We start from the raw sequence: 121,078 nt of genomic DNA, 5'->3' as shown, positions 1-121,078 counted from the left end.
AGTGGAGTCTGCCACTAGCACAGTCAGTGTAGTCAGCTCAGCTATCACCATTGAGACCGTGTCTGTGCCTCGACCTAGGTTGGGCAAAACTAAACATGGCGGTGTTCGCCTTAGCAATCTCACTAGGATAAAGACCACCTCCATTCCTGTCATTACTGAAAGAGATCATGATACCTCACATCTCAAAATAGGGCTACTTAATGTTAGATCCCTTACTTCAAAGGCAATTATAGTCAATGAACTAATCACTGATCATAATCTTGATGTGATTGGCCTGACTGAAACATGGCTTAAGCCTGATGAATTTACTGTTTTAAATGAGGCCTCACCTCCTGGCTACACTAGTGACCATATCCCCCGTGCATCCCGCAAAGGCGGAGGTGTTGCTAACATTTACGATAGCAAATTTCAATTTACAAAAAAAAAAAAAAAAAAATGACGTTTTCGTCTTTTGAGCTTCTAGTCATGAAATCTATGCAGCCTACTCAATCACTTTTTATAGCTACTGTTTACAGGCCTCCTGGGCCATATACAGCGTTTCTCACTGAGTTCCCTGAATTCCTATCGGACCTTGTAGTCATAGCAGATAATATTCTAATCTTTGGTGACTTTAATATTCACATGGAAAAGTCCACAGACCCACTCCAAAAGGCTTTCGGAGCCATCATCGACTCAGTGGGTTTTGTCCAACATGTCTCTGGACCCACTCACTGTCACAGTCATACGCTGGACCTAGTTTTGTCCCATGGAATAAATGTTGTGGATCTTAATGTTTTTCCTCATAATCCTGGACTATCGGACCACCATTTTATTACGTTTGCAATTGCAACAAATAATCTGCTCAGACCCCAACCAAGGAACATCAAAAGTCTATAAATTCACAGACAACACAAAGATTCCTTGATGCCCTTCCAGACTCCCTCTGCCTACCCAAGGACGCCAGAGGACAAAAATCAGTTAACCACCTAACTGAGGATCTCAATTTAACCTTGCGCAATACCCTAGATGCAGTTGCACCTCTAAAAACTAAAACAAAATTCTCATAAGAAACTAGCTCCCTGGTACACAGAAAATACCCGAACTCTGAAGCAAGCTTCCAGAAAATTGGAACGGAAATGGCGCCACACCAAACTGGAAGTCTTCCGAGTAGCTTGGAAGGACGGTACCGTGCAGTACCGAAGAGCCCTTACTGCCTCGATCATCCTATTTTTCTAACTTAATTGAGGAAAATAAGAACAATCCGAAATTCCTTTTTGATACTGTCGCAAAGCTAACTAAAAAGCAGCATTCCCCAAGAGAGGATGACTTTCACTTTAGCAGTGATAAATTCATGAACTTCTTTGAGGAAAAGATTATGATTATTAGAAAGCAAATTACGGACTCCTCTTTAAACCTGCGTATTCCTCCAAACCTCAGTTGTCCTGAGTCTGCACAACTCTGCCAGGACCTAGGATCAAGAGAGACGCTCAAGTGTTTTAGTACTATATCTCTTGACACAATGATGAAAATAATCATGGCCTCTAAACCTTCAAGCTGCATACTGGACCCTATTCCAACTAAACTACTGAAAGAGCTGCTTCCTGTGCTTGGCCCTCCTATGTTGAACATAATAAACGGCTCTCTATCCACTGGATGTGTACCAAACTCACTAAAAGTGGCAGTAATAAAGCCTCTCTTGAAAAAGCCAAACCTTGACCCAGAAAATATAAAAACTATCGGCCTATATCGAATCTTCCATTCCTCTCAAAAATTTTAGAGAGGGCTGTTGCGCAGCAACTCACTGCCTTCCTGAAGACAAACAATGTATACGAAATGCTTCAGTCTGGTTTTAGACCCCATCATAGCACTGAGACGGCACTTGTGAAGGTGGTAAATGACATTTTAATGGCATCGGACCGAGGCTCTGCATCTGTCCTCGTGCTCCTAGACCTTAGTGCTGCTTTTGATACCATCGATCACCACATTCTTTTGGAGAGATTGGAAACCCAAATTGGTCTACACGGACATGTTCTGGCCTGGTTTAGATCTTATCTGTCGGAAAGATATCAGTTTGTCTCTGTGAATGGTTTGTCCTCTGACAAATCAACTGTAAATTTCGGTGTTCCTCAAGGTTCCGTTTTAGGACCACTATTGTTTTCACTATATATTTTACCTCTTGGGGATGTTATTCGAAAACATAATGTAAACTTTCACTGCTATGCGGATGACACACAGCTGTACATTTCAATGAAACATGGTGAAGCCCCAAAATTGCCCTCGCTAGAAGCATGTGTTTCAGACATAAGGAAGTGGATGGCTGCAAACTTTCTACTATTAAACTCGGACAAAACAGAGATGCTTGTTCTAGGTCCCAAGAAACAAAGAGATCTTCTGTTGAATCTGACAATTAATCTTAATGGTTGTACAGTCGTCTCAAATAAAACTGTGAAGGACCTCGGCGTTACTCTGGACCCTGATCTCTCTTTTGAAGAACATATCAAGACCATTTCGAGGACAGCTTTTTTCCATCTACGTAACATTGCAAAAATCAGAAACTTTCTGTCCAAAAATGATGCAGAAAAATTAATCCATGCTTTTGTCACTTCTAGGTTAGACTACTGCAATGCTCTATTTTCCGGCTACCCGGATAAAGCACTAAATAAACTTCAGTTAGTGCTAAATACGGCTGCTAGAATCCTGACTAGAACCAAAAAATGTGATCATATTACTCCAGTGCTAGCCTCTCTACACTGGCTTCCTTTCAAAGCAAGGGCTGATTTCAAGGTTTTACTGCTAACCTACAAAGCATTACATGGGCTTGCTCCTACCTATCTCTCTGATTTGGTCCTGCCGTACATACCTACACGTACGCTACGGTCACAAGACGCAGGCCTCCTAATTGTCCCTAGAATTTCTAAGCAAACAGCTGGAGGCAGGGCTTTCTCCTATAGAGCTCCATTTTTATGGAACGGTCTGCCTACCCATGTCAGAGACGCAAACTCGGTCTCAACCTTTAAGTCTTTACTGAAGACTCATCTCTTCAGTGGGTCATATGATTGAGTGTAGTCTGGCCCAGGAGTGGGAAGGTGAACGGAAAGGCTCTGGAGCAACGAACCGCCCTTGCTGTCTCTGCCTGGCCGGTTCCCCTCTTTCCACTGGGATTCTCTGCCTCTAACCCTATTACAGGGGCTGAGTCACTGGCTTACTGGGGCTCTCTCATGCCGTCCCTGGAGGGGGTGCGTCACCTGAGTGGGTTGATTCACTGTTGTGGCCATCCTGTCCGGGTTGGCGCCCCCCCCCCCTTGGGTTGTGCCGTGGCGGAGATCTTTGTGGGCTATACTCAGCCTTGTCTCAGGATGGTAAGTTGGTGGTTGAAGATATCCCTCTAGTGGTGTGGGGGCTGTGCTTTGGCAAAGTGGGTGGGGTTATATCCTTCCTGTTTGGCCCTGTCCGGGGGTGTCCTCGGATGGGGCCAGTGTCTCCTGACCCCTCCTGTCTCAGCCTCCAGTATTTATGCTGCAGTAGTTTGTGTCGGGGGGCTGGGGTCAGTTTGTTATATCTGGAGTACTTCTCCTGTCCTATTCGGTGTCCTGTGTGAATCTAAGTGTGCGTTCTCTAATTCTCTCCTTCTTTCTCTCTCTCGGAGGACCTGAGCCCTAGGACCATGCCCCAGGACTACCTGACATGATGACTCCTTGCTGTCCCCAGTCCACCTGGCCATGCTGCTGTTCCAGTTTCAACTGACCTGAGCCCTAGGACCATGCCCCAGGACTACCTGACATGATGACTCCTTGCTGTCCCCAGTCCACCTGGCCATGCTGCTGCTCCAGTTTCAACTTCCACCTGTGCTGCTGCTCCAGTTAACTGTTCTGCCTTATTATTATTCGACCATGCTGGTCATTTATGAACATTTGAACATCTTGGCCATGTTCTGTTATAATCTCCACCCGGCACAGCCAGAAGAGGACTGGCCACCCCACATACCTAGAGAGGAACCAGGCTTTCTTCCTAGGTTTTGGCCTTTCTAGGGAGTTTTTCCTAGCCACCGTGCTTCTACACCTGCATTGCTTGCTGTTTGGGGTTTTAGGCTGGGTTTCTGTACAGCACTTTGAGATATCAGCTGATGTACGAAGGGCTATATAAATAAATTTGATTTGATTTAAATGCGAGTTGAACTGGCCCAGTGACAAATATGGTCTTGGCCATGATACAAATCTATGTGAAAGGAAAGCAGGCTGACTAAACTGTGCAATACTGACTGAAAAGAGCCCTGGTTGAGGATAGTGTGAAAGACCCTGTGCATTGCGTATGTAGAATTACAATAGAGCTGCTGGCAGTCGTGTGTGTGTGTGCCTGTCTAGGAGTGACCTATGCCTCTACTTTGACCTGGGCTGGAACCTACCTACCTACTACTGTTGACCTTTACGGGTTCAGGAAGAGGACAGTGCTATGACAGAAGTGCATTCATGCAAGATGTATGGCCAGCATATTTTATACAAGGACCATTTATTTTACAGAAAATACCAATTTATTTGACAGAATTTAAAAATGCAAGTGTATTTGTATGAATTACCATTTTTTTATGAATATGTTTACATCAAACTGCAGAAGATTTTTTCCGTTCAAAATGCACACCAAAGAGACATACCAAAACTGAAATTAAACAAAAAGACTGTCAAAGCCTGTAAAATGCAACTACTATCACACAGCAATCAGTAGAAAAATCACCCCCCCCCCAAAATGCACCCTAATATACTTGATAACCAAGATAGTACCCAATTACAAATCAGTTAACTTTAGCAATTGAGATGTACAAATGATTTAGAATTGAAAAAATAAGCAAAATAAAATAAAAAGCATTTCAGGAGACAAGAGTCCTACAAGCAAACATTATTGGCTTACAACAAGTCTGCTAAATGACTTAAATGTAATGTAAATGTAAAGAGGTGAATTTGTACAGATATCTAAATGCACATTCTGTGCCAAAGGGGGAAGAGGGGAGACTATTTTGGGGGATCTGTGTTTATGCCATATTTCTCCTTCAGAAGCTTCAGCTGCTCCTCTTTCTTCTTGGTGTCCATCTTCTGGAAAGCCTGTGAGAAACAGTGGAATGAAAATCATGAGTTATGCATGTTTAAGTGCAAAACGTTACTGTTTACATGTGACACCCAGACACAGGCCGAACTGTCAGAAAGAAAATAACATATTGATTACAACATTTACCTCACATTAGTGCCTTAAAAGTTAGTCAGTGATGAACAAAGTACACAAAAATATCAGGCCGACTTCCGCAACAACTAAGAGTGCGAAGCGCAAGGCTAAACTTCTTCGCCGTTTTGGTCTAGCAGCTATCACACGTTGCAGCAGAGTGAGGCACATCAGTGTACATGTGCAGATCCTCTGTGTCGTCTTGCGTCACGCTCGTCTGCGATATCTGTGGTTCATCCAGTTGCTCGCAGCAGCATAATATTGCAGACTCTCAGTTTAATAAAAATAAGCAGTTTGACTCTTCCTCCAGACACCTACAAATGTAATGTACCAGCATTGTTGACTAATGCCAACACCAGGGCTCAACAACCCTGTTCGTGGAGAGTTACGTTTTCGCTACAACCACAGCTGTATCTAACCTGACTCAACTTATCAACCAGATAATTATTACAACCAGCTGCGCTCAATTAGGGTTGAAGTGAAAACCTACAGGACAGTAGCTCTCCGGGAACAGGGTTTGAGTGAGAACCAACAGGACGGTAGCTCTCCAGGAACAGGGTTGGAGAGCCCTGGCCTACAATGTTTGTTCAGTATGGTATTTTCGTCATATGCAAAACTATGAAAGTTACTAGTCCTGTTGAGAAAATATATCAACAATGGTTAGAGGAGACTTTGTCAGGTCCTTGATTGATGAGATTATAGGCCTACATACCCTGTTTGCATTGTAGTATAAAACTACAAGATATCTGTTGCAGACGTTGAATCCAGAAAGGTGATCGCAGGCGTTCTTGGCATCAAAGATGTCCTCGTAGACCACATAAGCTGTCCCTCTTGATTCCGGTGTGTTTCCACTGAAAGACAGTGCATAAGAATACATACATTTAGACAAGACAATGATGAGACTTTGTGGTTGAATACCTGCCACAGTTCTGCAGACTAGCCTACACACAAGGAGATGATACATGAACTAGCAAACAGCAGGGACCTGAGGACACCATCCAACCTGGAACTGAGTTCCCAGGCTTGAAAGGACAGACCAGATACAAATTCAATTAGCACTAAGGTGTAAAGTAAAAGGGCTTTTGAACCCAACAAGTGTCAGGAGTCTTTGAAGCGCCCTCTGAAGCACCCTCCTACTGTTCAAAGACCATTCACTGGCATTTTCTACAAGAAATCTGCCTCCAGAAATAAAAGCTTCTCCCATGTGGGTGTGACACCTGCTCCCGTTGCCTGCTGCACTGCTGCTTGGATTCCACCTGGCAATTTGTTCACTGTCTGCCCTGGCCTGTCTCCCCCTGTCTGGTACAGACTCACCCCTCTCTCCCGAGCTTTCGCTCGCCCCCAGCACACAAGCACTGTTGGGGCGAGTGACTCTGAACTTACAATGGCTAGCCCCAAGTCGTTATATATATATTTAAAAAAATATTGTGCATTTTGCCTCATGAATCCTGCATACTTTGTTGACTACAAACTTTCTTCACCCAACTGTGGGACAGACTGTTTGTCCCCACACTCGGGACTCTGACTCTATTGGTTACATAGACTTTTGGCCTCCCATCCTATTCTAACCATCTCTCGTTGGCTTTGTATTCATGTTACCTGATGAAATTGCTGTACAATATGATCTTGTTGCCATCTGATGCGCATTCAGATGTCAAATCAACACTGCAGAGCTCTCCCTGTCCTCTGTCGTTCCTTGATTGTATTACTGCTGATGATATCTGGAAATGTGCATGTACACCCTGGCCCATCTACTGTTGCTAGCCCCAATTCTGACTTGTGCTCTGATATCTGATTCACTGATTTCTGCTCTCGAAAAAACATGGGTTTTCTGCATGTTAACACTAGAAGCTTATTATCTAAAATGGATCCATTGAAAGTGTGGATTCACAGCTCCAATCCAGATGTGTTGGTCATTACTGAGACGTGTTTAAGGAAGAGTGTTTTGAATACTGATGTTAACCTTTCTGGCTATAACCTTTTTCGGCAAGACAGATCTTCCAAAGGTGGGGGAGTGGCAATCTTTACCAAGGATGACCTTCAGTGCTCGGTTGTCTCCACCAAGTCTGTCTCCAAACAATTTGATTTGCTGGTTTTAAGAATTAAACTTTCAAATAGCTCTTTGTTGACTGTTGCTGGGTGCTATCGTCTTCCATCAGCACCTGCCTGTATCCTACCTGCCCTAATCTCTCGCCTGGCCCCTTACACAAAGTCTGAATTTGTCCTGCTAGGTGACCTAAACTGGGACATGCTTAAACCACCTGACCAAGTCCTAAAGCAATGGCACTCCCTAAATCTCTCTCAGATTATCACCAATCCCACAAGGTATGACTCCAAAACACCCAGAAAAGGCTACTCTCCTCGATGTTATCCTCACAAATAATCCTGATAGGTATCAGTCTGGTGTTTTCTGTAATGACCTTAGTGACTACTGTTTTACAGCCTGTGTTCGTAATGGCTGCTCAGTGAAACAACCTGTCCTGATTTGTCATAGATGCTTGCTAAAAAACGAATGAGCAAGCCGTCCTTCATGACCTGGCCTCTAAAATGGTAAAGAATCAGCTTGATCACCTCTGTTGAAGATGCGTGGACCTTTTTTAAAAATATTTTCAGTGGTATTGTTTTCAAACACACCTCCATAAAAAAAAGAGAATAAAAAAAACAGGTTCAGCCCCTGGTTCGACCGTGATCTTTGAGTTACTCCACCTCAAGATTGCATTTGGCGAAAGGCTCGGCACACACACTCAGGCTGACTGGCTATCGTTCAGGCAATTGAGAAATAAGTTCACTCAGGCTATCCGGAAGACCAAGGTTAGTTACTTTAAGGAGCAGTTCTCTCCTTGTTGGTCTAACCCCAAGAAGTTCTAGAAAACAGTTAAAGACCTGGAGAATTAAACCCTCCTCCTCACAGCTGCCCATGTCCCTTAAAGTTGATGTGGTTGTTACTGACAAGAAGCACATGGCTGAGCTCTTTAATCACCACTTCATTAAGTCAAATAGAAATCCTGACTCAGCCATGCCTCCTTGCCCATCCAACATTTCCTCATCTCACACCCCTCCTAATGCGACTATCCCCAATGCTTCTCCCTCTTTTCCCCCTGCCCCGCTACAACATTTCTCCCTGCAGGCAGTCACTGGGTCAGAGCTCCCAAAGAAGCTCCTTAAACTTGACCCCAAAAAAACAATCTAGGTCAGATGGTTTAGACCCTTTCTTCTTTAACTTCTTATGGTATAGGGGACGCTTGCGTCCCACTTGGCCAAAAACCAGGGAAAATGCAGCGCGGCAAATTCGGCGAAAGCATAAGAAGCTATTATCTGATGATAGCACAACAGTAAACAAAGAGGGTAGCATATTTTAACCCTGCAGGTGCTACACAAAAACGCAGAATTAAAATATAAAACATGCCTTACCTTTGACGAGCTTCTTTTGTTGGCACTTCAATATGTCCCATAAACATCACAATTTGTCCTTTTGTTCGTTTAATTCCGTCCATATAATATCCAAAATGTCAATTTATTTGACTCATTTGATCCAGAAAAAAAAGCTTCCAAAATGCGTAACGTCACTACAAAATATTTCAAACGTTGCCTATAAACTTTGCCAAAATATTTCAAACTACTTTTGTAATACAACTTTAGGTATTTTTAAACGTTAATAAATCGATCAAATTGAAGATGGGTCAATCTGTTTTCAATAGAGGACGAGAAGAAACTAACACTACTTTTCAAGTCTTGGCCAACTCTCAACAGCGTTACCCTTTTCCAGGATGGCCCTACTTCTTCATTGCACAAATGAATAACCTCAACCAAATTCCAAAGACTGGTGACATCCAGTGGAAGCGGTAGGAACTGAAAACAAGTTCCTAAGAAATATCGTTTGCCAATGAGACTCAGTGAACAGACAGACAAAAATTCTGAACGCTTAGTCCTCGGGGTTTTGCCTGCTACATAAGTTCTGTTATACTCACAGACATAATTCAAACAGTTTTAGAAACTTCAGAGTGTTTTCTATCCAAATCTACTAATAATATACATATCTTATATTGTTGGCATGAGTAGCAGGAAGTTGAAATTGGGCACGCTATTTATCCAAAAGTGAAAATACTGCCCCCTAATCCTTAAGAAGTTAAGGTTGATGACCGCCGTATCATGTCAAACGCCTGTCTGTCCTTTCTGGGGAGTTTCCCATTGCTTGGAAGGCAGCCACAGTTTGTCCTTTATTTAAAGGGGAGATCAAGCTGATCCTAACTGTTATATGCCCATTTCTCTTTTGCCCCATTTATCAAAAGTGTTGGAATTTTTTCTCTCAAAAATCAACTGACTGGCTTCCTTGATGTCTATAGTATTCTCTCGGGTATGCAATATGGTTTCCGCTCAGGTTATGGATGTGTCACTGCAACCTTAATAAAGGTCCTTAATGATGTCACCATTGCCCTTGATACTAAGCAACATTGTGCTGCTATTTCTATTGACTTGGCCAAAGCTTTTGATACGGTAGACCATTCCATTCTTGTGGGCCGACTAAGGAGTATTGGTGTCTCTGAGGTGTCTTTGGCCTGGTTTGCTAAGTACCTCTCTCAAAGAGTGCAGTGTATAAAGTCAGAAAATCTGCTGTCTCAGCCACTGCCTGTCACCAAGGGAGTACTCCAAGGCTCAATCCTTGGCCCCATGCTCCTCTCAATTTACATCAACATAGCTCAGGCAGTAGGAAGCTCTCCTCCATTTATATGCAGATGATAGTCTTATACTCAGCTGGCTCCTCCCCGGGTTTTGTGTTAAATGCTCTACAACAAAGCTTACTTAGTGTCCAACAAGCTTTCACTACCCTTAAATCCCGTTAACAGGATCGATATGACAACAGCCAGTGAAAGTGCAGGGCACCAAATTCAAAACAGAAATCTCATAATTAAAATTCCTCAAACATACAAGTATCTTATACCATTTTAAAGGTAATCTTGTTGTTAATCCCACCACAGTGTCCGATTTCAAATAGGCGTTTACAGCGAAAGCACCACAAACAATTATGTTAGGTCAGAGCCAAGCCACACTAAAACACAGCCATTTTTCCAGCCAAAGAGAGGAGTCACAAAAAGCAGAAAGAGATTAAATGAATCACTAACCTTTGATGATCTTCATCAGATGACACTCATGGGACTTCATGTTACACAACACATGTATGTTTTGTTTAATAAAGTTCATATTTATATAAAAAAAATCTCAGTATACATTGTCGCGTTACGTTTCACTAGTTCCAAAAACATCTGGTTATTTTGCAGAGAGCCACATTAATTTACAGAAATACTCATTATAAATGTTGATGAAAATACAAGTGTTATGCATGGAACTTTAGATGTACTTCTCCTTAATGCAACCGCTGTTTCAGATTTCAAATAAGATTTACGGAAAAAGCAAACCATGCAATAATCTGAGTATGGTGCTCAGAGATCAAATACATATATCCGCCATGTTGGAGTCAACAGAAGTCAGAAATAACATTATAAATATTCACTTACCTTTGATGATCTTCATCAGAATGGATCACCAGGAATCCCAGTTCGACAACAAATGTTTGATTTGTTTGATAATGTCCATCATTTATGTCCAAATAGCTACTTTTGTTAGCGTGTTTGGTAAACAAATCAAAACTCACAAAGCGCGTTCACTAGTTGCAAACAAAATGTCAAAAAGTTCCATTACAGTCTGTAGAAACTTGTCAAACGATGTATGGAATCAATCTTTAGGATGTTTTTAACATAAATTTTCAATAACATTCCAACCGGAGAATTCCTTTGTCTTCAGAAAAGAAAAGGAACGGGAGATACCTCATGTGAAATGCGCGTGACTGCTGGCAGACCTCTGACTCATTCCCCTCTCATTGAACCCCCCTTTATAGTAGAAGCATCAAACAAGTTTCTGAAGACGGTTGACATCTAGTGGAAGCCTTAGGAAGAGCAACATGACAAATATCCCAGTGTATCTTCGATAGAGGCCGAGTTGAAAATCGACCAACCTTAGATTTCCCACTGCCTGGTTGGATTTTTTCTCCGGTTTTTCCCTGCCATATGAGTTCTGTTATACTCACAGACATCATTCAAACAGTTTTAGAAACTTCAGAGTGTTTTCTATCCAAATATACTAATTATATTCATATATTAGCAACTGGGACTGAGGAGCAGGCAGTTTACTCTGGGCATCTTATTCATCCAAGCTACTCAATACTGCCCCCCAGCCATAAGAAGTTCTTGAACCCTCCAAAACAAAGGTCATGTGGTTTGGTAAAAAGAATGCCCCTCTCCCTACAGATGTTATTACTACATCTGAGGGTTCAGAGCTTGAGGTAGTCACTGCATACAAGTACTTGGGAGTATGGCCAGACGGTACACTGTCCTTCTCTCAGCACATATCAAAGCTGCAGGCTAAAGTTAAATATAGACTTGAAAGAGGAGCGTATTTCGCTCACCCCAGCTGCCAAACTAACCCTGATTCAGATGACCATCCTATCCATGCTAGATTACAGAGATATAATTTATAGATCGGCAGGTAAGGGTGCTCTCGAGCGGCAAGATGTTCTTTAACATTAGGCCATCAGATTTGCCACCAATGCTCCTTATAGGACATATACCTGCACTCTATACTCCTCTGTAAACTGGTCATCTCTGTATACCCGTCGCAAGACTCATTCTCTCATTCTCCACATTCAACATTTACATTTAAGTCATTTAGCAGATGCTCTTATCCAGAGCGACTTACAAATTGGTGCATTCACCTTATGACATCCAGTGGAACAGTAGTGCATCTAAATCTTTTAAGGGGGGTGAGAGGGAATACTTTATCCTATCCTAGGTATTCCTTAAAGAGGAAGCAGATTGTTTGGAGACAGACTTGGTGGAGACAACCGAGCACTGAAGGTCATCCTTGGTAAAGATTGCCACTCCCCCATCCATTCTGCCAGTCACATTCCGATATCATAACCGCCATCGATAAGAGACATTACTATGCAGCTGTATTCATCGACCTGGCCTAGGCTGTCGACTCTGTCAATCACCACATTGTTATTGGCAGACTCAACAGCCTTGGTTTCTCAAATGATTGCCTCGCCTGTTTCACCAACTACTTCTCTGATAGAGCTCATTGTGTCAAACGACTCTTCTCTGTATACATCAATGATGTCGCTCTTGCTGCTGGTGATTCTCTAATCAACCTCTACGCTGACGACACCATTCTGTATACTTCTGGCCCTTCTTTGGACACTGTGTTAACTAACCTCCAGACGAGCTTCAATGCCATACAACTCTCCTTCAGTGGCCTCCAACTGCTCTTAAAACGCAAATAAAACAAAATGCATGCTATTCAACCGATCATTGCCCGCACCTGCCCGCCCATCCAGCATCACTACTCTGGACGGCTATGTTGATAACTACAAATACCTAGGTGTCTGGTTAGACTGTAAATTCTGCTTCCAGACTCACATTAAGCATCTCCAATCAAAAATTTAATCTAGAATCGGCTTCCTATTTCACAACAAAGCTTCCTTCACTCATGCTGCCAAACATACCCTCGTAAAACTGACCATCCTACCGATCCTTGACTTCGGCAATGTCATCTATAAAATAGACTCCAACACTCTACTCAGCAAACTGGATATAGTCTATCACAGTGCCATCCATTTTGTCACCAAAGCCCCATATACTACCCACCACTGTGACCTGTACACCCTCATTGGCTTACCTGGTTAAATAAAGGTGAAATAAAAATAAAGGTCCCCAAAGCCCACACATCCCTGGGTCCCTCTTTTCAGTTCACTGCAGCTAGCGACTGGAACGAGCTGCAACAAACACTCAAACTGGACAGTTTTATCTCAATCTCTTCATTGAATGACTCAAACATGGACACTCTTACTGACAGTTGTGGCTGCTTTGTATGATGTATTGTTGTCTCGATCTTCTTGACCTTTATGCTGTTGACTTTGCCCAATAATGTTGCTACCATGTTGTTTTGCTACCATGTTGTTTTGCTACCATGCTGTGTTGTCATGTGTTGCTGCCTTGTTATGTTGTCATCTTAGGTCTCTCTTTATGTAATGTGTCTCTCTTGTTGTGATGCGTGTTTTGTCCTATATTTATATTGAAATTATGTTTTAAATCCCAGGCCCCCGTCCACACAGGAGGCCTTTTGCCTTATGGTAGGCCGTCATTGTAAATAAGAATTTGTTCTTAACTGACTTGCCTAGTTAAATCAAATAATTAAATAAACTATGTAAACTACATCACCCATGGGCATTCCATCCAGATCAACAATCTTCCACTTACGTTCGAATCTGCCGTATTGGTCCATACTTCCCAAAGATGTCGTACATTTCCTCAGCTGTGATCTTGTATGGTAGATTTCTAATGTAGAGTATTCTGTTGACTTCAGGTGGTAATCGAATCTGCATAGAAAACAGCATTTGCAACTGATACGCTCAATTTACTTAACTAAATAACGTAAAATGAGTATAAACTGTGACAAGTTGCGTAAACAGTAACCGTTCATGATCAAGCTACTAAGTGATGTTAGTTACGCAGTTTAAAGCAAGTTAGATAGCTAACTTGAGTGAAAATAATTAACGTTAGATAACATTAACATTTCCCCCACAAAAAAAAGCGTTTTAGTTTAATGGTGTTTGATATTTACGTCTTAATATAATATGGCTAACGATAAAGCATAGCTTGTACATGTGTGAAATAGGACAAATACAAGCACCCATCAAATTATTATTAAATCGATCAAGCCAATCGCCTGTCTTTATCTTAGCGTTACAGTGTCTAGTTAGCGAGCTAGCTTCGTTAGCCACCCAACTACCACGCTAACTATACACTAAACCTGACGAGGTTGATTAGCTATAACTATCATTTGAATCCAAAAACATGATACATGCCAACTTACATTAGCTCGTTTAGCTGCTTGCATAGCCATGCTTGTATATTTCGTGTACAAAATGTGCTAAGAAAAATATATTTAACAACACACGAACGCAGATATTTTCTTAACGTATTTCCGATTCCAGACGATATAGTTCCGGTTACGTCATTTAAGGATCAAGTGCTATTTAAATTCAATTATATTTCCGTCAGTAAAGTTTTCATAGACTGTATTTCTAAATCTTCATTTGATATTTATCTTCAATACTTTTTTAAATGTAGATGTATTATTCATCCTCAGTCTGTGTTTGATGACTTAGTGATCCCGAGACCTGTGTTTGATGATTTAGTGGTCGTATGACGATCCTACCACCTGGTTTTGGCATAAAAACTACCCTTCTTGGCAGAGTCATACACTGCACTCATGTGAAAAGTGAATTGAATTGTAGCAATCTTTTTTTAAACCTTTATTTAACTAGGAAAGTCAGTTTAAAACAAATTATTATTATAATGATGGCCTACCAAAAGACAAAAGGCCTCCTGCGGGAACGGGGGCTGGGATTAGAAATAAAAAATAAAATAAAAATATAGGAACACACATCACGACAAGAGAGACCTAAAACAACAACATAGTACAAATATTATTGGGCACAGACAACAGCAAGAAGGTAGAGACAACAATACATCACATGAAGCAGCCACAACTGTCAGTAACTGTTCTGGATTGAGTCATTGATTGATATCTTCTTCTTCTATGAGGTTTAACGGCGGTTGGCATCCAATTTGTTGCATTACCGCCACCTACTAGACTGGAGTACAACTCCATTTTACTTTACTTATAAAAATTGACTATATAAATACCCTACCATCTAACGCTCGCTATACACACCAATTTCAAAATTATATAAAATAAAATGAACACCCCCCTACTCCACAAATTAAATGTATTTATTCCTACCTCATGCCATCACCCTGAAAGGATGAGACATCACCACTTAACACATCCTGTAACTCTTCTGCTGTCAAGTCTCGCACACCCAATTACCTCTCTGCAGCTGCCACCACAACCTCAATTTTCTGAGACTTCCGATCCATCCCTGCAGTACAATTAATAACCATTTTTATAAATGCTAAAAATCCAATCTTACTGAAAGGTATTTCACTTTTTGGCCTCTCCCTCTGTACTGGTATATCTTTACTACTCTCACCACTCCTCCCCCTTAACCCATCTTCCTCTACTTTCTTCACTGCCTCAGCATATGACATATTCTGCTCTACTCTAACCCTGGAAACCTCAACCTGCCTCTCTCGCATGGGACTTTTCTGATTCCCAAATCAATGGGCACCCCTACAATTAACACATTCCACTACTTTCCTCAATACTACACATTCCTTTGTCTCATGCCCTTCTGTACATTTCTCACACCTTGGACCCTCCCTCCTACACACTGCTGCCACATGTCCATAAGCTTGACACCTGTAACGTCTTAATGTATTCGGCACATATGCTCGTACATGATAACTTATATATCCTAACTTCACTTTGTCAGGCAAAGACTCAACTTCAAAACTCAAAAGAACAGACAATGACTCTTCTGCTTCCCCACTCTCACCACCCTGTCTGTGTCGCATCAAACAACAGGCATCACATACACCGGGAATCTTTGCCCTCAGCTGGTCAACGTTTATATCTACTGCTACCCCAGTTATCACTCCTTTCATTGGTGACTTTTTCTTGAGAATGAAACACTTCACTTTACTTACCCCTATTCATTTTACTTTGAGTGCATTCTTCCTCTGCCCATCAGAAACACAAACAATTATCACTAGACCACTTCTATTTACCCTCACCGATTTCACCCACCGTGAAACCACAAATGGATCAGCCAAAAGGCAAGAGTCCACTTTTTCATAAACTTCACTCCTATTGTCAAAGACTCTTCTTCATCCTGATCCTCGGTGCATACCTCGGTCTCCGATGACTTTACCGCACCTACCACCTTCGATACTTCACCCTCATTCACTTCCATTTCTCCTCCTGTCTTCAGCTCCCTCTGCTTACACTTTCGACCATTCTTCTTTGACAAACCATCTCCCGTTTTCCCACCGTTTTTATCTGACTCAAACTCTTTGAATGATCTCCCAATGTATTACACTATGTAATACACTCCCACAATATTGCTTTCACCTATTCAGATCAACTTTGGAGATGAGGGGAGTGCAAACGTATTACTTTTATTATTACGTGTTTTAATGTTCTATTATTTATCTATTTTCTTTCTCTGCATTGTTGGGAAGGGCCCATAAGTAAGCATTTCACTGTTAGTCTACACCTGTTGTTTACAAAGCATGTGATTAATTCAATTTGATTTGAAAACATAGGCATATGTGTTGGGGCCTTGCCTTGTAATTCAGGGTCAAACTTGTAATAAAGTGTCTTTATGCAGTGCCTCTTGATAATAAAACTGATATGCAAAGACCGGTCAAAGATGGTTTTCTGTGGACCCGTCTTTGTAGTGTGGGTACCAGTCTTTCTAGCTAATATTCCACTCCTTGCCACTCTGGTCATTTGCCAAATTTAGCAAGGGGTGGAATGTAATAGCTGAACAGAGACAGCAACCAGGCTACCTTCTTTGGTCCTAGAACCCAGATCATCATGTCCCTCAAAGAATTTAGGGTAAATGTATTTGACCTTTCGGCCTTTCATTATATGTCATTATAAGTAACCCAGGTTTTCCATCCAACAGCATTCATATTTTTTTTTACATGATTTTTGTAGGTTTGTGTAGGGCATATGCCCTTTCTCAATGTGCAGGCATGGAAAGCTAAATATACGGATTATAATAAAACTCTTTATCTGTGATTTGATGATACCATTAGTCCCCTCCTGTTGAGTGGGGTGGAGACGAAAACAGAAGCCAAGTGCAACATTTTTTTGCTGTTGCATTTTTTTCATCCGGTCACTCCACTTACTGCAAAAGAAGCTAGCTAGTTGCATACAACAGCGGCATCTTCAAAGCATCGTATTACTTTCCCTGCCTGCAAATTTCCAACAGTTTCAAATGTAACTGTAGCCTATTGATAAGCAGATCGCATCAAATATTTTATTTAACTTGCACAATAATACTAGCTTCCGAACGTTGATGACGTGAGTAACGTTATTATTCATTTTGAGAACGAGAAGTCTCCCGCCATGGCGCGACGCCGCTAACAAGTTAATTGAGGGAAGTTTTGAAAGTGCTTGTTCTGCCCTTTTTGAAGAAACGTCGTTGATCAGCGCTAGAAGGACAACTATTTGCAAAGCAAGGGTGAGCAGCTAGCTACTACTGATAATTATTTTGACGTGGATGATGAATCCTAAATTCATCTAGTTAAAATTAGTTAGCCAATTTATTTTGACTTCAGCTTGCCTTTCTTTAGCTAATGTCTCCTGCACGCTGCTCCGGCTAACTTGGTTGCATTTTAGCCAAACAAACGTTAGCAAACTAGCTACTATAGTTATTGTACATTCGTCGTTTGTGTGGATTGTCAGCTAATACATGGCATTTTAACTGTGAAATTGTGTAGTTAACGGGTTTTTACTGAATATGGTATATTCATAGATCGCTATTGAGATGGCTACCCAGCTAAGTTGGCTATCCCAACTGGTTTGACAGGAAGTTGCATTGGCCATGTGCTGTAATTCTTTCTGGTCTGTAGTTAGTAGTTAGAGCGTCGCCTTTCAGGGTTGGTGTTTTTAAAACGGTATACCACATGTTACTGCACGATAAACACATTTGACCGAGAACAATTGTTGTGTTTGTGAACCCATAATAGCTCAAAGACATGTCAATTTGGTGGAGTCGAATAAGAATACTAATCATTACCATTTTAACCCACATGGTGGCAGTAACGTCAAAGTTGATAGTGACTTTATGGGAAGAAATAACCGGACTGACAGATTGATGGTATCATAACATTTCATTGGTTGGCTACAACTATTTTGACTATGTACAAAGTTGTTTAGAAGAGATGCCTTTTGTATAATTTGCCTGCTATGTTACATTATTTAAATGTCTGTAAAATAGGCCTAAATGAGAGGTTTGATCATTGGAAGGGTTATTATCGATTGTGTATGATTTTCCTAGAGAGTAGGCTAATGGGAATTATTTGAAAAGATTGCCTAGGTTAAGGTAAGCTACATAATGTCAAGATTGTGAATTCCACTATATTTCTCTAGTACAGGGATCATCAACTAGATTAAGCCCCAAGCTGATACATTTTTCTTGAGCAGATGGTCAGGGGCCTGGAACATAATTACACATTTGTAGACTGCAAATTGATTGCAACAAGCCCAAAAATGTAAAACATTTTGACTAAAACTATAATAATTTCTAACCTTGCTTACATTTAAGATCACATACACTGAGTATACAAAACATTAGGAACGCCTTCCTAATATGGGGTTGCACCCACTTTTGCCCTCAGAACAGCCTCAGTTCAGCCTCAGTTCATCGGGGCATGGACTCTTCAAAAGCGTTCCACAGGGATGCTGGCCCATGTTCACTCCATTGCTTCCCAAGTCAAGTTGGCTGGTGGACCATTCTTGATGCACACAGGAAACTGTTGAGGGTGGAAAAACCCAGCAGCGTTTCAGTTCTTGACACACTCAAACCGGTGTGCCTGGCAGCTACTACTGTACCGTACCCGTTCAAGGGCACTTAATTATTTAGTCTTGCCCATTCACCCTCTGAACAGCACACATACACAATCCATGTTTCAATTGTCTCAAGACTTAATAATCCTTCTTTAACCTGTCTCCTCCCCTTCATCCACAGTGATTGTAGTGTATTTCACAAGTGACATCAATAAGGGATCATGGCATTCACCTGGTCAGTTTATCATGTAAAGAGCAAGAGCAGGTGTCCTTAATGTTTTTGACACTCAGTGTATATCTCTAGTATGTGAGGGAATACTTTGGACAGATTTCCTACATTTAAATAACTTGAATTTGATTTGCTGGTGTTTTTACATCTTATGTCCAACAATACAAATATATATATTTATTTTTAAAGCCCAGAACTTGGCAGGCCAAATAAAATTAACCAGGGAACCCTGCTCTGTCTAGTACACCCAATAGGACACGTTTAATGGCTTCTTTGTCATTTCACAGGTTCTTTTTCCTTGTAAGATCAACTGGTCAGTGTAACATTGCGGGTGAAGACTGCACACGGTCATGCCAATACAATACATTAATGTTGAATGTTCATATCTCCCGTGTGATTGAGGTTGAAGTAAGAATTGCAGTAAAAATATAAAAAAATTGCTTAGGCCTACTTAACACAAATCTTGCTGGATGTTGAATTCCCTTGATATGCCAATCTTATTTTGCATTAGTGCATAATCAGTTTATATACTGTCGCGTCCATATTTATTGGCACTCTTGATAAAGATGAGCAAAAAGACTAATACAATTACTAGCTATATTGTATGCTCAGTATTTTATATATTTATATATATATCTCTAGCTAGCTAGATAGATAAAAATGTAACATTTTAACTAGGCAAGTCAGTTAAGAACACATTATTATTTACCATGACGGCCAAACCCGGACGATGCTGAGCCAATTGAGCGCCGCCCTATGTGACTCCCAATCATGGCCGGATGGGAGTTAAAAACAGAAGCATATGCAGGAAAGTACCTCATACCTACGGTAACATATGGGGGTGTACCTTTGATGTTATGGGGCTATTTTGCTTCCACTGGTCCTTGGGCCCTTGTTAAGGTCAAAGGCATCGCAAACTTTATTTTACCCAGGACAAAGGTAAGGTATTGAAAACAGGGGTACCAATTTTTATTCCCCGAACCATTGTACAGTGCCCTAATGTAAACCAGGCACCACCTTGGCAAAATTCAGATTGGCCTATTCATATTCAATTGCCAGTTTTTATTAACTGAGATCCCGCTAACGGGATCGATATGACAACAGCCAGTGACAGTGCAGGGCGCCAAATTCAAACAGAAATTCCTCAAACATACAAGTATCTTATACCATTTTAAAGATAATCTTGTTGTTAATCCCACCACAGTGTCCGATTTCATAAACCCTTTACAGCACATATGTCAGAGTCAAGGCCCGCGGGCCACATCCGGCCCGCAAGAAGGTTTTTTACGGCCCCTGGGATGATCTTGATTTATTATTAGAACCGGCCCGCAGCAAGCCGGCAGCCCGCAGATCTTTTACACGCACCAATACTACATTTCCCACAATGCAAAGGTGACGCACCGAGCAGTAGGCTGCTTCATTTCAATATTTATTGGCACAGCAGTCGTCAGCATCACAGTAAAATTAACTTTCAGATACCCATCAAAAATGGCAAAACGGAAGGTGGATACTGAGAACCGGGGGTTTCAAACAAGGTGGGAGTCGGAGTATATGTTCACGAAGGTAGCTGGAAAACCTGTGTGTCTTCTGTGTGGAGAAAGTGTGGCGGTACTGAAAGAGTATAATCTGAGACGACATTATGAAACGAAACACGCGGACAAAAACAAGAATATGGACATGGAACAAAGGCTACAAAAGGCAGAGGAATTAAAACGAGGCCTCAAATCTCGACAGGCTCTGTTCAAAAAAGCCAAATCACAAGGCCAGGCTGCTGTCAAGGCCAGTTTTATTTTGGCAGAAGAGATCGCTAAATCAGCCCGGCCATTTACGGAGGGGGATTTCATCAAAAACTGCATGATTAAAGTTTGTGACGAAGTTTGCCCAGAAAAAAGGCAACTCTTTTTAAATGTGAGTCTGAGCAGAAACACCATTGCCGAGAGAGTAGACCAGTTGTCCATCAATCTAAAAGAGCAGCTTGTGAAAAAGGGAAAAGATTTTATTGCATATTCCTTGGCTGTGGATGAGAGCACCGACATTTCTGACATTGCCCAGTTGTCAATTTTCATCCGCGGAGTGGACTCCAACCTAAGCGTGACAGAGGAGTTTTTGGCTTTACGTCCTATGCATGGCACAACTACGGGCATGATTTGTATGAAGAGGTGTCAAGATGTGTAAATGAGATGGAGCTGCCTTGGGAAAAACTCGTGGGTTTGACAACCGACGGAGCACCTGCGATGTGTGGACACAGGAGCGGACTGGTGGCGAAGATACGGGAAAAGATGCAAGAGGAAAACGCGACAGGTGAGCTGACAGCTTATCATTGTATCATACACCAGGAAGCGTTGTGCGGTAAAGCCTTGAAAATGGAGCATGTAATGAGCATCATCACGCGCACAGTTAACTTTATCAGAGCCAAAGGTTTGAATCACCGCCAGTTCAAGGCATTTCTGACGGAGTTAGAAACGGAGCATGGTGATTTGCCTTATCACACAGAGGTGCGATGGCTAAGCCAGGGAAAGGTGCTTCAAAGATGTTTCGAGCTTCGTGAGGAGATTTGTCTGTTCTTGGACAGCAAAGGGAAAGACACAACACAACTCCGAGACGAAATGTTTCTGTGTGAAATGGCTTTTCTGTGTGACATTACGAGTCATCTGAATGCAATAAACTTGCAGCTGCAGGGTCGGGATCGTGTCATCTCTGATATGTACAGTACAGTGAAGGCATTTAAAACCAAACTGACTCTGTGGGAGACGCAGATGCGGAAAGAAAATTTGAGCCACTTTCCCAGCTGCCAGACCATGAAAGAGAAGCTCTCTACCAGTGCGTTCCCGAGCACACAGTTGGCTGATAAAATAGGTATGCTTGCCGCTGACTTTCGACGCCGATTTGCTGACTTTGAAGCACAAAAAAGCAGGTTGGAACTGCTCGGTAACCCATTTGCTGTTGACGTGGAAAGCTCACCACCAAACCTCCAAATGGAGTTGATTGACCTCCAATGCAATGATGCACTGAGGGCAAAATATGCGGCAGTGGGTGCTGCGGAGTTCGCCCGTTTCCTCCCCGGCACAATGCCCCAGCTGCGCATCCAGGCTGCTCAAACGTTGTCTATGTTTGGCAGCACATACCTGTGTGAACAACTGTTTTCTTTGATGAACCTGAACAAAACATCACACAGAAGTCGACTTACTGCTGAACACCTCCACTCAATTCTGAGGATTTCTTCAGCTCAGAGCCTTACCCCGAACATTGATGAACTTGTGGAAAAGATGGGACACCACCAAGTATCACCCTCAACCTCAAACAAGTGAACATTACTGTGCAATCACATATTTAGAGTTTTTACTCAGTTCAAGTTTAAAAGTTAAAATTTAATATTTGTTTTCACTGCATGTTACTTCTCCTTAAACAAAGTGTTGTTTTTGATTAATAGATTTTTGCACTTTATTTTTTTGTATTTCAATCCAATTATATTTTAAAAATATTTCAGTTGAGTGGATGATAGAAAATTGCTATTATTGTTTTTTCTTTGAAGTAAATTTAGCCCACTTTTGCTAAAATAGAAAATATAGTCTACTGATGGTGCCTTGAATACCGGTTTCTTTCATTTAATGTTCATGTTATGGGGATATTTATATAAAGGAAATTTGTCTTTTGTGTCTGTTGAAAATTAAAGATTACTGACAGAGCCATAAGAAAATATTGCTTTATTTATCTGATCATATTGTAATATATTTGTTAGGTTTTCAGTAGGTTCAATTAGGTTCACTAGACTATATGCGTCATTTAAAAAATTTTCAATGAACATTCGAACAGTCCGGCCCTCGTCTTGTAGCTGATTTTTTTATTTGGCCCTCCGTCCATTTGACTTTGACACCCCTGCTTTACAGCGAAAGCACCACAAACATTTAACATACATTTAACATTTAAGTCATTTAGCAGACGCTCTTATCCAGAGCGACTTACAAATTGGTGCTTTCACCTTATGACATCCAGTGGAACAGCCACTTTACAATAGTGCATCTAGGTCTTTTAAGGGGGGGGGGGGGGATTATGTTAGGTCACCGCCAAGTCACGGAAAAACACAGCCATTTTTCCAGCCAAAGAGAGGAGTCACAAAAGCATAAATAGAGATAAAATTAATTACTAACCTTTGATCTTCATCAGATGACACTCATAGGACTTCATGTTACACAATACATGTATGTTGTGTTCGATACATGTATGTTGTGTTGCATATTTATATCCAAAAATAAAATTTTACATTGGCGTGTTATGTTCAGTAGTTCCAAAACATGCAGTGATTTTGCAGAGAGCCACGTCAATTTACAGAAATACTCATAATAAACATTGATAAGAGATACAACTATTATACATGGAACTTTAGATAAACTTCTCCTTAATGCAACCGCTGTGTCAGATTTCAGGAAAACTTTACGGAAAAAGCACACCATGCAATAATCTGAGTACGGCGCTCCGAGACCAAAACAGCCAAAGAGAGAGACGCCATGTTGTGGAGTCAACAGAAGTCATAAATAGCATTATAAATATTCACTTCTTCATCAGAATGCACTCCCAGGTATCCCAGTTCCACAATAAATGTTTGATTAGCCCGTTCAGCCCTGTAATCTGAATTCATGACGCACGAGCAGACAAAGTAAAAAAGTTCCGTTACAGTCCGTAGAAACATGTCAAACGAAGTATAGAATCAATCTTTAGGATGTTTGTAACATAAATCTGCAATAATGTTCCAACCGGAGAATTCCTTTGTCTGTAGAAATGCAATGGAACGCAACTATCACGTGAACGCGCGAGCCTGCGCTCATGGCTGCTCATCGGCCCCCCTTCACAGTAGAAGCATCAAACAAGGTTCTAAAGACTGTTGACATCTAGTGGAAGCCTTAGGAAGTGCAAGATGACCATATCCCACTGTCTTCAATAGGGGATGAGTTGAAAACTTACAAGCCTCAGATTTCCCACTTCCTGTTTGGATTTTTCTCAAGTTTCTGCCTGCCATATGAGTTCTGTTATACTCACAGACATCATTCAAACAGTTTTAGAAGTTTCAGAGTGTTTTCTATCCAAATATACTATAATATTCATATCTTAGCTTCTGGGACTGAGTAGCAGGCAGTTTACTCTGGGCACCTTATTCATCCAAGCTACTCAATACTGCACCCAGCCATAAGAAGTTAAATGATCAGTTGGTGTATTGAGTAGTTTTAGATGAGAACTGATTTAGTTCTTGTTAAACAGCTGTAAAGATCAATTTGATACATGGTGCAATATTTATTCAACCTGGTAAGGAGCGATCAATAACACTGTTCCTTTTATGCATTCTACTAGTTAATACATGTTTTGATTAATGTAGGCTACTCAACATTTTTATCTGGGCATTCCTAATGCGATAGAACATGCTCTGACTCGTGTTGTCTACTCAACCAATGTTATCAGTATGAAACAAATCAACTCGGCTATGATTAAAATATGTATTCCCTCAGTACATTAAGTTATTTTCAACCTTTCCTTCAACACCAATTACTGGTTTTGATTAGAGGTCGACCGATTAATCGGAATGGCCGATTTTAATTAGGGCTGATTTCAAGTTTTCGTAACAATCGGTAATCGGCATTTTTGGATGCCGATTATATTGCAATCCACTAGGAGACTGTGTGGCAGGCTGACCACCTGTTATGCGAGTGCAGACAGCAAGGAGCCATGGTAAGTTTCTAGCTAGCATTAAACTTATCTTATAAAAAAGCAATCTTAACATAACTAGTGATTGATATTACTAGGTTAACTAGCTTGTCCTGCGTTGCATATAATCAATGCGGTGCCTGAAATTGTGTCACTTCTCTTGCGTTCTGTGTAAGCAGAGTCGGGGTATATGCAGCAGTTTGGGTCGCCTGGCTCGACGCGAACTGTGTGAAGACCATTTCTTCTTAACAAAGACCGTAATTAATTTTCCAGAATTTTACATAATTATGACATAGCATTGAATGTTGTGCAATATAACAGTAAAATTCAGACTTAGGGTTGCCACCCATTCGATAAAATACGCAATGGTTCCGTATTTCACTGAAAGAATAAACATTTTGTTTTCGAAATGATAGTTTCCGGATTTTACCATATTAACTTCTTGGTGACAGGGGGCAGTATTTTCACGTCCGGATGAAGTGCATGCCCAAATTCAACTGCCTGCTACTCATCCCCAGAAGATAATATATGCATATTATTAGTAGATTTGGATAGAAAACACCACTGAAGTTTCTAAAACTGTTTGAATCATGTCTGTGAGTATAACATAACTTATTTAGCAGGAGAAACCCAGAGGACAAACCATTCAGATTTTTTAAATTTTAAATTCACTCTATTCAATTGGTTTTCATTGGGAATCCAGATTTCGAAGGGACCTTCTTGCAGTTCCTACCGCTTCCACTGGATGTCACCAGTCTTTAGAAATTGGTTGAGGTTTTTCCTTTATGAAATGAAGAAGTACGGCCATCTTGAACGAGGGTCACTTGAAGCGTACTGTTAGATAGAGGCGCGTGACCAGAAAGCTAGCTACAGTTTGTTGTCCTCCTGTATTGAACAAAGATCATCCATCTTCAATTTTATTGATTATTTACGTAACAAAATACCTAAAGTTGTATTACAAATGTAGTTTAAAATGCTTTGGCAAAGTTTACAGGTAACTTTTGAGATATCTTGTAGTCACGTTGCGCAAGTTGGAACAGGGATTTTTCTGGATCAAACGCACCAAATAAATGGACATTTTGGATATATATCGACAGAATTAATCTAACAAAAGGACCATTTGTGATGTTTATGGGACATATTGGAGTGCCAACAAAAGAAGCTCGTCAAAGGTAAGGCATGAATTATATTTTTATTTCTACGTTTTGTGTCATGCCCGCAGGGTTGAAATATGGATGTGCTACCCTCAGATAATAGCATGTTTTGCTTTCGATGAAAAGCCTTTTTGAAATCTGACATGTTGGCTCTATTCACAACAAGAGTAGCTTTAATTTGGTATCTTACATGTGTGATTTCATGAAAGTTTGATTTTTATAGTAATTTATTTGAATTTGGCGCTCTGCATTTTCACTGGCTTTTGGCCAGGTGGGACGCTAGTCCCACATATCCCAGAGAGGTTAATGACATAAGCTCGTATTTCTGTGTGTTTTATTATATTATAATTAAGTCTATGATTTGATAGAGCAGTCTGAGTAGTGGTAGGCAGCAGCAGGCTCCTAAGCATTCATTCAAACCGCCCTTTCCTGCGTGTGCCAGCAGCTTTTCGCAATGCTTGAAGCACAGCGCTGTTTGACTTCAAGCCTATAAACTCCCGAGATTAGGCTGGCAATACTAAAGTGCCTGTAAGAACTTCCAATAGTCAAAGGTATATGAAATACAAATGTTATAGAACCTAAAACTTTTTATCTGGGAATGTTGAAGACTCATGTTAAAAGGAACCACCAGCTTTCATATGTTCTGAGCAGGGAACTTCAACGTTAGCTTTTTTACATGGCACATATTGCACTTTTACTTTCTTCTCCAACACTGTGTTTTTGCATTATTTAAACCAAATTGAACGTTTCATTATATTTGAGACTAAATTGATTTTATTTATGTATTAAGTTAAAATAAGTGTATATTGTTCATTCAGTTTTGTTGTAATTGACATTATTACAAATATATATATATATATATATATTACAAATCGTCAGATTAATCGGTATCAGCTTTTTTTGGTCCTCCAATAATTGGTATCGCCGTTGGAAAATCATAGTCAGTCGACCTCTAGTTTTGATTGAATAGTACAATCAAACTTAAAGGAGAAGTTGGCTTTTTACAACCAAACCTCTATCGTTAGTGTAAATGGCATGTTATTGAAGGGTCCAGACACGTTTTTTTTTTTGCCATTTCACTTGTTTTAGAGAATCTTACCTCAACCAGCAAGTCAACTGATAGCTTAGTGGTAAGAGCGTTGGGCCAGAAATTCGAATGGTCGCCAGTTTGAATCCCTGAGCCGACAAGGTGCAAGATTTGTCGGTGCCCTAATTGGTTTAGGATTGCCATTGATAATGGCAGATCCTGGCTGCGACCCCACTCTCCGAGGATGTCTATGGGGGAGTTGGGATATGCATAAACACATTTCCAAATCATAGATGCCTGTAATGCACACGTGTACATTTGTGAAATACGATAAATATAAGCACCCACCTTTATAATTATAATGATAAAGTCCTTATCCTGGTTGTGCAGTACAGGGGCTCTGAAACATACAAATACTTCCTTTTAGAAACTGAAAAGCTCTCATTATAGTGATGAAGGTCTTTAGACATATGAATTTGTCATTCCGAACTTTATCCGCAAGGTTTTATTCGATTTTATGCGACTCAATCTGCATTTGTTCATGTTTTTTTCAGAGCCCTGTACAGCACAACAAGGATGACGAAGTGACTCGCCGAGTTGGGGTAAGTTTCTCAAAAACAAGTTAAATCGCAAAAAAAAGTGTCTGGATCCTTCCTACCATTTACATAAAGTTTCGATTTGGTAAAAGTTTTAAAAATATATATTTAAAAAAGCTAATTTCTCCTTCAATGTGCCCAACAACTTATCTGCTGAGTATTTTTTATTTTATTGTTATCAAAGTTTTTCAATGTGTCCAAAATACAGAATTTAATCTACTGACTTCTTTTCTTAGACTCATTGGACCTTGACATTTAGGATTTGTTGGATGGACATTGATAGTTGATGGAAGACGGAATACTTTGACAACGGCAAAATGTGTTCAATCCCTGGGCTCCCAACACCAGGTTCAAACATTTCAGTTCTCATAACAAGGGTGAACTGCAATCCCCAATGTGATATTGTGGAGCTATGGGGCAATTTTGATCAAGAGCGAAAAATTGCCTATCAACGCCTGCGAAAAGACATTCAGTTTCCCAGAGAAACCTTTCGTGAGTTGGAGGGAAACCCTGGAGATGTGTGCCTGGTTCAGATATATGAAACTTGGTATAGGGTACGCATAGTCTCAAGAAATGGCTCAAGTTACAATGTGTTCCTAATTGACGAAGGGCGAATGCTTGGTGTCACCACTAGCATGTTGGCTTGGGGTCAGAAAAAGTTTTTCCACCTACCCCCTGAGGTAGAATTCTGTGTTCTCTCCAATGTGTTGCCCGTGTCACCTGAGAACAGGTGGTCTCCAGTGGCCTTAGAATTTCTGAAATCCCTCTGCGGAAAGACAGTTGATGCATGTGTCCAGGACATCTTGGTGCCCCATAGAACCTTCCTCCTGGATGTGCCCTGCGTATCTAGACAGATGCACGAAATGGGGTTTGCTAAGAAGCTGAGCACCGATAAGTTCAAGCTCTACGTTTCAATGTCATTGCAGAGTGGGGCTTCAAACTCTACAGAATATCCACAGAAGTCCTCCGTGAGAAATGACCCACTAGAGACCCGTGAGCAAATTGAGAAGCAGCAGCACTACATGTATCCAGAGCTGCAAACGGAAACCGTAGAGACGGTCATTGTCACGGAGGTAACCAACCCACTGCGTGTCTTCTGTCAGTTGAAGGTGTTTTCTCAAGAGTTGAAGAAACTAACGGAGCAGATTACACAACACTATGAAGGCCGAGTGGAAACGGGCATCACCAGACCCGAAACGTTGGGTTCCCCATGTGCCTCAAGAGCAAGTGACGGAAGATGGTATCGGTCTATGTTACAACATGTCTTTCCAGCCAATAATGTGGTTGAAGTGCTCCATGTCGACTATGGGAAGAAACAGTTTGTCCAAGCGGAGAACATCAGACCACTGGCCACAGAGTTCTTCAGAATGCCTGTTGTCACATACGTCTGCTCCCTCCACGGCGTCATCGACAAAGGCGTTGGATGGACGGCTGCCCAGATTGAATATCTGAAATCCCTACTTCTGAACAGGACTGTGATCGCCAAGTTCGAGTACCAGAGTCTGTCAGAGGGAGTCCACTATGTAACACTCTATGGGAATGAAAACACAAACATCAACAAACTGTTTGGCACAAAGGAGAGATGTTTGCTGGACTCTGAGAAGGTGCATGGAGATTATGCTGTTCGCAACAACTGTGCAAGTCCTCCACATCCAGATGGAATCAAATTTCAGGAAACTGCACCACCAAACTCTGGTGATCCCATGGAAATTGAGGCTAAATATCCTGCCGAAGATCTCCCTCTGAATTCTTCACATGTGGCAGTTGTACAACATGTGGAGAACCCTTCAGAATTCTGGATTCATACACAAATGTATGCAGATGCATTTAATCAAATGATGAATGATCTTGCTGATTTTTACAGCAACCCAGTCAGTGCAGGAGTTGTCGAATGTCCAAAAGTTGGCCTTTATTGTGCTGCCAGATCACAAGATAACTCTTTTTACAGGGCGACTGTGTCTGAAGTCACTGGGAACAAGGCCAGGGTCTTCTTTTTTGACTACGGAAACACAGAGATGATTGACTGGTTCAATCTAGGAGTCCTTCCTGACAAGTTTAAAGAGTTGCCAGCACTTGCACTGAAGTGTAGGCTGGCCGGTATTAGACCAAAAGAGGAGAAATGGAGCCGAAATGCTACAGACTTCTTCACAAAATCAATCGCAGACAAGATCCTGGATGTACACGTAACTGCAAAGTCTCATGGTGCTTACATTGTTCAACTGATGGACTCATCTGCACATGGAGAGCGAGATGTCAGTAAGCTGCTTTGCAGTGCTGGCTATGCAGAGAAGGGCGACACAAGTAAGACCCCTCACAAGGCCTCTTCAAGGCCTATCATTGCCCCCACAACACAGAACCCACGTGCCATTCCTTATGATGTGTTCAAGGCAAGTGTTGGCCCTCAAGGATTGTCCACCAGCGATTCCACTGTCAAAGAGTCCAGAACTGCCTTCAAGGAATACCTGTTTCCAATAGGAAGTTCAGTTGAAGCCAATGTGTCTTACATTGAGAGTCCAAATGACTTTTGGTGCCAACTAGCACAAAATTCTAATCATCTAAAATGGCTCATGCAAGACATACAGCAGCACTATGCTGACACTGAGTTTGGGCAACCTGTGGAACCTGCCTGTGTTGCCCGCCACCCAGACAACGGAATGTGGTACAGAGCCCTGGTCATTCAGAAGCATGCAACACTGCACGTTGATGTGCTGTTCATAGACTATGGTCAGACAAAGACAGTCTCCCTGCAAGACTTACGCCGCATAGATCCCAACTTCATGCAACTTAAAGGTCAAGCCTTTCGTTGCAGCTTGTACAACCTTATCCTCCCTACTTCTCACACCACTGAATGGCCTGAAGATGCCATTAGACAGTTCCATGACTTTGTGGACACCGCAGCATCCGACCACAGGGTCTTGAAGTGCACCATATATGCTGTCATGTACAATGCCCAGAAAGTAGTATTCAATGTGGTGGATCTGGAAACACCCTTTCAGAGTGTCTGCAACTTGATGGTTCAGAAAGGACTGGCAAACCGTGCACCTGCCAAAAAAGTCCCTTCCTCCCCTTTCCGGTTGGACACCTACTACTACTCCACTCACAACATCAAAACGGGGAGTGAAGAAGAGGTCAGTGTGACAAGTGTGAAAAATGTCAATCACTTCTACTGCCAGCTGAAAAGGAATGCAGATACAGTTAAAGGACTTGCAGAGACCATCAACACGCTTTGTCGCCAGTTGGAGATCACTAACTGTCCCCAAACTTTTGGAACTGTGTGCTTTGCGAAATACACGGACGGAGAGTGGTACAGAGGGCAGATCAAGTCTAGAAATCCAACAATCCTGGTGCACTTTGTAGATTATGGCGACACATTGGAAGTAATAAAATCAGATCTGCTTCCCATTCCCATTGAGGCCAGTGAGATCATGTCTGTGCCTGTACAAGCTGTCCAGTGTGGGCTTTCTGATATCCCCGGAGAGGTTACAAGTGAGGTGAACGGCTGGTTTGAGACCAGTATGACTGACCGGAACTTCAGGGCTCTTGTGGTGGCAAAAGACCCTGGGGGCAAGTTGCTGGTGGAGCTCTATGACAGGAAAATGCAAGTGAATGCAAAGATAAAGGAGAAGTTCAACCTTGAGATGCACAGAGAGGAGCAAGTGGTACACCGAAGCAGGAGACCACATGATGGAACCAGCAGCCACACATCAGCTCTTGAGGCCAAACCTCTGTTTACAACTAAAGAGGTGTTACAAAAAACAGACGAGGACACCCAAAAGTTTGAGAAACTCCCTCGAGCAACCTACACAACATATCAAAAACGGGTACCTTTGAGGAGACCTAATGAGCGAGTTTGTTCAGAGGCCAGGAAACAACCAGAAAAACCAATTCCTCAGGTGGAAACTAAAGGCCCACAAGCGCCAAAGCCATCCCTCAGTGAACCACAAAAGGAGATTGAAGTTCCCAAAGCAAAGGTGAAAGATCTTCCAAAACTCTCAGACCTGCCCTCAAAATCCATAAATCCAGGCATGGTAGCCGATGTCTTTGTCTCACATTGCAATAGTCCACAGAGTTTCTTTGTACAGTTGATCAAGGAGGAAGACGACATTTATTCCATTGTGGAGAAACTCAATGTTGAACAGTCAACTGCTGCAACCATTCACACTAAGGACTTGAGTCAAGGAGACTTGGTCAATGCAGAGTTTCCAGATGATTTGTCATGGTACCGTGCAGTTGTAAGTGAAATACTGGGAAACGAAACAGCTCTTGTTGAGTTCATAGACTTTGGAAATACAGCAACAGTTTCAGTCTCCAAGATATGTCAACTCGACAAACACTTCCTTGAAATTCCCAGGTTCAGTATTCACTGCTTCCTAAGTGGAGTGACAACTGTCGGAAACCAAGCCAAACTGAATCCGGAAGTTGTCTCCAACTTCAAAGAGAAAGTTGGTTTAAACGGTAACAAACGGTTAGGGTGCATGTTCATGAAACAGTCTGGATCTTTTTGGGAGGTTGGCCTAGTGCACGGCAGCAAAGCAATCACGTGCAACATATCTCCCAGCAGTGCAACAGCCTCGTCTGATGTGATACATGAGACATCAGAAGGCTCCAACCAAGAGGCAGAAGAGCCCCAACAAAGCCCTTCTGCTAGAAGTGTGCCACCAGAGATGAGCACTTTGGTCGACGTTAAGACTGCTCGTTATAGTAAGTCTGACATTTCAGAGGGACAGACCGTAGAAGTCTATGCCTCTACTATAAATGGACCTCAGTCCTTTTGGTGTCAATCTGCTGAATCAGACAAACTTGATAAGATCACTGAAGTTGTTGCAGACGCTGGGAATGCTGTTGCATCAACGTTAATTGACACTGAAACCCTATGCACTGGAAGCCCTTGCATTGCTCTATTTGTGGACGATGAACAGTGGTACCGTGCAGAAGTCCTAAGAAAAGATGGAGATGCCCTATCCATTCTCTTTGTGGACTATGGAAATGAGTCTACAGTCAATCTGAAAGCTGTGAGGCCAATGCCAACTGTGCTCATTGACACTCCCCCACAGGCGTTCCAGTGTCAGCTTGAAGGGTTTGATTATTCACAAGGATCCTGGCATGACACTGCTGCTGACCAGTTATCAGAACTCATAAAAGACAAACTTCTACACCTGACAGTTATGAGAGTATCCAGTCAAAAGCGGGGTGGGATCACATGTTTTCTCAAGGTGAAATGCGAGGAAGAAATGATAAATGACACTATGAAGCTGTACTGGAAGAGCTCTGTTGACAAAGAAACGTCTGAAGACGAAGACAAGTCCGATCCTACAGGAGTTGCAATGTCAGGTGACACGCCTTCATTGGTAGGTGAATTTAAGTTGGTTGAGGAAGCGGCAGCAGTGCCCAACTCAAGTCCCGAAGAGCCATATAAAAAAGTCAGAGAGCATGACACAGACTATGCTTTGGCCCATAGTGAAACTGATAAGTTAGTGGATGAGGACAAATGCACAGACATTTCTGATGAGCAACAGGACAACTCAGTACTCACCCAAGCAACAGATGAAGGTCATGCAGAGGATGGGGACCTGATAAGTTTCAAAGTAGATGCAGACTGTTTTGACACCGAGTCAATTGACGATGACAAAGAGGAAGAAAAACAGTCTTACACAAATGAGATCCAAGAATCCATGACCGCCATACAGGGTCTGAGTGCAAAGACACCCAATGAAGGGATAGAGACTAAGTCCATTCCCATCATCATCGTCTGTGAGGAACCAAGTGACGCAGGACTCGAATGTGTCTCAGAGAGTGGAGTCTCATGTGAGGCTCAAGCGGCAACCTCCCAAGGGAACAAAGACATCTTGGTTTCAAGGACTAAAAAGGACACATTGGAAGTAGACAAAGACGAAAGTGGGAGTGTATCAGTACTGGAAAAAGCCTTCAGTCTGGATGACTCAGAGTCACGTCTGTACTTCGACGAACACTTTGACCAGACTTCTCTTTCAATCATCTACCAAGGTCAAGACGACCTCTATGAGGAAGTTTTCAAACTGTGTGCTGAGCCTGTCGTCGAGAGTGCAAAGTCAGAACATGCTGTCACAGAGGAGTCAGAAACCAAAGATGAGGAACTGGAGACCTTGGCTTTGGAGTTGGAGACCAAAAAAGAGGAATCTGGAATCAGAGATGAGGATGTCAACGTCTCTGCTGTTGTAGCTGAGTCTGGTGAGTTCTACACGTTATTTACTATTTGAACTTTGCATTCTATTCTATCAAATTTGAGTACTTATTACATTTTAAATGTGTCATTTGGCAGATACTCTTAACCGGAGCGACGTGCAGTAGAGTACATACATTTTTGTACTTTATGGTACCTATTACACTGGCTGTGTTAGTTTAATATTAAAAGGTTTAGCTTTTTTTGTGTCTGTTTTAGAGTTTGGTAAACTTCAGAGAGTTGAGCCGACTGTTCCAGTTGGGTCATCATCCTGTGTCGTTTGGTCCTCTGCTAAGAAGAGTTGGTGTAAAGCAAAGATTTTGAAGATCTTTGAGGACTCCATAAAGGTAAGCAAGCTCCCCCACACCCTGTGTTTAAAAACGACCAACTGATGTGTGAGACGTATCCCTGCATATATTTGTATCTGAAATATAACCCTGAGCTGTTATCTGGAAAATATATATTTTTTTTAAACGCTAGGTTCTGCTGCTGGATCACGACACTGAAATGATAGTAGACCCACACAATATATTTGAGCTGTTGTCTTCAGAAAAAGAAGAGGTTTGTAACAAGGAATGTTTCTCCCTCTATCTTCACATGACAAAGATTTCCTATAGAGATAATGGCCTTTTTGTCATATATTTCATTGTGATGTTTGTTAATTTGAGCATCATATGTTTACACTTTGAACTTGACCAGAGCGATGACTTCGATACAGCGTCGTCGAATGCTGGGTCAGAACGTGGTAAGCATGTCTCAGATCTCTTAAAGACGCAGTGTTTTGATATGACTCAAAGGATTCATCTTCATATAGAACACAGTGACGTGAAAGTTTCTTGCACTATTTTGGAGTCTTATCCCAGGTTTGCTAACATACAGATCATGAAGACACAGATGACAGTGACAACACCGTTGCAGGAGATGACCTGAGCAAGGCTGCCTCAGAGGTAGGTGTAATTGTAAACTTTTTGTATCGATTCTATGCATTTTCTCTGTTTTTAAAATGGAGCCATTGTAAAATGTATTTTATAGGGCTTTCTGGTGTATCTCGACACTGAGATTGTAGATCCGTGCAAAAACCGTTGTTGTAGTGTGCAAAACCAGGGTGTGTTTTGTAACAAGATGTTAATACATTGGTTTTCCCATTTTTCCTCCACATGAGAATGATTTCCTGTTACTCACAATTAAACTCCAGCATGCTCTATCGCAGGTCCAGGATGACTCTACTCTAGCTGATGTTTGTGCACCATTAGATGAATCTAGTGGTGAGTGGTATTTCATCATTCTGTAGTTCATAGATTAAAACCGAATGCAGTACATGACACATCAGCAAAGATTGTATTATGTTGATTCTCATTCTTCATTTATGCCGGTGTACTGAAGACACATGAAAGTGGAACATTGCTAGAGCCCATTTTGACAACTTTGATCATTTGACAGGTTTCACTAAATGCAAACAATCAAAAAAGTACTGTTTCTGAACATGATCAATGCCTTTGCAGATGTGATTTCAGAACAGATAGTTGATATTGAACCAGCAACTGATGTAGAAGTTGTATCCAGTGTTACCACACAGGATAATAAGGTAAGAAGTTGGTTGTAATAAGTGACATTCACATTGTCGTCATAAAACGGAACTATGAATACTCTTAATATTCGGTTACATTTTTAGGATGATGACGTGCTAGAGGAAGACTCATGTCTTAGAGAAGTGACTTCATGTCCCATAGGAGACGGTTTAGGTATGTGATCACATCTGATTTGATTGGTGTCAGACAAATCCATACATGGACAAATGCACTCTTATTGTTTGTTGATTTTAAATGATGAACGTAAGTATCCTTTACAGTTACATCCACAGATGATGGTGCTGAGATTAAGAAAGCAACCTATGCAGATGGTATATCAAGTGCTACCCCGCAGGAAAGGGTAAGCATATTTGTAGTGGTAGAGAGGAGTTTGTTGCATTGTTTTTTTGTATCCACTTTGATTGGGACGCTTATGATATTCTGTTCATTTTTAGGACGACCTTCTAGGGGAATCAAAGTCTAGTCCTGATGAAGACTGTTTAGGTTTGTGATGACATTTTGTGGATTCAGGCTGTAGTATTTCTGTGTAGTTATTGATGCCAATGTAAATGCCTTTTGTAGTGTCCACTGAACAGAGAACTGATGCTCAAGAGGCAAATGTTGTGGAGGTTACATCCAGTGCTCCCACACAGGACAAGGTAACAGAACTCTTCTAATGGAATTCTATTGGTGACGTACATACTCTACAGAAGGTATAAAAGGTCCAGTGAAATGTTTGTGTGCTAGTGCCCTCATTGCAGTACAATTATTTTATATACACTAAAATAACACATCCTAGATCTGAATGAATGAAATATTCTTATTAAATACTTGTTTCTTTACATAGTTTAATGTGCTGACAACAAAATCACACAAAAATGATCAATGGAAATCAACTGGCGCCCACTACTGAGCCTCATTTTGACTTGTTTTAAGGACATTACATCAAAGTTGGATCAGCCTGTAGTGTGGTTTTCCACTTTAATTTTGAGTGTGACTCCAAATCCAGACCTCCATGGGTTGATACATTTGATTTCCATTGATAATTTTTGTGTGATTTTGTTGTCAGCACATTCAACTATGTAAAGAAAAAAGTATTTAATAAGAATATTTCATTCATTCAGATCTAGGATGTGTTATTTTAGTGTTCCCTTAATTTTTTTGAGCAGTGTATATACACACACACACACACACACAGCAAAAAAGTTATTTGAGTTGTAGTAGAGGGGAATCTTAACATTTTCTGCAACAAACTTTCATTAATATTGTTCTGTGCCATTTTAGGATGATCTGCTCTGTCATGAAGTCTGTTCAGGTATAACATTTCTCTTCACACAACAGACTTCCAACACTAACTCAGACATTTTCTCAATTGTGGGATGACTGTTTGTGTTTAGTGACTTGTTGACGTGAATTGTCAGTGTAAATGTCTTTAGATTGTGCAGAACAGTTTGCTGAGATTGAAGAGGCGACCGATGTGGAAGTAGTATCCAGTGCTGCTACGCAGGACAAGGTAACAGAACTGTTGAGTAACACTGGAGGGAGGGGTGCTTCTTCACCATGAGTAGGTTAACATGCACACTAATATTTCAATGTTAAACTGATTATGGCAGTAGTCAAATGATCAAATAGTCATGTAAACACCTTACTCTGCTTCTCGTAAGGTCAAAATCGAAGTTGGCATACGTTGATTAAAACACCTGGTTTTCTGAGCAATATTTAGAATTGTTAACTTTAATCGTTGTTCCAGCTGTGTATTTGATCTGCGCATGTGTTCGCATCAGCCAAGTGAGCCTCCCGCTTTAGCGCGTGTATTAGTGTGTTCGGAACAACAATGTATGCGTCTTGGTTTTCACATACAAACTGTCCAAACTCGGAGTCAAATATGCTTCCCAAAAATAACATGTTCACTGTGGTGCATTTGTTTTGAGGAGTGATTCTTATCATTTCCTTTTTCATTTATCAGTGACATCAGGTAGCCTGATTCCATGTAAACAGGATTATTAGGGACATCGCTCTTCTTGAAAGCATGCTAACATTTTAATTAAACTATTATAATAATCTGACTATCCATAATCACATTATTGTGTGCATGTAACCGCACTCATTGTCTGAACTTTGAATGACACTAATGATTTTCTATTCAATTTAAGAATGATGTGCAGCTTGAGCAAGAGATGTCTTTTCCTGGCGAAGACTCTGCAGGTATGTGTTCATATCTTCGGGATCCATAGTTACTAATTGGTCAATAATACTGTCTGATAAAACAGGCCAATGATGAAGGGATAACTTTTTTAAAATTCATTTCTGACACTCATTTGGTATTTTATTAGGATCCCCATTAGCTGTTACAGACGCAGCAGCTACTCTTCCTGGGGTCCAACACACAACATGACACATGACATAATACAGAACATTTAATAGACGAGGACAGAACTACATCAATTTAAAAATGGCTCACATAGCCTACATGTCAATACATACACACAAACTAGTCTCGGTCAAATGGGGGAGAGGCGTTGTGCCGTGAGGGGTTGCTTTATCTGTTGTTTTTTGAAACCAGGTTTGCTGTTCATTTGAGCAATATGAGATGGGAGTTCTATGCAATAATGGCTTTATATAATACTGTACACTTTATTGAATTTGTTCTGGATTTGGGGTCTGTGAAGACTCCTGGTGGGGTAAGTGTCTGTGTCAGAACTGTGTTTAAGTTGACTATGCTAACAATTTGGAATTTTCAAAACATTGTTTCTTATAAAGATAAGTGATGCAGTCAAGTCTTTCCTCAACTCTTAGCCAAGAGAGACTGGCATACATAGTATTGATATTAGCCATCCGATTACAATGACGAGCAAGACATGCTCTGTTCTGGGCCAGCTGCAGCTTTAGGTCTTTCATTGCAGCACTCGACCACATGACACTACGATAATCAAGTTAAGACAACTAGAGCCTGCAGGACTTGCTTTATGGAGTGTCAATAAAGCAGAGCATCTCTTTATTGATTACAGACCTCTCCCCATCTTTACAGCCATTGAATCTATTTTGACCATGACTGTTTACAATCTAAGGTAACGCCAAGTAATTTAGTCTCTTCAACTTGTTCAACTTCCAAACCATTCATTAACAGATTCAGCTGAGGTCTAGAATTTAGGAAATTATTTGTACCGAGTACAATGCTCTTAGTTAAAGAGATGTTCAGGACCAGTTTATTACTGGCTACACATTTCAAAACAGAATGCAACTCTTAAGGGTTTCATTGACTTCATTAGCTGTGGTTGCGGTGCCTTTTGGCAAACTCCAAGTGGGCTGTCGTGCCTTTTTACTAAGTATTGGCTTTTGTTTGGCCACTACCATAAAGGCCTGATTGGTGGAGTGCTGCAGAGATGGTTGTCCTTCTGTAGGTTCTCCCATCTCCACAGAGGAACTCTGGAACTCTGTCAGAGTGACCATCGGCTTCTTGATCACCTCCCTGACCAAGGCCCTTCTCCCCCGATTGCTCAGTTTGGTCGGGCGGCCAGCTCTAAGAGTCTTGGGGGTTTCAAACTTCCTGTTTAAAAATTGAGGCCACTGTGTTCTTGGGGACTTTCAATGTTACAGAATTGTTTTGGTACCCTTCCCCAGATCTTTACCTCGACACAATCCTGTCTTGGAGCTCTATGGACAATTCCTTTGACCTCATGGCATGGATTTTGCTCTGACATTGCACTGTCAACTGTGTCAACACACACTCTTTGTTTATTGCGAGTGGCAGGTCATTAGTGAAAAGAATAGAGGGCCTAGAGCTCATTGATATGATAAACCATTCGTAACCAGGAAAAACAGGATATTTGTATTTGTGATTTTCTCATCACATCTCTCTGCCCTCGCCTTTCTCTCATACAGAAGTTGTGATGTCACAGGTGACTCATCTCTCCCTGAGAGTGGAGGAGAACTCCGATGATGACGTCATCTTTGTGTCAGAGATTCGGACCACCCAGGAACAAAGCCAGTCCAGTGACTAGTGTGTTGTTGTGAAGGCACACATTCACTTCTATTCCATGTTGTAATCTGGGATGTTAAATCAATCTGTTCAGTGGCATTTTGTTTGCATTCTGTGTCCAGTTTATTTGGTAATTTGCGTTGCTTCTTTATTTAGCTGTAAGCATCCATCTTTACCTAATTTGGCTCAAGATCAGAAATACCCCAGAGGGTATACTATAAAGCATGTTCAACGAGTTAGCCAGAACTTTGATAAGCAGCCAGAAATGGCTATTGATTTTCTGGAATATAAAAGTGAAATTTAGACGTTTTAGTTGGCTGAATCAGACTATGCCTATTAGTTAGCTAACTCGTAATCCTGCCTTGTAGTAAGTATATTACTGTCTATACCAAGTTTAGAAAAATTGTCAATCTTTGAAATATGTTTCATCAGTATTCTAAACGGATCTCCTTTCAGCCTAGTGTATTTATGGAACACTGCACAATTGATCTGTTTAGTTCTATATATTTCCATATTCAAATATTGGACGCTTTCACAAGATGGTTGTTCCTGTAAAGAAAGGTGCAGTGTTCTGAATTTTTTGTTTTGTTTACACAATACATAATCTTGCTCTTCCTTCCACGCGTTGTTCTTTGTCCTACCAGCAGCTATGATTAAAAACAATCTTGCAACACCACCACTACTACAATGTCCTCAGCAGTCGTGTCAATGCTGTTTGCATTATTTGATGACATTCCAGAACATTACTACAGAGATGGTTCATCTTCACATAGGCCATTATGGTAATGTCTCCCCACAGAATAATTGATCAAGGACTCAGTATCCATCATTTATAGTTGTATACAAATCAGATGCATTGGATTACAGTAGTGTAGAAATTAAAGTATTTCAGAATTGAAACGTATTTGTGTGCCAAACAACTGAAATGAGTGTTCAGGTTGTTTTAGTGCCTAATGAATATGACACAGGTAGATTAGGCACATTTATGGAGCTGGTTCAAAGGAATCAAACATTTCATCCTTGTGACTATTGTCAATTTGCTATTTTTGTTGCGTCTTTACAAGTAGTATTTTGCTTCAATCTGTGCAATCATGCTAGATACATAAATTAACCATCTAGGGGTCATAAACTGAAAGTCTTGGAATTATATTTCGAAAGACTCCTGCCTTTTCAAAATGGACTTCATATCCCATACAGGTGTAAAATGTTATACACTACAACCATAATTAGTTCAGGTACATAGATACTGTTGAGTGCAGTGTTCCTACAAAACCGTAAAACTTGATTAGCTTGACATTACTTGGAGATGCAGTATACCTCTCCAAGCAATCATAATTTGGTACTGGTGAAGACTGACTCTAGTAGAAATCACTGCTCTATTTGACAAATCCATGATTGAAACTACATTCAAGGCTCAGTGCAATAAATATTGGCACTGAGTTAGTGGAATTGGCTGGAAACCATGCATCCCTCAGGTTCATAGCGCAGATGGAACTGAACTAAGATATTTCAGTAACATTGGTGCCTGGAATGAGGTTGTGGTCCTTGCCCTCTATTAGATGGTCCCATTGATTGAAGTCTTTATCTAAACCTGCAAAACAAAGGCAAACCCATTTGACACGTTCCTGTTTTACAAAATCGAAGAAGAAAAGCTTCTGCACACAATGACATTTGGACATGTCTGATGCACCTGTTGAACCAAATTAACTCTGTACAGATCCTTACCTAGATGTCTCTGCAGGAATGCTAGCGATGCTCTATTACAGAGATCGATGCCGACCTGAGGATCGATCTCTCCTTTCAGCTTCAGGATCTTCCCTATCCAGTTGCCAGTTAGGAAGGTGAAGTCTGGGAAGCTCTGGTGAACGGTTCCCCTGTGGGGGAAGAAGAAAATATAAGATTACTCAAGTGTCCATTGTCATTTTCAGATTAAATAAATAAAACAGAAACGGTCAGCTACAGAATATATTTTTTTACGTCATGATGTGCCCCTCACATAACAATTGAGGCAACTATTATTTGAATGGTGAACTGAAACCATTTAAAAAGTGAAAAGATCTTCCTTGGAAGGCAATAAACAACTGAGGTATTTATTGCACCCATACTGGTTTCAAAATCAGGAAGTGTCATTGTAAGCCTGACACGAGTTATAAAGGCCAGCAGGAAAGCAGATTTAGCAATGTTGCTTGTTTGTTCTCTTGCATTACTCAACTGGACCAAAGAGAGGGCTGAGCCGACAACATCACCAAAACGATGTGAGTGCTTCCATGGGACAGGAGTCAAATCAAATTTGATTTGTCACATCCGCCGAATACAAGAGGTGTAGACCTTACAGTGAAATGCTTACTTACAAGCCCTTAACCAACAATGCTTTAAGAAGTTACGAAAAAAGGTGTTAATTAAAAAATAATTAAAGAGCAGCAGTAAAATAACAATAGCGAGGCTATATACAGGGGGTACCGGTTCAGAGTCAATGTGCGGGGGCACTGGGTAATTGAGGTAATATGTACATGCAGGTAGAGTTAAAGTGACTATGCATAGATAATAAACAGTAGCAGCAGCAGCGTAAAAGAGGGGTCTGGGTAGCCCTTTAATAATTGGTTCAGGAGTCTTATGGCTTGGGGGTAAAAGCTGTTTAGAAGCCTTTTGGACCTAGACTTGGCGCTCCGGTACCGCTTGCCGTGCAGCAGCAGAGAGAACATTCTGTGACTAGGGTGGCTGGAGTCTGACAATTTTTATGGCCTTCCTCTGACACCCCCTGACATAGAGGTCCTGGATGGCAGGAAGCTTGGCCCCAGTGATGTACTGGGCCGTAAGTACTACCCTCTGTAATACCTTGCAGTCGAAAGGCCGAGCGGTTGCCACACCAGGCAGTGTTGCAACCAGTCAAGATAATCTTGATGGTGCAGCTGTAGAACCTTTTGAAGATCTTAGGAGACTGAAAGGCTTTGTCGTGCCCTCAACATGCTCCACTACAGCCCCGTCAATGAGAATGGGGGTGTGCTCGGTCCTCCTTTTCCTGTAGTCCACAATCACCTCCCTTGTCTTGATCACGTTGAGAGAGAGGTTGTTTTGATTCTGGACAGCCAGATTACTCGCAAGAATGACAAGAAAGTGGCTCATTTCATCTTGTTCTTGACACCTTCTCTTGTTTTGACTAATATGGCTAATCAAAAGGGAACCACCGCGCTAAATGGCTAAAATTCACTAGCTAGCTAACCAACAATTATACGATGTATTTGAGACTGCAAATTTATTTATGTTTTCAATAAACATTGGAGACCAAAGACAGCTTACAACAATTTAAGCCAACTGTGTCTGTTTTGCCCCATAGTTGCGCACGGATCGGTTTTGTTGCTAAACAACCAATCAGTCTATAGGTGTGGAAACAAAATCTACTAATCTATCGTCTTTCACATTGTCATCTCAGTAACAGTGAATGTATACTCTTTCCATACTTGATGGTGATCATTTTCCTCTGCATGGAGGTGGAGGAGGAGTCCAGTTTCCTCATGCGACTGATGTTCCCGGCCCATTGGAACTTCTCAGAGTTAATGAAGAAGATGGGCTGCTTTACCCTGACATAGATCTCTTCATCCAGGGGGAACATCCATGCGTCCAAGGCAATGCCACACCTGAGGAGATCAACATAAATATACAAATAATATTGTGAGTTCGGGGGGGTGCCCCAACCAGGACTCGATCCTGGGTCCAGCAACTGTCAACCCAACATCTTATCTGTTACGTCAAGAGATCTGAACCGCTTGACGAGGTTTCTAGGTGTTATGTTAAGGTTGCTGCAATAGTATAATATGGTCATTTCAGTGGTGGAAAAAGTATAGACACGTTAATAGAAAGTTACTCAAGTAAAAGTGTAAAAGTATTTGGTTCTAAATATACTTAAGTATCAAAAGTAAAAGTATAAATAATTTCAAATGTCTTATATTAAGCAAAGCAAACGGCACCCTTTTCTTGTTTAAAAAATGTACGGATAGCAATGGGCACAACAACACTCAAACATTTAAAATGTACGGATAGCAATGGGCACAACAACACTCAAACATAATTTACACATATACGGATAGCAATGGGCACAACAACACTCAAACATAATTTACACATATACGGATAGCAATGGGCACAACAACACTCAAACATAATTTACACATATACGGATAGCAATGGGCACAACAACACTCAAACATAATTTACACATGTACGGATAGCAATGGGCACAACAACACTCAAACATCATTTAAAATGTACGGATAGCAATGGGCACAACAACACTCATACATCATTTACACATGTACGGATAGCAATAGGCACAACAACACTCAAACATCATTTACAAATGTACGGATAGCAATGGGCACAACAACACTCAAACATAATTTACACATGTACGGATAGCAATGGGCACAACAACACTCAAACATAATTTACACATGTACGGATAGCAATGGGCACAACAACACTCAAACATAATTTACACATGTACGGATAGCAATGGGCACAACAACACTCAAACATCATTTAAAATGTACGGATAGCAATGGGCACAACAACACTCAAACATCATTTAAAATGTACGGATAGCAATGGGCACAACAACACTCAAACATCATTTAAAATGTACGGATAGCAATGGGCACAACAACACTCAAACATCATTTAAAATGTACGGATAGCAATGGGCACAACAACACTCAAACATCATTTAAAATGTACGGATAGCAATGGGCACAACAACACTCAAACATAATTTACACATGTACGGATAGCAATGGGCACAACAACACTCAAACATCATTTACACATGATGCATGTGTTTAGTGCGTCCGCCAGATCAGAGGCAGTAGGGTTGACCAGGTATAATTTTGATAAGTGCATGAATTGGACCATTTTCCTGCCCTGCTAGGCATTCAGAATGTAACGAGTACTTTTGTGTGTCAAGGAAAATGTAAGGAGTGTAGTGAAGTGAATGTTGTGAAGTAAAAGTAAAAGTAGTCAAAAATATAAATAGTAAAGTAAAGTACTGATACCCCAAAAAACGACTTAAGTAGTACTGTAAAGTATTTCTACTTCAGTACTTTACGCCACTGGGTTAATTTAGCAAGAGAGCTAGGTACTTCTCTAGCACTAGAAAAACAGACTTAATTGATGTACGCCAACAACCATCTGAGTGATGTGATGGAAAATGTTATTGTGTGAAGAGACATCCTTGAAAATGTTCTTATTTTTCGTGTCATAAATAATCCTTGGTTCCTGCCTATGCTTGGTAAAGATATGAGAGGTGACATCACCCCCTCCTTAGGACCATCTGGCAGAATATGTTCTTTAAGATAGGAGACAGTGCCAGACACATGCAGGAACCAACCCTATGAACCATGCAAATATAACTGGTCTGTGTTAGCAGTATATAAGAGAACAAACGGGACTGCGCCGACAGAGCTTAGTTCAGACCGGTACTTTATGCATCTAAGTTTGACTGTGAGCTCTCCAGCTTTCTGTTAATAAACAATGATTCATTCAAGATTGATTTCATTTTTACTTTTATCTATTTTAATTTTTCTTCTCTTCTTCACGGTGAAGTCTACACTTGATGTACACTTGTGACAAATACAATTTGATTTGATTCAAACCCAATGTTCCAAGGAAACATTTTGAACCATCTCATCTTAATGTGCCATTTGATGAAATTGATTAGACTTTAGTAGAGGAAAATGTTATGAAGATGTGAAAACTGAAGCGACTTTGAATGTGATGAAATTGAGAGGGGTAACTCTTACTTGAAGTTCACGTCTTTGCAGAGGGCTTCTACCACTGTTGCTCCCCCAAAAGAATGGCCCATCACCGCTATCCGGCACAAGTCCATAGAGTTCTGGGGAAGAGGGAAGATACAGGGTGATGTCATTCATTACCAGTAACACCGGATATGATTCAAACAGCAGAAAAAGTCATCGTACTAAAAGTTTGAACACGAGATGACTGAGTACCAATCGAACTTTCAGCCAACATGCACAACTTGTAGGGCCTGTTTATTATCCAATGTGGAGGAATATGTCTAAACAGTTATCAAAACTGTCATTCAACAAATTAAAAACAGGTGGCCTTGTTTCTTTAGTTTGCTCTACATCAGTGGTTCCCAAACTTTTTATAGTCCCGTACCCCTTCAAACATTCAACCTCCAGCTGTGTACCCCCTCTAGGGTCAGCGCACTCTCAAATGTTGTTTTTACCATCATTGTAAGCCTGCCACATACACACACTATACAATACATTTATTAAACATAACAATGAGTGTGAGTTTGTGTCACAACCCGGCTCATAAGAAGTGATAAAGAGCTCTTATAGGAACAGGGCACAAATATTAATAATCAATCACTTTACTCTTTATTTAACCATCTTACATATAAAACTTTATTTGTTCATCAAAAATTGTGAATAACTCACCACAGGTTAATGAGAAGGGTGTGTTTGAAAGGATGCACATACAGTTGAAGTTAGAAGTTTACATACACCTTAACCAAATACATTTAAACTCAGTTTTTCACAATTCCTGACATTCAATCCGAGTAAAAATTCCGTCTCAGGGCAGTTAGGATCACCACTTTATTTTAAGAATGTGAAATGTCAGAATAATAGTAGAGAGAATGATTTATTTCAGCTTTAATCACATTCCCAGTGGGTCAGAAGTTTACATATACTCAATGAGCATTTGATAGCATTGCCTTTAAATTGTTTAACTAGAGTCAAACGTTTCGGGTATCCTTCCACAAGCTTCCCACAATAAGTTGGGTAAATTGTGTCCCATTCCTCCTGACAGAGCAGGTGTAACTGAGTCAGGTTTGTAGGCCTCCTTGCTCGCACACGCCTTTTCAGTTCTGTCCACAAATTTTCTATAGGATTGAGGTCAGGGCTTTGTGATTGTCACTCCAATACCTTGACTTTGTTGTCCTTAACTTCTCTAGGGTACGGGGCAGCATTTGGAATTTTGGATGAAAAGATTGCCCAAAATTAAACTGCCTTCTACTCAGGCCCAGAAGATAGGATATGCATATAATTAGTATATTTGGATAGAAAACACTCTAAAGTTTCCAAACCTGTTAAAATAATGTCTGAGAGTATAACAGAACTGATTTGGCAGGCAAAAACCTGGGAAAATCCATTCAGGAAGTAGGATTTTTTGTTGTTGTAGTTTTCTATTCAATGCCATTACAGTATCCATTGACTTAGGACTCAAATTGCAGTTCCTATGCCTTCCACTAGATGTCAACAGTCTGCAGAAATGGTTTCAGGCTTGTATTCTGAAAAATTAGGGAGTAAGAGCAGTCTGAATGAGTGGACCCTGCCGTGTCACAGAGCTTTTTCATGCGCACGACCGAGAGAGTGCCTTTCTTGTTTACCTTTTATATTGAGAACGTTATTGTCCGGTTGAAATATTATCGATTATTTAGGCTAAAAACAAGCTGAGGCTTGAATATAAACATCGTTTGACATGTTTCTATGAACTTTACGAATACAATTTGGATTTTTTGTCTGCCTGTTGTGACTGCGTTTGAGCCTGTGGATTACTGAAGAAAACGCGCAAACAAAACAGAGGTTTTCGGATATAAAGGGAGACTTTATTGAACAAAAGGAACATTTATTGAATAAATGAATGTCTTCTGAGTGCAAACATATGAAGATCATCAAAGGTAAGTGATTAATTTGATCTCTATTTCTGACTTGTGTAACTCTTCTACTTGGCTGGTTACTGTTTGTAATGATTTGTCTGCTGGGCTTTGTTCTCAAATAATTGTTAAGGTATGCTTTCGCCGTAAAGCATTTTTGAAATCTGACACCGTGGTTGGATTCACAAGAAGTTAATCTTTAAACCTATGTAAAATAGTTGTATCTTTTCTGAATTTTTATAATTACTATTTCTGTATTTGAATTTGGAGCTCTGCAATCTCACTGGATGTTGGCCAGGTGGGACGCTAGCGTCCCACATACCCTAGAGGGTATGTGTAAGCCATTTTGTCACAACTTTGGAAGTATGCTTGGGGTCATTGTCCATTTGGAAGACCCATTTGCGACCAAGATTTAACTTCCTGACTGATGTCTTGAGATGTTGCTTCAATATATCCACATAATTTTCCTCCCTCATGAAGCCATCTATTTTGTGAAGTGCACCAGTCCCTCCTGCAGGAAAAGCACCCCCACAACATGATGCTGCCACCCCCATGCTTCACGGTTGGGATGTGTTCTTCGGCTTGCAAGCCTCCCCCTTTTCCTCCAAACATAACGATGGTCATTAAGGCCAAACAGTTCTATTTTTGTTTCATCAGACCAGAGGACATTTCTCCAAAAAGTATGATCGTTGTCCCCATGTGCAGTTGCAAACCGCAGTCTGGCTTTTTTATGGTGGTTTTGGAGCAGTGGCTTCTTCCTTGCTGAGCGGCCTTTGAGGTTATGTCAATGTAGGACTCATTTTACTGTGGATATAGATACTTTTGTACCCGTTTCCTCCAGCATCTTCACAAGGTCCTTTGCTGTTGTTCTGGGATTGATTTGCACTTTTCGCACCAAAGTACGTTCATCTCTAGGAGACAGAACGCGTCTCCTTCCTGAGCGGTATGGCTGCGTGGTCCCATGGTGTTTATATTTGCGTACTATTGTTTGCACAGATGAACGTGGTACCTTCAGACGTTTGGAAATTGCTCCCAAGGATGAACTAGACTTGTGGAGGTCTACAATAATTTTTCTGAGGCCTTGGCTGATTTCTTTTTATTTTCCCCATGATGTCAAGCAAAGAGGCACTGAGTTTGAAGGTAGGCCTTGAAAGACATCCACAGGTACACCTCCTATTGACTCAAATGATGTCCATTAGCCTATCAGAAGCTTCTAAAGCCATGGCATCATATTCTGGAATTTTCCAAGCTCTTTAAAGGCACAGTCAACTTAGTGTATGTAAACTTCTGAACCACTGGAATTGTGATACAGTGAATTATATGTGAAATAATCTGTCTGTAAACAATTACTTGTGTCATGCACAAGTACTTGACAAAACTATAGTTTGTTAACAAGAAATTTGTGGAGTGGTTGAAAAACAAGTTTTAATGACTCCAACCTAAGTATATGTAAACTTCCAACTTCAAATGTAACTCTGCAATGATGGGTTGTATTGGAGAGAGTCTCAGTCTTAAATCATTTTCCACACAGTTTGTGCCTGTATTTAGTTTTCATGCTAGTGAGGCCGAGAATCCACTCTCACATAGGTACGTAGTTGCAAAGGGCATTAGTGTCTTAACAGTGCGATTTGCCAAGGCAGGATACTCTTGAGCGCAGCCCAATCCAAAAATCTGCCAGTGGCTTCTGATTAAATTCAATTTTCACAAAACCGCTTGTTGCAATTTCGATGAGGCTCTCTTGTTCAGATATCGGTGAGTTGACTGGAGGCAGGGCATGAAAGGGATAAAGAATCCAGTTGTTTGTGTCGTCCATTTCGGGAAAGTACCTGCGTAATTACGCACCCAACTCACTCAGGAGCTGCGCTATATCACATTTGACATTGTCCACAAGCTTGAGTTCATTTCCACACAAAAAAATCATACAATGGAAAGACCTGTGTGTTGTCCTTGTTAATGCAGACAGAAAAGAGCTCCAACTTCTTAATCATAGCCTCAATTTTGTCCCGCACATTGAATATAGTTGTGGAGAGTCCCTGTAATCTTAGATTCAGATCATTCAGGCGAGAAAAAACATCAACCAGATAGACCAGTCGTGTGAGAAACTCATCATCATGCAAGAGGTCAGACAAGTGAAAATTATGGTCAGTCAAGAAAACTGTAAGCTCGTCTCTCAATAAAAATGTAAAAAGTAAATGCTTTGCCCCTTGATAACCAGGTCACTTCTGTATGTTGTAAAAGGGTTACATGGTCGCTGTCCACATCATTGCATAGTGCAGAAAATACATGAGAGTTCAGGGGCCTTACTTTAACAAAGTTAACCATTTTCACTGTAGTGTCCAAAACGTCTTTCAAGCTGTCAGCCATTCCTTTGGCAGCAAGAGCCTCTCGGTGGATGCTGCAGTGTACCCAAGTGGCGTTGGAAGCAACTGCTTGCGTGCGCGTTACCACTCCACTATGTCTCCATGTCAAGGCTTTTGCGCCATAAGTACAGATACCAACACATCTTGACCATCAAAGTCCATTTGATGTCACAAAGCTGTCCAGTACTTCAAAATATACCATCTCCTGTTGTCCTGGTTTCCAGAAGAGGATGTCTTCCTTAATTGACCCCCCATAAACGTAACAGACATATACCAGGAGCTGTGCCAGGCCTGCTACATCTGTTGACTCATCCAGCTGTAACGCATAGAATTCACTGGCTTGTATATGAAGCAGTAATTGTTTCAAAACATCTCCTGCCATGTCACTGATGTGTCATGAAACAGTGTTGTTTGATGAAGATATTGTCTGTATAGTTTTTTGGCCTTTTCCCCCAGGATTGTCCCAGCCATATTCGCGGTAGCAGGAAGAATTAAGTTCTCCACAATAGTATGAGACTTGCCTGTCCTTGCCACTCGGTAGCTTACCATATAAGACGCTTCTAGCCCCTTCATATTAATGGTATCTGTTGCTTTTATACATGTCTTACTACTCGAAAGTCGTCTTAATTCTCGCTCAAAAAACTCCTGTGGCTTATTTTTCAAATTGGCATGTTTGTTTTAAATGTCTGCGCAAGAGTGAAGGTTTCATTGAGTTGTGAGATAGTACTTTTGCACATATAACCTACTGTGGCTGAGGAAAGGCACTACTCCCAATATAAGTGAACCACAAATCAATGTAGTTCTCATCATATTTGCACCTCTTCGATGGTCCAATGTCCCTGTCTGTTGTTCGGTGCTTTCCTGGGTAAGGGGGCAGTAGCTTTTCAGCTGCATCAGATTCACAACTGTCAGTGTCCAAGCTAGCTGGGCTAACAACAAATGTAGAATTACTGATTCTAGCATTGGATGGGCTCGTGGACGCAGAACAACTTGTGTCGTCGACAGGTGCAGGTGTAGTACTGCTGGTAGTAGCAGTACTACCAGTAGAGCTGGTATGTGTCTATGGACACGGGCCTTACTTTTCTTAACCATTTATCCGTTTTTTGAGCTAACAGAATGAGCAACAGCTACATTTGGCTACATAGTTAGTGGAATTCCCGCGGGAGATTAACGATTAATGTGATTGGATGTTAATTATTTGACTAGGCTGCCTGTATTTGACATTGTGTTGTTATTTTGTTGAAAACTAGATGGTTTAATTTGATTTTTGGCAGTGAAACGAGGCTACTCAGGCGGAAAAAAAACTCACCCAAATGTATAGCCCCGTTGGAAAATATAAATGGAAAATATATACATTTTTTTAATGTGAATTACATTTTTATTTGGCGTACCCCCGACGGCATTTCGATTACCCCAGTTTGGGAACACCTGCTCTCCATAAAGGGTTCACGTGGTGTTTCATTTGAGACATAAAATATTCACCTCCAAAGTCGTCCAGTCAAACTCTGTCTGAAGCACGTTCTCCATATTTTTTCCTGAGTTGATTTGGATGAGTGTATCCAAAGCCTTTATGCACTCGTCAGCTCGCTGTTTCACCTACAAATAGACAGTTCAATATTATGCTTAGTTCTCAAACACATGAAATTGTCTTCCTAACAGAATGCAATGCGGAGTAATATGTCCAGTGTGGCTCAGTTGGTAGAGCATGGCGCTTGCAACTCCAGGGTTGTGGGTTTGATTCCCACAGGGGACAAGCACAAAAATGTATGCACTGGATAAAAGCATCTTCTAAATGACTAAAATGTAAAAATATAATACAAAATGTAATATTCCATGTTATGGAAGTAGTGATATCACATTCATAAAACAAATGTATTACTCAAATGTATGGTCCTGAGGAATGGCTCAGACAAGCAGATAAAAGGGTCTACACATGATTACACCGAATGTGACATATTCAAATGTGTACCTGTTTATTCCTAAGGGGGAATTCACTCTCGCCTGGTTTCAGAGATCGGTAGTACATCCATTCCTCTACCAGGTTCTCTGGGGCCTCGGGGTTGGGTTTAGGCGGCGAAGCCTCATCTTTCTCAGGCTCTTGAGGCTTTTGATGGTAGAAGTATGTCGCAGAGGCAGATTCATCCCTAGAGTAAAACATCAAATAGATATCGTTCAGCGGCACCAATACTGACATTATATCCTTTCGGTTGTTGTACAATGCTGACAGAGATCTGAAAAAAAGTGTGTTCTTTAAAAAAAGTACACAAGTGTGCTTTAATGAATAGGATATAGGAAAACGTTGAGTACATGTATAATATTACATATTAAGTGAAAATAAACAGTAATGACATACATACATTACCAGTCAAAAGTTTTAAAACACCTACTCATTCAAGGGTTTTTATTATTTGTACTACTTTCTACATTGTAGAATAATAGTGAAGAGGTCAAAACTATGAAATAACACATATGGAAACATGTAGTAACCAAAAAAGTGAAACAAATTAAAATATATTTTATATTTGAGATTCTTCAAAGTAGCCACCCTTTGCCTTGATGACAGCTTTGCACGCTCTTGGCATTCTCTCAAAAAGCTTCATGCACGATAGCTAAGGAATTCTCGAGGTTTTGCTGCCTGAGGTAGAGTATCTCATGATAAGCTGTACACCACACTATCTACCTACCGAGTTTTCATCTGTATTTTTCGTAGCTGTCTACATACCATCACAGACTGATGCTGGCACTAAGACCACACTGAATGAGCTGTATTCCATCATAAGCGAACAGGAAAACGCTCATTCAGAGGCGGCACACCTAGTAGCCTGGGACTTTAATGCAGGGAAACTTAAATCCGTCTTACCAAATTTCTATCAGCATGTTAAATGTGCAACCAGAGGGGAAAAAAACTATGGACCGCCTTCACTCCACACACAGAGATGCATACACAGCTCTCCCTCACCCATTTGGCAAATCTGACCATAATTCTATTCTCCTGATTCCTGCTTACAAGCAAAAGTTAAAGCAGGAAGCACCAGTGACTCGGTCTATAAAAAAGTGGTCAGATGAAGCAGATGCTAAATTACAGGACTCTTTTTCTAGCACAGACTGGAATATGTTCCGGGGTTCCTCCGATGGCATTGAGGAGTACACCACATCAATAAGTGCATCGATGACGTCGTCCCCACAGTGACCGTACATACATACCCCAACCAGAAGCCATGGATTACAGGCAACTTCCGCACTGTGATAAAGGGTAGAGCTGCCGCTTTCAAGGAGCGGGACTCTAACCCGGAAGCTTATAAGAAATCCTGCTATGCCCACCGACGAACCATCAAACAGGCAAAGCTTCAATACAGGACTAAGATCAAATCGTACTACACCGGCTCTGACACTCGTCGGATGTGGCAGGGCTTGCAAACCATTACAGACTACAAAAGGGAAGCACAGCCAAGAGCTGCCCATTGACACGAGCCTACCAGACGAGATAGACCACTTCTATGCTCGCTTCGAGGCAAATAATACTAAAACATGCATGAGAGCACCAGCTGTTCCGGAAGACTGTGTAATCATGCTCTCCGCATGCGATGTGAGTAAGACCTTTAAACAGGTCAACATTCACAAGGCCGCAAGGCCAGACGGATTACCAGGACGTGTACTGCGAGCATCCGCGGACCAACTGGCAAGTGTCTTCATTGACATTTTCAACCTCGCCCTGTCCGAGTCTGTAATACCTACATGTTTTAAGTAGACCACCATAGTCCCTGTGCCCAAGAACACTAAGATGACTACTGACCCATAGCACTCACATCTGTAGGCATGAAGTGCTTTGAAAGGCTGGTCATGGCTCACATCAACACCATCATCCCAGAAACCCTATACTAACTTCAATTTGCATACCGACCAAACAGATCCACAGATGATGCAATGTCTACTGCACTCCACACGGCCCTTTCCCACCTGGACAAAAGGAACACCTATGTGAGAATGCTATTCATTGACTACAGCTCAGTGTTCAACACTATAGTGCCCTCAAAGCTCATCAATAAGCTAAGGACCCTGGGACTAAACACCTGCCTCTGCAATTGGATCCTGGACTTCCTGATGGGCCGCCCCCAGGTGGTAAGGGTAGGTAACAACACATCCGCCACGTTGATCCTCAACACAGGGGCCCCTCATGAGGGGGGTAGTGCGTACAGCCCAGTACATCACTGGGGCCACGCTTCCTGCCATCTAGGACCTCTATACCAGGCAGAGTCAGAGGAAGGCCCTAAAAATAACCAAAGACACAAGCCACCCTAGTCAGACTGTTCTCTCTGCTACCGCAAGGCAAGCTGTACTGAAGCGCCAAGTCTAGGTCCAAGAGGCTTCTAAACAGCTTCTACCCCCAAGCCATAAGACTCTGAACGAATAATCAAAAGGCCAAATGGTTGTTATCATCTATGCATAGTCACTTTAATAACTCTACCGACATGTACATATTACCTCAACTAACCGGTGCCCCCGCACATTGACTCTGTACTGGTACCCCAATAGTCTTGCTATTGTTATTTTACTGCTGCCCCTTAATTACTTGTTACTGCATTGTTGGTTAGGGGCTCGTAAGTAAGCATTTCACTGTAAGGTCTAAACCTGTTGTATTCGGCGCATGTGACTAATACAATTTGATGAGGAATGCTTTTCCAATAGTCTTGAAGGAGTTCCCACATATGCTATGCACTTGGCTGCTTTTCCTTCACTCTGCGGTCCAACTCATCCCAATTGGGTTGAGGTCAGGTTATTGAGGCCAGGTCATTTCCTGCAGCACTCCATCACTCTCTTTCTTGGCCAAATAGCCTCATTGTCCTGTTGAAAAACAAATGATAGTCGCACTAAGCGCAAACCAGATGGGATGGCATATTGCTGCAGAATGCTGTGGTAGCCATGCTGGTTAAGTGTGCCTTGAATTCTAAATAAATCAGTGTCACCAGCAAAGCACCACCAAACATCACACCTCCTCCATGCTTCACGGTGGGAACAAAACATGTAGAGATCATCCGTTCACCTACTCTGCGTCTCACAAAGGCATGGTGGCTGGAACCAAAAATCTCACATTTGGACTCATCAGACCAAAGGACAGATTTACACCGGTCTAACGTCCATTACTCGTGTTTCTTGTCCTAAGCAGGTCTCTTCTTCTTATTGGTGTCCTTTAGTAGTGGTTTCTTTGCAGCAATTCGACCACAAAGGCCTGATTCACGCAGTCTCCTCTGAACAGTTGATGTTGAGATGTGTCTGTTACTTGAACTCTGTGAAGCATTTTTCTGGCCTGCGATTTCTGAGGCTGGTAACTCAAATTAACTTATCCTCTGCAACAGAGGTAACTGAGTCTTCTTTTACTTTGGAAGTCCTCATGAGATCCAGTTTCATCATAGCGTTTGATGGTTCTTGCGACTGCACTTGAAGAAACTTTAAAAGTTCTTGAAATTTTCCGTATTGACTGACCTTCATGTCTTAGAGTAATTATGGACTGTCGTTTCTCTTTGCTTATTTGGGCTGTTCTTGCCATAATATGGACTTGGTATTTTACCAAATAGGGCTATCTTGGGTATACCAACCCTACCTTGTCACAAAATAACTGATTGGCTCAAACGCATCAAGAAGGAAAGAAATTCCACTATTTAATTCTTAACAAAGCACACCTGTTAATTGAAATGCATTCCAGGTGACTACCTCATGAAGCTGGTTGGGAGAATCCCAAGCATTTGCAAAGCTGTCATCAAGGCAAAGGGTGGATACATATCACATATATTTTGATTTGTTGAACACTACTACATGATACCATATGTGTTATTTCAAAGTTTTGATGTCTTCACTATTATTCTACAATTTAGAAAATAGTAAAAATAAGGAAAAACCCTTGAATGAGTAGGTGTGTCCAAACCTTTGACTGGCATTGTACATACATATAATTTGACATATTAAGTGTAAATAAACATAAATGTCATTAATACATACATATAATATGACATATTAAGTGTAGATAAACAGTAATGTTGTACATTAGTCAGAGATTGTCTACCTAGGCCTAACACATATCACTAACACTTCCGTTATCACACTCACTTGTTTCGCTGACAAACCAATCAGATTCATACAGATTGATAAAACGGCTGACAAACCAACCAGATTCCTACAGATTGATAAAATGGCTGACAAACCAACCAGATTCCTACAGATAGATAAAACGTTTGGTGTTAACACGTGTATTTGTTGGATTTACAACTGCACAGGAACAAAAAATAAATAATCTTAACTGAAATAGAGATTTTTCACTTGAAAGTCAAAAACTTTCAAGATTAAATTATTCAAAATTCAAATTAATTTGGTTGGAGGCAAGTGATTCTCGTTTATGTGTAATATATCTGATCTGTGGTAAGTTACAGGCAAAAAAATAAATAAAATTGAACCCGTTTTGAAAAGAGAAAACAGACAATTCTGCTCCATTGCATTCCATTGTTAGGTGCAAGAGTGACAATATATTTAACTGCATCTTTAACACAACACAAATGTGTAACACAACACAATAGCCAGTTCAGTGCTGCTGAAATTCACAGAAGTCCACAGCAGCAAGCTTAACCTGTATAGGCTGTGGTGGGCTTTGGGCCATAACCCCATGACAGACAGGGTTAGGCCACAGACCAGCCATTATGCTATCCATATAGTACCAGCAGTCCATACTGATAAAAATGTGATGACCTAGTTTGTACCATTGTACCACTCCTACCCTGAGATAAACAGGCAGGCCGCTCACGCCTGCTGCCTATACGAGGGCGACTGTCTGTGTATTTATGGAGAGTCCTATGTCATTGTTAGCTTAAGAACATTAACTGTCGACTGGAATCTCATCCCTTCCTCTGTCCATTAGATTAGGGAGCGCTTCTCAAAGTCTCTTTTCATGAATGAAGTGGACAGAGACTGTGTTTACAGTGTGTGTGTAGAGAGTGTGGAGTACCTGTGTTCCACTGATGCTACTATGAAGCCTTGTGAGGCCAGTTCAGTGCATATGGCTGAATATAAAGTTCTGGGAGAAAAAGAGGTGAGGCATAAGATCATGTCCATATAATAACATAATATAATGTCCATATAATAGAGAATGTACATGTAAGGCGAACAATAAACTTCTGTTTGTACCTGAAAGCTCCAAGTCCATGAGAGAAGATGACTACTGGATACTTCCCATTTTGTTTATATGAGCCATTCAAGGCAGCAGGTATCTTAAAAGATCCTTTATAAAACACCAGAAACAACATGTTATAACAACTCAAGCACAGTTTGTGATTTAATAACCTCTACTGTATACTACATGCAACATTGTAAATCTAGCCCACCTGAGTTCGATGTTCCAGGATCACTATAGCTAAAATAACTAAATGGTCATGTGTACCATAGAATAAAAGTATTTACCAAAGAGGTAATTGAAAATCTTTTCACTCAGGCCTCTGTTGATTTTCATGAAGTCTGCAAGCCCATAGAAATATCCTTTACATGGGATCCAGTCTGGTTTTTCAGCATTGTCGGACACTACACATGGATAGTATAACCTAAAGAATGTTCCCTGGTGACAGACAGTTTAAATGGTTGTTACCAGTTGGTTTGGTATTTGGGAAAGATACTTTTTCCTAGCTAGTAGGAAAATGAGAAAAATAACAACACTGTTTACCTCTACAGTATGATCCATCATGAAATCTGAACATCCCACAGCATTAGGCCCTTTTGCTGGTGGGATTCCCAGGTTGTTGCTACAGGAGTTTCCCATAGCTGCGAAGAGACTCAATGTGCACCTTTGATCTGTAAACGCATTAGAATGTCAGTTGAGTCAGCATGAATAAGCACATATCTAGATGGTAGATACGGCGTAGGAAGTATATTTCAACATTCTTCGTATATTACATGAGAGACTACAGTTCCCCAATAAAGGAGCATGAAGTCAAATTATGTGTTGAATGCCAGCACCTAGCAAGATGTCTTTGGATCCTCAATGTGTACATGTAGTTGACAGTTAAAACATGACATAAATCATTAACTAACTAGCCACGACGTTAAGACTGATTTAGTTACAACCAACTAGATCATGGCATTAATGAATTAACATTAGCAAGTATGAACGAAATTGACTAACGTTAGCTATCATGAGTAACTAGGAATGGATAGATGCCAAAAGTTTAAAACGTTGATTTGTGATGCTAGTTATAACTATTTAGTTTTTATAATATGGTTTACATTTTAAAGCTAACAACTACCAATGACAAATTAGTTCGATTCAATTCAGTAACGTATCCATCCATACCTGATCCTGTCCTTGACCACTGATAAATCTTCTTAGCTAATAACTGTATGAGTCCACCATTAGCGTACATCGACCTCTAGGTTGCCTGATAAAGTTAGTTAGAAAGACGTACCAGTTGCTCGTGGGTTGCTAGGTCAACATTATCAGGTGAAACCTGTTTAAAAGTATGTCATTCGGGAGTGGCTTCCTATGTACATTCACTGTCTGTGGACACACATGTAGTAAGAGTTGGGTTAGACAAGTCGGGACTAGTGATGCACCAACTGACGTAGCTACTAGCTGGTTAGCTTAGCATTAGCACTTGCTAGCTACAGACTGCCTTCAAAAAGCATGGTCTCGTGTGTCTTCATGGCTTCTGTCCGCATAGTGGCAAAGATGCTTGTATAGCTAAACCACTACACCAAGATACACCACAACCGGTCGTTTTAAAAGGGAACAAATGAGTCATAGTGGGCATAACCAAGCAAGGAGGTGGGCAGAGCCAAGCACGTGCTATCAAAGATCCGATTGGCGCGTACAATTTTATATTTGCATATTTCTGTTGGGGAACGTCTACTCTAAAGTGCGCGTGTGCAAAAACTCAATTCGCCTTTGCACTCGTTCTAGACAACGTAATTTGTTAAACATTTGGCAAAAGGTAACGTCTACAAAACCAGTCCACTCTGTTCGTAACATATTCTAGTTTTGGGAACATACAACTGTATTGAGATCAAATGTTTAGTCGATGAGAAAATTTCCAGAATGTCGGCGAAAATCCATCTCGTTCCATCTTCTCCCACTGCAGGCCATTGGATTTCCTCTAACTATCATATTTGGTCGTGAGTGGAAACGCCAAGCAGATGCTTCACATCAATACATCTGGTGAAATATCGGTCTCATTGTTCTGTCGGTGATAATAGTATGGTTGGCAATCGCTTTGTAAATATTTGCATATTTATTGCATGACACAAACATTGTACAGATCAATATGCAAATATCACAAATAACAAAATATATATTTTTTCTTTTTTCTACTGTGTTATTGACTTGTTAATTGTTTACTCCATGTGTAACTCTGTGTTGTCTGTTCACACTGCTATGCTTTATCTTGGCCAGGTCGCAGTTGTAAATGAGAACTTATTCTCAGCTAGCCTACCTGGTTAAATAAAGTTGAATTTAAAAAATAATAATAATAATTACAGAAGAGTAAATAAATAAAACCAGAGAGACACTGAAAAAGTATATATTACACGATTAGACAAGTTCGATTTTGACAAATACTGTAGATACTTTTTTGATAATTTTCTATGTATACCTTTCAAGGATGTTACCTAATATTCTAAATCAATTAGATCAATTAATAAATTAACAAATTCACAAATGATTGGCTGTCACTGTGTGTGTATGTAAAATAAAAAATGTATCAAATTTGGCAATGCTTACAGGTTTACCCACCTTATCACTGATACATATTTTCACATCTATCTAAAAATATTTCTACACTATCACTGTATATATATTAGTGATATATTAGTGCATGTAATGAAAAGCTTGACTAATCCTTCAGTAAAGTAAGGATTACATTGGGAATAGCTTTCATTAAAATGTCATATTCCTTACACAACATAATGTTTTTCTGGCTGAATTATTATTCATTGTTTGGCATTTACGTTTGACATGCAACAATTGCTGTCATTTATTTGGTACTCCACGACCGTAATGGAGCTGTAAATGGAACAATTGCTGTCATTTATTTGGTACTCCACAACCGTAATGGAGCTGTAAATGGAACAATTGCTGTCATTTATTTGGTACTCCACAACCGTAATGGAGCTGTAAATGGAACAATTGATGTCATTTATTTGGTACTCCACGACCGTAATGGAGCTGTAAATGGAACAATTGCTGTCATTTATTTGGTACTCCACAACCGTAATGGAGCTGTAAATGGAACAATTGATGTCGTAATGGAGCTGTAAATGGAACAATTGATGTCATTTATTTGGTACTCCACAACCGTAATGGAGCTGTAAATGGAACAATTGATGTCATTTATTTGGTACTCCACGACCGTAATGGAGCTGTAAATGGAACAATTGATGTCATTTATTTGGTACTCCACAACTGTAAGGGGGCTGTAAATGCAACAACTGATGTCATTAAGTTTTCAACAAAGTGGATAGATACAGCTGCAACGTTTCCCAACCCTGCTCCTTGAGTACCCCCAACAGTACACAATTTTATTGTAACACTGGACAAGCACACCTGATTAAACTTGTCAACACTCCCTCAATGAGGTGTGGTGTCCATGGCAACAACAACAATGCCAATGGGGGTACTGGAGGACCAGGCTGGGAAACACTGAGTTAGAGAACTCATCTTTATATCTGTGCCATTATAATGTATGTTATTTATTTGCCTTTATTTAACTAGGCAAGTCAGTTAAGAACAAATTCTTATTTTCAATGACAGCCTAGGAACAGTGGGTTAACTGCCTGTACCTTGTCAGCTCGGGGATTTGAACTTGCAACCTTCCGGTTACTAATCTAACGCTCTAACCACTAGGCTACCCTGCCACCGTCTGTGACAGCATGGGCAGCGTCATTGAGGCTAATCCCCACCCAGTTGACGACTTTGACTACTTTAAATGGTGGAAGCCCTCAATTGTGCTGACCATGGTAAAATTAAGCAATGAGGCACGAGGGGGTGTGGTCTATAGCCAATATACCACGGCTAAGGGCTGTTCTTACTTACAACACACTGCGGAGTGCCTGGATACAGCCCTTAGATGTGGTATATTGGCAATATATCACAATCCCCAGAGGTGCCTTATTGCTATTATAAACCAGTTACCAAGTAATTAGAGCAGTAAAAAGCATTGTTTTGTCATACCCATGGTATACGGTCTGATATACCACGGCTGTCAGTCAATCAGCATTCAGGGCTCGAACCACCCAGTTTATAACAGCCTTTTGGCCACTAGAGGCCTCTATCACTATATGTGGGTAGTCCAGAAGTAAGACTAAAGACAGTACAGTAAGAAGATATGCAGAAACATTCGAGTCTAACGGTCGTCTCACGCCGAACTTTGCATGTACAGACCTTCAAATCAAAGGCACTCCTTCGAAATAAAGTTGTTTTTTACTCAAATGAAAACATGTTAGTTTGTCTTTTTCACGAGATTGGAGTAATAACATGTTGATCTACTTAATACCTTGGTTAGAATCTAGATTGTACCTATAGATTTCGAGAAACTTAACAACCAAGTAAGAATGGTTCACTTCTCTCGTTGACTTCTAAAACCCCAGTCTGGTCTGCTTAGCTTTGTTTTGCAAGTTGTCCCAGAAGTCTCTCGTTGTGCCTCTGAGTTTAGAAACTCCGTGGTAAACTCGGCGTTTGTGTCCACAATGCTGACATGCTGAAGATGAACTTGAGATAAATATGAAATTGGTGAGTTGATTTAACACGGAGAGGCGAGAATTTACCCCATAACTGATACGCTATTTTTTTGGTATGCCAAGTAATGTAGTTGATTGATATGGTAAACGTTACTTGCCTAGGCTCGCCAACTAACGTTACAATAGTTTTTTTTAAATCGTTTGTCGTTAGCCATGGCTGCCACGCTAGCTAGCTATCATACATTTGCAAGTTTTTGAACACTGACAAGCCAGCAACCAATCATTGACAAGACAGTATCGCTGCGTTTTATTCTGTTGCATTTGCTATGCAAGTTGCTATTGTTGTTTTAGCTAACTTGTTATCATGCCTGTTGAGAGATGACATGTGTAGCATCTCTTCCATTCAGTACTGTCTGTCAGGTCACCCCACACTGCCTTGCAATGTCCTAAAATTCAAATCCACCACAATCATGTTGGACTGTGGACTGGACACCACATCTGTGCTACAGTTTCTACCACTGCCTCTGGTACACAGGTGAGACAGAAGTGATGTTAACAAGAAGGCAGTTGTACATCGGCCACACTTCAGTATGCATCGGGGTTATTCCTCCTTTATACTGTATTTCTTCCTTAGGTTAACGTTGCAAAGACATTTACTGTGAATAGAGATATTTGCCCCAACAAGTGCCATGCCATGATGATGAGGGTACCCTGTATATTTTCCAGCCCAAGGCTTTCCAAGCTCCCAGGATGGGTGTTTAAAGACAGCATGATTAACCTTGAGAAGGTATGAGGTCACATATTGTTTGTCTTGTGGATTTATTCATGAATTGAGTTTACCAACATTCCTGCACACGTCTACCTTCAGGAGCTGAAGTAGTGTGCAGGGCGCATCTTTGTGGACTCAGAGCCAGAGTTCTGTCTCCCTGAGGTAATGTATACCTGGATATAATTCCAACCATCAACCTATGCATTAAATTAACCTGGGCACTAGAAGCCACTGTGGGTAACATTGTCTGATAATGTGGTGATATATTGGTCTTGCTTTTCGCATCCTTGTCCATCCTCCTCACTCAGAAAGAGCTGCTGGACCTGTCCACCATAGACGTCATCCTGATCTCCAACTACCACTGCATGATGGCCCTGCCTTACATCACGGAGCACACAGGCTTCACTGGGAACGTGTATGCCACAGAGCCAATGCTGCAGATCGGCAGGTAGAGAGGGTGACTTGATGTGACTAGAATCATCTGCGACATTCTAGAATCACCAGAATTGGCAACATTCCAGAAAAATGCAATTGACATTTTAAAAACACATTATAGAATCACTTCGATTAGCATCATTGCAGGAAAATGTAATGATTCAAGAATGTGATTCTAGCAATTCACATTCTAAAACCATTAGAATGTCAACATTCCAGAAAAAATGACAAGGGGATCTTAGAAGGGATTGAATAAGCCTAAAAACTGTTCTGGATAGCATCTGGCTGATTCTACCTATCTGTCCTTACATTTCTGATGGAGGAGCTGGTGAACTTCATGGAGAGAGTTCCCAAGGCCCAGTCTGCCACCTGCTGGAAGAATAAGGAAATCCAAAGGTGACCTGCCAGACCAATGCCCTGCACAAATTAGTTTAGGATTTGTCAGCTTATGTTATACTTGTAATTCACAAACTGAGAGCATACTATTTTCATGAGAAAAACCATTTTGAGACTATTTATTTTTAGGCTGCTTCCCAGCCCGCTGAAGGATGCTGTAGAAGTGTCGACTTGGAAGAGATGCTACAGTATTCAGGATGTCAACTCTGCTCTCAGCAAGGTGCAACTCGTTGGCTACTCGCAGAAAGTAGTAAGAAGTCTGTCTTGTGCACTATAATTCAAACACACATACGCATTAATTCATCTAATAACTAAAGCTAACGTGTGTCTTCTATCATTTCTCTCTCCAGGAGCTGTTTGGTGCCGTGCAGGTCACACCACTGAGCTCTGGCTACTCATTGGGTTGCTCTAACTGGATCATCCAATCACATTATGAGAAGGTTTCCTATGTCTCTGGCTCCTCCCTCCTCACCAAACATCCACAGCCCATGGATCAGAGCGCTGTGATGTTCTTATTCTGACTGGCCTCACACAGATGCCAACCCAGATGGCATGCTAGGGGACTTCTGCAGTAACCTAGGTATGTTGTGTCCTGGTCCCAAATCTGTTTGTGCTGTCTCGCCAACTCCTATAGTCATTGGCTATATGTTCATAGCGCTATCAACAGTACAATTACCTAATCTTTGGAATCTTGCATAGTACCCATAAAAACACAGTGCATTCAAAATTGAATTCATATGTAAGATAGAAGTGGAGACTAAAAACGTTTAGAAACAGGTTTGAAATGTAGCGAAATTCTATGTCTTTAGATATGTACACATGAAACTAATTACAGGTTGACATATGGTGTTGTGTCTGACCAAACAGTCTGTTGTGCTTGTAGCCATGACGATCCGTGCAGGGGGCAACGTGCTGGTGGGGTGATCTATGATCTCTTTGAGTGTCTTTACCAGTTCATAGAGAACGCCAACCTGGGCTCCACCCCCTTCTACTTTATCTCGCCTGTGGCCAACAGCTCTCTAGAGTTCTCACAGATTTTCGCAGAGTGGTGAGTTCCAGAGCCATAGAATTAAAATGATTCTACGATTCTATTTCTATGACCTGTGATTTTTGAGCCATCTGTGGATTTGACTACTACTATCTCAAACAGGTCTCTTGTAAAATAGATTTTTTTTAAATCTCACTAGCTTGGTTTCGATCCACTTGATGACAGATTTTCATGCGAATATTAAAAAATCCACATAAAGAAAAAATGCCAATTTCCCCACCAGTGGCGTTTCCACCAAACAAACTTGTTGCCAGATAAAAATCAGTGCGTGATGACATAGTGCACACAAAATGTACTTTTTAGCTGAAGTTTTCGTGTACTGAATAAAAGTAAACTACCAATAGTTTTTGTCACAAACTGTTGCATTAAATAGCAAATGTGTCTTACTCTGGTCTTGATATGTGCTCTCTAGCCAACAGCTGGCAGATACAGTGCAGGTAGGCTAGTCTACATGATGACATTATTATGGAGAAGAGACAGAATATTTTTATTTGTGAAACAGCAGTCAAGCATCGATCATCATGTCACAAGAATCTGACCCTCAATATTTATTGGAAAGGAGCATCAAGATCACCGTACACTTCACCACCCTGTGAAGTTCATCATAACTTATTTAATCTGTATCTTAATAAACTGCATGGTTTCCCGAGTCCTAGTGGGAGGACCACACACCACATCATCGCCTGACTCCCAAGTTTACGTCGATATGATAGTTCAATAAATCAATATTTGATATAATCATTTCCACCGCCATTTCTCATATACGTTATACTGACACAAAAAGATCCCACCATTTCAAATGAACAAATTATCTGTCGGCTTTTATAAAATTGTACCAAAACTTCCTGTTTCCATCACAGCTGTCGTGATTTTTTTAAATATATGGAATTACTTTACTCATAAAAACTGTGTGAAAACGGGGTTAATGAGACTAACCTACAGTGTTAATGAGAAAACGGGGTTAATGAGACTAACCTACAGTGTTAATGACTCTAACCTACAGGGTTAATGAGACTAACCTACAGTGTTAATGAGACTAACCTACAGGGTTAATGAGACTAACCTACAGTGTTAATGAGACTAACCTACAGTGTTAATGACTCTAACCTACAGTGTTAATGAGACTAACCTACAGGGTTAATGAGACTAACCTACAGGGTTAATGAGACTAACCTACAGGGTTAATGAGACTAACCTACAGTGTTAATGAGACTAACCTACAGGGTTAATGAGACTAACCTACAGGGTTAATGAGACTAACCTACAGTGTTAATGACTCTAACCTACAGGGTTAATGAGACTAACCTACAGGGTTAATGAGACTAACCTACAGTGTTAATGAGACTAACCTACAGTGTTAATGACTCTAACCTACAGGGTTAATGAGACTAACCTACAGTGTTAATGAGACTAACCTACAGGGTTAATGAGACTAACCTACAGTGTTAATGAGACTAACCTACAGTGTTAATGACTCTAACCTACAGTGTTAATGAGACTAACCTACAGTGTTAATGACTCTAACCTACAGTGTTAATGAGACTAACCTACAGTGTTAATGACTCTAACCTACAGTGTTAATGAGACTAACCTACAGTGTTAATGACTCTAACCTACAGTGTTAATGACTCTAACCTACAGTGTTAATGACTCTAACCTACAGTGTTAATGAGACTAACCTACAGTGTTAATGACTCTAACCTACAGTGTTAATGACTCTAACCTACAGTGTTAATGACTCTAACCTACAGTGTTAATGACTCTAACCTACAGTGTTAATGAGACTAACCTACAGTGTTAATGAGACTAACCTACAGTGTTAATGAGACTAACCTACAGTGTTAATGACTCTAACCTACAGTGTTAATGACTCTAACCTACAGTGTTAATGACTCTAACCTACAGTGTTAATGAGACTAACCTACAGTGTTAATGACTCTAACCTACAGTGTTAATGACTCTAACCTACAGTGTTAATGACTCTAACCTACAGTGTCCTCCATAATTATTGAGACAGTATTTTTTTATTTTGTACTCCAAAAGTTCAAATCAAATAATGACTATGACGTTAAAGTGCAGACTGTCTACTCTAATTTGAACAGTTTAGAAATATCAGCAGTTTTTGTACATAGGCCTCCCCCCTCTCAATTTATGGGGCCAGAATGATTGGGACAAATTCATTTATGTGTAGTAAAAAGTTTAGTATTTGGTCCCATATCATTAAATGTCATTTAATGACTACATCAAGCTGGTAATGAAATTAATGTATCATTTTGGAGTAACTTTTATTGTAAATAGAATGTTTCTAAAGACTTCTACATTAATGTGGAGGCTACCATGATTACTGATCATTCTGAATGAATCGTGGATAATAATGAGTGAGAAAGTTGGACGCAAAAATATCATATCCCTTAGATATGCTAACCACTCACCATTACAATAACTGGGAAGGTTAGCATTTTTGGAGGGGATCTAACCAAATGCGGACCACGATGTCTTGTTCCCAGACAAACTAAACTTCTTTGCTCGCTTTGAGGACAATACAGTGCCACCGACACGGCCCGCTACCAAAACCTGCGTGCTCTCCTTCACTGCAGCCAATGTGAGTAAAACATTTAAACTTGTTAACCCTCGCAAGGCTGCAGGCCCAGACGGCATCCCCAGCCACGTCCTCAGAGCATGCGCAGACCAGCTGGCTGGAGTGTTTACGGACATATTCAATCTCTCCCTATCCCACTCTGCTGTTCCCACATGCTTCAAGAGGGCCACCATTGTTCCTGTTCCCAAGAAAGCAAAGGTAACTGAGCTAAATGACTATCGCCCCGTAGCACTCACTTCCGTCATCATGGAGTGCTTTGAGAGACTAGTCAAGGACCATATCACCTCCACCCTACCTGTCACCCTAGACCCACTCCAATTTGCTTACCGCCCCAATAGGTCCACAGATGACGCAATCGCAATCACACTCCACACTGCCCTAACCCATCTGGACAAGAGGAATATCTATGTAAGAATGCTGTTCATCGAATACAGCTCAGCATTTAACACCATAGTACCCTCGAAACGTGTTACTAAGCTCGAGACCCTGGGTCTCGACCCCACCCTGTGCAACTGGGTCCTGGACTTCCTGACGGGCCGCCCCCCAGGTGGTGAGGGTAGGAAACAACATTTCCACCCGGGGCCCCACAAGGGTGCGTTCTCAGCCCTCTCCTGTACTCCCTGTTCACCCATGACTGCATGGCCATGCACGCCTCCAACTCAATCATCAAGTTTGCAGACAACACTACAGTGGTATGCTTGATTACCAACAATGACGAGACATCTGCTAACCATGTGTATGTGACATAAAATTAGATTTGATATTTGTGTGTCTGACGTTTCCATACTCTCACACACACAACCTACATGCACATCTGCAGCATATGCTCCATATTATATTCTTATTTACAATAAGAGACTCCAACATGACACATTTATTTACCATTAGAAACGGGGAACAAATATGTTTTACTACTTCAACAGACATAAGTTAATTTGTCCCAAAACTTTTGGTCCCCTGAAATGGGTGGACTATGTACATAAAGTGCTGTAATGTCTACACGACTCACCTGATATGTATAAAAATACCCTCAAATGAAAGCTCACAGGCTGCATTTTAACCTCATAGTCATCGTTTCAAATTCAAACTTTTGGAGTATAGAGCCAAAAGAAGACTTCGCTGTACCAATATTTACAGTGGGCTCTGCATAAATGGGTTAAATTAAAACTTACTGTTGGTAGCAGACCTGCCGCTGGCCTGTGGAGATGTGACACCCAGTCTTTTCCCCTTTTTCTTATCTTCTGGAAGGATTTATAAGCAGTCTAAGGTATACCTTCCAGAACCTCCTTTCCCTCACTCTGAGGTAAGGCTGCTGGTCTTTAAATTGATTTGTTTTAAAGAGAGTTGGTGCCAATTGAAATGACATTGCACCATATTTTACCGTTTTATCTTTAATTTACTCAATCTATCAGATTTTTGGACACTGTTCATTTGATAATTTAGCTATAGTTGTATGTTGGCCTATCTCAGACACTTGTCTGTCTTTCTGTCTATGTATCTCTCAGTTGATCCAGACCAACAAGTTAAAGCACTACCCTAGTATCCATGGCGACTTCAGTAGTGAGTTCCGGCAGCCGTGTGTGGTGTTCAACGGGCACCCGTCTCTTCGCTTCGGGGACGTGGTGCACTTTATGGAACTGTGGGGCAAATCCAGCCTCAACTCTATCATCTCCACTGGTGAGCACAACTGTACCAGAACATGGCAAGTTTACCAACCATGGTAACCTGTCCCTAATCTCAGAACCCAAAACCAAATCCTGCGCTAGCTGGTCTGTCACAAGAGACTTGACCTGTCATTAAAACTTTGTTCCATTGTTCGAATACCATTAGACGATATAAAACAGAAGGTTAGATCCCATGGTTCCAAATATGTGGTCTACTGAACTATGAATGTTTTTTTAGATGGTTCTATCTTACTCCCACAGAACCAGACTTCCTGGATGCATCCTACCTGAATGCGGTAGCCCCGTACCAGCCACTGGCCATGAAGTGTGTGTACTGTCCCATCGATACTCGCCTCAACTTCCACCAGGTCTCCAAGCTGCTCACGGAGGTCCAGGTACTCAATACACACCTGGAACTTTTATAAGGAAGGCACTGCTCTTATACATGTATAGTTCCTTCAGAAAGTTTTCACACCCCTTGACATGTTCCACATTTTGTTGTGTTACAGCCTGAATTTCAAATAGATTACATTTAGATTGTGTCACTGATCTACACACAATACCCTATAATGCCAAAGTGGAATTATGTTTTAGGCTTGCCATAACAAATGTATAAAAATTGAAAAGCTGAAATGTCTTGAGCTAATAAGTATTCAACCCATTTGTTTTGGCAAGCATAAATAACTTCAGGAGTAAACATTTGCTGAACAAGTCAGATAATAAGTTGCATGGACTAACTCTGTGTGCAATAATGGTGTTTAAAATGACTAACCCATCTCTGTACCCCACACATACAATTATCTGTAAGGTCCCTCAGTCTAGCAGTGAATTTCAAGCATATATTCAACGACAAAGACCAGGGAGGTTTTCCAATGCTTCGTAAAGAAGGGTACCTTTTAGTAAATGGGTAAAACAAATTAAAAAAGCAGACATTGAATATCCCTTTGAGCATGGTGAAGTTATCACATACACTTTGGTCACTTCAAAGATACAGGCGTCCTTCCTAACTCAGTTGACAGAGAGGAAGCAAAACGCTTAGGAATTTCACCATGAAACTAATGGTGATTTAAAACAGGTTAATGGCTTTGATAGGAGAACCGAGGATAGATCAACAACCTTGTAGTTACTCCACAATACTAACCTAAACAGAGTGAAAAGAAGGAAACCTGTACAGAATAAAAATATTCCAAAACATGCATCCTTTTTGCAATAAGGCACTAAAGTAATACTGCAAGAAATGTGGCAAAGAAATTAACTTTCTGTCCCGAATACAAAGCATTATGTTTGACGCAAATACAACTCATCACTGAGTACCACTCTCCATATTTTCAAGCAGGGTGGTGGCTGCATCATGTTATGGGTATGCGTGTTGCCTGCAAGGACTAGGGAGTAAAAAAAAAAAATAATAATGAATAGAGGAAAACATGGTTCAGTTTGCTTTCCAACAGACACTGGGAGAAAATCCACCATTCAGCAGGACAATATTTTGATTAAATTGTATTTAACCATTATTTAATTAGGCAAGTCAGTTAAGAAGAAATTCTTATTTACAATGACTGCCTCCCAAAAGGCCTCCTGCAGGGACAGGAGCTGGGGTTAAAAATCTAGGACAAAACACACATCACGACAAGCGAGACACCGCAACACTACATAAAGAAATAACCTAAAAAGTAAGGCCAAATATGCACTGGAGTTGCTTACCAAGATGACATTGAATGTTCCTGAGTTGCCTAGTTACAGTTTTGACATAAATCGGCTTGAAAATCTATGGCAAGACTTGGAAATGGCTGTCTAGCAATAGGGGGAAAAAGTACATCAACAACCAACTTGACAGAATTTTCAAAAGAATAATGGGCAAAACTCTTAAGACTTAACCAGAAAGACTCACAGCTGTAATCGCTACCAAAGGTGATTTTAAGTATTCAACACCCTGAGTAAATACGTTATCTAATCAAGATATATTGGTGTTTTGTTTTCCATTAATAAAAAAAGGTTAGAATTTGTCTTCCACTTTGACAGAGTATTTTGTGTAGATCGTTGACAAAAAAACGACATCCATTTTAATCTCACTTTGTAACACAACATCTTGGACTCTTTTATTTGACTTGTTTGCCCATAACCTCTCCTCACAGCCTCTCCATGTGGTGTATCCAGAGCAATACACCCAGTCCCACTGCTCTGACCTGATGCTGCAGCCCCCTCCCATGTCCTATCGCCGCTGCTCTGTGCTGGGCCTGCCCTTCAGACGCCGCTGGGAACGCATCCAGCTACTGCCAGAGGTAGGGCCTGTTGCAACACACTAGACTGGCATTACCATTCTCCCAAGTTTTGTTCTTCATCACTCTGCTGTTTTGAGGAAGCCTGGAAATCGAGGCTAGCAATACATTAACCCCTTTTGGCCAAATGTAGTATGGACTATATGGGGAATTGAGTTGTCGTTTAGGATTTGTCCAAACAGTCTCTAACCCCTATCTGTCGTCCCACTGCAGCTGGCCAAATCCCTAGTGCCCTCTGAGATCAAACCTGGCATCTCCGTGGCAACCGTGTCCGCAGTTCTGCAGTCCAAGGATAACAAGCATATGCTACAGGTCAGTGTGTGAGAGTATGCAGCGTTGAATAAGGAAATGTCAGACACACCACATTAACTATCTTGTCTGTGTGATACCAGCTGGTTCCGAAGCCCCCTCTGCTGCCCCCCAGTAAAAAGAGGAACCATGTAGTGGAGGAGCCCCCAGAGGTGCTGGCACCCAAACCCCTGCTTAGTGGAGCTGTACCCCCTGGAAACCTTCCTAGCCATGTTACATAAGGTGAGAGGGACACCTTCAAAGCACTGAACACTGATTGGCGTCAGCATTTCTGAAGAGATGGGGTTGATGTCAACAATATGGTGGTAGCTCTCCTTCCAAGCTTCCAATTGGCTTAGGAGAGATTCGGCCTTACAATTCAGTTTCTTCATATATGCAAACATGTAGTTAGGCTTACGGTTAATTATTTTGGGATTTAGCATCAATGTGTCCTGTTCCCTGCCAGCACGGCCTCACAGAAGTGAAGGTGGAGGAGACTGCGGAGGGCCACATTCTGCACCTGCAGGCTGAGGACACTGATCCAGCTGGAGGAGTACGGGACTCACATCGTGTGTAACAACAACGAGCCGCTCTGCACCGCTCTCAGGGATCTGATGCTGCGCTTCCTTATGAACCTTAACCCCCTAACTCTGACGTCAACGCCACCGCTTCCATTCCTCCATGTGCGTGTTTGAGATTGACTACATTAGTCAGCGACTACAGAATGACTGTTCTACAAATCTGGCTCGCATCCTGAATGACTACTTATTATGATTGACCACAGTTCAGTTAGCTGATTTACCAATCTCAAACACCCACTTTCCCAATCGTTGGAAGTGGCTTTCTCTACTTGTCTCCTCTCATTTGTACAGCTAGTGATGTCATTTTTGTTTTCTTGTATGTAGATAGTGCTTTTTGTAATATCAATGTGCAAAATAGTATTTTGTAATAAACTACATTTAGGAAAGAAGTGAGTCACATCAATTTGAGAGAAGAAAATGTCCATTCCCAATATTCAAATCCTTTCTGAAGAGTCCTGTATTCAGTAGAAAATGTACACTGTTCATTCTAGTCCAGAGGAGGCTGGTAGTTGTAGGACAGGCTCATTGAATCTAATGCAACAGAGTCAAATGTTTCCATGCGTTTGGTACAAGTCCAATGATTACATTCCAGCCATTATAATGACCCTGTCCTATAGCTCCTCAACCAGCCTGTTCGAGCCTCTCAGGGAAAGTCAACAAAAGGTGAGAAGGTGATTGTTTATTCCACCAAGGAGTAAGTGACAATGCTTTACAGAAGTCATTTGGGGAGATTCCATTATTATTGATTGCAGTTCCTGTATACTGCCACTTGGAGGCCATGAAAACCAGCTTGGTCATGCTCCCATAGTACACTGCTAGAGACAAGGCTCCATTTAGTCAAAATACATCACTTCAATGCCAAGGTGTTACAAATACTTCAGGACATCTTAATCTTCTACATTATGCATTATTTCCACAATTTACAGTAACAATTCAATCTTAATTTCACAACAATTGTTATAGCTTAAACGCTCTATAATCACATTTTATTTACACCAGCTTGGATGCCCCTGTACCGTCTCCATGTTCTAGATGGTAGCAGGGTGAACAGGCTGTGGCTCGGGTGACAGATCCTTGGCCTTACTGTGACCCCGGGTCCTGGAGGGTAGGCAGTGTACCCCGGTGATGCGTTGAGCTGACCGCACCACCCTCTGGAGTGCCCTGCAGTTGCGGACGGTGAAATTGCCGTACCAAGCGGTGATACAGCCTGATAGGAAGCTCTCTATGGTGCATCTGTAATTTGTGAGGGTCTTAAGGGCCCATTTGAAATTCTTCATCCTGAGGTTGAAGGGGAGTTGTTTTTTCACCACTGTTTGTGTGAATGGACCATTTCAGATTGTCAGTGATGTGCAAGCCAAGGGACTTAAAGCTGACCAACGCCACATTCCTTCTGTAAAATGTTGAACCAGGAACAGATATAGCCCGTGGTTCACGCCAGACTTGATTGCCCTTGACCAGCACAAAAACATCCTGTGGCATTCTGCATTAGTTGGAGACTTATCTCCCTCACCAACTTCAAACATCTGCTATCTGAGCAGCTAACCGATCGCTGCAGCTGTACATAGTCTATCGGTAAATAGCCCACCCTTTTTTACCTACCTCATCCCCATACTGTTTTTATTTATTTACTTTTCTGCTCTTTTGCACACCAATATCTCTACCTGTACATGACCATCTGATCATTTATCACTCCAGTGTTAATCTGCAAAATTGTAATTATTCGCCTACCTCCTCATGCCTTTTGCACACAATGTATATAGACTCCCCTTTTCTTTTTTTTCTTCCTACTGTGTTATTGACTTGTTAATTGTTTACTCCATGTGTAACTCTGTGTTGTCTGTTCACACTGCTATGCTTTATCTTGGCCAGGTCGCAGTTGCAAATGAGAACTTGTTCTCAACTAGCCTACCTGGTTAAATAAAGGTGAAATAAAAAATAAAACAATTAAAATAAAATTAAAATAGAATCAAACAGCCCCCGCGATATGCAACTTTTCAGGGAAGTTAGGAACCAATACACACAGGCAGTAAGCAACGGCTAGCTTTTTCAAACAGAAATGTGCATCCTGCAGCACAAACTCCCAAATGTTCTGGGACACTAAAGTCCATGGAGAATAAGAGCACCTCCTCGCAGCTGCCCACTGCACTGAGGCTAGGAAACCACTGTCACCACCAATAAATCCATGATAATTGAGCATTTCAATAAGCATTTTCCTACAGCTGGCCATGCTTTCCACCTGGCCACCCCTACCCTGGTCAACAGCCCTGCACCCCCTACAGCAACTTGCCCAAGCCTCCCCATTTCTCCTTCACCCAAATCCAGATAGCTGATGTTCTGAAAGAGCTGCAAAATCTGGACCCCTACAAATCAGCAGGACTAGACAATCTGGACACTCTTACTAAAATGATCAGCTGAAATTGTTGCAACCCCTATTACTAGCCTGGTCAACCTCTCTTTTGTATTGTCTGCGATCCCCAAAGATTGGAAAGCTACCACGGTCATCAACCTCTTCAAAGGGGGAGACACACTAGACCCAAACTGCTACAGACATATCTATCCTACCCTGCCTTTCTAAGGTCTTTGAAAGCCAAGTTATCAAACAGATCACCGACCATTTCGAATCCCACCGTTCCTTCTCCGCTAAGCAATCTGGTTTCCGAGCAGGTCATGGGTGCACCTCAGCCACGCTCAAGGTCCTAAACAATATCATAACCTCCATCGAAAAGAGACAATACTGTGCAGCTGTATTCATCGACCTGGCCAAGGCTTTCGACTCTGTCAATCACCACATTGTTTTCGGGAGACTCAACATCCTTGGTTTCTTAAATGACTGCCTCGCCTGGTTCACCAACTACTTCACAGACAGAGTTCAGTGTGTCAAATCGGAGGGCCTGTTGTCCGGACCTCTGGCAGTCTCTATGGGGGTGCCACAGGGTTAAATTCTCAGACTGACTCTTTTCTCTGTATACATCAATGATGTTGCTCTTGCTACTGGTGATTCTCTGATCCACCTCTACGCAGACGATACCATTCTGTATACTTCTGGCCCTTCTTTGGATACTGTGTTAACTCACCTCCAGACAAGCTTCAAATGCTATACAACTCTCCTTCCGTTGCCTCCAACTGCTCTAAAATGCAAGTAAAACTAAATGCATGCTCTTCAACCGATCGCTACCAGCACCTGCCCGCCCATCTAGCATCACTACTCTGGACGGTTCTGACTTAGAATATGTGGACATTTACAAATACCTAGGTGTCTGGTTAGACTGTAAACTATCCTTCCAGACTCACATTAAGCATCTCCAATCCAAAATTATTATTATTATTTCGCAAAACAAAGCATCCTTCACTCATGCTGCCAAACATCCCCTCGTACAACTGACTATCCAACCGATCCTTGACTTTGGCGATGTCATTTACAAAATAGCCTCCAACAGTCTACTCAGCAAATTGAATGCAGTCTATCACAGTGCCATCCGTTTTGTCACCAAAGCCCTATATACTATCCATCACTGCGACCTGTATACTCTCGTTGGCTGGCCCTCGCTTCATATTCGTCACCAAACCCACTGGCTCCAGATCATATATAAGTATTTGCTAGGTAAAGCCCTGCCTTAGCTCACTGGTCACCATAGCAGCACCCACCCGTAGCACACGCTCTAGCAGGTATATTTCACTGGTCACCCCAAACCCGACACTTATTTTGGCTGCCTTTCCTTCCAGAACGAATTGCAAAAATCACTGAAGCTGGACTCATATCTCCCTCACTAGCTTTAAGCACCAGCTGTCAGATCACTGCACATAGCCCATCTAACTACCTCATCCCCATACTGTTATTTTTTTGCTCCTTTGCACCCCAGTAGCTCTACTTGCACATTCTGTTTCTGCACATCACTCCAGTGTTTAATTGCTAAATTGCCAATTTATTTCCTTACCTCCCTTATCTTACCTCATTTGCACACACTGTATATAGACCTTTGTCCCTATTGTGTTATTGACTGTATGTTTTGTTTATTCCATGTGTAACTGTGTTGTTTGTGTCACACTGCTTTGCTTTATCTTGGTCAGGTCGCAGTTTTAAATTAGAACTTCTCAACTAGCCTATCTGGTTAAGTAAAGTTAAAATAAAAATGACTCCTCTGACAAAACAAAAGCTGATTCAAAGAGGAAGTGTCAAAACTCTTCCACGGTAGGATACAAGTATTCTGAATGAAATGTGGCTATCGAGGAAGACACTGTTTGCCTACCAACAAATTGACACACTCAACCACTTATGTTTTCAGTTCACGGCAAAAAGATGGACTTTTGCCCAAATGAGAAAACCCTCCTGAGAGACCAGGTGGAGAAAATAGGCCAAGTAAGTCTAGATCATTTTCCAGGCAGGGCACAATGACCTCTAAAGCAACAACTAGCTCCAACAAAATTAACATCAATAGTTACAAGGGCACTAGACTGCTGCACATGCACACAAGTCAACTACAAAATACTTTCCTCACACTGAGGAAAGAGTGCAACATACTCACAATCTAGAATTTCCAGAACACTGACCATTTGTGTGGGAAAATATTTAATTGAGAGTTTACATGCACCTAAAATATATGTAATAATATTTCAATGTACAATATCTTAAATATACAGTGTACTACATGAGCATTAGATAACATAAATGTATGTATGCAGCAGATGGAAATGTTGATGTACTGATTGTCAGGAAGTCTAGTAGTCCTGTTTGAATATTGTTTTAATGTGTACTCTCCCTTCCTCCACATGAGACTATTGACTTGACAAAAGCAAGCTTCATCACACTACTTCTCGCTATATAATTAAACTGGATCAGTGATCATATTGCGGAAGAAAGGAAAGATGTGGATTGTTGCATTTGAGCGGCTCTAAATGCTTTAGCGAGAACATGTTTGTGGAATAATGCAGTCAAACAGTAAACGTATACAGGCAGTACGTTTTGAAGGGATCCCCTGGCTGGTTTGATATCTCATATCCTAGGCACCTGAGGGCAGTTTGGTCTTCTGCAGGTTCTATTGTATTACACACCTTCTTATAGGACTTGTGGAAGGGGCAACATTTCATATGCCCAATCCCAAATCAACCCTTAGCCCCCAGGCTCTTTTGTAGATCTGAAATAGATGGTTATGTACAGAACAGTTTAGTCATTTAGCAGACACTCTTATCCAGAGCGACTTTCAGGAGCAATTAGGTGTAAGGGCCTTGCTCAAGGGCACATCGACAGATTTCTCACCTAGTTGGCTCAGGAATTTAAACAAGCAACCTTTTGGGTTACAATGCTCTTAGCCACCTGCACAACATGCTTGTAGCTTCACCATGCCAGTGTCTTCTGAAAACATTCAGTATGAGGCTGAAAAAGGTGCGCTTTCACGTACATATAACAAATCTTCTAAGATCTACACAAGTGCCTAGGGGGTTATGGGGCTAAGTCAACCACCAGCTTTCTCTACACTGGAAACCGACCGACTGGTTTGTCTACTTGGATTCTTTCTCAGCGTCCAGCAGCGCAGAGCGGATCCCAAGCTTCTGGAGCTCCTCTACCAAGTCTCCATTCTGGTGCATCTGTAGGAAGATGTCACAGCCACCCACAAACTCTCCATTTAAGAATATCTGTGGGATCGTGGGCCAGTTGGAGAAGTCCTTCACTCCTGTGAGAGAGACAGAAAGAGTTAACATGTGTAACTATTAACAATTTCCATTATGGCCCAATTTCAGCAGTATGCTGATGCTGTAAAATAACAGTTCCCCAACTGACATTCCACACACTTGTTGTGTTGCAAGTTAGCATTTCCTTATGTTCATAGACTGTTACACAATGTTGTCTCTACTAGTCCCATTGTATAGCAACAGCCACAGTAAAAAGTAAGGGGACTACCTAGTAACATACTGCTATAACAAGCCTAATAAATGTCAGTACATAAGTAGTATAATGTTTGAAATTAACCACACCCTCTTTGTCCTTGCTGCAAAACACTGATAAAAAAATACTGTGAACCTAGTTAGCTAGATTTGAAAAGGAGCACAACTACTTTTGGACAAGTCGATGTACCATCCATCCATCCATCCATACATACCATACATAACATACATGCATACATACATACAGCCAGCCAGCCACATATAGTTAATTTCTGTCATCTTAATTAAACTATTGTTACTAACTACAAGGTTAAAACGATCGAGATAAAAATGTAGGCTAGTATTTTGAAGTAAAAAGTAGCGAGCTGTACTGACCTTGTCTGAGATCCTGGTCATCCAACACGTTATATGCAGCATATTCATTCACACCATGCATCCTCAGTATCTGAACCACGGCATTACTGAAACCACACATTGGCTGGGCAGGCGTCCCTTTCATAAACACCACCACCTTGTCCTTCTTCACCATATCACCAAGGTCTTTCTGAAAGGCCGCAGAACACATGAGCCGGGCCGAGGACACCAACGATGCATGTTGTCCATCAACTTGCTTCGGTGGATAGACCGACGAACTCAACCGAAGACAGCGAACTGTCGACCGAATTAGGTTGTTCATTGTCTTCGTTTGAAGGAAGTTATAAACAGACAGAGACACTTTCACACACTCGGGAGCAGTGTTACCAACTAATTTTCAGGGAAAGTTGCTAGAGGCAGGTCGATTTGTTGCTAAAAGTTGCTAAATGACGTTGTGATGTCATTGGGTGATGACGCCATTACGCAATAACGAAAATAGCGTCATTACGTAGATTACACAATAACGTTACTCCTATTGACTGGCCATCTCGGCGAAAAATATGATTTGACATTTGTTCGTTTAGATTTGTTTGTTTATTATAATATATTTGTATTTGTAAAAGTAATATAAACACAACACATTTTTTATGATCACATTTTTATTTTTAAACACAACACATTGAATTATTAATATGTTATTACATTTGATTTATTTTCTTTTTAACTAGTAAACCTACACATTCTGAACAATTATAGTTTTAAGCAGTGTATTGGTAGTTAGTTAACATGCTACCTAACTGATCAACAATTATAGGTACAGGCTAATAACAAGATATATATGCTATTTTACTGAACAAGCAACTTAACTCAAATAATGATGTATGCGCTAGGCATCACTCTCCAGCTCTCTCCAGGTTGTTGTGCTGCTTGGCTGGCTAGCTGCTCAATGGTTTCCTCCAGATATTGCCACTGTTCTCGCACACACTGCAGTGCACACTGCCACCAGTAGCTGTGTGTCTCTGCCAGGTCCAGAAAGTCCACTCCTTGCATACGTACTGAAAATATGATGAATCATAGATTGGCAAGGAAATCCTCTTCATCTTCACTGTCCAACTGCATTGTCACGGAGCTGGAACCAGCAGTAGAGGATGGAGGGGCCTTAAAGCTGTACGCTGCTGTGGTGCCAAACTGCTGCAGAACTTCACTTGGTAGTTTATGCTGGTAAAAGGTATCACCAGCCAGATTCAGTCCATGCCGCACCAGGAGTATGGAGCTGAGAGTGTGGAGTGACATTCTATATATTAACTATTTATTAGCTCAAACTCCGCATTTGAGTGTAGCAATGAGAGGGCAGCAAGTGCAGCTTTGCACAGTTCTTCAAATGGATGTGACCCGGAAGAGTCCGTGTAGTTATTGACTTCACTCCAAAACTTGACTGTATTTTCAGTTGAGTCCCACCTAAACAGATGGACGTTTCTCCATTGGGAAACAATTTTATCAATTGTTTGGGGCTGGTATCACAGTAGCTCAGCTACTTTAATAATTTCAGTGGTGCCTTTATTGTGCTTTAGCGTTTCCTTAACACTAAACAAGGCCATGTGTCGAAAGGCTTCTAGGTTGTCTGGGAGCCTTGCTGGGAGCTCCTTGCTTAAAGCAACAATGTAGTTGATGCACTGTCGCCGAATTACCTTTTTGTCCTCTGGCGCAAGACTGAGTTGGTACACCGTGCTCTCGAAAAGGTACTGAAGGTATGGTGATGGTCTGAGATGTCCATCAATGGCATCCTTCAGGACATCAATTTTTGCCATAGGGTTGACTACTCTGCTGCAAATTGATGTTAAGAGGTGTACCAGATTGTCCAAAAGCTTGACCGGATCTGTTTGGTCTCTCTTAAATGACTTCATTGCAACTTGTCCATGTACATGGCCGTGGAGCACATCCGCCATGTAGCAACGCTCACTGGCCTTGGTCAACTCAAAGTGGAGTTTCAGTTCTTCCCACTGGCTCAATATACGAGTTACCGCAGGCTCAATCGATAGCCAACGTGTGGCACACACTTTGGTGATCTGCAGGGGTTTCTGGCCACAATTAATGGTGGCATACACTGCTTTGTACGCCTCGTGCCGTTTTGGGGAAATCAAAAACCAGTTGTAGGTTTCCCTGATTAAGTACTCAACACTCCTAGGGATGGTTTCTTTGGATGCTGTACAGACAGCCAATTGTAAAGACTGGCACACACAGCAGATGAGTACCAAATTGGGCAATGCACATTCTTCCTTTAAAATCTTGTGCACCCCGTTGTGCACCCCAGTCATCACGGACACACTATCAGTGCCAATACCCTGAAGATTCTCTTTTTTGAGGTTACACTTCTCAAGAAACTCAACTACTGCCTTTGCTATTAATCTGGCATCGCCCCCCTCCAATTCAACCAGGCTGAGAAATGTGGACATAACAGTTATTTTTTTAGAACTGAAATACTGAATCACTACACCCAGGTATTTCGAGACACTGACATCAGTGGACTCATCCAAAAGGAGACTGAACTTCTCATCCCCCACATCTGATGTTACCCTTTTGAGAAAATAAGGAGCCAGTACTCCCCTAATAATTTCTGTGCACTTGGAAGTTTGCTGCCACAGAATCTGAAAAGGCAGCTTTGCAAGCCATAACTAAATGGTTGCATGCTAGCAGCGAACAATGCTCCGCAATGGCCATTGCCATAGTAGCTTCTGCACTTTTGCAGTTATCCACTTTTTTAACCAACTGTGGTAATGTGGACTGCGTTGTGGGGTTGTACGGTTTTGATTTATTTATATGCGTTGCTGTAGCACAATGTTTTTTGATGTCATACATTTTTGCAAGCATATCTGATTTGCAGTATGCACAGTATGCCCAATTACTGGCTTCAGCCACCCTTTAAATTCAGGTAAAGACTCCCACTCTTTTCTGTACTTCTGTCTGTACATTTTTGATTGAGACATGTTGATTGATGTTGTAAGTTCTGTTCAAGATCAAACACTTTTGACCACCTATATTCATTGGGTTTGTCTCGTCGAATGCATACTACTGCTGCTGCAGTCAGCCAACAATGATTTGCAATTTGCTGAATTTCCTGCTGGCCTGCTGCTGCCTGTGCATGAGCTGAGCGCCTGCTGCTGACATCACTCACAATGCAGTTTTGCAGCCAGGCACGTGTGTTGTGACTGAGTGTGTGACAGAGAAAAAATATTTTTTAAAGTAGCTAAATTTTTTGCAAGGTGCTGTTTGAAAAAAAAGTTGCCAGGGTACTCTGAAAAGTTGCTAAATCTAGCAACAAAATTGCTAAGTTTGCATCACTGCTCGGGAGCAGGGCAACACATTTATAGTTGAGACAAATATCAACCTCCATGTCATGTGACAAAATGGAAGCAACTAGATCTGAATGTTGATTGGACAGCATAAATTCCTGCACGTGTGGCATTCTTTCAAGTTAACACCAATTACGTAAATTACACAATTGTGGGTGATGAAATAGCATACCAAAATATTTACTTTGATAATAATAAATGGTCCTAGATAAAAAATATATATATTATTAAACAGAAACGTCAGACATTTTGTCTTTCTTAAACATTTTAACATAACATGTGAACATTAGCTTCCGGTTTTGCGACGTCAGTGGCTTCCCACTTTTAGCGTAAAAAACAAACAAAAAAGTTGGTCATCCGACAATCAAAATGTGCAATCATTCATACAACACAGGTTTGTAACATATTATGAGTAGTGCTACTAATTGTATTGCAATGAAAACCGTGCTTTATATATTTAACAACACAGTTGATAAGAAGGTTTGGGGTTAGAAAGAAGTTGAGATTGTTTGTGTGTGAGTAGCTAGCTAACAGCTAGTTAGCTGTGGCATGCTGGTCGAGTCCAGCAACATCCAAGCGATACACAGTCGTCCTCTGTCATAGCTCATAATTTGTAACCTTGTGATACAGCCTCTTGCAAGGACAATTGCTTGTGGCGAAACATGGTTACATAAAGCAAAACAAAGAAGCTAAGGCGGGACTTCTGGAGGTTGAGGAGTTCTACGTGCGATGTTCCTTGGACAGATTGTCTTCAGAGAGCCCTGCTTTCCACGGCGGTGACGGACCATCATGTACCCTCACCTTTCTTGAAGCAGAAGAAAAAGCCTTGTGTGGTAACCAGCTATTGTTTGGAAGGGGAAGGTTTTCCTGTCGAACACTTGATTTGTCACATTCTCTAGTATCTATACCTGTAGAGCTGGGATTCAGTCTTTGGCCCTCAACAGCTGTTGGTTGGCTCTGTTTTTGAATTGAATTACATTTGTCATACCTTTTTATAAACCCTGTTGTTTCTGTGTCTCTCTGAACAGGTATTGTAAAGCATGGCTGGTGTCACAGGGAAAGATCTGTCCTGTGTGTTGACATCTTCAGGGATCCCGTTATCCTCTTTTGTAGTCACAGCTTGTGTAAAGCATGTCTGCAGGAAAAATGGAGACATAAGGGACCTCGGGAATGACCAGTGTGTCGGAAAATATTTAAGAAATACAATCCACTCTGTAACCTGGTCGTAAAGAACCTGTGCGACGCCTTTCTCCAGGAGAGGAGTCGGAGGGCTTCAGAGACTGCTGGGTCTGGGGTGTTCTGCAGTCTGCACAGGGAGGAGAAACTCATGCTTTTCTGTGTGGAGGGAAAACAGCTCATCTGTGTGGTATCAGACCTTGAACCTACATAAAGTTCACAACTTCTGCCTGATTGTAAGGAGACAGTCAACTTCACTGGAGACCCTAAAGAAGAAGATGATGGCCTTTGATGAAGTGAAACAGACCTGCTATAAGTCGACAGTGTATATTAAGATTGAAAGGATGAACAGAGAGATGTCATCACTTTCAGTTACAATCACAACCATAGAGGAGGAGCTGAAAGCATCTCTTTCCTGCACACCTACAAGGTCACAGTGAAAATAAATGTGCAGACTACCAGACCCAAAGTTGGACTCAGGATGCTGATAGACTTGGCCAAACACCTGGGCAATCTGTCCTTCTGTGTATCAGAGAAGATGTAGGGAATAGCTAAACACAGCCCTGTGATTCTGGACCACAACACAGCCTCCCTGTGCACTCTCACCTGTCTGGTCAGCTTGAGGTACAACCAGAGTGAAGATGATGACAAAATTCCTGCCAACCCGGAGAGGATGGATGATAATAGGATGATGCTGGGCTCTGTGGGTTTTGACTCGGGACACATTGCTGGGATGTTGAGGTTGGGGATTGGGATGTGGGAGGGATCACTGAGGCGTGCAGCAAGGAAAATTATGAGTTGCTTAAGCAAATATGGGGTGTTGATTATGACAGTGGTTTTGAAGCATGTTGCCCATCACAGACCTGTTGGGGTGGCAGGGTAGCCTAGTGGTTAGAGAGTTGGACTAGGAACCAGAAGGTTGCAAGTTCAAACCCACGAGCTGACAAGGTACTAATCTGTCGTTCTGCCCCTGAACAGGCAGTTAACCCACTGTTCCTAGGCCGTCATTGAAAATAAGAATTTGTTCTTAACTGGGTTAAATAAAGGTCAAATATATATATTTTTTTAAATTACAAAAACAGACACCCATTTCCCTCATAGTGAAGCATAATACCAGGGAATACAGGACACCCAGCGAGTCCTACCACAGCCAGCCAGGCATCCTGTGTGACCTGGCAGGACTCAAGCCTGGGGTGGTGCAGTTCATACACAAATACAGACCGTTAATATATTAGGCTATGCTCTTGGATATACATATGTTATCATTTCCCATAGACATAGTCCTGGAGGGCCGACGTCGCTCTTTCCATAGTCAATAAATCCATTCATTCCCTTTAACTAAATGTCCATGCTGAAGCACTGCAGTTAATGATCTTTTGTTCGTTTTGACTGATAGGAAGGCCAGTGGAATGATGCGTTGTGTGGTTCTAGGTTGGCTACTGTCTGCCCTACTTCCTAGCAGGCACACTACAGGACAACGTGGGATGCATACTGTACAGAAATATCTTTTGTTAGTTGGTTCCACATCAGTAAAAAACAAGGTGGTGTTGAGTCAACCAGAGAATCTTGCCTGAACACACTAGATCTCCTAGTGCTCAATCTAAATTTACCTGGATCGTAATCAAGGTTGGGAAGTAACGAGTTGGGTAGGTTACTTTTCAAATGTAATCAGTTACTAGTTAACTGTCCAAAATCGTAATCCGTAACAGTTTTTGGATTACCCAAACTCAGTAATGTAATCTGATTAATTTCCTCTTAAAATGGATTAGAATAATACAAAAATTCATTTTACCAATAAAATAAAATCACATTTTATTGGTCACATACACATGGTTACCAGATGGTAATGCGAGTGTAGCAAAATGCTTGTGCTTCTAGTTCCGACAGTGCAGTAATATCTAACAAGTAATCTAACAAATTCACCTTATAAACACAAATGGAAAGGGATATGTACATATAAATATATGGATGAGTGATGGCCGTGCAGCATAATCCAGATGCAGTAGATGGTATAGAATACAGTATATACATATGAGATGAGTAATGTAGGTGTCACGAACGTAGTCTTGAAAATGACCGGACCAAGGTGCAGCATTGTGAGCGTACATTTTACTTTATTATAAATGTCACCAACAAAACAAGAAACCACAAAAACGAATGTGAAGCTTACTAGGGCTATACAGGCCACTAACAAAGACAACTACCCACAAATACAAAAGGAAAAAAGGAGGTGCCTCTGGTGCAGGGACCCTTGTCGCCGACCCCGGACTGGGGACCCTCACCGCAGGCCCCGGACTGGGGACCCTTGTTGCAAGCCCCGGACTGGGGACCCTCGCCGCAGACCCCGGACTGGGGACCCTCGCCGGAGGCCCCGGACTGGGGACCGTCGCTGGAGGCTCCGGACTGTGGATCAACCCTGGAGGCTTCGTGCCGTGGATCCTCACTGCAGGCTCCGGGCCATGGATCGTCACTGGAGGCTTCGTGCCATGGATCATCACTGGAGGCTTCGTGCCATGGATCATCACTGGAGGCTCCATGCCATGAATCATCACTGGAGGCTTCATTCCATGGATCATCACTGGAGGCTTCGTGCCATGGATCATCACTGGAGGCTTCGGGCCATCGATCATCACCGGTCTCACCGGAGATGTATGAGTGGAGCTGCCACAAGCTGGGGAGACATGCTGGAGGCCTGGTACGTGGAACCGGAACAGGTCTCACCAGACTGGGGAGATGCACTGGAAGCCTGGTGTGTGGAGCAGGCACCGGATGCACTGGGCTGTGGAGGCGCACTGGAGGTCTCAAGCGTAGAGCCGGCACAACCCTGTCCTGTACATTTTACTTTACTAAGAATGTCGCCAACAAGAAACAACAACAAAACGAACGCAAAGCTTACTAGGGCTATACAGGCCACTAACAAAGTCAACTACCCACAAATACAAAAGGAAAAAAGGCTGCCTAAGTATGATTCCCAATCAGAGACAACGATAGACAGCTGTCCCTGATTGAGAACCACACCCAGCCAATACATAGAAACAGAGAACATAGAGTTTCCCACCCGAGTCACACCCTGACCAACCAAACATTGAGAATAAAAATATCTCTACGGTCAGGGCGTGACAGTAGGATATGTAAACATTATTAAAGTGGCGTTATTTAAAGTGACCTTTATTTACTCCATTTATTACATTTATTAAAGTGGCTAGAGATTTGAGTCTGTATGTTGTCAGCAGCCACTCTATGTCAGTGATGGCTGTTCAACAGTCGGATGGCCTTGAGATAGAAGCTGTTTTTCAGTCTCTCGGTCCCAGCTTTGATGCACCTGTACTGACCTCGTCTTCTGAATGATAGCGGGGTGAACAGGCAGTGGCTCAGGTGGTTGTTGTCCTTGATGATCATTTTGGCCTTCCTGTGACATTGGGTGGTGTAGGTGTCCTGGAGGGCAGGTAGTTTGCCCCCGGTGATGCGTTGTGCAGACCGCACCACCCTCTGGAGAGCCTTGCGGTTGTGGGCGGAGCAGTTGCCGTACCAGGCGGTGATACAGCCCGATAGGATGCTCTCGATTGTGCATCTGTAAAATTTTGAGTGTTAGGTGGCAAGCCAAATTTCTTCATCCTCCTGAGGTTGAAGAGGCCCGGTTGCGCCTTCTTCAGCACGCTGTCTGTGTGGGTGGACCATTTTAATTTGTCTGTGATGTGTACGCCGAGGAACTTAAAACTTTCCACCTTCTCCACTACTGTCCCGTGGATGTGGGGATGCTCCCTCTGCTGTTTCCTGATGTCCACAATCATCTCTTTTGTTTTTTTGACTAGGAGTGAGAGGTTATTTTCCTGACACCACACTCCGAGGGCCCTCACCTCCTCCCTGTAGGGCGTCTCGTCGTTGTTGGTAGTCAAGCCTACCACTGTAGTGTCATTTGCAATCTTGATGATTGAGTTGGAGACGTGTATGGCCACGCAGTCAAGGGTGAACAGGGAGTACAGGAGAGGGCTGAGAACGCATCCTTGTGGGGCCCCAGTGTTGAGGATCAGCGGGGTGGAGATGTTGTTTCCTACCCTCACCACTTGGTGGCGGCCCGTCAGGAGGTCCAGGACCCAGTTGCACAGGGCAGGGTCGAGACCCAGGGTTTTGAGCTTTATGATGAGTTTGGAGGGTACTATGGCGTTAAATGCTGTGCTTTAGTCAATGAACAGCATTCTTACATAAGTATTCCTCTTGTCTAGATGGGTTAGGGCAGTGTGTGGTGTGATGGCGATTGCGTCGTCTGTGGACCTATTGGGGTGGTAAGCAAATTGGAGTGGGTCTAGGGTGATAGTAATTTAGTTCAGTTACCTTTGCTTTCTTGCGAACAGGAACAATGCTGGCCATCTTGAAGCATGTGGGAACAGCAGACTGGGATAGGGATTGATTGAATATGTCCGTAAACACACCAGCCAGCTGGTCTGAGCATGCTCTGAAGATTCGTCTGACCCGGCAGCCTTGCGAGGGTTAACACGTTTAAATGTTTTACTCACGTTGGCCACGGTGAAGAAGAGCCCGCAAGCTTTGGTAGCGGGCCGTGTCAGTGGCACTGTATTGTCCTCAAAGCGAACAACATCTATTGCAGGATAAATCAATGTTGGTGTTTACATAGCTGGACATAAATGGATGTTGCATTTTACTTGTAGTTATGTAGGCTTCTAACCCATTGCTTTCTACTTCAATACAGATAATATGATTAGGATAATAAACCTAGTCTTGTCAAATTTCCAGTAAAGAGGAATTTTAATAATTGTCCTCTGAGTGTGGTCAGAATTGCTCAGGCGGAAAAACTACATTAAACTTGTATGTCATTAAGAACTGAAGTGTCAATGTATTTCTTCCCTGCAAAACATCCTATCTGAAATTAAAAGTAATCTTAGAAGTAATAATTGAGTTCTTCAAAAATATCTATAATCTTATTACAATATAACATTACAGTTTGTTTTTTGTAATCAGTTACTAGACAGGATCATGTAACAGATTACATGTAATCCATTACTCCCCAACCCTGAAATTTACTAGCCAGGTCATTTCAGATTGCGCACTGTAGTGTGTTCAGACAAGATTCTCTGGTTGACACAACACCACCTTGTTTTTTAAATGATGTGGAACTAACACACAGTTATTTCACTACTTAGTTCTAATTTTATCAGTCCTACTAATAATGAACAAATGTAATGGCTTGGTGAAAGGTGGATATTCCTCCCATTGGACATCTTCAACATCTCCAAGGGTTCCAATGACAAGACACACGAAAGCCTATTTGTTTGGTACGGAAGCATTTATCTGAGAAATAAGTGATCGGTGACTGAATCCCTTTTTTCTCAGTTTCTTGGCAATTTCTCACATGGAATATCCTTCATTTCTCAGAACAAGAATAGACTGACGAGTTTCAGAAGGAAGTTCTTTGTAGCCATTTTGAGCCTGTAATCAAACCCACATGCTGTTGCTCCTGATTCTCAACTAGTCTAAAGAAGGCCAGTTTTATTGCTTCTTTAATCAGGACAACATTTTTCAGCTGTGGTAACATAAAGGCAAAAGGATTTTCTAACGATCAATTATCCTTTTAAAATTATAAACTTGGATTAGCTAACACAACGTGCCATTGGAATACAGGTTGCTGATAATGGGCCTCTGCACGTCTATGTACAGTTGAAGTCAGAAGTTTTCAAGCTCTCCACAAATTTCTTGTTAACAAACTATAGATTTGGCAAGTTTACAGACAGATTATTTCACTTATAATTCACTGTATCACAATTCCAGTAGGTCAGAAGTTTACATACACTAAGTTGACTGTGCCTTTAAAGAGCTTGGAAAAGTCCAGAAAATTATGTCATGGCTTTAGAAGCTTCTGATTGGCAAATTGACATAATTTGAATCAATTGGATATGTACCTCTGGATGTATTTAAAAAATAATAATAAAAAAAATATTTCAAGGCCTACCTTCAAACTCAGTGACTTTTTGCTTGACATCATGGGAAAATCAAAAGAAATCAGCCAAGACCTCAGAAAAAAAATGCTAGACCTCCACAAGTCTGGTTCATCCTTGGGAACAATTTCCAAATGCCTGAATGTACCACGTTCATCTGTACAAAAAATAGTACGCAAGTATAAACACCATGGGACCACCCAGCCGTCATACCGCTCAGTAAGGATACGTGTTCTGTCTCCTAGAGAAGAACATACTTTGGTGCGAAAAGTGCAAATCAATCCCAGAACAACAGCAAAGGACCTTGTGAAGATGCTGGAGGAAACAGGTACAAAAATATCTATATCCACAGTAAAACGAGTCCTACATCGACATAACCTGAAAGGCCGCTCAGCAAGAAAGAAGCCACTGCTCCAAAACTGCCATAAAAAATACAGATTACAGTTTGCAACTGCACATGGGGATGAAGATCGTAATTTTGGGAGAAATGTCCTCTGGTCTGATGAAACAAAAATAGAACTGTTTGGCCATAATGACCATCATTATGTTTGGAGGAAAAAGGGGGAGGCTTGCAAGCCAAAGAACATCATCCCAACTGTGAAGCACGGAGGTGGCAGCATCATGTCGTGGGGGTGTGTTGCTGCAGGAGGGACTGGTGCACTTCACAAAATAGTTGGAAGTTGAAGCTTGGTAGCAAATGGGTCTTCCAAATGGACATTAACCCCAAGCATACTTCCAAAGTTGTGGCAAAATGGCTTAAGGACAACAAAGTCAAGGTATTGGAGTGGCAATCACAAAGCCCTGACCTCAATACTGTAGAAGATTTGTGGGCAGAACTGAAAAAGTGTGTGTGAGCAAGGAGGCCTACAAACCTGACTCAGTTACACCAGCTCTGTCAGGAGGAATGGGCCAAAAATCACCCAACTTAGTGTGGGAAGCTTGTGGAAGGCTACCTGAAACGTTTGACCCAAGTTAAACAATTTAAAGGCAATGCTACCAAATAATAATTGAGTGTATGCAAACTTCTGACCCACTGGAAATGCAAACTTCTGACCCACTGGGACATTTCACATTCTTAAAATAAAGTGATGATCCTAACTGACCTAAGACAGATAATTTTTATAATTGTACTAGGATTAAATGTCAGGAATTGTGAAAAACTGAGTTTTTAAATGTATTTGGCTAAGGTGTATGTAAACTTCCGACTTCAACTGTAGATATTCCATTAGAAATCAGCTGTTTCCAGCTACAATAGTAATTTACAACATTAACAATGTCTACACTGTATTTATTTTTCCCCCAATTGGTAGTTACAGTCTTGTTTCATCACTGCAACTCCCGTACGGACTCGGGAGAGGTGAAGGTTGAGGGCCATGCATCCTCCGAAACACAACCCAACCGCACTGCTTCTTGACACAATGCCTATCCAACTCGGAAGCCAGCTGCACCAATGTGTCGGAGAAAATGCCATACACCTGGCGACCGTGTCAGCATGCACTGCGCCCGGCCTGCCACAGGAGTCACTAGTCCACGATGAGACAAGGATATCCCTGCTGGCCAAACCCTCCCTAACCCAGACGACGCTGGGCCAATTGTGCACCGCCCCATGTGCCTGCCGGTAGCGGCCTGAACTCGAACTCAGAATCTCTAGTGGCACAGCTAGCACTGCAATGCAGTGCCTTAGACCACTGCCCCACTCGGGAGGCCCATCTACATCTACATTGATGTTATTTTAATGGACAACACATTTGCTTTTTCAAAAACAAGGACATTTCTAAGTGACCCAAACTTTTGAACCACACTTCCAAATGAATGTGAGTGTCATGTCTTAATTGTGGCCCTTTATACAATAATACAACCGGTTCTTTCAATTATTGTATTTATTTTTCATTAGGACACTGCATCTTTGAAATGAGCTCAATCTTGTTCAGAGACCGTACTACCAACCAACACCAGAGACCCTCACCCCAGCAGAAACCACTGTTCCCAACCCTAACCAACCACCCCTCAGAGCGCCATAGGGGAGATTCGAATCAGTTCCACATCACTAGGAATTAAAATATCATGAATACAATGATTCCCAGTATGTCAGATAGATACTTGGAGCTCTTTGAGTGCCCCTGAGTCAAATGGCTGGTTAAATCTGGATCTAGACTCTGCTGTCTGCTGAAGGTCAGGGTGGCAGGTAGCCTAGCGGTTAGGAGCATTTGGCCAGTGAACGAAAGGCCACTGGTTCAATGTGCCCTTGAGCAAAGTACAGAACACTAATTGCTCTGAATAAGAGCGTCTATTAAATGACTCAAATGTAAATGTATAATATGTGGACCTGGATGGAGAAGTCTGCTGAGGAGCAGACTACACAGCAAGGGGTCTACACAATATCAATCCTGGACTCAAACGAGGAGGACGCGCACAGTTACATCCTGAACAAGGAAGATGCCAGCCATCAGTCAGTATGTTCTGATCAGCACTAGGGCTGGTAATTGCCAGGGACCTCATGGTGCCAGTATGATATGTATTGTGATTATCATGATTCTATATGTATTGCGATTCAATACTGTGATTTTATTGCGAATCGATGTTCCAAACATATTGCTCAGCATATTTCTGCTGCAGAGGGACAAAGAGAGCCATAAGAAAACAAGTTTTGAACAGGTATGTAGATAAATGCTGAAAACAAATTGTCTCCCTAATTTAAAAGACGACGGAGAACAAGCTATGAAGGAAGAATACAGGAGTTTTGGTGCAGGTACAGCCAACTACTGCAAAAATAATATTGCGATACTGTCAAAACGATACATCATCAAAAATTATATTTTTCCCCTCATCATGAATCAGCACTAAGGAGTATTATCAGGGATAGAGCTGACAGCGAGCAGCTTGCAGACAAACCCACAGTTGGTATTAGATCTGAATCAGAGGTGATAGAAGACAGTGAATCTGAATGTGAGCCCCAGTTTATAGAGTCCTCAGTCACCCTGAGGAATGGTGCTGCTGAGCTGGAAGGAGAGGAGGGAGCCCAGTCTTAAAACAAGAACACTGGGCTGTATTCAGGAGAGCATGAACAGCACAGTGGCAAAGAACAGGAATATTTTAAGGGAGAAGATAACTTCGAACAGGAGGAAGTAAACGAGGAGGAGAAGAAAGAACAGGAGGTTGTGAAGGAGGAGGTCAGGAAACACTCACAGTCTCCGGACAGGGGAGGCTGGAGTTCAGGATGGAGGAGAGTGTGACAGAGGAGATAATAACAGAGGTTAGAAAGACGTTGGTTGTGAAGGAAGAGGTCAGGAAACACTCACAGTCTCCGGACAGGGGAGGCTGGAGTTCAGGATGGAGGAGAGTGTGACAGAGGAGATAATAACAGAGGTTAGAAAGACGTTGGTTGTGAAGGAAGAGGTCAGGAAACACTCACAGTCTCCGGACAGGGGAGGCTGGAGTTCAGGATGGAGGAGAGTGTGCGCCACCTTGTGGATGTAATAACATCAGCGTTGGAGCTGCTGCTGATGCTGCGGTCTCCTAATCCATCCCATCTGAACTTCTACAGTTTCTTCTACAGACACCTCAGACTCAAATAACTTACTGTTACACCTGTACTATGAACTCAGAAACTGAAACTGTTTCAGGTACATGTATATGAGCTCAAAAACCAACAGAGCTGTCTCTAGTCTAGACCTCTTAATAAAATGATTTTCAACAAAGCAACCACAGTCCAACGGAATCAGGTCTATTACACCAGTATATTATTAGCCACAAGATGGCAACACAAGGCCAGGTAAGTAGTTTGCTAGTGTATCTCAGATTAGTTCCAATGCCGTAAACCTGGTTACAAACAGACTGCCAGACAGGTAATTAGCATGGGTATCATTGTGAGTTCATGCAAGCAGTGATTAATGAGCACATTGACATTTCAACAGACACACTAGCAGTAACAAGCTCTGTCACAAGCTGCACACATATTCACATAATGAGCTGAACTTTAGGGATTAATTATACGAATGAAATGTATTTTATCTGTGAAATCAGGTGTTATTTTGATTATTTCATTAACTTTATATATTCTGTGAACATTACAACTTTAAGCACCCCTTTGACTGTGAAAATTAAAAAACTGGGTAAATATTCTATTGTCCTCACTTAATTAAAATACAGTAAATGGTATGTGACAGACATCATTTTTACTTTGGATAAACACAGATTTCTTTGGCTGAGAGTTTGTGTAACATTAGTTACACACATAAACCACTGATGTGACTGTTACTTTAAAACAATGTACACAATTCAATTTTGTGTGTGAACTCTGTGTGTGAGCAGCACAGCAGGCAGGGATCATGAGAAGAGGCCACGTCCGGAGTGCACCCTCTCTCTGCTACTCACCCACCACCATGTGTCCCTGGGTCTTTTGTTCCTAGAACCAAGCTACGTGCAGTTTGTTCAACGTCAGCCTGTGGGTCAATGACTGGTCAGAGAGATCAATACATTTCAACATCCACCCAGTCAGCCAACGCTTGAAAACAACAACCAGAGACTGGAGTTTGAACAGAGTTACGTATATGAATGAGAGCTCACGCGGACCTCTGTGGATCGGCCAGGCGATACATTAATGAATAGATTAGAATGCACTACATGACCAAAGGTATGTGGACACCTGCTCATCTAACATCTCATTCCAAAATCATGGGCATTAATATGGAGTTGCTTCCCCCTTTGATGCTATAATAGCCTCCACTATTCTGGGAAGACTTTCCACTAGATGTTGGAGCATTGCTGCGGGGACTTGCATTCATTCAGCCAAAAGAGCATTAGCGAGGTTGTGCACTGATGTTGGGCGATGAGACCTGGCTCACAGTCGTCCTTTCAATTCATCCCAAAGGTGTTCGATGGGGTTAAGGTCAGGGCTCTGTGCAGGCCAGTCAAGTTCTTCTACAAGAACTCTGACAAACCATTTCTTAATGGACCTAACTTTGTGCATGGGGGCATTTTCATGTTGAAACTGGAAAGGACCTTCCTAAAACTGTTGCCACAAGTTAGAAGCACAGAATCGTTTGAATGTTATTGTATACTGTAGCATTAAGATTTCCCTTCACTGGAACTAAGGGACCTAGGCCAAACCATGAACAACAGCCCCAGACCATGTATCTTCCTCCAGGATAAACATAACAGTTGGCACTATGCATTGGGGCAGGTGGCATTCTCCTGGCATTCACCAAACCGGGGTGGCAGGGTAGCCTAGTGGTTAGAGCGTTGGACTAGTAACCGGAAGGTTGCAAGTTCAAACCCCCGAGCTGACAAGGTACAAATCTGTCATTCTGCCCCTGAACAGGCAGTTAACCCACTGTTCCTAGGCCATCATTGAAAATAAGAATTTGTTCTTAACTGACTTGCCTGGTTAAATACATTTTTTAATTTATTTTTTTAAACAGATTTGTTTGTCGAACTGCCAGATAGTGAAGTGTAATTAATCACTCCAGAAAACGCGTTTCCACTGCTCCAGAGTCCATTGGCGGTGAGCTTTACACCACTCCAGCCGACGCTTAGTCTTGTGTCTTGTGGGAGGCTTTTGGACATGGAAACCCATTTCATGAGCCTCCTGACGAACAGTTCTTGTGCTGACGTTGCTTCCAGAGGCAGTTTGGAACCGGTAGTGAGCGATTTGCATGGCTGTGTGCTCAATTTTATACATCTGTCAGCAACATGTGTGGCAGAAGTTAAAGGGGTGTCCTCATAATTTTGTATATATAGTGTAGGAGGTGTTAGTAATGAATAGCATAACATGGCTAACAGCGCTAGCTGGGCTCTCAGGCCTACTATCCGTTGCCGTAGCAGTACTTCCAGAAGACCCTCCCAGCGGTGGAGAAGAGAGAGGAGGACCAGGGCCCCAGGCAGCGGCAACTGCAGCAGCTGGAAACCTTGGCCATCAACCCTGCCCTTCAGCCCCTACCATGACCTGGCCAGCAGCTGGCCACAAAAAATACATTACAGTCCAAAGACTACAATTTACAACGCTTTTAAAACATTAACATGTCGTGTTTGTGTGCATCTATCAATACATACACACAAGTAGGTCACATGGGGGAGAGGTGTTGTGCCGTGAGGTGTTGTGCCGTGAGTTGTTGTGCCGTGAGGTGTTGTGCCGTGAGGTGTTGTGCCGTGAGTTGTTGTGCCGTGAGGTGTTGTGCCGTGAGGTGTTGTGCCGTGAGGTGTTGTGCCGTGAGTTGTTGTGCCGTGAGGTGTTGTGCCGTGAGGTGTTGTGCCGTGAGTTGTTGTGCCGTGAGGTGTTGTGCCGTGAGGTGTTGTGCCGTGAGTTGTTGTGCCGTGAGGTGTTGTGCCGTGAGGTGTTGTGCCGTGAGGTGTTGTGCCGTGAGGTGTTGTGCCGTGAGTTGTTGTGCCGTGAGGTGTTGTGCCGTGAGGTGTTGTGCCGTGAGTTGTTGTGCCGTGAGGTGTTGTGCCGTGAGGTGTTGTGCCGTGAGTTGTTGTGCCGTGAGGTGTTGTGCCGTGAGGTGTTGTGCCGTGAGGTGTTGTGCCGTGAGGTGTTGTGCCGTGAGGTGTTGTGCCGTGAGGTGTTGTGCCGTGAGGTGTTGTGCCGTGAGGTGTTGTGCCGTGAGGTGTTGTGCCGTGAGTTGTTGTGCCGTGAGGTGTTGTGCCGTGAGGTGTTGTGCCGTGAGGTGTTGTGCCGTGAGGTGTTGTGTCGTGAGGTGTTGCTTTATTTGTTTTTTTTAAAAGCAGTTTTTCTATTCACTTGCGATATATAAGATGGAAGGGAGTTCCATGCACTCATGGGTCTGTATAATACTTCCTTGAATTTCTTCTGGACCTGGGGACTGTGAAAAGACCCCTGGTGGCATGTCTGGTGGGGTAAGTGTATGTGTCAGTGCTATGTTTAAGTTGACAATGCAAAGAATTAGGAATTTCCAACACAATGTTTCTTATAAAAACAAGAAGTGACACAGTCAGTCTTTCCTCAAGCCAAGAGAGACTGGTATGCATAGTATTGATATTAGCCCTCTGGTTACTATGAAGAGCAAGACGTGTCGCTCTGTTCTGGGCCAGCTGGAGCTTAACAAGGTCTTTCTTTGCAGCACTTGACCATATGACTGGACAATAAATCAAGATAAGATTGAACTAGAGCATCTCTTTATTATGGACAGACCTCTCCTCATCTTTACAACCATTAATTCTATATGTCTTGACCATGACAGTTTACAATGAGGTAACGCAAAGTAATTTAGTCTCCTCAACTTGTTCAACAGCTACATAATTCATTACTAGATTCTGCTGGGGTCTAGAACTTAGGGAATGATTTATACCAAATAGATTGTTCTCAGTTTTAGAGATGTTCAGGACCAGTTTATTACTGGCCACCTATTCAAAAACAGCTTGCAACTCTTTGTTAAGGGTTTCAATGTCTTCATTAGCTGTGGTTGCTGATGAGTATATGGTTGAATGATCAACACACTGTACATGAACACACATGCTTTGTTTAATGCCAGTGGCGGGCCATTGGTAAAAAATAGAAACGAGTACAAGGTCTAGAGAAGCTCTCCCACACTAACTTTAAAAAATAGAAAAGAGTACAAGGCCTAGAGAGCTCTCCCACACTAACTTTAAAAAATAGAAAAGAGTACAAGGCCTAGAGAGCTCTCCCACACTAACTTTAAAAAATAGAAAAGAGTACAAGGCCTAGAGAGCTCTCCCACACTAACTTAAAAAAATTCAAACTTGCAATGCTTTTATTTCATTATTTGTTTTTGTATACATGACTATGGTGGATCACTGTTCGTTGTTCGTTGTTCATGTCTAAGTTTGACCACTTTGCCAATCAAATTAAATCAATTATTTATTTGTCACATACGCCGAATACAACGAGTGTTGACCTTACCGTGAAATGCTTACTTGCAAGCCCTTTACCAACAGTGCAGTTCAAGAAGAGTTAAGAACATATTTACCAAATAAACTAAAGTAAAAAATAATAAAAAGTAACACAATAAAATAATAGTAACTAGGCTATATACAGGGGGTACAGGTACTGAGTCAGTGTGCAGGGTTACAGGTTAGTTGAGGAAATGTATACATGTAGGTGGGGATGAAGTGACCATGCATAGATAATAAACAGCGAGTAGCAGCAGTGTACAAAACAAATGGAGGGGGGGGTGTCAATGTAAATAGTCTGGTGGCCATTTGCTTAATTGTTCAGCAGTCTTATGGCTTGGGGGTAGAAGCTGTTAAGGAGCCTTTTGATCCTGAACTTGGCGCTCCGGTACCGCTTGCCATGTGGTAGCAGAGAAAACAGTTCATGACTTAGGTGACTGGAGTCTCTGGGCTTTCCTCTGACACCGCCTATTATATAGGTTCTTGATGGCAGGAAGCTTGGCCCCAGAGATGTACTGGGCCGTAGGCACTACCCTCTGTAGCGCCTTACGGTCAGAGGCAGAGCAGTTGCCATACTGTTGCTAGTTGCCAATGAAGTAATCATTAAAATACTTGGCAACATCAAATGGTTTTGTGATGAATAAGCCATCTGATTCAATGAAAGATGGATTTGAATTTGTCTTTCTGCCCATAATTTCATTGAACGTTTTTTTTGTATCATTCTTTATATCATTCATCTTGGCTTCATAATACAGGTTCTTCTTCTTTTTGTTGAGTTAAGTTACATCATTTCTCAATTTGCAGTAAGTTAGCCAGTTAGATTGTCATGACTTCCACCGAAGTTGGTCCCTCTCCTTGTTTGGGCGGAGTTCGGCGGTCGAAGTCACCGACTTTCTAGCCATCGCTGATCCTCTTTTCATTTTCCTTTGGTTTTGTCTTGTCTTGTATCACACCTGGTTCCAATCCCATCAATTACATGTTGTGTATTTAACCCTCTGTTCCCCCTCATGTCCTTGTCAGTGATTGTTTGTAAGCTATGTGCAAGTTATTTTCTGGTGTGCAACGGGTTTTGTACCCAGTTGTATTATTTTGTATATTTTGGTTTTCGGAGTTTTTGAGAACTTATTAAACTGCTACGTTTATACTAAGTTCGATCTCCTGTGCCTGACTTCCCTGCCACCAGCACGCACCCCTTTACACAGATGTGCAGCCAGACTTATTAGCCTCTCCTGTTGCCTCATCTCTTTCAACCATACCGTTTTTCAAGTCCTCATCAATCCATGGTGCCTTAACAGTTCTAATAGGTAAATAAATTAATCAAGTGCAGTGTCTGGATGCTCCTTATTAACCACATCAGACAAACAAATATTTTAACAACACTCACATAAGAGTCACAGCAAAACATTTTATATGATCTCTTCTATACTATTTCTTTAGGCCCATCTTTTGGAACTTTGGCTTTCCTGGATATAGCCACTATATTGTGATCACTGCATCCAATGGGTACGGATACAGCTTTAGAACAAAGTTCTACAGTATTAGTAAAAGTGTGATCAATACATGTGGATGATCTTGTTTCTGTAGTGTTTGTAAACACCCTGGCAGGTTGATTAACAACCTGAACAAGATTACAGGCACTGATTACAGTGAGAAGCTTTCTCTTGAGCGGACAGCTTGATGACAACCAGTCAATATTCAGGTCCTCAAGAAAGTAGACCTCTCTGTTTACATCACATAGGCAATCAAGCATTTCACACATATTATTTAGATACCGACTGTTAGCACTTGGTGGTCTATAGCAACATCCCAAAAGAAAAGGCTTTAGATGTGCCAGGTGAACCTGCAACCACATGTCAAAACACATTAGATATTCTCTAAGCATTACAAAGATATGGCTCAGAATATATACAACAACACCTCCCCCATAAGCATTCCTGTCTCTTCTATAGATGTTATATCCTTGTATTGCTACTGCTGTATCACCAAATGAATTATCTGTGAATCTCAGAAATGGCTAATATATTCATGTTATCTGATGTTAGCAAGTTATTGATTTGATGGAAAGGAGCAAATAAAGCAAGAGAAGAAAATGCATTCAGCAGTGCATTAGTCAGTTGGTGTGAGAGAGTGCTGCGGGGTTGAAGCTAGGGACCTATAGGCTTTGCTCTCTCATCCCTTCCAGGCTTTTGGGAGGTAGGGAGGGTGGACAATGAGCCTGTCATAGCAGATGTAAGCAATGTCCCCACATGCTCTGGCAGCTTTCATGTCTGGGACAAGATCTTTCCTCTTCTGGCGCATAGCTTCAGGATAGTCTTCGTTGAGGAAGAAATAGTTATTGGCTCCACCGCAGTCTCCCTGTGGTCCACATTCAGTTTCTCTGAGATCATTTCCCTCACTTTGTCCTCAGACTCCGTCCAGGTCTCATGGAGATTCTGCAATTCTGTCCACAACCATGTTGTTCCGCCTTGATTGTCCCTCGAGATAATCTGATTTCTCCGTCATTGTAATCATGGATTCACATACAGAACTGATATCCTCTCTCAAAGACACACAGATTGCTCTTACCTTGCTGTTCTCCTATTTAAACTCCTTGAGCTGACCATGGGAGAACTGCAAACTGTTCTTCAGGTTCTGGACCTCTCTGGTCAGGTCGTCCATTATTTTATTTGTTGACTCCACCAGTATTTGGACTAAACACTTTAAGCTATTTTCTTGTTGTTCTAGCCAAGCTGATTTGCAAGGATCCAGATTTTGCAGCTTTTTCATAACATCAGCTGGATTTGGGTGAAGGAGACATCAGGAAGGGGGGGGGCTTGGGTTAGCCAGGGGAGCAAAGCTGTTGACAATTGTAGGGGTAGCCAGGTGGAAAGCATGGCCAGCCGTAGAAAAATGCTTATTGAAATTCTCGATTATTGTAGATTTATCAGTGGTGACAGTATTTCCTAGCCTCAGTGCAGTGGGCAGCTGGGAGGAGGTGCTCTTATTCTCCATAGACTTTACAGTGCCCCAAAACATTTTGGAATCGGTGCTATGTCTGTTTGAAAAGCTAGGCTTAACTCTCCTAACTGACTGTGTATATTGGTTCCCGACTTCCCTGCAAAATTGCGTATCGCGGGGGCTATTCGATGTTAATGCAGTACGCCACAGGATATTTTTGTGCTGGTCAAGGTCAGTCAAGTCTGGAGTGAACCAAGGGCTATATCTGTTCTTAGTTCAAACATTTTTTGAATGGGGCATGCTTATTTAAGATGCTCACTGAAGTGTGTTAGGGAGTGTTTGACAGTGATGAGGGGTGGTCGTTTTGTGTGAGATTGAGGGCATCTAGCTTAGATTGTAGGATGTCCGGGGTGCTAAACATATCCCAGTTTAGGTCACCTAACAGTACGAACTCTGAAGATAGATGGGGGGCAATCAATTCACATGTGGTGTCCAGGGCACGGCTAGGGGCTGAGGTGGGTCTATAACAAGCAGCAACAGTGAGAGACTTATTTCTGGAAAGGTGGATTTTTAAAAGTAGAAGCTCAAACTGTTTAGTCACAGACTTGGATAGTATGACAGAACTCTGCAGGCTATCTCTGCAGTAGATTGCAACTCCGCCCTCTTTGGCAGTTCTATCTTGATGGAAAATGTTGTAGTTGGGGATAGAAATTTGAGAATTTTTGGTGGCCTTCCTAAGCTAGGATTCAGACATGGCTAGGACATCAGGTTTGGCAGAGTGTGCTAAAGCAGAGAATAAAATAAATTAGGGAGGAGGCTTCTGATGTTAACATGCATGAAACCAAGGCCTTTTATGGTTACAGAAGTAAACAAATGAGAGCGCCTGGGGAATAGGTGTGATGCTGGGGACTACAGGGCCTGGGGTTAACCTCTAAATCACCAGAGGAACAGAGGAGGAGTAGGATAAGGGTACAGATAAAGGCTAAAAGAACTGGTCGTCTAGTGATTTGGGAACAGATTTCTGGGCGTGGTAAAATAGATTCAGGGCATAATGTACAGACAAGGGTATAGTAAGATGTGAGTACAGCGGGGGTAAACCTAGGCATTGAGTGACAATGAGAGAGCTTGCATCTCTGGAGACACCAGCTAAGCCAGGTGAGGTCTCCCCATGTGTGGGGTGTGTGACAAAAGATCTAAGGCAATAACTAACCGAAAAAGCAGAAGACAAGGCATATTGACATTAGAGAGAGGCATGTGTAGCCGAGTGATCATAGGGTCCAATGAGCAGCAATAGGTGAGTCCAGGAGCCATTCGGTAGTCACTACTATGCTAGGCGAGCGGGAAGCACGGCGTTCAGAAGGCTACGGGCCAGAGCTAGCAGATGGGTCTTCGGTGACAAGGCAACAGAAAAGCCTTTTGAAACCACATCGGACGATTACGTCGGCAGAGCAGGTGTGATGGATCAGCGGGGCTCCGTGCAATAAAGTGTCCAGGCCAATTGGCAAAAGAGGTATTGTAGCCCATGAATTAGAAGTTATACCTCTTTGGCTAGCCGGGAGATGGGCCTAACTTGAGGCTAGCTCAAGGCTAACTGGCGCTTGCTTTGGGACAGAGGCGTTACCCAGCGGTGGCCACTGAATTGCAGCTAGCTAGCTGCGATGATCCAATGTAATAGCCCAGAGCCTGCGGCAGGAATCCGGTGATGTGGTGGAGAAAAGCAGTCCGTCTGCTGTGCAGACTAGTAGGTTTTGACCGAGCTAAAGCTGGCTGGTGACCGAACTAAAGGTGAGGACCGCTAGCCGTGGCTAACAATGACTACCAGCTAGTAGCTAGTTAGCTGGCTAGCTTCTGATGGGGGTTCCAGTTATAACGTGTAAAAATAGCAGATCCGTACTGTCGTGGAAATTTCCTCTATTTACCAAATCATGGGAGCAAACCACACACACAAGTCAGAGTTAGTTATAAAAGTCCATCTTTAATTATATAAGCTCTATAGCATTTTGACTTTCAACAGTTCAGTATCTCTAATGAAAAGTTGAGAGTCCCCCCACAACGGCAAAATGGGATCCTTTATAGCAAAGATACACAGGATAAAACAGCATCGGCATAATTCATTGTTCAGCTTTGTCTCCTTTCTCAAACTCAGAACCATAAACCAATCCTCCATATCAACAGGCATATATCAAATGGTCATTTAGATACAACCAACTCAAAATACAACCAAACCTGGACAAGCTCACGGAGAGGAGAGTGAGGCTATAGGTTAAGATAAAAGGGAGCATGAGAATGATTCCAGACACTGCCACCCTCCTTTCCCCACTAGAAAAAGGTAGGGAGTAAAAGATATGTTTACACATGATGACACTTTGACCTCTCCCCTCTCTGCGGCCCATGCAACTTAGTTTTGACATAGAACAGATAACTGCAACCTCGCCACAGTATTATACAAAAATACCATTCTGATGCGAATTAACTTACACACATTTGATGAATATAAAACATCTTACATATGTTACCAACAAATTCTGAATCTTCCACGACAGTACCACATTGGGTGAGGTGGGTTGCAGGAAAGTATATTTAGATCGTAGGTGGAAAGTGAGATTAAAATATGTACGAAAAAACGATGAGACCGACTATTTACATGGGACAAGACAGGACAAGACAAACACACGTCCGGACTGCTACGCCATCTTGGATTTCCGGGAGTACCTCAAGGCTCGATCCTAGGCCCCACTCTCTTCCCAATTTACATCAACAACACAGCTCAGGCAGTAGGAAGCTCTCTCCTCCATTTATATGCAGATGATACAGTGTTATACTCAGCTGGCCCCTCCCCAGATTTTGTGTTAAACAATCTACAACAATGCTTTCTTAGTGTCCAACAAGCTTTCTCTGCCCTTAACCTTGTTCTGAACACCTCCAAAACACAGGTCATGTGGTTCGGTAAGAAGAATGCCCCTCTCCCCACATGTGTGATTACTACCTCTGAGGGTTAAGAGCTTGAGGTAGTCACCTCATACAAGTACTTGGGGAAAATGGCTAGACTGTACACTGTCCTTCTGTCAGCACATATCCAAGCTGCAGGCTAAGGTTTAAACTAACGTAATCGCTCCTCTTTCACCCCAGCTGCCAAACTAACCCTGATTCAGATGACCATCCTACCCATGCTAGATTACGGAGACATAATTTATAGATTGGTATGTAAGGGTGCTTTTGAGCGGCTAGATGTTCTTTACCATTCGACCTTCAGATTTTTCACCAAAGCTCCTTATAGGACACATCACTGCACTCTATACTCCTCTGTAAACTGGTCATCTCTGTATACCCGTCGCAAGACTCACTGGTTGATGCTTAATTATTAAACCCTCATAGGTCTCACTCCCCCCTATCTGAGATATCTACTGCAACCCTCATCCTCCACATACAACACCTGTTCTGACAGTCACATTCTGTTAAAGGTCCCCAAAGCACACACATCCCTGAGTCGCTCCTATTTTTCCAGTTTGCTAGCAACTGGAATGAACTGAAAACCCCCCACTAAAACTCAACAGTTTTATCTCCATTTCTACATTCAAAGACTCAATCATGGACACTCTAACTGACACTCGTTGCTGCTTAGCTTGATGTATTGTTGTGTCTGGATTTTTGCCCTTCATGCTGTTTTCTGTGCCTAAAAATGTTTGTACCATGTTTGTGCTGCTACTATGTTGTGCTGCTACCGCGTTGTTGCTACCATGCTGTGTTGTCATGTGTTGCTGCCATGTTGCGTTGTTGTCTTAGGTCTCTCTTTATGTAGTGTTGTGGTGCCTCTCTTGTCATGATGTGTGTTTTGTCCAACTATTTTTTCCCCCCAGCCCCCGCAGGAGGCCTTTTGCCTCTTGGTAGGCTGTCATTGTAAATACGAATTTGTTCTTAATTGACTTGCCTAGTTAAATACAATAAATACATTTTCTCTTTATTTCTTTAAATGTCGCCAACAATAAACAACCCCCAAAAAACGACCGTGAAGCTTACTAGGGCTATACAGGCCACTAACAAAGACAACAACCCACAACTAAGATGGAAAAACAGGCTGCCTAAGTATGATTCCCAATCAGAGACAACGATAGACAGCTGTCCCTGATCGAGAACCATACCCAGCCAAAACATAGAAACAGAAAACATAGAAATAAAGAAACTAGAATGCCCAGCCTAGTCACACCCTGGCCTAACCAAAATAGAGAATCTCTGTGGCCAGGCCGTGACAAAAACATTTACTCATGCAATAACAAAACAGCTTCCTGAACACAGTCCATTAACACCTTGATTGGTATTTTCACACAGGCGGGCAGAAATACCTCAAGAAGTTCCTCAAGAAGAAAGCCTAGTTTAGAAAGTCTACTAAAAAGCGGCTGTGGTCTCGCTGGTTTCACTGAAGAATACCCTGAAACTCATTCAGGAAGGAGTACCACTTGGAAGCTGTTTAAAGTAACACTAGATGAAGATGATGTTGTAGAAGGAAAAATCTTAGTTTATCTGTTATTCTGCTCTGGATACACAACACATTTTTGGGTCATGGTAGGGTATAAGTAGTGTATCAAAATATTTTGGGCCGAGATTAGGCATTTCCTTAGTTGACTTTTTCCACCAAATCCCCCCTCCCTCTGAATGCTTCGCATGAGGTTACTCTAGAGGTGGATGAGACCAAGTCAGAGGAGCCTCAGTCTCTTATTTCACTGTTGTGATGCTCTATCACTCATATCGCTGTTGTATTTTCCTCCCTTTGGTGATGATCAGAAGAATAATAATAAGAATTGACATTGTCAGATCACAGAAAACCATATTTGAGCTTATTCCTGTACCCTGTGATATAAAACGTTGCATCAAGAAAGTGGATTTGTAGACTGTCTGTGCCTTTGAAATGGATACTGTGAAGTATATGATTTGACCATTAAAATCGGATTCAGAAACCACCTGCTTGTTTGCGTTTTGTGGATTTCCATAATGAGTGAGTGAAAGGGCTTGCCTCGTACGAACAATCCCAATCTCGCGAGCTTACATTCTGTTTCACTGTTTCGCTACACTGATAAACAGAATGTAACAGGCGAATGTAACAGAATGTAACAGGAGAATGTAACAGAATGTAACCAAATGTCACAGGAGAATGTAACAGAATGTAACAGAAGAATGTTACAGATTGTAACAGAATGTAACTGAAGAATGTAACAGAATGTAACAGAATGTAACAGGAGAATGTAACAGAATGTAACAGGAGAATGTAACAGAATGTAACAGAATGCAACAGGAGAATGTAACAGAATGTAACAGAATGTAACAGAAGAATGTAACAGAATGTAACAGAATGTAACAGAATGCAACAGGAGAATGTAACAGAATGTAACAGAATGTAACAGAATGTAACAGAATGCAACAGGAGAATGTAACAGAATGTAACAGAAGAATGTAACAGAATGTAACAGAAGAATGTAACAGAATGTAACAGAATGTAACAGAAGAATGTAACAGAATGTAACAGAATGTAACAGAAGAATGTAACAGAATGTAACAGAAGAATGTAACAGAATGTAACAGAAGAATGTAACAGAATGTAACAGAATGTAACAGAAGAATGTAACAGAATGTAACAGAAGAATGTAACAGAATGTAACAGAAGAATGTAACAGAATGTAACAGAATGCAACAGAAGAATGTAACAGAATGTAAGCTCACAAGATCAGGATGGTTTGTACGAGGCTGTAAAAGGCCATTTGTTGAAGAAAAATGATAAGAATGTGCTTGTTTTACTCTAGTTTCTGTTTTATTTTAATATTATATGATAAAATAATTTCTAGTAATGTAAGTGTTTTTGTTATATACAGGTTATGGCTGACTTTTACATTACATAACAATTTCACAATTAAATTGTTTTACAATTAGGATGAAAGAAAACGTTACACAAACTCAATCATCAGTCAATATCGGAATCAATCATTTAGTTAATTGACAATCATTTTAATAACAGAGACAGCAAAGGTTCATTTTATCCTTAGGCTACACTACAAGCTGGAGTTTTCGAATCCAACATTTCACAATGACACACCCAGAGAGCAAAAGCTTTGAGTGTGAATATCATTCTATTCTTTGATGCTGGCGTCCTGCAGATGACATTGTGATATTTCAAACTCGGAAAGATAAAATGATGAATAGAATAGAACAAGATGAATCCGAGAGCAGATCAGTCATGAGAGGCCAGCTCAATAATCTGTTCCCAGCTTTCAACAGTGACAGATCACAACCATAAGCCAATTGGTGGTTCCAATATGGAGTTTAGTTGTACAACTACTGGTCTACATGGGGTTCTGGAATGTCATACAACTGTCAGGAGAAACATGTGACGTTTGTAAAGTATTTATAGTGGTTCTGCCTTCTGAAATGTCAGGCTTATTACCAACAAAGAGCGGCCAGGAGAGATTTGAGAGACGACACAAGATTTGGGTGTCACAAAGTCATTCTAATACACTATAAAAATAATAATGCATGTGATTCTGCTGTCAGATTAAAAAAAGGCAATGTGTTTCTCATGTTAAATCCAATTAAACTGGATTGATGTCTTTATTACATCTGTTTGTGATGGTGTTAAAACATAAGTGTTCTGAGCAATCATGTGTCAAAGATCAAAAGTGTTGCAAGGCATGAGTAAGATCACCTACATTTACCAACATTTTACTGTGAGGAAGGAAAATCCTTTAGTGCTTTCGTGTGGAGTACTGGGTGTTGAGACATATTGCAACATTACATGTAGTCTAGTCAGCCTGGCCAGATTAATCTCCGGTTCAGCCAGGTCAGTATAAGGAGGTGGGGTCTGGTTAATCATTTATTAAATGTGATCAGCTGATCTTCTCAGGCCCATAAATTGACAGAGTTCCTGCAACACTGTCTCCGGCAAAGAGGACATTGGAGGTAAGAACTGATCTTTATTTCACTGCATTTTTTCAAATCTGTGCGGAGCAGTAATGACATTGTCTATTCTCTCTCTCCAGGTAGATAAAATGCGGGGTATATCTTATTGTACGATAGTGGCTATGCTGCTCTGCGTGGCCTTGGCGGCGCCCCATGACGGGGACCACGCCGGTCACACAGAAGACCACCACCACCACCTCCACCACATCGCTGGCGAGGCCCACCCTCAGCACAGCCACGGGGACGAAGAGTCCTGCCACAAGCTGGCGCCCCACAACGCAGACTTCGCCTTCACCCTGTACAGGAGCCTGAGCAAAGCCAACACCGAGAACATGAACATTTTCTTCTCTCCTCTGGGCATTGCCACTAGTCTGGCTATGCTGTCCCTTGGGGCTAAGGGAGACACCCACAGCCAGCTGTACTCCGCTCTGGGCTATGGCGCCTTCACACCGGAGCAGGTGAACAATGCTTACGAGCACCTGTACCACATGTTGGGCCACACTGGGGAGGCCATGCAGCTGGACATGGGCAATGCCTTGGCTCTGAGGGACGGCTTCAAGCCCCTAGCCAAGTTCCTTGAGGACGCCAAGCACTTCTACGCCAGCGAAGGCTTCACGGTTGACTTCAAGAACCCAGCTGAGGCTGCCGCCGAGATCAACAAGTTCATCGCCAAGAAGACCCAGGACAAGATCACGGACATGGTGAAGGATCTGGACCCTGATACAGCCATGATGCTCATCAACTACGTCTTCTTCAGAGGTAGGAGGAGGACACTGTAGTAGGAGAAAATGGTCATGCACTTATTGTTTAATTTAAGAACAACAAAATAATACAGATCATTGATCAATTGATTGACTGACTGAATGACTAACTAATTTCCACACTGTAAACTGAAGATGTGTCAATAAAGAATTAACAGAAAAGGAATGTGCAGAACAAACTAAAACCAATATAGGCTTATAACATTGTCTGTTTCTGCTTGCATGTTTACTACCCCTTAGTAACAATGTCCTCTACCTCCCTCCCCAGGGAAGTGGGATAAGCCCTTCGATGCCACGCTGACCGACAAGGCTGACTTCAAAGTGGACGAGAACACCAAGGTGCAGGTGGACATGATGAAGAGGACGGGTCGTTATGAGTTGTATCAGGACCAGGATAACTTCACCACCGTGGTCATACTGCCTTACAAAGGCAACTCCTCAATGATGGTGGTCCTGCCCAACGATGGAAAGATGGAGCATGTGGAGGCCTTCATCAACAAGGACTACCTGAAGCACGTGCACGAGCACCTGTTCAGGACGTGAGAACACATTATTTCATATGCTTTCTAATGTAACGTTCTCTATTTATTCATGGTATATATGGTCAGTGTAGTACTACATCCTCTTCAGGAGTTAAGGAGAGTAGATTTTTTGTAACTTTTTTTATTGGGCACCTTTTCAGTATAATGTTGTCTATTATTTTTATATTCTTTATTTCTATCTATTCTTAACGTAAGGTCAGGGTAGTTTGTTTATCAGCTGACAAGACAAAGTTTGCAATAAGCATCAGATTGTATCGTATATAGAGATTCTTAATGCAGATTAACATTTGAATGTGGCTGGCATTTTATTTGCGAGCGGCAGGATCATGTACGTTTCTTTGCGATAATACTGTAAACTCAGTGTATGATAATCTCTCTTTCAGCAATGTGGATATCTTCATGCCCAAGTTCTCCACCTCTACCTCGTACTCCCTGGGAGATCATCTGAAAGACATGGGCGTGGTCAATGCCTTTGGTGACTCAGCTGACTTCTCTGCCATCTCTGAGGATACCAAACTGAAGGTGTCCAAGGTATGATGATGTGTCACATCCATCTCATGTCTGCCTCTTCTCTTATCTGTCTGAGGGAACAAAATAGAATAAGAATGTCTGTCTCTGATGGACTACTAAGGGTCTATTCTATTCTATTATGTTTATAGGCCATGTAGGGGACAGTGCTGTCAAGGTCAACAAATGAACCCATTCCTGCTCCCTCCCCAGGTTACCCACAAGGCTGTGCTGAGCGTAGATGAGAAGGGGACTGAGGCGGCCGCTGTAACTACGATAGAGATCATGCCTATGTCTCTCCCAGACACCATCATGCTCAACAGGCCCTTCCTGCTCTTCATCCTGGAGGACTCTACCAAGAGCATTGTCTTCATGGGCAAAGTCACCAATCCCAGCCTCAAATGAACTACAGAGAGGGAGGGAAAGGGAGGGAGAGTGTGAATAACATCTGAGGAGATTTAAGAACGGTTTTTGTCTCTCATGCTTTAACAAGTGGCAAAACATATCTGTATCTGTCTTTGCGGTTCGCAGTTGTGGCATTCAAGTGTCGGCCATTTTGTCGACATGTGTTTTTATATCAACTCTATACCTAAAAGCAGAGGTGTGTGTGTGTCTGTGTGAGTTTGTAGTTAGCTTACAATTGTACTGATGTCCATGCTGGTTTGTTGATAGTGATGTGTCATGGTTATGTCTCTGGAAGTTGTGTTTCTAACGCATTTTCAAAAAATAAACACGTCTCCCAACAACATTAAAAAGAAAATGTTATATCGTCATTTTGAACAGTCAATAGCAGGCTGATGTCTCAAGCATTGATTTATCTGCATGCATTTCGACTGATATCTCATCTTGATTGTGATCATCTCAAATCATTGATTGGGTTAGATAGCCCCATGTCAGCATTGCAGTTCTTCTTTGATATAGAATTTTCACATTTTCCCAACACACTAGCATAGCACTAGCACACTAGTATTGCCAGGTAGACTAGACAACTGCTGTCTATCAAGAACAGAGATCTGGATGAGTCCTGAGTTAGAACATTTTCCCAGTAGAGGATAGGGACCTGGGTAACCTGAGGTTCATCGGCCCTAGCTGAGTCGGTGACTTTTGACCTGTAAATAGACAGTTGCTGCTGGGGAGTTTATGTAATCAATCAATACCCCCGTCCTCATTCTATCCCCCTCGCACTCTCACATACTGACTCGTCAGAAAGACATGACGGAAACAGACACACCTGACTCCATGTGGTATGGTGTGTGGACTGTGTCTTCAGATAAAAAATATTTTCAGATTTAGCTTTTGATTATTTCATTTTTCCTGTTTCAGGACAAAACAAGAATCCAATTGTAAAGACACAGACACAGATACAAATATCTAATACCAATTGTTAAGACACATAATGCATATTGCTTCAATCACAAAAGGAACACTAAAGGACTTCAACACAGATTGCTAACTAACCGAAACAGAACAATGCAGTACTTCAGAGAATTCACTTTCATTGATCCGTGGGTGCTCCTAGAAATCAATGTGTGAAGAAAAGCATTATACACAGTGAATCCCTGGGATATATCTTAAGACCAACATACAGTAATTGTAGATGCATTGCATTGCATTGAGTTATGGACACGATCTCTTAGAGGAGGGTGCCCCACATCTCAATGGTGTGTCTAATCTACCCATTCTTTCCAGACCAGTTGATAACCCAAACACAATTTTTAACCTTAACCCCACCCCCCAGCTTTGTTCATCATTAGCTTGACAAACTCCCTCTTCTTATCAACCCCAACCCCCTCTTCTTCAAACCCCAACCACCTCTTTTTTAAACCCCAACCCCCTCTTCTTCCCAACCCCAACCCTCTCTTCTTCCTAACCCCAACCCCTATTCTTCCAAACCCCAAACCCCTCTTCTTCAAACCCCAACCCCCTCTTTTTTCAAACCCCAACCTCCTCTTCCTCAAACCCCAAGTCCCTCTTCTTCAAACCCCAACCCCTCTTCTTCAAACCCCAACCCCCTCTTTTTCAAACCCCAACCTCCTCTTCTTCAAACCCCAAGTCCCTCTTCTTCATACCACAACCCCCTTTTCTTCAAACCCCAACCCCTTCTTCTTCCCAACCCCAACCCCTCTTCCTCCCAACCCCAAACCCCTCTGCTTCCCAACCCCAACCCCCTCTTCTTCCAAACCCCAAACCCCTTTTCTTCAAACCCCAACCCGCTCTTTTTCAAACCCCAACCTCCTCTTCTTAAAAACCCCAAGTCCCTCTTCTTCATACCACAACCCCCTCTTCTTCCCAACCCCAAAATGATTGTTCTGTTATGAATTATTATTCGGCTGTATGGATTCATTTACTTTTAGGAGATATTTTTTGTCAACAATGTGGCCTCATTAAAAACATGCTCCGGAATTTTAGCGACCACAAAGTATTTTTTAAACCTCTCGCTTTGGGCTGGATGTGTCAATGTGTAGTTCATACATGCATAATCTATGAGCAGGATTGCTGTTTTCCCTAAATTAGCCACAAAATCCCAACTGTTTTTCAACCTCAACTCCTGCTTCTTCTCAAGCTCAACCACCCCTTTCTCTCAACCCCAAACACCTATTATTCTCACTCCCAAAACCAGTCATCTCTTTTCTGCTCTGCCTATTATCTAATATTAAAGAGCTCAAATGGCATGTTACCCACTCAGTCAGGCTAGGGGTTGGATTGTGTGAAGTGATCATCTATAGCAGACAAGGTGAAAAATCTGTCAAGGTGCCCTTGAGCAAGGCACCTAACAGGCACTTAACACCTAATGTGCTCCAGGGGTGCTGAACCTCTAAAACAGCACATTTTACGGTGAATTCGGGGAAGTATTCAGACCCATTCCCTTTTTCCAAAAATGTTTGTTTACAAAATGGATTAAATAAATAACATTATAAATCTACATATAATACCCCATAATGACAAAGCAAAAACAGGTCTTTAGATTTTTTTGCAAATGCTTTACAAATAAATAACAGAAATACATTTTTTACAGTACGTAAGTAATCAGACCCTTGTTATGAGACTTGAAATTGAGCTCATCTGTATTCTGTTTCCATTGATTATCCTTGAAATGTTTCTACAACTTGATTGGAGTCCACCTGTGGTAAATTCAATTGATTGGACATGGCTTGGAAAGGCACAAACCTGTCTATATAGGGTCCTACAGCTGACAGTGAGTGTCTGAGCAAAATCCAAACCATGAGGTCGAAGGAATTGTCCATACAGCTCCGAGATAGGATTGTGTGGAGGTACTGATCTGGGGAAGGGTACCAAAACATTTCTGCAGCATTGAAGGTTCCCAAGGACACAGTGGCCTCCATCATTTTTAAATGGAAGAAGTTTGGAACCACCAAGACTCTTCCTAGAGCTGGTTGCCTGGCCAAACTGAGCAATCGGGGGAGAAGGGCCTTGGTCTGAGAAATGACCAAGAACCCAATGGTCGCTCTCACAGAGCTCCAGAGTGCCTCTTTGGAGATGGGAGAACCTTCCAGAAGGACAACCATCTCTACAGCACTCCACTAATCAGGCCTTTATGTTAAAGTTGCCAGATGGAAGCCACTCCTCAGTAAAAGGCACATGACAGCCTGCTTGAAGTTTTCCAAAAGGCATCTAAAGGACTCTCAGACCATGAGAAACAAGATTCTGTGGTCTGATGAAACCAAGATTGAACTCTTTGGCCTGAATGCCAAGCTTCACATCTGGAGGAAACCTGGCACCACCCCTACAGTTAACCATGGTGGTGGAAGCATCATGCTGTGGTGATGTTTTTCAGCGGCAGGGACTGAGAGACTAGTCAGGATCGAGGGAAAGATGAACGGAGCAAAGTACAGAGATTTCCTTGATGAAAACCTGCTCCAGAGATTTCAGGACTTTAGACTGGGGCGAAGGATTAACTTCCAACGGGGCAACGACCCTAAGCACACAGCCAAAACAATGGAGGAGTGGCTTCGGGACAAGTTTCTGAATGTCACACACAAGAAGACTCGAGTCTATAATCGCTGCTAAAGGTGCTTCAACAAAGTACTGAGTAAAGGGTCTGAATACTTATATAAATATGATTTCAGTTTTGCAAAATGTTGAAAAAGTGAAGGGGTCTGAATACCCTCTGAAGGCACTGTATATACATTCAGATACAGTGAGCTCCAAAAGTATTGTGATAGTGACACAGTTTCTGTTGTTTTGACTCTGTAGTCCAGCAGTTTGGAATTGAAATAAAACATTGACAATGAGGTTAAAGTGCAGACTGAAGGTCTTTTCATCCATATCGGGTGAACCATTTAGAAGTTACAGCACTTTTTGTACATAGTCCACCCATTTTAGGGGACCAAAAGTATTGGGACAAATACTTGAAATGTTTGGGGTCACTTAGAAATGTCCTTGTTTTTGAAAGAAAAGCTATATTTTGGTCCATTAAAATATCAAATTGATCAGAAATACAGTGTAGACATTGTTAATGTTGTAAATGACTATTGTCACTGGAAACAGCTGATTTTTTATGGAATATCTACATAGGCGTACAGAGGCCCATTATCAGCAACTATCACTCCTGTGTTCCATTTGCACGTTGTGTTAGTTAATCCAAGTTTATCATTTTAAAAGGTTAATTGATCATTAGAAAACCCTTTACGGCTGAAACGTTTGCTTGCTCGATTGGTTACAAGGACCTAACTTGTGCAAGGAAAACATTCCCCACACCAGTACACCACAGCCACCAGCCTGTACCACCAGCTGTACCAGACAGGATGGGTCCATGGACTCATGCTACTTATGCCAAATCCTGACTCTGCCATCAGAATGACGCAACAGGAACCAGGATTCGTGGGAACAGGTGATGCTTTTCCACTCCTCCATTGTCCAGTGTTGGTGCAGCTTATTCGTGTTTTTAGCTGATGGGAGTGGAATCCGGTGTTGTCGTCTGCTGCAATAGCACATCCATGACAAAGACCGACGAGTTGTGTGTTCCGAGATGACCATTATTTGTCAGTTTGTGGCCCGCCTGTTAGCTTGCACGATTCTTGTCATTCTCCTTCAACCTCTCTCATCAACAAGCCCAAAGGACTTCCACTGACTGGATGTTTTTTGTTGGTCGCACCATTGTTCCATCAAGCTTGTAGTTGCATAAAACCTCAAATCACTGCCTGGTCAGAGAGACTGGAGAAACAGATTACGCAAGACTCCGTCTGAGAGAAAGAACAAAGGCAACGACAAAAGTTGAATGAAGAGATAACTTCCCACTGGGCACACACAGATTGAATCAATGTTGTTTTCCAAATAATTTCAATGAAATGATGTTGAATCAACGTGGAATAGATGTTGAATTGATGTCTGTGCCCAATGGGTTGGTACATCTACATCTACTGTATCTACATTCTTCTTCTTGAAGGCTGCAGCATTCAGCAGTCGGACAGATAAATAAACAGACATTGAGGCACAGTTAATGATAACTCGCTCTAGTCTACCTGAAAGCTTGTTCAATATAAGCTAATGATGCTTTTATTCCCTGACTGAACAAACCATCAAACAAAAGGCTCAGGCAGAAAAAGATTGATGGTATCACGGATCAGCTCAGCTGTTGACCATGTCACACAAACTATGTTTTGAAGTTTCCAGTCCTACCATTACCTTTCTAATCTCGTTTGACTCAACATTTTGATCCGTTTTAGAAAGAAGTCCATGTCAGAGTTCCCAGAGAATATTGTTTTAAATGATGTTTAAATTGTGTTAAATGTTTTAAACGGTAGACATGTTCTGCATTTAATGGGCCTAATTAGGAGATGTAATCAAAAACACACAACGTCCAGACAGAATCAAATGTTGGACTGACATGTAATGATTACTAGGTATGGCAACAAAACTCCATCCTATCAAAACAGGCTGAAATTTCAGGCGGCCTTTTCAAACATCTCTTACACTAAAATGGCATTATCATAATTTTCTAAATTTCACTGTATAATTTCAATCTCATAGTTTGGAAATATATATAAAACGCAGCGAATTGCAGTGGGCTTTTAAAATGAGTACTTTCTGGAGATGTTGTTGAAGTGAATGGGGTGGTTATTCAAGCAATAAGGCACGAGGGGGTGTGGTATATTGTCAAAATACCACGGCTAAGGTATGTTCTTAAGTATGACACAACGCGGATTGCCTAAATACAGCTCTTAGCCATGGTATATTGGCCATATACCACAAACCCGAGGTGCCTTTTTGCTATTATAAACTGGTTACCAATGTAATTACAGCAGTAAAAATAAATGTTTTGTCATACCCATGGTATACGGTCTGATATACCACGGCTGTCATTCAATCAGCGTTCATGGCTCGAACCACCCAGTGGTTCTCCCACGAGGGATCATTTTCCTTGATTTACTATCCTTGTGGGGAATTTTAGGTCCCCACAAGGATAGAAGAACCACACACACACACACACACACACACACACTATCCCTGTTCTTCACCAGGTGGCAGTGTTGTCTCTTCAGTTGCCTAAAGCATCACCCCACTCCTTCCTCTCTGTGTTCAGCTACTGTAATTCTCTATCCATTTGAGTTTGCAATTCAGAGCCAAATGAAGCCACATCTGCCTCATAATTCATTGGACTGCTTTACACATCCAACTCTATAATTCATCGAATGTTTGGAAGGTCATGGAATTTTTTGTTCTCATCCTCCACTATTAAGTGTATGTCACTGCACCACAAAGCCAGGAAGAACACATTAGAAAGTCTTCTCTGAAGAATTCCAGCAGCTAAACTCAAACCCCCTGGTAAAAAAACCTCCTCTACAGTGGTATTGGCATTGCAATCATTCCCAAAGGCCCTTGAGCCTTGGGATGAAACAGAATAGGTTCTGATTACTTGTGCTGTGCATAGTCAGGATAAATCAGATATTGGTGTGTGATGATAGACATTATATGATATATATGATATACAGTGCATTCAGAAAGTATTCAGACCCCATTCATTTTTCTGTAAGGCTTGACGCTGGTAGAGACGAGAAGCAGGAACAGGGAGTGGACATTTAATTATCAACGGACATGGAACGGAACAGGACAGGACAGCGTCTGGACAAGAACACATAACATTAATGCAGACACAGGGAAGAAACGGGGGAGCAGACAGTTATATACGGGGCAATCAACAAAGGGAAGGAGTCCAGGTGAGTCCAATGAGCGCTGCTGTGCATAATGATTATGACAGGTGTGCGCAATGAAGGGCAGCCTGGTGCCCTCGTGCGGCAGAGAGGGAGAGCGGGAGTAGGCGTTACAGTACCCCACCCACTAGGGGCGCAACCCGACATCCCACCAGGGCGAGCCTGACGGGCCGGCCGAGGCATGGGTGCTGGACAAGCCGGCTGGAGCGTAGAAGCCCGACGAACCGGCAGAGGCGTGGGAGCCTGGCGAGCCGGCTCAGGCGTGGGAGCCATACAAACCGGCAGAGGCGTGGGAGCCTGGCGAGCCGGCTCAGGCGTGGGAGCCATACAAACCGGCTGAGGTGTGGGAGCCTGATGGGCAGGCTGAAGCATGACGCGGGGTGGGCGCCTGCTGAGCCCACAGAGGCAAGACGACCTCTCGAGCCAGCTAAGGCGTGGAAGCCCAACGAGCTAGCTGAGGCACTGCCAGGTCCCTCGGCGACAGCGCCTGGACAAGAACACATAACATTAATGCAGACACAGGGAACAAATGGAGAGCAGACAGTCATATACGGGGCAATAAACAAAGGGAAGGAGTCCAGGTGAGTGCAATGAGCACTGCTGTGCATAATGATGGTCACAGGTGTGCGTAATGATGGTCACAGGTGTGCGTAATGAAGGTCACAGGTGTGCGTATTGAAGGGCAGCCTGGCGCCAGAGAGGGAGAGCTGGAGCAGACGTGACATTTTCCACATTTTGTTATGTTATAGCCTCATTCTAAAATCTATTTAACTGTTTTTAACCCCTCATCAATCTACACACAATACCCCACAATGACAATGCACATTTTTTTTTTGCAAATGTATAAAAATAAAAAAACGGAAATATCACATTTACGTAATTATTTACACCGTTTACTCAGTACTTTGTTGAAGTACCTTTGGCAGCGATTGCAGCCTTGAGTAATCTTGGGTATGGCGATACAAGCTTGGCACACAGGTATTTGGGAAGTTTCTCCCATTCTTTTCTTCTCCCATTCTTCTCTCCCATTCTTCCCATCCTCTCAAGCTCTGTCAGGTTGGATGGAGAGCGTCGTTGCACAGCTATCTTCAGGTCTCTCCAGAGATGTTCAATCAGGTTCAAGTCCGGACTCTAGCTGGGCCACTCAAGGACATTCAAAGACTTGTCACGAAGACTCTCCTGCGTTGTCTTGACTTTGTGCTTAGGGCCTGTAATGGTTTTCTTCTGGGGAAAGAGAGGCGGACCAAAACGCAGCGTGGTTACTTGTAAACATCTTTAATAAAGATGAACAATGAACAATCTACAAAACAAGAAATGTGAAAAAACCGAAACAGCCCTATCTGGTGCAACAAACACAGAGACAGGAACAATCACCCACAAGAGACCTAAAGAATATGGCTGCCTAAATATGGTTCCCAATCAGAGACAATGATAAACACCTGCCTCTGATTGAGAACCACTCTAGGCAACCATAGACTTACCTAGAGTACTACTCTAACCACAATACCATAACTACAAACAACCTCAGACAAAACAAACCACATAAATCCCCATGTCACACCCTGGCCTCACCAAAATACTAACGAAAACCCAGAATACTAAGGCCAGGGCGTGACAGTACCTCCCCCCAAAGGAGCGGAATCCCGGCCGCCACCTAAATCCATAGGGGAGGGTCTGGGTGGGCGTCTGTCCACGGTGGCGGCTCTGGCGCTGGACGTGGACCCCATTCCAACATAGTCTCTGTCCACCTCCTTCGCGTCCCTTGATTGGCGACCCTCGCTGCCGACCCAGGCCTACTAACCCCAACAAAGGGCCCACCTGGACTGAGGGGTGCCTCATGACTGAGGAAGCTCAGGACTGAGGGGAAGCTCAGGACTGAGGGGAAGCTCAGGCAGGTTGATGGATCTGGCAGATCCTGGCTGGCTGGTGGTTCTGGCAGATCCTGGCTGACTGGCGGTTCCGGCAGATCCTGGCTGACTGGCGGTTCCGGCAGATCCTGGCTGACTGGCGGTTACGGCCGATCCTGGCTGACTGGCGGTTCCGGCCGATCCTGGCTGACTGGCGGTTCCGGCCGATCCTGGCTGACTGGCAGTTCCGGCCGATCCTGGCTGTCTGGCAGTTCTGGCCAATCCTGGCTGTCTGGCAGTTCTGGCCTATCCTGGCTGACTGACGGATCCTGGCTGACTGGTGGATCCTGGCTGACCCTGGCTGACTGACGGCTCTGGCAGATCCTGGCTGACTGACGGCTCTGGCAGGTCCTGGTTGACTGGCGGATCCTGGCTGAATGGCGGATCCTGGCAGACTGGCGGCTCTGGCGGCTCCTGGCTGACTGGCGGCACTGGCGGCTCCTTGCAGACTGGCGGCACTGGCGGCTCCTTGCAGACTGGCGGCTCCTTGCAGACTGGCGGCACTGGCGGCACTGGGCAGACTGGTGGCACTGGCGGCGCTGGGCAGACGGGTGGCTCAGGCGGCGCTGATGGCGCTTGGCAGACGGGTAGCTCAGACGGCGCTGGGCAGACTGGAAGCACCTGTGTTGATGGGATGGAGAGACAGCCTGGTGCGGGGTGCCTTGCATACTATGCCAAACCAACACCCTTCTCCCTATTCTGTCCAATACATCCTCAACACCCTCAGACTCAGCACTCAGCTTTGCCGACAGCTCCAATTCCATCCATGGCTCCTTACGGTAAACAGGGGGAGTTGGCTCAGGTCTGACTCCTGACTCTGCCACACTCTCCCTGTCCCTCCTCCCAATACATTTTTGGGGCTGCCTTTCGGGCTTCCAGCCGCTCTGCCGTGCTAGCTCCTCCTGCTGCTGCTTTTGCTGCTGCTGCTGTTGCTCCTGCTGCACCTGTTGCTTCTCCTGCTGCTGCTGTTGCTACTGCCTCTGTTTACCACGCCGCTTGGTCCTTGGTTGGTGGGTGATTCTGTAATGGTTTTCTTCTGGGGAAAGAGAGGCGACCAAAACGCAGCGTGGTTACTTGTAAACATCTTTAATAAAGATGAACAATGAACAATCTACAAAACAAGAAATGTGAAAAAACCGAAACAGCCCTATCTGGTTCAACAAACACAGAGACAGGAACAATCACCCACAAGAGACCTAAAGAATATGGCTGCCTAAATATGGTTCCCAATCAGAGACAACGATAAACACCTGCCTCTGATTGAGAACCACTCCAGGCAACCATAGACTATTCTAAACAACCCCACTAACCACAATACCATAACTACAAACAACCCCAGACAAAACAAACCACATAAATCCCCATGTCACACCCTGGCCTCACCAAAATACTAACGAAAACCCAGAATACTAATGCCAGGGCGTGACAGGGTCGTTGTCCTGAGAGCGCAGGAGCAGGAGCAGGTTTTCATCAAGAAACGTTGTTCCGTTCATCTTTCCCTCGACCCTGACTAGTCTTCCAGTCCTTGCCGATGAAAATCATCTCCACCGCATGATGCTGCCTCCACCATGCTTCCCCATAGGGATGGCTCCAGGTTTCCTCCAGACGTGACGCTTGGCATTCAGGCCAAAGAGTTCAATCTTGGTTTCATCAGACCACAGAATCTTGTTTCTCATGGTCTGAGAGTCCATTAGGTGCCTTTTGGCAGACTCCAAACGGGCTGTCATGTGCCTTTTACTGAGGGGTGGCTTCTGTCTGGACACTCTACCATAAAGGCCTGATTGGTGAAGTGCTGTAGAGATGATTGTTCTCCTGGTAGGTTCTCCCATCTCCACAGAGGAACTCTGCAGCTCTGTCAGAGTGACCATCGGGTTCTTGGTCACCTCCCCCGATTGCTCAGTTTGGGCGGGCGGCCAGCTTTAGTAGGAGTCTTAGTGGTTCCAAACTTCTTCCATGATGGAGGCCACTGTGTTCTTGGGGACCTTCAACGGTGCAGAAATGTTGTGGTACCCTTCCTCAGATCTGTACCTCGACACAATCCTATCTCGGAGCTGTACGGACAATTCCTTCCACCTCATGGATTGGTTTTTGAAAATACATGGATTTGGTTTTTAAAAATACATGTTTTGTCATACCGGTGGTATACGGTCTGGTATACTACTGTTGTCAGCCAATCAGCATTCAGGACTCAAACCACCCAGGTTATAATCAATTTTAGAATAAGGCTGTAACGTAACAAAATGTTGAAAAATGGAAGGGGTCTGAATACTTTCCGAATTCAGTGTATATTATATGCAGTTACAGCATGGATGAACTGTGTTGGTATGTTATAACAGCATCAAAGCAACAACAACACATCCAGAACATAAGTGAAGCGCAGATTATTGACAGAAAGAGAATGATTTATACTGTATGCCATCAAAGAAAAAACCAGAGAAACCAAGAGTGAACTTGATCTACACTTGTATTATGTATTATTCCTTACGGTTGTTCATGGAAAGAAGAACTATGAAGCTCTAAGCTCACATGAAAATACAGTACATGGTCAAAAGTAGACAAAAATTGGTTGTAGAAAGGCCTTACTCAAGAGCTCAGCAACTTTCAAAGTGACACCGTCATAGGACACCACCTTTCCAACAAGTCAGTTTGTGAAATTTCTGCCTTACTAGAGCTGCCCCCGGTAAACTGTAAGTGCTGTTATTGTGAAGTGGAAATGTCAAGGCGCAACAATGGCTTAGCCACAAAGTGGTAGGCCACACAAGCTCACAGAACGGGACCCCCGAGTGCTGAAGGGCCCAGCGTATTAAAACCGCCTGTCCTCGGTTGCAACACTAACTACCGAGTTCCAAACTGCATCTGGAAGCAAAGTCAGCAAAGGGACTGTTAGTCAGTAGCTTCATGAAATTGGTTTCCATGGCCGAGCAGCCGCACACAAGCCCAAGTTCACCATGCGCAATGCCAAGCGTTAGCTTGTGGTGTAAAGTGGTGTAAAGCTTGCCGCTATTGAACTCTGGAGCAGTGGAAAGGTGTTCATGGTTCGAGCTAGGCCCCTTAGTTCCAGTGAAGGGAAATCTTAGCACTACAGTACACATACATTTTTTTTTGTGGCAACAGTTTGGGGAAGGCCCTTGCCTGTTTCAGCGTGACAATGCCCCCGTGCACAAAGCAAGGTCCATACAGAAATAGTTTGTCAAATTCGACGTGGAAGAACTTGACTGGCCTGCACAGAGCCCTGACCTCAACCCCATCGAACACCTTTGTGATGAATTGCAATGCCGACTGCGAGCCAGGTCTAATCGCCCAACATCAGTGCCCGACCTCACTAATGCTCTTGTGGCCAAAGTGAAGTAAGTCCCTGCATCAAAGTCAACATTTAGTGGAAAGCATTACCAGAAGAGTGGAGTCTGTTATAGCATCAAAGGGGAGACCAGCTCCATAATAATTTCCATGATTTTGGAATGAGATGTTTGATGAGTGTCCACATACTTTTGGCAATGTAGTGTATCAAAACATATGTTAACTATGGCTCAGCAGGCAGCAAATGTCAAGCCACGACAGTGTGTCACATCCTTGACATCCCTCTTGGCACTGTGTGCACTGTGATAAACCGCCCCAGGGTGGTCGTTCTCCTTCTGGCTATATATTGAGGTAAATAGCTTAGCATCCTCTGAATGGGAAAGTAGTAATAGGATATTTGATACAACACCAGAGGCAGAATGACTAACTGATGGGCATATTGCCGTTGTCATGGCATCTGGCACTATTATACATCCATGCCAGTTGCTGTCGTGAGTTTGTCATTTTCCAAATGTCCTTCTCCTCCTTCTTTTTAGTAATATAATATTTAAATTAAAAGGTCTGGATTCAATCTGTATTGTAGAAGTATTGTGGAAGATCTGCATCATAGCTTGATATGAATTTGAAGGCAATGTTACCACGTTCGCGGAGACTGCAGTCACCGTAAATGCTGCATTGTCCCGACTCCTACCAAAGGTGGCTCCCCTTCCTGTTCGGGCGGCACTCGGTGGTCGTCGTCACCGGCCTACTAGCTGCCACTGATCCTTTCTCCCCTTCCTGTTCGGGCGGCACTCGGTGGTCGTCGTCACCGGCCTACGAGCTGCCACTGATCCTTTCTTCCCATCCTGTTCGGGCGGCACTCGGTGGTCGTCGTCACCGGCCTACTAGCTGCCACTGATCCTTTCTCCCCTTTCTGTTTATTGGTTTCACCTGTTTGTGTTTAGGCTGATTAGTCAGGGTTTATTTACCCGTAGGCCCACCTGCTCTGTGTGCGGGATTGTTTGTTGTAACTTGTGTGCTGTGTCTGTGGGTTACGTGTTTTGCTGGACAGTCCCCGTGTTTGGGTCATTTGTTTGTTGTGCGCCCCGGGGTTTTCGGGGGGTTGGCTTATGTTCGCCGTTTTGTGCATTAAAGTAGCACTACCCTGAACTCTCTGCTTCCTGCGCCTGACTTCTCACCCACTACACCAAGAACGTTACATGCATATGTCGGCTCAATCGGAAATGACCTTTACATTTTAACGTGGATCTTCCACAATACCTCTGAGATACGGATTGAATCCATAAATCCTTCAAAAGCCACGAATCTGTAAATAGAAGGATGTGTTACCTCAAGTCATGGTTTCAATAACCTACAGTCATCTTAAATCAACACCTTACGACCACGTCAAGAATTTCCAATCTCTTGGCGTAACGGTGTTGTGTTGACAGTCACTGGACTCAAGGTTCGAGTCCCAGTCGGGCCTGCCGCCAA

At 42.2% G+C, this 121,078-nt stretch overlaps 5 protein-coding genes, 1 non-coding gene and 1 pseudogene across 9 annotated transcripts; 4 read left to right on the top strand and 3 right to left on the bottom strand.

The window, feature by feature from the left end:
• Positions 1-4,455: 4,455 nt before the first annotated feature.
• LOC115139187 (splicing factor 3b, subunit 6) lies at positions 4,456-14,242 on the bottom strand. The gene is made up of 4 exons (XM_029676321.2): positions 14,113-14,242; positions 13,497-13,615; positions 5,900-6,038; positions 4,456-5,072 (listed from the first exon to the last, which is right to left on the bottom strand). Exons 1-4 carry the CDS (start codon positions 14,140-14,142, stop codon positions 4,983-4,985), a joined length of 378 nt encoding a protein of 125 aa, XP_029532181.1. The 5' UTR covers positions 14,143-14,242; the 3' UTR covers positions 4,456-4,982.
• Positions 14,243-17,050: 2,808 nt separating this feature from the next.
• Positions 17,051-39,851, top strand: tdrd6 (tudor domain containing 6). Of its 2 annotated transcripts, XM_065026228.1 has the most exons (18): positions 17,051-17,395; positions 25,744-25,818; positions 27,382-27,429; positions 27,660-33,630; positions 33,842-33,969; positions 34,103-34,183; positions 34,322-34,367; positions 34,502-34,569; positions 34,833-34,887; positions 35,125-35,207; positions 35,295-35,364; positions 35,472-35,551; positions 35,646-35,694; positions 35,773-35,849; positions 36,475-36,505; positions 36,627-36,703; positions 37,344-37,395; positions 39,073-39,851. In XM_065026228.1, the coding sequence occupies exons 4-18, from the start codon at positions 27,741-27,743 to the stop codon at positions 39,189-39,191; spliced, it is 6,906 nt and encodes a 2,301-aa protein (XP_064882300.1). In that variant the 5' UTR covers positions 17,051-17,395; positions 25,744-25,818; positions 27,382-27,429; positions 27,660-27,740; the 3' UTR covers positions 39,192-39,851. The 2 variants fall into 2 exon arrangements, with proteins under 2 accessions (XP_064882300.1, XP_029532178.2); XM_029676318.2 differs by lacking the exon at positions 25,744-25,818.
• A 134-nt stretch (positions 39,852-39,985) lies between these two features.
• Positions 39,986-57,907, bottom strand: LOC115139186 (platelet-activating factor acetylhydrolase-like). Of its 3 annotated transcripts, none has more exons than XM_029676319.2 (11): positions 57,531-57,905; positions 56,904-57,031; positions 56,648-56,798; positions 56,375-56,468; positions 56,196-56,264; positions 51,174-51,348; positions 50,687-50,800; positions 44,962-45,053; positions 42,628-42,804; positions 40,895-41,043; positions 39,986-40,760 (listed from the first exon to the last, which is right to left on the bottom strand). In XM_029676319.2, the coding sequence occupies exons 1-11, from the start codon at positions 57,598-57,600 to the stop codon at positions 40,669-40,671; spliced, it is 1,311 nt and encodes a 436-aa protein (XP_029532179.1). In that variant the 5' UTR covers positions 57,601-57,905; the 3' UTR covers positions 39,986-40,668. The 3 variants fall into 3 exon arrangements, with proteins under 3 accessions (XP_029532179.1, XP_029532180.1, XP_064882301.1); XM_029676320.2 differs by having other exon boundaries at positions 57,643-57,905; XM_065026229.1 differs by lacking the exon at positions 42,628-42,804 and having other exon boundaries at positions 57,531-57,907.
• Positions 57,908-60,849: 2,942 nt separating this feature from the next.
• On the top strand, positions 60,850-71,352 carry LOC115139184 (integrator complex subunit 9-like; annotated as a pseudogene).
• A 275-nt stretch (positions 71,353-71,627) lies between these two features.
• On the bottom strand, positions 71,628-77,653 carry LOC115140452 (glutaredoxin-related protein 5, mitochondrial-like). The gene is made up of 2 exons (XM_029678783.2): positions 77,219-77,653; positions 71,628-76,632 (listed from the first exon to the last, which is right to left on the bottom strand). The coding sequence occupies exons 1-2, from the start codon at positions 77,517-77,519 to the stop codon at positions 76,460-76,462; spliced, it is 474 nt and encodes a 157-aa protein (XP_029534643.1). The 5' UTR covers positions 77,520-77,653; the 3' UTR covers positions 71,628-76,459.
• Positions 77,654-81,155: 3,502 nt separating this feature from the next.
• LOC115140722 (small Cajal body-specific RNA 13) lies at positions 81,156-81,441 on the top strand. The gene has a single exon (XR_003865271.2). It is a non-coding gene; the product is annotated as a small Cajal body-specific RNA 13 (non-coding RNA).
• Positions 81,442-105,315: 23,874 nt separating this feature from the next.
• LOC115139183 (alpha-1-antitrypsin homolog) lies at positions 105,316-107,989 on the top strand. Its single transcript, XM_029676317.2, has 5 exons — positions 105,316-105,419; positions 105,500-106,178; positions 106,449-106,719; positions 107,106-107,253; positions 107,443-107,989. Exons 2-5 carry the CDS (start codon positions 105,509-105,511, stop codon positions 107,632-107,634), a joined length of 1,281 nt encoding a protein of 426 aa, XP_029532177.1. The 5' UTR covers positions 105,316-105,419; positions 105,500-105,508; the 3' UTR covers positions 107,635-107,989.
• The last annotated feature ends 13,089 nt before the right edge of the window (positions 107,990-121,078 follow it).

This window comes from Oncorhynchus nerka, linkage group LG13 (genome assembly GCF_034236695.1).
Source record: "Oncorhynchus nerka isolate Pitt River linkage group LG13, Oner_Uvic_2.0, whole genome shotgun sequence".
Taxonomy (NCBI): domain Eukaryota; kingdom Metazoa; phylum Chordata; class Actinopteri; order Salmoniformes; family Salmonidae; genus Oncorhynchus; species Oncorhynchus nerka.
This window is presented reverse-complemented; position numbering and strand designations above follow the sequence as displayed.

Excerpts from the sequence above, each read along its gene's own strand:
- tdrd6 (XM_029676318.2), top strand. The coding sequence starts at position 27,741 with ATGTGTTCAATCCCTGGGCTCCCAACACCAGGTTCAAACATTTCAGTT. Across the intron at positions 35,208-35,294 it reads TTACCACACAGGATAATAAG|GATGATGACGTGCTAGAGGA; the intron begins GTAAGAAGTTGG and ends TTACATTTTTAG. Across the intron at positions 35,850-36,474 it reads GTGCTCCCACACAGGACAAG|GATGATCTGCTCTGTCATGA; the intron begins GTAACAGAACTC and ends GTGCCATTTTAG.
- LOC115139187 (XM_029676321.2), bottom strand. The coding sequence starts at position 14,142 with ATGGCTATGCAAGCAGCTAAACGAGCTAAT. Across the intron at positions 13,616-14,112 it reads AAGCAGCTAAACGAGCTAAT|ATTCGATTACCACCTGAAGT; the intron begins GTAAGTTGGCAT and ends TTTTCTATGCAG. Across the intron at positions 5,073-5,899 it reads TATACTACAATGCAAACAGG|GCTTTCCAGAAGATGGACAC; the intron begins GTATGTAGGCCT and ends TGTTTCTCACAG.
- LOC115139186 (XM_029676319.2), bottom strand. The coding sequence starts at position 57,600 with ATGTACGCTAATGGTGGACTCATACAGTTATTAGCTAAGAAGATTTAT. Across the intron at positions 50,801-51,173 it reads TCCCCCTTAGGAATAAACAG|GTGAAACAGCGAGCTGACGA; the intron begins GTACACATTTGA and ends GTCTATTTGTAG. Across the intron at positions 45,054-50,686 it reads TTGACTGGACGACTTTGGAG|AACTCTATGGACTTGTGCCG; the intron begins GTGAATATTTTA and ends CCTCTTCCCCAG.
- LOC115140452 (XM_029678783.2), bottom strand. The coding sequence starts at position 77,519 with ATGAACAACCTAATTCGGTCGACAGTTCGCTGTCTTCGGTTGAGTTCG. Across the intron at positions 76,633-77,218 it reads TGACCAGGATCTCAGACAAG|GAGTGAAGGACTTCTCCAAC; the intron begins GTCAGTACAGCT and ends TCTCTCTCACAG.
- LOC115139183 (XM_029676317.2), top strand. The coding sequence starts at position 105,509 with ATGCGGGGTATATCTTATTGTACGATAGTGGCTATGCTGCTCTGCGTG. Across the intron at positions 106,179-106,448 it reads CAACTACGTCTTCTTCAGAG|GGAAGTGGGATAAGCCCTTC; the intron begins GTAGGAGGAGGA and ends CTCCCTCCCCAG. Across the intron at positions 107,254-107,442 it reads CCAAACTGAAGGTGTCCAAG|GTTACCCACAAGGCTGTGCT; the intron begins GTATGATGATGT and ends CTCCCTCCCCAG.